The sequence below is a fragment of the Pongo pygmaeus genome, chromosome 7 (assembly GCF_028885625.2).
Source record: "Pongo pygmaeus isolate AG05252 chromosome 7, NHGRI_mPonPyg2-v2.0_pri, whole genome shotgun sequence".
NCBI lineage: Eukaryota > Metazoa > Chordata > Mammalia > Primates > Hominidae > Pongo > Pongo pygmaeus.
In genome coordinates, this window is record NC_072380.2 from 21,965,969 (window position 1) to 22,097,635 (window position 131,667).

The window sequence follows — 131,667 nt, forward strand, 5'->3', positions numbered from 1 at the left end:
TGGTGCACACCTGTAGTCCCAGCTACTTGGGAGGCTGAGGCAGGAGAATCTCTTGAACCTGAGAGATGAAGGTTGCAGTGAGCCGAGATTGCACCACTGCACTCCAGCCTGGGCAACAGAGCAAGTCTCCGTGCTCAAAAAAAAAAAAAAAAAAAAGAAAAGAAAAGATAAAAAGAAAGGAAATTCTGGGCTGTGTGCTGTGGCTCACATCTCCCAGCACTTTGGGAGGCCAAGGCTGGAGGACTGCTTGAGCCCAGGAGTTCAAGACCAGATTGGACAATGCAGTGAGACCCCATCTCTAACAAGTTTTTTTTTTTTAATTAGCCTGGCATGCACCTGTAAGTCCCAGCTACTCAGGAGGCTGGGGTGGGAGGATGGCTGGAGCCCAGAAGGTCGAGATTGCAGTGAGCTATGATTGCACCACTGCACTCCAGCCTGAGTGACAGAGTGAGACCCTGTCTCTAAAAATAAAATTTTCAAAAAAGGAAATCCTGACATATGCCATGACATTGATGAACCTTGAAGACATTATGCCAAGTCAAATAAGCCAGATGCAAAAGGACAAATACTGTATGATTCCACTTACATGAGGTCCCTACAGAAGTCAATTCACAGAGACAAACAGTAGAATGATGATTACCAGCAGCTGGAGGGAAGGAAATGGGAGTTGTTGCTTAATGGGTACCGAGATTCAGTTTGATATGATGGAAAGGGTAATGGAGATGGATGGTGGTGACTGCTGCGCATTATGAATGTATTTAATACCACCGGACTGAACACTTGAAAATGGTCAGGATGGGCTGGGTGCAGTGGCTCATGCCTATAATCCCAGCACTTTGGGAGGCTGAGGCAGGTAAATCACTTGCGGTCAGGAATTCAAGGCCAGCCTGGCCAACATGGTGAAACCCTGTCTCTACTAAAAATACAAAAATTAGCTGGGCATGGTGGCACGTGCCTGTAGTCCCAGCTACTCGGGACACTGAGGGAGGAGAATTGCTTGAACCCAGAAGGCGGAGGTTGCAGTGAGCCGAGATTGTGCCACTGCACTCCAGCCTGGGTGACTGAGAGAGACTTAGTCTCAAAAAAAAAAAAAAAAAAAAAAAGTCAGGATGATACATTTTATGTTGTGTGTATTTTATTACAATAAAATAATGGAAAAAAATAAGTCGGATTCCTGGCTTCTCTACTCAAACTCCTGCCTAGGCATTTAATATGGAATAAATCATTCTTACCCAGGTGGGACTGCCAGGCCCTCCTGTCTCTCCCTTCCTTTCCTGCCTCTTTCCTCTCGTCCACTCTGCCCCAGCCCCACCAGCCTCCTCCCCTGTTGCAAGGGAAGCTTGAGGTGCTCCTGCCTGTCCACTCACCTCTCAGTCTGCAGGGAATGTTCTCTCTCCCCTTAGCCTGGTTTATTTTTGTTCTTATCACTCTCACCACCTGGCATATCATCTGCCTCCCCTCCCCCGACCCTGGCACAGCTCTAGGAGAACAGGGACTTCTGCTGCTTCTGTTCATGAACATGCTCAACAAGGGCCTGCCCGTCCCTCTGACATGGTCCTCCTGGAGCCGCAGCTGCCCCTCTGTCTCAGGAGTACAGAATTTCCTCCTCCTCCCCAGTCCCCACACCTGGCCCACCCTTTCCCTTTGTTCTTCTGCCCCGTGCTGCCAGTGATGAGCCCGTGAGACCAGACACTCAAGAGAGCAGACAACCAGGGACACCGGAGTCTTTGTCTCCAAAAGGATCTCAGTAAATGTTGGCTGCTTGTAAAGAATCTCTGCAGTGTTGATTTTGTGGTCAGTGAGGGACTGTTTGCTCCTCCTCAAGTGCACCCACCCCCACTTCAGGGCACCTACTGGCCCCAGAACCAAGTTACCAAAGGCCGATTTAGGCCCGAAGGATGCTACTTGCCTCTGAGAGGTGAGGGGAGCTCACAGCTTCCTCGTAACCCCGTAATGCAGTATTTCTCCAAGGAGTCAGGTCTCACTGGTGGCCCTTGGACAGGCATTCAGTGGCATTGTCCACACCATGAAAAAGTTCTCCCTTTTCAATGCTTTTTCAAACACCCTGTCGTGGGTTGAATTGGGTCCCCCGCAAAAAGAGAGGTTGAAGTCCTAACCCCTAGAACTCAAAATATGACCTTATTTGGAAATATTATGGGATTGTTGCAGATGTCATTAGTTAAGATGAAGTCAGACTGGAATAGGTGGACCCCTAAGCTAATAGGCCCATTGTCCTTATAATGAGAGGAGAGCCCTGTGAAGACAAAAGCACTCAAGGAGAGCTCGTGACCAGGAAGGCAGAGATTCCAGCTACGGGGCTGCGAGCCAAGGAACACACAGAATTGTCAACCAAACACCAGAAGCTGTGACAGCCAAGGAGGGATTCTCTCCTACGGTTCTCAAAAAGTGATGGCCTGCTGACACTTGGATTTTAGGCTTCTAGTGTCTAGAACTGTGAGACAACAAACATTTGTAGTTTCAAGCCACCCAGTCCGTAGCAAACCTGGGAAGCCAATAGAGACCCTAATGACCTCAGGGAGGAAGTCTCACTTGGGGGCTGGCGGGTTTTTCATGCCTTTCTGATGCTTGCTAATTTTCCTTTTTGCAAAGAGAAAACAGTCCACAGGCTAAGAGCTTTCAGCAAGAGAGGCACTAAAATAAATTTTAATAACCTTGTTTGGATTCCATTATATGTATTTGTATGATTACCATCGATTTCTAACAAGTGATAACAGGCTTTCCTTGCACAACAGTAAAACAAAATTTCCTTTTCAAAGAAATAAACCAAGTTTAAAAATGAGTTAATTTAATGAAAAAATATTATGTCACATTAATAGAACTGGCGAGAAAATATGGCAAAAATAGTGAATGTGGGGAAGGTAACTAAAGTTTCTTATATGCCATCTTAAAGAAAGCCAAGACCAGATAGCCACTGCGTCTCCTCCTTTCATGTCCCAGATCATAAATGCAAAAGATTAAAATGAAAATGACAACATATACAATGATTAGAAAAAGTACGAAGTGGACAAAATTATTTGCACATTGGTCTTACCTTTTTCCTATCTTCTCCCCTTCTCATTTGCCTTCCCTCACCTAGAGGCCCAGGACCTGCATCCAGCCAGGCTTCTTCCTGTCTCCAAAGAAAACCGATATGGCCGGGCACTGTGGCTCACACCTGTAATCTCAGTGCTTTAGGAGGCCAAGGCTGGAGGATCACTTTAGCCCAGGAGTTCAAGACCAGCCTGGGAAGCACAAGGAGACCTCTCTCTACCAAAAATTTTAAAATTAGCCAGACACGGTGGCACATACGTGTAAGTCCCAGCTGTTCAGGAAATTGAGGTAGGAGGAGGATTGTGGAGCCAGGGAGTTCCGAGGCTGCAATAAGCCATGATTGCACCACTACACTCCAGCCTGGACAACAGAGTGAAATGAAAGAAAGAGAGAGAGAAAGAGAAAGAAGGAGAGAGAGAAAGAGAAAGTAGGAGAGAAAGAAAGAAGGAAGGAAAGAAAGAAAGAAAAAGAAAGAGAAAGAAAGAAAGAAAAAAAGAAAGAAAGAAAGAAGGAAAGAAAGAAAGAAGGGAAGGAAGGAAGGAGAAAGAAAGAAAGAAAGAAAGAAAGAAAGAAAGAAAGAAAGAAAGAAAGAAAGAAAGAAAGAAAGAAAGGGAAAAAAAGAAAGAGAGAGAAAGAAAGAAAGAATGAAACAAAGAAGAAAGAGAGAGAGAAAGAGAGAGGGATGGAGGGAGGGAAGGAAGGAAGGAAGGAGAGAGAAAGGGAGAAAGAGAGAGAGAGGAAAAGAAAAGGAAAGCAAATCTGATAAACTAGCCTCCACTGAGCTTGGAGTTAGAGAACTCAGTGACAGCCCCATCATTGTCACTAACATGATGAGTGACTTTGGGCAAATCCCTTAGTCTCTCTAGACTTCAGTTTCCTCTCTACAAGAGAAGATAAGACAACAGGGTCTCTTTTTGCTCAGAATTCTAGGCTTCTGGGATGTTAGCAATTTAATGTGTTCCCCTTTTAGGGACTCACATGACAATTTAAAAAAGACTTTAGTAAAAAGATGAATAAATTCAGAGGAATGAGCCCCCAAAAGTGAAATTCCAGGTTTAGTGGCATGTGGGGGAGAGAGATTTTTTAAGGTGGTGGGGTGAGGCAGTTGTAAAATCACACAGTCAGCAACCGGTAACTGCTGCCTCTGCATGAGGCTGGCTTCACCTCCAGATGGTAGGCCTACCGCTGTCTCAGACCCCCTCAGGCCCCATGAGGCCTGCCCTGACCCTCTGGGTGGCTTTCCATTCCATCAGGAATCAGGAAATCAGATCTCCCATAGGAATAAATACTGCATTTTTTAATTTTTGAAAAGCAAAATATAGGTATTTATTTACATTCATGTCCGTGTACACACACACACACACACACACACAAACACAGTTGGCGACAGGAAAGGGCCAAGAAGAAAAATCAGCTTTGACAACCTAATAAATGTCAATTTCTGAAGGGGGCTGAGTTAGAAGATGAATCCTCAGAACTTTAATTGGAGACATGATGCTCTCACTTTGCCAGCACCCCCGCCTCTCCCGATCCCTCCGCAGATAGCAAAGCCCTTGCCTTGCTCTAATTGACAAGAGGCCTCTGTCTGCTAGGATTTGCCTCTGGGATGTCAAGAGGCCCAGGGAGGGGATGAAGGTGGTGCTCTAACGCCCTTCAGAGAGAAGAGGTGAAGCAGCAGGATTTGTGTCCCAAAGGCAGACAGCCCAATGGGCTGAGCAGTCACAGACGTGCCCTACACTGTGCCTGCCCTACGTAAGACCCTGCAGAGACAAAGGGGTCCCTCCTGACTAGTGATGCTTGCTTTCCACCTAACAGCAAGTCAGGAGGTTCCCTTCGGATCCCCGGTGGTACCCTAATCCAGGCACGATGGGAGAAAGGGAAAGCACGTGGGGCAGTGGTGTTGTGTGGTGGTTCAGGGGATCGCTCCCCAGCCTGGCTGCCTAGAGTCACCACCAACTGCTTATCTTTGGGTCAAGTGTTTGACTCTTCTGTGCCTCAGTTTTATCATCTGTGAAATGGAGATCATCACAGCACCTCCTGAATGCATTGTGAGAGGATCAGACGGGTTAATCAGGGTGGAGCAGCCACACGCACTCATGCCCAACAGGAGATTTAATGGTAACAGCCCTTCAGCTCAGCACAGCTGCCAGAGCTGTGGAGCCAGCACTCCTGGGCAAACTGTGGAGTCTCAGCACCTTCACCCAAACAAGCTGCATGTCATGCGTGAGACAGTTCAGCTGTGACAGACAGCCATCACAGTGATCGAGCTGGGCAGGAGAAGCAGTCAAGGCCACCAACACCTGGCCCGCCACTGCATTCTGAACATCACTTTCTGGTAAAACACTGAGGACCACTTTTCCTTTGAGACCCCCACTCTAACTTCTGCCCCTCCAGAACCCGCAAGCATTCTCCTTTTGGCCTCCTACAGACTGTAATCTTAGCCATACAATTTAGCTCATTTTTATATTAGTAATAGTTCAAATAACTAGCATCTGCACAGTGCTTTGCAGTTTACAAAAGAATGTTTAGTTTACATTTTTGAATTGTTAATACACTGACATGGCTCAAAATTTAGAATCTGTATTAAAAGGCAAACAGTGAAGAGTCTCCCTGTTACTCTCATCTCCTACCCTTCCCGACCCCAGCCTCGGCACCCACAGGTAACCACTGTTTTTACTTCCTCAGAGATCATTCTAGAGTTTCATTCTGTATGCATGAGTAAATATTTCTATTTTCCCTCTTTTTATTTTATTTTTTTGGAGATGGAATCCCACTGCATTGCCCAGGCTGGTCTCCAATTTCTGGGCTTAAACGATCTTCCCTCCTCAGCCTCCCAAAGTGCTGGGATTACAGGTGTGAGCCACTGCACCCAGCCTCTCTGCTTTTTAAACACAAAATGTAGCATGCTATCTATACACACTGTTCTGTGCCTTGCTTTTCTTCATTTGATGGTATGTCTTATACACAAGTTCAAAGCTTTCTGTCTCCTTCCTTTTTTATAGCTGCATAATACTCCATCGTGTGGGAAAACAAAATATCTTAAAGAGACCCCTCTTACCGAGCATTTACATTCTTTTCAATATTTTCCCATCACAAACATTCTGTAACAAGTAGCCATAAACAAATCATTTGCACTTATGCAAATGTATTTATAGGACAATTTCCCAGAAATGGATTGCTAGGTCAGGAGATATGTGAATTTAAACCGTGGATAGATATTGCCAAACTGCCCTCCCTAGAGGTTATACACATTTATCTTCCCACAAGAGATAGGAGACTATCTAGTTCCTTACAACTCCACTATAACTGTGTTACCAACTTCCTGGACTGTCTCCAATCTGATAGGTGAAAAAGTTGTTTATTGGTGTAATTTTAATTTACATTTCTCTTATTTTGAATGAGGTTCAGCGTGCTTATATACATTTAAGAGCTATTTGTATTTCCTTACCCTAAATGTACTTTGCTAGCCATTGATCTCCTTTATCTTCGCAGTCCCCCGGTGAGAAATGTGAGGTAAGTATTAATAATATCTGTATTTTTAAATAATAGAGCTGAGACTCGAAGCATTTAAGATACTGGCTCAAAGCCTAGGCTGGTATGGCAGGGTCAAAATACCATCTTGCATTTTTTTCTGATTGTTTTATGTTTGGGATATTCCCAATTGAGTGGTGCATTTCTTATCTGCCTTCAAATCATCCCCATGAACCTAGAACGGCGCTAAGATGTAGAAGAAGAGTGAGCCAGGGGACCATGGGTCCTGAGCCCTGGTTTCTTGCCGTGGCTCTGTGAGTTACTGGCTGTGTGCCTCTGGTCAAGTCCCTTGACTCTTGGGCGGACTTTCCATATCTGTAAAGCCCAAGATTTGAACTAAATCACCAAAGTCCCTTCCAGGAAATGATTATAGTGGGAAGCACTCCATGAATCTTTTATGATTATTTCTTTTTGAGCAGAGGAAATAAAACCGTTTTCAGACCTCCCAAGATGAGAATGTTCAAATCATACCCGTTTATGTGAACACAGTCTAATCAGAGGAGGTGAGTGAGGCAGCAGGGGAAGGGATTAGGGGGTCTTCAGGCAGTATTGCAAAGTGGGGAGGCTGCCACAGTGGTATGCTGGAGTCTGCCTGTACTGAGAGCCGAATGCAAGATCTTTTAGGAGTTTTGTAAGCCAACTGACATCCCATTGATAGCTTGAAACAGGCCATGGTGGGAATATTTACACCATGGAAATCAGTAAATGCTACATGTGATAGCATCCCCATCTCCCACACCCACAGCCAGTTGTTCACCAGTATTGAGCTGCCACCACATCGCTGCCTGAGGATCTACAAAAAGTCATAAGTGGCCAGGCTCAGTGGCTCACTCTTGTAATCCCAGCACTTCGGGAGGCCGAGGCGGGAGGATCACCTGAGGTCGGGAGTTCAAGACCAGCCTGATTAACGTGGAGAAACCCCATCTCTACTAAAAATACAAAATTAGCCGGGTGTGGTGGTGCATGCCTGTAATTCCAGCTACTTGGGAGGCTGAGACAGGAGAATTGCTTGAACCCGAGAGGCAGAGGTTGCAGTGAGCCGAGATCGCGCCATTGCACTCCAGGCTGGGCAACAAGAGCAAAATTCCATCTCAAAAAAAAAAAAAAAGTCTTAAGCAACAGGAGCACTGGAGAATTGACAGGACCGTCGGGGAGCATGAAGGGTTCTGGGAATGAGAAGAGCTCACACAGGCCAGAACCCTGCTCATACAGAGGCCACTGGGCCACACCCTGCCTTAGCCAGGAAATCAGTTGACCCCAGCAGTCCACATCACCTCCAAGGCTAAGAGCACTGACCCCGGAGCAAACTGCGGGGTTTCCAAATCCCTGCTGCCCACATACAAGCTCTGTGACCTTCAATAAGTTGCTGAAGTGCCATGTCTCAGGCTCTCCATCTGGAAAATGGGGACGTAATAGCCATTATCCCTACCTCAAGGGGTTTTTGTGAAAATTAACAAGTTAACACATAGGATGCATTTAGAACAGTAAATGTCTGGCATGATCAAATGCTCAGTAAGCGATTGTTATTGTTATTCTTTTACTAGAACCACAGGGTAAGACTGGACTGAGAGTCCTGGGGGCCAGGTTTCTGGTCCTCCCTCTGTAGCTGTGGGATCTGGAAAAATTCTCTTTCCTGCTCTAGGCCTGTTTTGCTATCAGTAAAGAAAGGGATTGGGGCAGATCATCACCGGGATCTTTCCAGCCCTTCCCTTCCCTTGTCTAGCGCTCCAGTCCCTTGACCCTGTGGGTTCTCATGAGGGATACTCCTTTGTCGCCACCCCTGGGAAGCCTTCCTGGGTGCCCTGGCAGAGTCAGGCCTCCTTCCTCTGGGCCCCCACATCCCAGCACTGTGTCTGTGAGCCCCTCAGCACCTAACATACCACACCTTGAATACCTGCCCACCTCCCCACTGGATTCCTCGAGGCAGGGATAAGCCTTTATTTTCTTCTCTATCCCCTTCCCTGGAGAAGACCCTTGCCCTTTCCCAAAGAAAACCCTCAGTAGTGGAATCAGGAAGGGAAAGAGGCCAGGCACCTTCTGAAACACACCCTTACCCACCTAGCCTGTACCCTTCCCACTCTAAATGCCCTCTGCAACCCCCACAACACCATCCCAAGCCTCGACTTTCTGCTACAGAGTGACCCAAGCCCCACCACAAGGCTGTGTTGCTCCGCTCCCTTTCCATCTTGATGTGAAATGAAAGAGCAATTGCCCAGAATAGGGCTGAGTAATAAGCCACGCATGGGAGCCAGCACCATATTCCCCTATAATCTGGGCTAGTTCAGAGCTTGCCAGCTCCACTCACTCCCTCCTTCTGCCAGCCCAGGGAACATCTCCAGCTGGTGATCTGCCAAGGGGCTGGCTCCCCACAGCCCGCTCCACTGGGCTCTGAGAGTTCTCTGGCTGTTGGGGCGTTGGGTGGAGGAAGGGGATAGGCAAACTCAGAGGGCAGGCCCCAGGGCACTTGCAGCCTCTGAGGGCCAGCAAGGACTCCCTTCGGTTTTGTGTCCTGGACACCTTGCCTACTGCACCCCAGTCCTGGCGCTTGCAGAGAAAAAAAGGCTTGCCCTCCCCTGGTAGCCAAGCCCACAACCGGAAGGTCTGCTCCCTCCCCCAGCCATAACCCTATCCCTATCCCTCCCCGCTGCTGTATTTTTCTCCATAGCATTTACTGCCATCTGACATATCACAAATTTTATTTGTTTTTTGTTTAGTGCCCTCCTCTCAAAAGAAGGTAAATTCCACAAGGGCAAAGGTTTTTGTTCTTTTTTTCACTCCCTATCCCCAGGACCAAGAACACCGTTTAGTGTTTCATTAGTGCTTGATCAATATCAGTTGAATGAATGAAAAACTACATCTGTTGCCCTCAACCCAAAGACACACACACACGCACACACACACATACACACGCACACACATTGATTCTTCTCTCCAGATCAAATTTCTGGCTGTCACCTATTTTCTGCTCAAACAATAAAAATTGAGTTGTTGGCTGATAATGAACTTAAGGCATGACCACTTTATAGAGGTATTTGCATTTTACAAGGGAAGCTTTTGGAAATGGTAAAATCTTTCACGAGCCAACAGAGTAAAGCTATAATGGGTGAATTATATGGGGAGGCATTTGAGGAACCCTCTGCCACCCTGCTCAGAGTGCCTCAAAGCAGATTAGCACATAGGAGCCAGGCCCCTACATCACACAGCCACCAGCCACAACCCTTAGCCCAGTTCAGCTCTCCCTGATTCCTGGGGAAGACGTATCAGCTGTCCTGACCACTGAAATCTCCATCACGCTTCCTTCCCTTCCCTAGCCTAGCCCCTCCACATAAGGACTTATTTTATCTTTGTCCCAAAAGCCAAGTGGAGCTGCTGGGCCTGGACTTGGAGCTCTGGGAAGCATGGCTTTCTAGAGCAGGGGTTCCCAACTAGTGCCAGAGTGGCCCAGCCCTCAGCTGCCAGAGGCCTCCTGGCATTTCATGGAGGCGTTACTAGGCCTAGAATCTCAGGTGCCTGCCTGGAAGAGCCAGCATACTGACACTCTGGGCATCAGACCCCATAGCAAAGGATGGAATGATTAAGGATGAAGCAGGGGACTCTACAGAGTGAAGGCCGTCAAGGGTTGATCGATGAAGTCATCCTTACCAAGCATCTAGTTCATGCAAATCATGTGGTTGGGCCCCAGGCAAAGGAACATCCCATGGTGCAGGTCACCGTCTCCTACCCACATAGCCCTCATCAGCTCTGGTCTGGCTAGGATGTAGGCTGCTTTGAGGGAGCCAATCAAGAGGCTAGCCTGGGGGACCTCTGAAAGCGAGGGTGCTGAACCCATGGGCCTAGTAACGCCTCCATGAAATGCCAGGAGGCCTCTGGGAGCTGAGGACTGGGCCACCCCTGGCACCAGTTGGGAACTCCTGCTCTAGAAAGCCATGCTTCCCAGAGCTCCAAGTTCAGACCCAGCAGCTCCACTTGGCTTTTCAGACAAAGATAAAATAAGTCCTTATGTGGAGGGGCTAGGCTGGGGAAGGGGAGCGTGATGGAGATTTCAGTGGTCAGATTACCTCTCTACTTAGGGAGGTCCCATGTGCAAAGTGGTGGTGGGGCTTTTCCACGGGGGGACCCCAGCCTGCTCAGCCAATCCTGTCCCCGCTTGAGGAGCAGGAGGAAGGGGTTCTCTGAATGGGAAGCAGGGGAGAGAACATCCTTTTTTTTTTTTTTTTTTGAGATGCAGTCTCACTCTGTCACCCAGGCTAGAGTGCAGTGGCATGATCTCAGCTCACTGCAACCTCCACCTCCAGGGTTCAAGCAATTCTCCTGCCTCAGCCTCCAGAGTAAGTGAGACTACAGGCGAGCGCCACCACACCCAGCTGATTTTTTGTATGTTTAGTAGAGACAGGGTTTCACCATGTTAGCCAGGATGGTCTCGATCTCCTGACCTTGTGATCCGCCTGTCTCAATCTCCCAAAGTGCTGAGATTACAGGCGTCAGCCACCGCGCCCGGCCTTTTTTTTGTTTTGTAGACAGTCTTGCTGTCACCCAGGCTGGAGTGTAGTGGCACAATCTCGGCTCACTGCAACCTCCGCCTCCCAGGTTCAAGTGATTCTCATTCCTCAGCCTCCTAAGTAGCTGGATTACAGACACACACCACCACGCCCGGCTAATTTTTTGTATTTTTAGTAGAGACAGGGTTTCACCATGTTGGCCAGGCTGGTCTCGAACTCCTGGCCTCAAGTGATCCACCCATCTAGGCCTCCCAAAGTGCTGGGATTACAGGTGTGAGCCACCGTGCCCAGCCACAGGAGAGAGGACAATCTGAACAGATGCTGCTCCTGGGTCCGGACCTCCCGGAGCTGATGCTCCTGGACCTCCCTCTGAGCCTCATCTCCCGGGGGCAGAAGGAAACCCTGAAGGCCAAAGCCAGTAGAGACCTCAGGGTGCCCATGGACACCAGCAATGACAAGCCAGGGGACATTCAGATGTGACTGCATCCAGACATTGCAATGGGAGTACACTCTCCCAATCCCATCTGCTCAGTGTTGCTGGGGCACACCCTCAACTGCCAGCACATCCACTCCGATCACACAACCTCTCCCAGGGTCTTAGACAGAGCCTTGCCTGGGGTAGAGTCGGCAAGGAGGGTTTCTGGGCTGCCCTAGAGTCAGGGTGAGACTCCAGCTGGAACTACTTTCTTCTGTTGGGGGCAGGGCAGCACATAACAGGCTCCAGCGAGCCCCTGTGCTCCCTGCCCGGCCCCTAAGTGCAGCCTCTCCATCCAGATGGTCTCCATTGATCTGCTGGAGATTTTGCCGACTGGTCAGTTCTTCATCCCATTCTTCTTCCGGCTCCAATCCCCTCCTCCTCGTACCATCCATCATCTGTCCACCTGCCTGAATCACATCAGGGGCTGGCAGGGGCAGCCTCTTAAAGGACCCAGGGCCCAACCCTCAGGTGTCATATCAGCTGCCCACAGGTACCAAAGCTTCCCTCTGCCTTGGGACCTTTGCGCTTGGTTTTGGCTGTTTGTGCAGCTTCTGGCAAGCCCTAGAGGGAGCTGGCTGAGCTCACAGCACATGGATCTAAGCATCTCTAGACCTGGTTCCCTCAGTGGGCCTATCCTCTTTGTGTCCTATCCTCATTGCTCTCATTCTGATGCCTCATGGAAACTCCGATGACCCCTGAGACATGAGCTGAGGAAAATGTAGACATTTGCTTGCCATGCATGACTCTGAAGGATGATCAAGACTTACGATTCAATAGAGGTACACGACTTCCACTCCCATCCCAGGATCTTATTTTAAGCCATGTGACAATCCCATAAGGTCTACCCCATGTTTCTAAACCTATGTGACAGATGAGAGACCCCAGCTCAGAGCAGTGAGGTGACTTGCCTAACGTAGCACAGCTGACAGGGAAGAGTCCCTGGAGTTAGTTCTCTTGCCACTGTCCCTTGGAAATCTTCATGTCACAAAGGAAGGAATCTCCCCTAGGGACCATAACAAGCAGCATGGCCAGCAGGCAGCCTGGCATGCTGGGAAGGGCTTGGCCAAGTCCCAGCTCAGCCACTTAGGAGCCCCGGCAGCCTGGAGCCAGTCATCCAGTTTCTGCGAGCTCAGTTCCCTCATCTGCAGAACACAAAGAACATCCATGCCTTTCCGGAAAGGAACAAAGGAAAACATGGAATGTTCTGGATCCTAAGAAGTCCTGTGCCCCAGGAGGGGTCAAGACGACTGCACCCCCAGGAGGTCTCCATGCCCAGTATTTGGGACAATGTGACATGCTGTAACAAAGCAGTCTCTGTGGCTAACTGTGGTTTCCATAAACAGAAGCTGCTTTCTCACTTCCTCCTGTAAGGGAGACCTCTGTGTCCATGACTCCCTTTGTAAAAGGAACAAAGAGAGGACGGGCGCGGTGGTTCACGCCTGTAATCCAGCACTTTGGGAGGCCGAGGTGGGTGGATCACTTGAGGTCAGCAGTTTGAGACCAGCCTGGCCAATGTGGTGAAACCCGTCTCTACTAAAAATACAAAAATTATCTGGGCATGGTGGCACACACCTGTAATCAAAGGTACTCGGGAGGCTGAGGCAGAAGAATCACTTAAACCCAGGAGGCAGAGGTTGCAGTAAGCCAAGATCGTGCCACTGCACTCCAGTCTGGGCGACAGAGCAAGACTCCATCTCAAAAAAAAAAAAAAAAAGTAACAAAGAGGACCAGGCCAAATGGCTGAGAGGAGAGACAAGGAAGAAAGCTACATGAAGTGGGCAGGGCTCAGGTCAGGGATGATTCACGCTTGGAGATAGATGTTTCTGGTAGCTGAAGGAGGTGAGCCCAGCTGGGACCCAGCCCAGGTGAGACACAGCCAAGTGAGAAAAGGAGGGAGAAGAAGCAGCTGAACTGGGAGATGGCTCTAAGACCAGCTTCCCAGGAAGAGTGAAGCTGTATTTTATAGCCACTTGCAGGCGCCTGCTAATGAAGGAACCTAGTCCATGAAAAGTGCCTCCCAGGTATTTGTGGCTGTCCCCAGGGGCTGGCTCTGTGTCTTCTGGCACTGGTGCCATCTCCACTGAGACCACTGCTTCTATACTTCACTGGGTGTTCACTGGGTGCCACCAACTCCCAAACTCCTGAGGCTGACAGTGCTTGGCACCCTGTAGCAAAGTGATGAAATTGTCCCATTCCCTGCTCTGTTTCAACCTCAACTAGATGAATGCCCAAATGTGCAGTGCATGCCCAAAGGCCTTAAGAACTCTAAGTGAAAGAGGCGTGTTGAGAGATAAGTCCTAGAGATGGATGCCCAGAGGTGACTCCACTGTGGTCTAATGGTGCCACCTGGACTCGTGCAGTGCACAGCCTGTGCAGCTGTCCATGGTGTCCCGGTAGACACCATACCATCCTCAAAGCACCTCATCTACCTCACAGCTTGCTCTTTTGCCTTGGTCAAGTTTCTCATGCTTGCCGAAGCCCTCATTATAAATGCTGTCTCCTAAATTTGCTCATTGCTCAAGCTGCATAAGCTTGCACAGAGAACCTGCAGTGCTATCTCCTTGCTTTAGGGTAACTTCTGTCCCAGGGAGCTCCACTGCCCCTCATGCTACTGGACCCACCCTACCATTGCTCTGGACATAGCTGAATCCCAGAAGAGAGCCCCACAAGGTTTCAGTTAAGACTTTGAACCTATATTTTCCTCATTCCCTCTCAGCAAAGTCATTCCTGCTGACTTGCTATCCTGACAATTTCCCCCAAACAAAAGACTATATAGCATTAATGGGAATTTTGAAGGTCTCCTGATCCAGACCTATCATTCTGCAGATCGGAGAATAAGGCCCAGAGAGGGAAGAGACTTGCTGGACGGCCCATGGCCAGTTAGTGGCAGACCTGGGATTAGAGCTCCTAATTTAGTTCCCTGTCTAGTATCCATTGTCACGGACCTACAGAGGTTATGGGTTGATGAACAAGACACAATGTCCAAGCACAGTGCCCTCTGCCCTACTGCTGGCCTCACCTGCCTTCCCCATCAAAGAAGTCAAAGACCAGCCTGGCCAACATGGTGAAACCCCATCTCTACTAAAAATACAAAAATTAGCCAGGCATTGTGGCAGGCACCTGTAATCCCAGCTACTTGGGAGGCTGAGGCAGGAGAATCTGGGATTGAACCAGGGAGGTGGAGGTTGCAGTGAGGTGAGTGAGATCACACCACTGCACTCCAGCCTTGGGTGACAGAGCGAGACTCCATCTAAAAAAAAAAAAAAAAGTCAAAGGTGAATTTCTTTTTTTTCGTTTTAGGAGGCAGCTCTATTTTGTCTGCTGGGGAACAGGGCCCTGTGCTGGGCCAGCCAAGCCAGAAGTCAAGACCAAGAGAACAAAGATTGGCTGTCTGGAGGGTCTGATAATAACTGAAGATCCGAATGCACTGCAGAGAGCTGGCCCAGTCTCTACTGTAGGTTCAGGCTGGGTTTGCCGGATGTGACTGGTCAATTCGGCCCAAGTGGCCCTGAGGGCCCCAGACCCTGAATGTCTGGCTCTGGGCATCAGTCCTTACTCCCCGCAAGGCTCATCTCCAGCCTGCCAGGCCTGCCCACGAAAGCCTACTGAGTGCTCTGTGTCTAGTCCACCCTGGCTGGCCATGCTTCTGTGAGTCCTCAACCCCTCCTCCATCCTCACCTCCTACCCCAGAGCTAGCCAAGTTCCCATTCTCTTTCAGCCAACAGTCTTTGAGAAAACCAAATTTTTTCTCATTGCTTCTCAGCCATAATCCCTAGGTTCAGACAAACCAATTTTTTTTTTTTTTTGAGATGGAGTTTTGCTCTTGTCACCCAGGCTGAAGTGCAATGGCGGGATCTCGGCTCACTGCAACCTCCACCCCCCAGGCTCAAGCGATTCTCCAGCCTCAGCCTCCAGAGTAGCTGGTATCACAGGCATGTGCGACCACGCCCAGCTAATTTGTATTTTTAGTAGAGATGGGGTTTCACCATCTTGGCCAGGCTGGTCTTGAACTCTCTGACCTCAGGTGATCTGGCCACCTTGGCCTCCGAAAGTGCTGGGATTACAGGCATGAGCCATCACACCCAGCCAGACAAATCAATCTTGCAGGCAGCTTGGCAGGGTTGGAATCTGGCTTCGGTAACTACTCTAGCAACCTCTTGAGGCTTCTCCTTGCCCGGTGACCCAGCAGGATCATCTTGTCCCAGCTGCCCTCCATCGAGCCATTTCTACACGACCCTTCATCACCATGGAACCTCTGGTTCCTTTCCTAGACCCCGTCTCTGGTTGTTGTTTCGTGTGTCCACTCCTTCCCCTTCAACCAGACCCATCCCAGTTCACTTCTTCATCCCATCAGCCCTGAGCCTGTATGGCCTTGTGCATACTCATGGGCCAAATGGTTCTTATTTGTAGGTGGAAGCAGGAATTGGAGCCCAGAGTTGGCCGCTGCACCTTACTCTGAAGTTGCCTGCTGGGGAAAGCTACCCCTCAGGGATCAAGGTCAATGGTAACATAGGGGGAGTAGTCATCAGAGGAGGATGGAAAGAGAATAAGTCCGCAGAGCTTTCCTTCCACCATGGGCAAGGTAACCAGCAGGAAAAGAGCAGCTCAGCCTCAGCTGCCTGTAATTAACTCACTCCCCAATGAATTTGCTCAGAGCCATGCAGTGATGACCTTAGGGAGGGGAAGAAACCCTTGCTCAGTGATAGTAGCCCTTGCAGGAAGGTAGAACAGGGAATCAGAAATCTCCTTCCCTTTTGCTCTCCCTCATTCGCATAAAAGATCAAAAACTATCTCCCATTGGCTGGGCATGGTGGCTCACACCTGTAATCCCAGCACTTTGGGAGGCCGAGGCTGGTGGATCACCTGAGGTCAGGGGTTCAAGACCAGCCTAGTCAACATAGCAAAACCCCGTCTCTACTAAAAACACAAAAATCAGCTGGGTGTGGTGGTGCATGGCTGTAATCCCAGCTACCTGGGGGTGCTAAGGCAGCAGAATTGCTTGAACCCGGAGGCGGAGATTGCAGTGAGCCAAGATTGTACCACCTCATTCCATTCTGGGCAACAGAGTGAGACTGCCTCAAAAAAAAAAAAAAAAAAAAAAAATCTCCCTGTTGATGCAAGAAGCCTTGACTTTGGTGATTGAGTCCTTTCCCTGAAGCACAACATAAAAAAATTCTCATAAAACGTAAAACACCTGAGAGGGATTTAAAAATTAACTTGGCCCCAGTTTCCATAAGTATGAAAATAAGGCCTCAGGCTGAAGTGCTATTAGGACCTTTCTGGATCAGACATCATGCTCCTTGAAATCTCCATGATGAGAAGTTTCTCAGCCCCTGGGGCTTCCAGAAGGCCCCAGCCAGTGCAGGACGGGGGCCGAGGTGAGGACACAGGAACAGGGAGAGAGGTGGGAAAAGTGTCCATGCCCTTTCTGTGCCTCCATCTGCAAGCCTGGCTGTCAGGTTCTGAGAGTGCATCAGAGATGCAGCACCAGGCAGCCCCCAACTGCAGGTCCTGCTCAAGACCATTCTCACCCTCTGGGGGCCCTGGAGACCTCATTCACTCCAGTGATGCTTCACCCCACGGCATCTGCATTTTAAAAGAAGCCTGCTAGGACAGGGAAGGCGCTCTACCCAAAATGTAAATGGTGGGATTCTTGGCATCTGTAGGGGGTGTATTTATGGAGAGAGAGTCCTCCAGAGCACCACAGCTCATTACACACTGGAGATCACCTGTGTTCCTCAAAGGCAAAGTGGGCTTCGTTTATTTTTCCAATCAAGAAACAGTTATTTGTACCTACCTCGCGCCAGGCATTGTGTTAAGTGTCAGGGATACAACAATGGACTGGGTAAAGTATGAACCCTGCTCTTTGAACATCTGCAGCCTAGCAGGAGAGATGGCAAACTCCTTCTGAATGTTCTCTTGGCTCCTTTCTGCCCACCTCCTCCCCAGCTTCCTCCTCTCAGAGCGGTTACTGTTCCCAGAGCTCCTCTGGCTGGCTGCAGGGCAGCGGCCCCAGGGGTCTGTATTGATCACATCAGTTGGTGAGCCCTGCCAAATGAACCAGGTGCTTCTGCCCAGCAAGGAACCTGCCTCTGCACCCCGATGAGCCACCTGCTGCGCCGTGCGTGGATGTGGCAGCTCAGATGAAAGGAGGAAAGCCCCCGCTGTGGCTGCCTGTTCTCCAGCCTTGCCTGAAGCCAAAGGTCTTCTAGTCTAGTCTTCCCTTCCCGGCTCCCCCATTCCTGGGCATAATAGGCCACTCGAGCATTGCTCTGCCCTGTTGTGCAAATTCGCCCCCGCTAAAGCCCCCCTGTCCAGCAGCTGAAAGGCCATTCATGCTGCTCTCTTCACCTCTCCTGAAATACTCTTCCGCTTTTGTGCTTTCCTATCAAAAGCCTAGCTCCTTCCCAACCAAGTCCTTCCACCCGCAAAGCCTCAGTTCACCCTCCGAAGACAGGGAGGTCTCTGCTCCTCTACGCCTCCACTGCCTTGTTGGTAAGACAGGGATGTCTTGCCTTGCCCACCTGGCAGAGCTGTTGAAGGTGAAATGAGATCGTGGATAATCCCGGAGCTCTGTGTGTGGCAGGCACTCTTCTCCGAGCTGGGCATTTATTTACTCAATTTCATCCTCACCACACGCCTCCGAGACACATATTATCATCATCTCCATTTTTCACATGTGGAAGCAGATGCAGCTGCCCAGAGACACAGCTAGCAAGTTGCAGAAGCAGAATTTGGGCCCAGATAGTCAGGCTATGGTCTGTGTGCTTAACAGTTCACACTCAACTGCCCCCAAAGCAGTTTGGAAACAGAAAGTGCTGTATAAACTCAAGGACATTCTTATCATCCTAAATGCTGGCGCCCCCTCTGGCACACCTCTCACTCTACCCCACCCACCCCTCCCCAGTCAAACACCTGGACACACAAGGCCAACCCTGCCCTGGATGCAGGTCCCCAAATTACTTAGTGGAGCACTGAGACCCCATCTCCCTCACAAGTCTGTCAGAACCCAGTGCTCCCCAGTCTGTTTCCCTACTCCGCCCCCGACCAGCCATCTCTGGCCCAGGGATCCAGGAGCTAGAGTCAAGAAGAGGATTCTGACCAGGTATGGTGCCTCACGCCTGTAATCCCAGCATTTTGGGAGGCTGAAGCTGGTGAATGGCTTGAGCTCAGGAGTTTGAGACCAGCCTGGGCAACACAGAAAAACCCCATCTCTACAAAAAAAATACAAAAAATTAGCTGGGTGTGGCGCATAGCTGAGTATGGTTGGCAGGTCTGTCCTGTAGCCCCAACTACTTGGGAAGCTGAGGTAGGAGGATCACCTGAGCCCAGGAGGTCAAGGTTGCAGTGAGCCGAGATCACGCCACTGCACTCCAGCATGGGTGACATAGCGAGACCCTGTCTCAAAAAAATAAAAAGCAGGCCGGGCACGATGGCTCACACCTGTAATCCCAGCACTTTGGAAGGCCAAGGTGGGTGGATCACCTGAGGTCAGGAGTTCAAGACCAGCCTGACCAATATGGTGAAACCCCATCTCTACCAAAAATACAAAATTAGCCGAGCACGGTGGTGCATGCCCGTAATCCCAGCTACTCGGGAGGCTGAGGCAGGAGAATCACTTGAACCCAGGAGGCGGAGGTTGCAGTGAGCCAAAATCATGCAACTGCACTCCAGCCTGGCCATCAAGAGCAAAACTCCATCAAAAAAAAAAAAAGGCACAGGGTTCCAGAGGTTGCAGGGAGGCAAGGAGGAGAGAAGCAGGCCTGGCCAGAGCCTGGAGATTGATGGGTTCTGCTCCATGCTGGCAGGCATTGGATCCGCCCGGGAGCTGAATATGGGAGCAGGGCAATGATGAACAGCCTCCTGCCATGGGGAAGCCAGCTTGAGGCCTAATCAGATTAGATACCCCCTCCCAGCTTCTCTGGCTCCTCTCCCTCCTCCTCACAGCTCACCGACCTCCCGCACTTACTTCCCAGCCCTGTCCTGCCTGAGGTCTCCAGCCACCCCAGTTAGTTTTATAAATGGCCCTTGCAGGCTGTGGGCACCTTGGCTAATTGAGTCAGCACCCATGAGGCAGGAGGCAGGAGGCTGGTTAGCATCACGGCTGAAAGGCAGTGACAGCAACAACTTTAGTGGAGTCGTCAGGGAGGAGCCTGTGGGAGCAGAGAGAGCCAAGGAGCTGGCCCTTTGCAGATTCTGAAGCTCCAGAGGGAGAACTCATGAGGTGGGGAGTGGGGGGCGGCCTGGCCACCCCCACTGTCACAGGCTTACACCATGGACCACAGGCCAACACACACACACACACACACACACACACACCACTTCTATGCTTTGGAAAAAGAAAATCCAAGGGGAGGCAAGAGAAGCAGAGAAGAAAAGGAACGGGAAAAATGATGTTGCGTGCTACATGCACACATCTCTATGCTAGATGCCAGTCATGCAGCCATCTTTACCTGCCTCGATGTCACCTCTGCATAATAACTAGCAATGAAACCAGTTTATAAGAATCCTGGTCACAGCAAACCTCATGGTGTCAACAGCTGTCTGACTTCAGACCTTGGAGCCTTCAAGAGGCCTTTCTGGGTGGATCAATCACTTGCTGTGACATTGCCCTGTCCCCTTTGAGGGCAGCTGTTTCCTTACATATGAATTTGCCCCTGGGCATCCTGGTGGCATAGAAATCCTCCAAGGAGGCCCGGCGCGGTGGCTCACATCTGTAATCCCAGCACTTTGGGAGGCCGAGGCAAGTGGATCACCTGAAGTCAGGAGTTCCAGCCCAGCCCGGCCAACATGGTAAAACCCCGTCTCTACTAAAAATACAAAAAATTAGCCAGGTGTGGTGGCGGGTGCCTGTAATCCCAGCTATCCGGGAGGCAGAGGCAGGAGAATTGCTTGAACCCGGGATGTGGAGGTTGCAGTGAGCCGAGATCTTGCTGTTGCACTCCAGCTCGGGCTACAAGAGCGAAACTCCATCTTAAAAAAAAAAAGAAAGAAAGAAAGAAAGAAAGAAAGAAAAAGGAAGGAAGGAAGGAAGGAAGGAAGGAAGGAAGGAAGGAAGGAAGGAGGGAAGGAGGGAGGGAGGGAGGGAGGGAGGGAGGGAGGGAGGGAGGGAGGGAGGGAGGGAGGGAAGGAAGGAAGGAAGGGAAAGAAAAGAACCCTCCAAGGAGGCCCTCACCGCCGTGTGTCTGTTTGAGGAGGGTGATCCCTCAAGCAAGCTCCTTCATTCCTGTGTTCAGTGAACATCTGCCTGTCCACTCCACACTGTAGGCCCCTTGAAGGTGGGATGGGTCTGTGCTGCTCCCCAGCTCCTAGGCGGGGCTGGTCCATGACAGATGCTCCATGGCATTTGCTTTTTTGTTGTTTTTGTTTTTGAGATAGGGTCTCACTCTGTCCCCCAGGCTGCTGTGCAGTGGCTCAATCACAGCTCACTAGAGCCTCAACCTCCTGGGCTCAAGCAATCCTCCCACCTCAGCCTCCCGAGTAGCTGGGGCTACAAACAAGCACCACCATACTCAGCTAAGTTTTAATTTTTCTGTAGAGATAGAGTATCCCTATGTTGTCCAGACTGGTCTCAAACTCCTGGGCTCAAGCAATCCTCCCACCTCGACCTCCCGAAGTGCTGAAATTACAGGTGTGAGCCACCGTGCCTGGCCCATGGCATTTGCTGAATGAAGGAAGGTACACATTGCAGATGACCATGGTACAGCAGAGGCTGGCTGTAGGGGCACTGACACCATTCTCTGGAGGGTGGCGCACCCCTTGGATCAAATCTTCTGAGAGCGACCCTGATGGCATGATCAGCATTTTCTCGACAACTGTCTTAAGGACTTTCATTACCCCTCCCAACTTCCCCAAAAGCTACTTCCCCTGTCCCTCCAGCCCTCACCCCACCTTTCCCAAGGGCCCCAATCAACCACTTCCCCTTGCATGGCACAGAGAGCATTAGAATGGAAGAACCCGAGTCCCTAGATCTGGAAAGTGATGAGACGGGACGAAAGGGCAATGTCCAGCTTAGGACCCCAAACTTCTTGAAGGCAGGGTCCACACATCTGGGAGTGGGATTCTGAGGCTCTGAAGGGACAAGCTCTGACATGCAGATTCCTCAAATTATCCCCAAGCCTTTCGGGTAGTAAATGCCTTCCTTCAGGGCCAAGCCCCCTAGCCTGGTGGTGGCAAAGCCCCCAGTGGCCTTTTCCACAGGCTAACACCGCCCCCTGCTGGGCTAAGCCAGGACAGCCACTTCAAATGCCACCTTAGGAAATCGGAAACGTGGCTACCTTGCCAAAGAGAAGCCCCAACTCCCACTGCTGGCCTGAAGAGGGGGAAGAGTAAAATCCTTGGAAGTGGGGCCTTCCAGCCTTTAGTGATCCTGAGGCTGGAAAGGGAGGGTGCCAGGGGGCACCTTCCACACAGACAGGGAGGCCCCTCACTGGCTCTCTCCAGGCAGCTGATCCATTGCTCAAGTCCCTTCAACAAGGGAAAAGGCCACAGTGAGAGGAGAAACAGAGGTCACAGCACACCTGGGAGGCCAATGTCCGTGTATATGTCTATGTCCCTCTCCCTCCTAAGCGCTAGCTCTTCCATCCAGCTTCAGGACTCATCCTGTCGGATCAACACTGGCCATCTCCATCTCAATGCATCGGAAACTAAGTTCATCTTGTTCGCAAATCCTGAGTCTCAGGCCAGGCACGGTGGCTCATCCCTGTAATCCCAGCACTTTGGGAGGCGAGGTGGGCAGACCACTTGAGGTCAGGAGTTTGAGACCAGCCTGGCCAACATGGTGAAATCCCGTCTCTACTAAAAAAAAATACAAAAATTAGCCTGGCGTGATGGCTCACACCTGTAATCCCAGCATTTTGGGAGGCTGAGGTGGGCAGATTACCTGAGGTCAGGAGTTTGAGACCAGCCTGGCCAACATGGTGGAACCCCATCTCTACTAAAAATGCAAAAAATTAGCCGGGTGTGGTGGTGCACACCTGCAGTCCCAGCTACTCGGGAGGCTGAGGTGGGAGAATCGCTGAACCCGGGAGGGTGAGATTTCAGTGAGCCGAGATCACACCACTATGGTCCAGCGTAGGTGACAGGGTGAGATTCTATCTCAGGAGGAAAAAAATAAAAAAAAAAAAAACCCAAGTCTCTCTAGAAACCCTCTTTCTCTGTGTTCCACATCCACTATGAGTCCAAGATCAACAGGTGCTAGCTCTATACCATCTTTTGAATCCAGTCCTTTCTGAATTTCTCCCTTTCCCACTTTTCTTGAGCCAGGGTCTTGCTCTGTTGCAGAAGCTAAATGATTCTCCAGCCTCAGCCTCCCAAGTAGCTGGGACTACAAGTGTGCACCACCAAACCTGGCTAAGTTTGTTTGTTGGTTTGTTTGTTTTTACAGAGATGGAGTCTCATCACTATGTTGCCCAGGTGGGTTTCAAATTCCTGGGCTCAAGTGATCCTCCCACTTTGGCCTCCCAAGTCGCTGGGATCACAGGTGTGAGCCACGGTGCCCAGATAAATAATTTCCCCTTTTATTTTCTTTTTTCTTTTCTTTTTTTTTTTTTTTTTTTTTTTTGAGACAGAGTCCTGCTCGGTCACCCAGGCTAGAGTGCAGTGGCGCAATCTCAGCTCACTGCAAGCAATTCTCCTGCCTCAGCCTCCCAAGTAGCTGGGATTACATGTGCCCGCCACCATGCCCAGCTAATTTTTGTATTTTTAGTAGAGAAGGGGTTTCACCATCTTGGCCAGGCTGGTCTTGAACTCCTGACCTCGTGATCCACCCTCCTCGGCCTCCCAAAGTGCTAGGATTGCAGGTGTAAGCCACCGTGCCTGGCAGAATTTCCCCTTTTCAATTCAGCCCCAACCTACCCCCTCCCACCCCAAGTCCATCTTCCACAGGGCTATCGGGTTATTGCCCTAAAGCTCAGCTTTTATGGGACTCCCTCTTCAAAAGCCTTTAGTCGTTCCACCTTTCCCTCTAATTAGGTACAAATTCCCCTTAATACAGTCAGAATCTGCCTTTCCAACTAGACTGTGTCACCTTCCCTGCACTCTGAGCGTAGAACTCCGTCCTGAAAGCAACACATCCATACCTCCCCGTGGTTTCACCTACACTCCCATTCCTATCCAAGATGCTCCTTCACACCCCCTTTATCTCCATGGAACTCCTTCCCACCCGTAAATGCCCACCTTAATTGGTACCTTCGATATGAAGCCTTTCTTGTGCTCCCAACAAATAGTTACCTCTCTGGCACTCATGGCCCTGTCTGGTCCCTTGTGGCACTCACACCTGCTCTGTGACAGACACCTGTGCCTTGTCTCATCTCATCCCTTCTGGGCAGTGTGTCTCTCACAGGCCAGGCAGTCTACAGCCTCCCACAAACAGTGCCCACGCTGTCAGCAGACTGGGTTGATAGCTGAAGTCCAGGGACACACCCTGCCGGGAAAGCAGGTTTTGATAAGAGGAGCAAGCACAAGGACACAGGCTGACCTGTGGGGAAATGGTGTGTGGGGGCCTAGGAACCCAGAGCCAGTGGGAATCACAGAGCTGGATGGCTCCTCCCTGCCCACATGGGGCAACCCCCTAATTTTACGAAGATCTACACAAATCTCAGGGAAGGGAAAGAGCCCAGGACCACACAGCTGGTGACTCCCACTCCTGGTGCATAAGAGGCTCCATCAATCCAATTATTTCCTTCCTTGCGGTTTGGCTCTCCCCCCGCTCCCCCGTGCTTCCCCCACCATTTTTCTGACATTGACCTTATCCCAGCAAAAGGGAGACATGCTTGAACACTATTCCCAGGGAGCCCTGACTTCTACAGGCCTCTGTGAGCAGATGCTTGGGGCCCAGCCTAGGCCCCAGGGGGATCTTGCAGCTGGGAGAGAATGTGATCAAGGTTGGTCACTTGGAGCCTTCACTCCCACAGCATTCATGCCACACAAAAACGTTCCAAAAATGCTTTAATGCCACCAAGAAATCTGAAAGGTGCAGGAAGCTGCCGCCATCCACCTGGGTGCCTGGGCCCGGGCTGTCCCTGAAGTGGCCATCAGCAGGCAGGATGCTTGCATGGCCAAGCAGCCCAAGCAACTGCTGACATCTTTTTGTCCTCTGCCCTAAATGCCCCAAGTTCCCCCTCAGCTGCGGAAAGAAAGAGGAGGAAGTGGAAAAAGTGTAGGAGGAGGGTGGTTCTCTCCAGGGCACCCTTCCTGCTTTGGGATGGTGACTCACCCAGCAGGCCCTGGGAGAGGCAATTTATCAGCCCCAACGAAGGCAGGCCAGGCCTCAGGCTCCAGAAGGGGCAGAGGAGGTTGTTCTGATGCAGTGGCCAGGAGGAGTCACCAGCAGAAGCCAGGGGGCGGTGGACCATCCCTCTGCTGCCTCTGTCACTTCGGGCCTTTCTTAAGTACAACATTGTCATACTCGGTTCCTGGTTGCCAGCCAGAGGCAGAGAAATCCTGCCCAGCTGGGTGGACATGCTGGAGGCCACCAGGGTCCCTGTCAGCTGTTGCCTGCCTCCTCCATGCCTCACCCCGGAGCTCCTGCGGGCTGTCATAGAGGGACAGGGCAGCCACTCCCTCGGGCTCATCGTATATGTGGTCAGGTCGAGGGAGCAGGGTCTCCTCAATGCTGTCGTACAGAGGGTCGGCCAGGAGCTGAGGAGGGACTGCCAAGATGCCCCTGAAGTTCTTCCCCAAGGAACGGGCCACCGCATCGAAGGGCACGGCATACTCCCCCTCCGGGCCCCGAGGCCGTGGAACAGGCACCGGTGTGGTGGGTGAAGGAGGCGGCAGTGAGTCATGGGGCCGGGAGTAGGGGCTCTCAGGCCGGGGCAGCGAGGTGGGGATTGTGGCTGGCTGGGGTTGGGGTGTAGGGGGTGCAGCATTCTTCTGGGCAGAGATGGCCTCTTCCAGGGCCAAGAAGATCTCATTGCCTTGCCGGGTTTCAAACTCAAAGTTGCCCTCTCCAGAGACGCAGCGACGGCCTGCCTCAAAGGAAAAGGTTACCTGGACCAGGGAGAAAGAAGGTTATTGGCCAGGCCACAGGGCAGGAATGCTTTTCTTTCTTTTTTTTTTTGTTTTGTTTTGTTTTGTTTGAGACAGAGTCTCACTGTGTCTGCAGGCTGGAGTGCAGTGGCACGATCTCAGCTCGCTGCAACCTCCACCTCCCAGGTTCAAGCGATTCTCTTGCCTCAGCCTCCCGAGTAGCTGGGACTATAGGCGCATGCCACCACGCCCAGCTAATTTTTGTACTTTTTGTAGAGACAGGGTTTCCCCATGTTGGCCAGGATGGTCTCGATCTCTTGACCTCACGATCCACCTGCCTCGGCCTCCCAAAGTGCTGGGATTACAGGCGTGAGCCACTGCGCTCGGCTAGGGATGCTTTCTTAAACCCCGTCCCTAACCCAAGCCCTGGGACCTCCAGCTTCCCTTCATGGGAACTGCTGAAGCCTCCTCTGCCCTCGGTGCTTTCCCCTACAGGAAGAGACTTGGCTGTCTCCTCTCCCCTCTCCAGGCCCTTCCTGCTCACTGCCGCCCTTTCAAGGATGGAGCTAGGCACTAGTTCAGATGCTGTTCACCCCTCCACGGTCTCTCCACCTCGTCTCGTTCTCCTTCCTTCTACTCCACTTCTGCCATCTTATCACTCTCCTCTTCTTTGCTTCACTCCATCTCCAACTCCTGGTCTCTCCCATCCCCTCGCTGCTTCTCTTCCGCTGGCCTTTATCTGTGCCTTTGCTTCCTCGCACCTCCTCCTCCTGCCATCCTCTCCACCTTGGATGGCCTCCTCTGCCTCTCCCGGATCACCCCTCTTTGTTCATAGCTTATCCTTTCTCTCAACCTGCCCTGATGCAGCTTCCCACTCACCTTGTCCCGCCCAAAGCGCCGCAGAAACCTGTAGGGCCAGTCGTACAGCTGGGTCCCTGGCTCGGGCCCACCCCACAGCTCCAGGGCACTCTCCCCAGCCCGGAGGGTATAGGACCCCCGCAGGTGGCACCTCTCGCTGGCTTCTGTAGGTCTCATGGTCACAGCAAATTCCTTGTGGGGGCCAACTGGTGAGAAGAAGAGAGAGAAGGCGACGGCAGTTAATGGGAAACAGCTGGCCTGCCTCACCACTGCCCAATTCTAAATGAGTGTACCAGAAGTTTTCTAGAAAGAGTATTATCCACACACTCATGGCCCCCTGCCTGGGTCTTGGAGGCTGAGCTGCTCTGTGCCAGGTCATACTCCCCAAAAGGCCAGGTACCTCCACCCCCTACCCTAGTAAGCATCACGCCCCTACCCACATCCACCCCAACCTCGTGCCCACATCCTTCCTGCCCCTGTCGCCAGAGCCACAATCTTGTCTTCCCCACCCCATCTCTCACCCCAAACCAGCCACCACCCCAGTCCCTACGATCACAGCTGCAGGTGAAGCCTTGGCCCTGCCCTCCCACTGTCGGGGCCCTGGGGGTGGAGCTTAGATGGAAGGCAGATGAAAGCTTCTCCTCCCTCCACCACCTCCTCAAAAGCAGCACTCTGGGCCAGGCGTGGTGGCTCATGCCTGTAATCCCAACACTTTGGGAGGCTGAGGCAGGTGGATCACCTGGTGTCAGCAGTTTGACACCAGCCTGGCCAACATGGTGAAACCCCGTCTCTACTAAAAATAAAAAAAATTAGCCAGGCGTGGTGGCAGACGCCTGTAATCCCAGCTGCTCAGGAGGCTGAGGCAGGAGAATCACTTGAACCCGGGAAACGGAGGTTGCAGTGAGCCGAGATTGTGCCACTGCACTCCAGCCTGGGCGACAAGAGCAAAACTCCGTCTCAAAAATAGAAAAAAGCAGCACCCTCACCTGAGCCCCCAGCCTTCCCCCTCTCCCACCAGCAGGCCCTAGGTAAGATGAGGTAAACCTAGGGAGAGACTCAAGTCAGGGCAGGCTCCCCTACGTTGGGCTGCACCCGGAAGCGAGAGGGAGAGGCTGATAAGGGGGCTGGCCCAGGCTGGGGATAACCACAAGGCAGGAAGACTCGGGGCCAGCAGCTAGCCAGCCCACACCTCCTCTCCACCTCACCCTGGGGAGAGCCCCCAGGGGAGAGCAGGGCAGCCCCCGCCCCCTCACCTGTGACTGCGCTGCTGTACAATTCATTTTCCTCCATGCAGGGCCGGCTCTGCTTTCCCTCTGGCCCCGAGAGCTCCTTCCTCTGCCCCTAGGGAGAAGGCGCCACGTCTCATCACCTTCCCCGATCCCCAGGCCACCCTCTGGCCCAGGCCTTCTTTCAGGCCACCTCAACCTGCTGGCTCTGTCTGCACACTGGGTTCGGGTTCCCCCACATCGAGGAAGCACCCCATCACCCTGACCTTGACATCTGTAACACTTGCCCACAGGAAGCATCTAACACCCTCGGCCTGCACGCCCCCTTGCCCTTTCCGCACCCCGGGCGACTCACGGGGAAGGCCAGGAGGCAGATGGCCTGCACCCAGTCGCCGCGCTCCGCTGCAGGGGCCGCCAGCAGGTACAGGCGCTCCTTGGTCTCCAGGAAGAAGGCACTGGTGTCCCGGGGGCTGCTGGCCTCTCCGCCGGCCTCGGCCACCCGCAGGCAGTCACTGAGGCGGATGACCTTCCGGGCAGCCTCACACCGACGAGGCTTCTCCGGGCCCTCCTGCAGCTCCAGCCGGGCCAAGGCGCAGTCCGACCCTCCATACAGTGAGGCGCCGAAGCGGCGCCATTTCTGTGCCAGAGGCGTGGGAGGCGGGCGGGAGGGAGCCACCCAGAGACGGGGAGATCATGAGCCAAGGGGAGAAGAGGAACCGTGGGAGGGGGACTGGGGCAGCCACTTGGAGATGGGGAGAGAGAGGTGAAAAACACAGGAGACCCAGGGAGGCAGAGAAGAGGACGGTGACTGCAGGAATTAGAAAATCGGAGATCAGCCGCCAGCCCCGAGAAAGAGGCCCACGAGCAAGAGCAGAGAGTGCCCAGGCAGAAAGCAACGCCGGGATGAGCCCAAAGCAGGCTGCAAGAAGGCCAAACAGGCCCACCGCAGCGGACTCCAGTCTGAGGAGGAAAGCGGGGCAGTGGCCGAGGCCCAGAGGAGGGAGTGAGGAAGGCGGCGTGTGACCCGGGCTGGAGACCTCATTCTCCTTCTGTGCGAAATCCTGAAGGAGAACTTCTCTCCACCCTCCTGAACCTTGCTGCCTCACTGCTTGATAGGTTGGACCATGAGAGAGAGACAGGTGTGTCCCCCAGTGTTGGTTGGGGGACGAGGACTTCCTGGTTCAAGGAAGCCAGGGCAGGGGAAAGAGATGGACAGCCGGCTGGGGTCCAGTCCCCCAGAGGCCCCAGCCCAAGCTGAACACCAGCCACATGCACCCCACTGGGGTGGGGAAGGAACCTCTACTGTCATCCTAAACTGTCCCTCCAGCTGCCCCTTACATTCCCTTCCAAGGTGTCCGGTGAAAAGAAGTCAACACAGAGCAAGAGAGCAAAAGAGGCAAGAGATTAAGGCAGCACATCCCCCTACCCCCACCCAGGGCGAAAAGAAGTCAACACAGAGCAAGAGAGCAAAAGAGGCAAGAGATTAAGGCAGCACATCCCCCTACCCCCACCCAGGGCAAACAGCCCTCAGTAAGGAGCACAGTTTGGGACCTGGTTGGGGCCTGGTTCAGGAGACAGCGTCGGGTAGGAAAAGAGCCCTCCCAAAGTTGAGCTCTGGGTCTAACTTGGTGGGTGCACAGTCACACCTACAAGAGTTTTGAATATGAAACTCCCGCTCCACCCCATGAATTCTAGCAGCCTCCCAGGCCCCCAGCCCAACCCCCGCCCAGCCTCACTCCTACCTTTCCAAACGTCTGCTGCTGCTGAAGATACAAGAAGCCTTGTTTCACTGCCCCGTCTCCCATCCTCTGACCATCTCGGAGCCCCAGGCTTCAGCTCTCTCCTTCACTCCTGCCCTTGCCTCTCTCTTCTCAGCCGTGTGTTTCCCTTCTCTGAAGTTCATTTCCTCTCTGCCTAGGGTTTTCTACACTATTCTAGTCTGCTCGATGACGACAGGCTGATAGGCCCTGCGGTTTCTTCTGAGTGTGTGTTCTTTTTTTTTTCTGAGTGAGTTTTATACTCCAGCTTCCTGCATTTCCAGTGAGTTAGAGACAATTTCCAAAAAGCTAAATGCCAGCTCTTCAGTGAGCAACGATTCAGGTACAGAAGTTGGCACAGGGAGGCGCCAGCAAAGAGTGGCTGGCCCACTGGAACAGACAGCCAGAAAGCAAACTAGACAGTGAAATCAGTAGTGAAGGGCCCCCCCACCCCCCAAGCTGTACGCAAGTTGGAAGGGACAAACCACTAAGTTACAAATAAGGAAACAGGCTTGGAAAGTCTGAGGGATTTATTCAAGGCCACCAAACCAGAACCCAGGCCTCTCAACTCTTAAAAGCTGAACGACACACACGACATTGCACAGAGAGACACATAAGACAGCTCATGTGGGACTAACCAGATACCAGTTTCACATACACACACACACACACACACACACACACACAGAGGAGAGAGGCAACCGTTTAACTACATGCGAGCACTCCCTGTCTGCCAACAACACACACTCACACCAACCCTGTAAAGATTCTAGAAAGATGATCATCCCCTCTGGAGAAGGTACTGACTCCCCAAGTACATCTCAACTGTTGGATTTTTGCCTTCTTGCAAGCATTCCTGAGCGTTAGAAAGATGCTTAGGTTTCATCTGCAAATTATCTTAAGTTTCAATAGCAATCACTTTCATATACATTTTGAAAATGCTTCATAGTTACCCAAAGTGCTTCGTAGCTCGCAAAGCTTCTAGGCACACACTTTCATCAGCCACCCTATCCTTTGACAAAGGAGAGCAGGTGTGAACACACTTATTTGCAACTTGCCTGCGGTCACAGAGGTAGTTGGGGGCGGAGGAAGAAGTAGAGACCAGGGCTCCTAATCTTTAATTCAACATTTTGCAGGGCCCCTAAATGGAATCCAGATCCATGCAAAAAGATCCATTGCTGTGGGGAAATCCAAGCTGCTCAGAGAAGTTTAACTTAAAGCCAGATGGTTTAGAGAAGCAATCTGTATGGAGGCACGGTGCAGAAGGGCTGGAAAAAACTAAGACTCAGACCAACACTCTTGGGGTTAATCCCATAACAGGTGCTTATATAAACAGGCCCATTTCCTCTACAACAGGGGTTCAGTTACCCTGGCAAGGAGCGAGCAGCACCGTGCATAGCTCAGGCCTTCTGCTGTACATGCCATGGACTGGACCAAATCAGCTTGAAAAAAATGAATGTCATGAGCTCTATTGAGGACAGGGATGAGTCACTTCAAACTCACTGCCCTCAGCCGTGATGCCTGGGTTTGAAGAGGTTGATCCAAAGCTCAAGGGAGAACCAAGCATACTGTTTTGGGAAAAGCACACCTTGGGAAGTGGTTAGGGGTATGGAAATGGGATGTGACCTAATCTTCCTCTTTAGTCCCTAAGGAGAGTCACCTCTGCCTGGGAGCTGCATGGTCTTTGGCACAGGGAGTGAGAAGAGGAGGGCTTTATGGCCATCTTGGGGGCTGCCAGAGCAGTGCCTTCCAAACTGTAACATGTAGATCTTGTTCAAAGTAGATTACAATAAAGTAGGTCTGGAATGAGCCCTGAGATGCTGCCAGTGGTGAGTGGGCCAAACCACACTGAGTAGCAAGGTGACAGAGGATGCCCCCTGCTACCCTGATCGCCTTCCCTGAAGGCAAAATGGACACATTCCACTCAGAACCACAGGGGGGCACCCGAGTTTACCAGATTACTTGAAAGTTGTTTAAACCCGGAGGCCTGAACCCCAGGCAATCCAGACACTCCCTTGTCATCCCTCGCTTCTGGAAGCTGGAGGAGTTCTACGGTAGCCGTTGTCTGCAGAAGATAGGGCGGCAGAGTATATACCAAGAGCAACACCCTTGCAGTCCTTCTAGGCCCCTTCAACTGTCTAGCAGGATTTGTGGCGACCCTGATGTAGAAGCACTAACCCCAGTACCTTCTGCCTAGCCATGGGGAAACCCTGTAAACAGGAGCCCAGAGACATTGCTCCAAGACACAGCAGAAGCGCACAGAATAAGAGGCCCTTAGGGTCCGCAGGCACAAACGATGTGTAGAAAAAGCATTGTAAAGGAGTTGAGGGTGCCTCTTGGCTTCTCTTTGTTTTTATGGGAAAGGAAGAGGCACTCCAAACCCCACCTGTGGCTCATTCTAAGCCATTGGGATCCTGTCCTTTACAATGGTTTCTCTCAGCAGGAGTCAGGAACCACAGCTCCAAGAACTTTTCGTTACTATTCTGGCTGCAGTGATTAGCAACCCAATCCTAACATAAGAGGGCTGGGACCTTGTCTTTGGGGCAACATAGGAAGGAGCAGAGGACACTGTGTCTGACTCCTCAGGCAGGCTTGGGGATTAGGTAACCCTCAAATGATGTGCAGGTAGGGAAGCTAGCTATGGGTAGCTCTGGGCACACAACAGGTAAGTACGTATAGGATGGGCAGAGAACTGACGTGGGCCTGAGATGGGTGAAGGACTGAGCGAAAGAATTAGTGAGCGTGTATTCTGAAGGATCCCATCCCTGCCCCTTCCACCCCCAGTGGTCCCTGACCGTGGGGTGTGGGAGGGGGACAATGCCAGTCTCTTGAGCTTCATTTGTAGCCCCCACCCTTTCTCCATTAAGTCTATCACTTTTCTCAGTACTAAGGAAAGCGAGAACCAAGTTCTAGAAACCTACTGAGAGGAAGGGCCTATAACATAACATAACATAACATAACATAACATGTTACCTAACAGTGACATAATATTTAGAATGCTTTATGTCTTCATATGAAACCCACATGCACCCTAGAATGAGACATAAAGAAGTTAATACATTCAACAGTTTTTTAAATTTATTTTTATTTATTTTTTGAGATGGAGTCTTACTCTGTCGTCCAGGCAGGAGTGCAGTGGCACAATCTCGGCTCACTGCAACCTCCACCTCCTGGGTTCCAGCCATTTTCCTGCCTCAGCCTCCTGAGTAGCTGGGATTACAGGCGCACACCACCATGCCTGGCTAATTTTTTTTATTTTTAGTAGAGACGGGGTTTCACCATGTTGGCCAGGCTGTTCTCGAACTCCTGACCTCAAGTGATCCAACCCTCAGCCTCCCAAAGTGCTGGGATTAAAGGCGTGAGCCACCATGCCCGGCGTCAACAATTATTTATTGAGCATCTACTCTGTGCAGAGGTACTAGGGATACAACATAGACAGAATCCTTGTTTATACTATGTCTGCTTCTAGTTGGAGGGACTGATAATGAAAGAGTAATAATACGTAGTTTTGGACAGTGATCAATGCTGTGATAGTGATAGGCACAGAGGACAACTTTCAAGAGGGTGGTGAGAAAAGCCTCTCTGAGGAGGTGACAAGTGAGCTGAAAAGTCCATGAGGAGAGTGAGCCAGCCATTTCAAGATCTGAAGGGAAACCAATCCAGGCAGAAGTTACTGCAAGTGCAAAGGCCCTGAGGCAGGAGAACCTGGCTTTGCAGAACTGCAAGGCCAGAATGACCACAGAGCACTGAGCCAGAGGGGGCATGGTAGAGTGAGGTCAGCTCATACGACCTCTTGAGCCACAGCAAAGATTCGAATTCTAAATGCAACAGGAGGCCACTTAAGGATTTTAAGTAGGAGTGTAAATTATCTGAATTACGATTTTAAAGGAATGTTCTGGCCAGGCGCAGTGGCTCACACCTGTAATCCCAGCACTTTGGGAGGCAGAGGCGAGCGGATAACCTGAGGTCAGCAGTTCCAGACCAACATGGTGAAACCCTGTCTCTACTAAAAATACAAAAATTAGCCAGGTATGGTGGTGGGCGCATGTAATCTCAGCTACTTGGGAGGCTGAGGCAGGAGAATCGCTTGAACCAGGGAGGCGGAGGTTGCAGTGAGCAGACATGGCGCCATTGCACTCCAGCCCGGGCGACAGAGCAAGACTCTGTCTCAAAAAATAACAAATAAATAAAATAATGTTCTGCAGCCAGCTATATGGAAAATGGGTTATCAAGGGGCAAGACAGGAAGCAGGGAAACTAATTAGGAATCTATTACCAGAGCACAGGAGAAATGTAATGGTGGCTTGGACCAAGGTGTTAATAGTGGAGATGGATGGAGAAGTGGTCATATTGGGTATATATTAGATATAGATGCAACAGGACTTGCAGGTGACTTGCATGTTGGGGACTGATAAGACTTGAAGAATCAACTCCTGAGTGTTTATTAGGAGCAACTGGATGAATGGTGGTACCATTTGCTGAGAAAGGGAAGACACAGGGAGAAACACGGGGAGGTTGGCGTGTGGGGGTGGGGGATGGGAGGGTGGACAAAAATTTGGGCCTGGCCCACTATGAAACTGTTACCTCTGTTCAGTCCGGTAGGGAATCCAAAGAATTTCCATTGCAATTGTGACTCTGAGAATATTTCATTGCCCGATGCCAGGTTCAGAAAGCCACTGAACCCCACCACCCTGCCTCTTTATACTCTCGGAGCTAATGATTGGACGCTGGGAGGTTTTGGGGAAAAACAAAAACCCAACATCTCAAAAGGTCTATGCTTGCTAGAAGTTAACAGTCAAAAGCTCTGCCACTTAAATCTTCTGCCTCTTAAATCTTCTCTGAGTCAGCCTAATTGGCAGGGCCTAATTTGCATACAGAACCCTAGCTGCAAGGAAGTTTGGGTGATGTAGTTTCCAGGTGCCCTACCTCTGCAAACCAGGAAGACCCACTAGGAGGACAGAAGTCGAAATGAATGCTGAGCACCGGTCCACTACATCCACCAAGGGTGTGTAATTCACTACCACCATCATTTGCATATGATGGTAGCCCCCTGTAAATACAAACTTCAAACAATCAATGCTCTCAGAATCCAGCTATGATCTAATCTGGGGGCCTTAAAAGGAAGCCACAGTGGAATCCAATGGAAAACAGTAACCGGCATTATCTAACAGATAATTCCTAGTGAGGAAGACTGGAATTGGCCTCAGCATGCAGGGGCTGACCTTATCTGACCCAGAGAGATGGCTTTCCCACTCATACCTCCACAAGACCGAGCCTAGGGGTCGTAACCACCAGCCCCGCTGCCTCTTCCAGCATCTGACTCTCTCGGGAGGCAGTCTAGAGTATTGGCAACGATGACAATGTCTTTGGGAAGCCAGAACTGTGCTTCGTATGTTTTGATCATCACCACCATTCGGTGGTTATTTCCATGACTGTTTATCAAGGACGAAAGGACAGAAATGAAAAACACGAGATCAACCACCGGGGTTGCTGGTGAAATCCAGACCAGAGAGCGATGGCCCTGGTCCAGAAAGGTAGACAGACACAAGCACAGAATCGGCCCCCGTTGAGAAGAGGGCATTGGAAAGTAAGGAATCTCGCAGGCAGCCTAGGTGGGGTGTGGGGGTCACCGCAGCTGCAAGGTGGGGTGGGGGTGGGAGACGTCCAGGGGCGAGTCAAGGGGGAAGACGGTTGCGAAGAGAGGAAGCCACTGGGTGGAGGGGTCCCGGGGCGGCGACAGACCTCGGCCCCCATCCAGGAGCCCTCACCACGCAGACAAGCAGAAGGCAGCGCCAACTGCCACTCCAGCGCCCGCCCGCCGGAGCGAACGCGGCCCCTTTAAAAACCATGTAAACAAAGCTTTGTTCCCCCAGCCGCCCCTCCTTCGCGCTCCCCCGGCCCGCTCCTTCCTCCCACCCGGCGTCTCCGGGCCGCTGACGTTGCCCGCGCCTTTACGCCGTCCCAGCCGTGCTGCGCATTCTCCAACCACGGCCCGGGCCGCCGGGGCCTGCGCAGTTGAGCGGCGCTACGCCACGAGCGTAGCGCGACGAGCCCCCAGCGCGCAGGCGCAGCGGCGACGGCGTCGGCGGCGGCGGCGGCAGCGGCCCCGGCCGAGGTGCGCGCTGGGGGGGAGGGGGGGCCGGAGAGGAGCATGAATGGAGCAAAATGGCGGATCATGTGCAGGTGAGAGGAGCCGCGGGGGGGAGGGGGCGACCACGGAGAGCGGCGAGTGGAGTGGGGGGCGCACACGGCCCACAGGGCGCCAGCCGGCTCGAGACTCACCAGGCCCGCGCCGCCGCCACTCGGGGCTCTGGAGCCGCCGCCCGTCCCGGAGCCCCGGGGCCTTTCCCGCCTCCCGGGCCGGGGGCCTCCTCCGTCCCCTCCCACCCGGTCCCACGCCTCGCGCGCGGTGCTGCAGGGGCAGGAACGGGCGTCCCGGCGCGCGCAGCCCACAACGCTCGTCAATCACTGTCTTCGTGCCCGGGGGAGGCCTCCGTCAAGTCCTCGGGCCCCCCCGCCCGCCCCACGGTGAAGCGAAGGGGACCCCCTTGCTGACTTTACTGAGGGGGACGCCCCCATGACGCCCGCCATCCCTCAGCAGATAACAAAAAGGAAACCTCGCGCTGATAAACCTCGCTCTTCGGAGTCTTTCCCGCCGCCTTCCTCTCACGCCCCGGAATACGAGAGACCCCCCAGCAACCCCGGCCTCCTTCCCCCTCCCACGGATGCGCCCTTCACTCCGACACTCCAAATCGCACAGCCCGGAGGGCCGAGCTCCCTGGTTCTCCAAAATGGGTGCTCAGGCCTCGGCCCGCCTCCCCTCGCGTCCACCTAGCCACAGTGAAGGAGTTGAGCGCCCACACCTCCTATGAAACACGGGGTGGAGGGGGGTGTGTCTGAAATGAGAGATGCAGGGTTGGGTGCAGACGTTGCTCGGGAGGGTCTTGATCCGGCTCAAGAGCTGCCCCGAGCGTGCTGTGGGGCCAGGCCACTCTCCTCAAAGACAGGCACAGGCCCTAGAAAGGGACAGCCCATACCAAACCCAGTAGCAGCTGGAGGACTGCAGGGTTTAATTTCTTGCAAACTAGATAAAGTTTTTCCTGTGTGTGCCTGAGATCTGATATTTTTATGACAGTTATTGATGCACATCCATTGTGGGGAAGCTTCCAATTTTCTAGGTAACCAACTGCACAGGTTTTGCGTTGTGGGAAGGAAAGATTAGAGGGCAAGAAGTGTCGCCTTTATACTCTGTGGCATCATTCCTCAAGTAAAAAGAATGATCTCATTCTTAATACGTCTACAAGAATCTGGAGTGGTGTGACTTCTGCCCCTTTCTTTGGAGAGAAGGGACTAAATAAAAGAGTTAATTTTCGGGCCAGAGATCAGTAAAGTAGATCTTCGGAGTGTGCGGGACAAGTTGTCAGGACAGAATTATAGCAAGAAACGTAATCACAGATGGAAAACCACGGGATTTGTGTTTCAAAGCCAGTACCTTGGCTTAATTCAGAAGTGGCAGTAAAAGTTGATCAAGGAGATGATAATAATGATAATACCAATAATGTAGCACCTTGAGTTTTATAGCAGTCATTTCTAAGAAGCGTAAAAGATTTTATGTGATTTTTAAAAATTTTTGCATCTTACAAGACTCAGTAGGCAGGAATTACTTCTGTCATTTAAAGGAACAAAAACCAAAGCACAAGAATGATAATGAGATTTGGTTAAGGTAAGTCTAAGTGTCCCAAAGTCTTTGGAGTTTGGGTCCAGTGCGCTTCTTTACTGGGGGGTGGGGGGATTTCTATGAGCATTCTAGAACAGGCTTTGAATAGATAGCCTTTATGAACCATGCTTCGGAATGCAGAGGGAGTCGGTACTTTTATGAATATACATCGTGCTATTTGCTGTTTCCCGTAAAGAAATATCTCTTAACGTGATCTCCCACATTTTCGAAGCAAAAGGTTGTCATTCCTGTGAAAGTCAGGATGCATCAAAGCAATCTTCACAGCATTTGTCGCTCCAAGGAAGGTCTGTCTTATTTTTAGTAAGATGTTGTTCTCCCACTCACCACTCAAAAATCTACGGAAGTAAGAATTTATTAACTTTTCAAAACAAAGGGGAGCATGTTGGTCAGTGTTTTATTGGTACCCTTTATTTACTTTTAAGAGCTGCAATCTGTTGGTCTAAATTAGTGCTTCGTGGTCTTCATATCAACGGGGTAAGTTTGTGAGTGAATGTTTTTCCCTTTAGAGAGAATGGGACATACTGCTTTTCTTTGTTAGACCACTAAGTGTTAATAGTATTGGGCACTCACAGATGTTAAGGTGGTACTTTATTGTGTCAGAAAACCTTCCTATGAAAAAGATACACCCTTCCCTAGGTAGAGTGAGTAAATAAAGGATTCATTAAAGACCAGTCGGCAATGCATTGAGGGGAGGGTGGCGGGGATATTTTTCGTATAACACAAATCAAACGTGAAGTTTATAAAGGTGTCTGTTACAGATTCATGACTGATTATTGGAGAGTTGCATTTGTAGAACTAAATAGTCGAGTCATTATGTTATCTAGTGCTTTTCTGAACCACCAGGGTGAGCAGTTTTTTCATAATTGAGGCTGAGTGTCATGATTCTCGGGTTCTCTCAGGCTGATGTCTTGGATATCTCTCTTCTAAGGATATGTGTTTTATGGAAGATATTAAGTGGTATAAAACTTTAGTAATGGGAAAATTATAATATTTGGATTGCCCTTTAGCTCTGTTGATGTTGCAGGCAAGTGTCTGTAGAAGAGTGCCCTTAAGCAGCTCCTCGATGTGGTGGGTTTCTTACTCTTGGTCTTAGATAACCTTATCTAACTTTCACCCTGAAGACAGGGTGGTTACAAAGCTTTGCGTGGGAGAAAAAAATCAAACTTACCTGTGTTTTGTGTTTAATTATGTTTAGTTGCTCTTCCTTCCATGTTTTTTTTTTAACATATCTAAAGCTGGCAAGTTATTGCAAAGAGATGAAGACAACGCTCAGTGAACAGTGGTGATGAAAAAGATTAAGAAGGATCAGATGTTAGTTTTAATAGTGCTAGCTGGTGTTCAGGAGCTTGAGAGGAAAAGGAAGGAAAGAATATGATTTATGTATAGAATATGCTATTTAATATGAATTATATTAACTTTACTATAAATAATGGAAATGAAGACTGATTGCAGGATTTTGTTGGAATTACTATGTTGTTGTGCTGGGTCTTATTATTTACTGGGCTCTGCGTTATGACTTTTCTAGGAGAATGTACTATTTGCAAAGTAGTCATGGTTTGTTTTAAATTCCAGGCACAGTAATTAAATATTGACTACCAGTGTAACTCTAGGGAGTTGTGAAGAATCATTACAACTTGTCAGGTTAAGTTTTAGCAGGGTGCAAAAATTCGGTCTGATTATAGCAAAAGTGATGGTTGTTTTTTCAGCTTTTAACAATACGCAAGGAAATGATGAGTGCTGTGGGTAGTCCATTTTGAAAAGGGAGTTCCATACAACTTTTGAGAATTTTAAATGGAAAAAACATAACTTTTCTAACTTTTTTCCAGTTTGACTAATACCAGAATGCTTAGTGTGTGCAAGGCCCTTTCTGTGCTGGGCACTGCAGAGGATTCAGAATGAGAAAGACACTGGAGCCAGACTGCTGAAGTGTCCAATTCTGATGCTCTTTTGGCAGGCTTCAGGAGCACACACATAGATACAAGAAAGAATACATTGATTTCAAAACATGCTACATCTGTGTTGGATGATAAGCAATAACTATATCCCATCACCCACTCCCACCCTGATTATACCTCTTTCGTGGATTTATACAAATAATATGTGTGTATTTTATTTCATTATTTTACTCCTATTCAACACCACACTGGAAATGTCTGTATTTAAAACATATATATATATTTACTTGATTACTCTGACTTTGGTATATTTCCTGAGAAGCCTTGAGAAAAATTAAGGGATGTATATATACCTGTGGGATCATTCAAACAACACAGAAAAAACAAAATACAGTACAGTGATGGAAGAATCTCTAATTTAGATGAAGGTATAGAAAGAAGTATCAGGAAGATCTCTGTTCTATATCTTACAGAGAAATTAGCTTCCATTTGACCCAGAAATTGATGTTCATAACCACCAGCGTATTTTCTTTTTTCTTGGTTGGGTTTTGAAAGCAATATTGTACCACAGCCTTTCGAGGTGGGAAAGTTGCCAGTTTAAACCAGTAAGCTAATGTATCTCTGTAGGTACAACTACTGAGGCTACTTTGCCCACTTCAATATGTGCAAGGAAGATCGTGTTTTGAAACTGCATCTTTTTTTTTAAACACCTAACATTATCTCACGTTTTCTCAGGATTAGGAATCTGGGAGTGGCTTAACTAGATGGTTTTGGTTCAGGGTCTCATTTGCAGTCAACTCTGTCAGCTGGGGCTCCGGGCTGCAGTCAGTCTCAGGGCTTGACTTGAGGATAGAGAATTTTCTTTAGCTTTACGCACAGTGGGCCTGGTCAGGCCTCAGTTCCTCACTGGCTGTTGTCTGGAGGCTGTAGTTCTTTACCAATGGGCCTCTCCTAGTGCATCATTTTTAAGGACTTCATTAAATTCTGTAATGATATATGCTGTGTATAAGTGACCTATCTTTGTTATTTTTTTCAAAAACTGTTTATTGAAATATATACCTGCAGACAGGTACAGAAATCATATGTGTTCAGCTTGATGAATTTTCACAAAGTGAATACTCCTTCCTAACCAGCACCCAAATCAAGTCAGTATTATCGGTGCCCCAGAAGTCCCCTGACACCGTCTCAACAGCTACCCATAGCCCCCGTCCCCACCCTACCCCACTAACTACTATCCTGTCATTTTATTTTTAAATCTGCTTTTAGAACTCAAGCTGAGTAACTTGAGAGTTTTAGCTTCAAAGCCAGGGGGAGAAGCAGTACAGAGCAGTGATTATACAGCTTTGGGGGGATTTATTTCAGAATGTGGTGGAAGCTATGTTACTGCTGTCTGGTGGGGGTGGGGAGAGTGTGCCTACACAAAATTTTACCTACAATTTTAGGCCATTCATGAACCTTGTTAACTAGAGTTTAAAGATAGGTTTCGTTTTAGATGAAAATGCTCACAACATTTTATTAAGAAACTGATTTACAAGTATTTCTCTTTTGACTTATTTGAAAAGCAAGTTCAGGACCACGATAAATGTTCCTGGAGAGTTACATGCAAGTTGAATTTTTAAATATTGAAATAAATTCTTGAGGATGATTAATGGTGACCATTTAAGCATCTACTAATATCCCGTTTTTGTTACTGTGCAGACACATAGAAGGAAATACAAGATGGGATATTCTACTTTCAGGGCCTTACATTGAATTGAGCATCACAACAAGCCTGGTCATTGAGTTGTGAATTTGTAGTGAGACTGGTTTTGTCGACATGTCCCTGAATGGGGGGCAGTCACTACCCCGTTATCTTTTCCCCCATTCCAATACATCTCCGGAATATATTCATTCCTAACATTTATAGTGACTCATTACTAGGAAATTCTCAATGGAATGGGATTGGTACCCAGGAGGCATATCAAAATCTTGGGGAGGGAGACAGTTGTAAAAACCTAGATCCTAAGTTTTTCTGATATTTGCTTCAATGGCTGTTCACCCCTTCGCACATGTGTGCATGCACACAAGGACACACACACACCTACTGCCATAAAATTGGAAGAATGTATTTAAGAGAAGGCAGAATTGGAAACTTCATGCTAGCATTAATTGATATCATTTAATGCGCACCGCAGCAATGTAACATCGGTATAGAGATAATAGTAATAGAATTTTCCTTGCAATAAGCTGATTAAAAGACCAGGTATCCCTGGAAGACTGGAGAACTCGCTGTTGGAAGATTTAGATGATGTTTGTGGTGGTGGTTATTGTAAGACTTACTGGAGTGTGACTTGGTTGGTCACAGGGAAAGGGGGATACCAGTATTAACTGAGTGTCTGTTATATGCCAGGCACCATGCTAAGCCTTTTATAGTGTTATGCCATTTAATTGGGAAACTGGTTTGGTCTCTGAGCCTGGATTAAGTGATCTGTGAAGTCCCTTGTACTTCAAGCATTCTGGATGGGATTTCCACTTGTCATCCTTATATTCTCTCCCCAATATACCACTGTGTTCTCAATTCGTATGTACATGTTTGTAAAATTCCTTAAAATATTTATGCTCAAACTAACATTTCCATTTTATCTATCTTAAATATATCTTCCTCTTCTTTACGCCTAATTTCTTAAACTCCCAGAGTTTTTTTCTGTAAGATCTAGTCGTCTCTAGCACTTCTCACAAATTGAGCTCTCTTATGCCCCAAACAGTAACGAAAGAGGTCTCTTAGTTGGACAATAAGCAGTGAAAGATATTTCTTATGGGACAAGAAATTAACATTGTTAGTCAAATGTTGATGCTGGTAGGCAGAGAAATGATTCTCACTTAAAAGCCCCTGGGTTTTAAACCTCTCTTAGAAAAACATTAGTTAGATGAAAAAAAAAATCAAAATATTTTCCTCTGGAAAACAAGGTTCCTCTGAAAACAAGCAGATTATTAAAATATCCCTTGTACTACTTCAGGAAATTGTAATCTTATAGCTGTGGTGGCCTTTTAGCTTTTAAATATATGAACTTGTGTTGGACACATGCTGATCTCATTGGTACTTTGCATGATAAGAAATTATGATATTTACAGTGTGCAGTCTCAGAAAGAATTGAGAGTTTTGCTAGATATTTGCCCTAAAGTTTGAGTCAATTTATGGTTTAAAGGGGTGCATTTAAGGCTAGAAAAGGGAAATGAGGGGTTTTCTTAGGATTTTTTCCAATTCTATTTAAAATTGTTTGCAAAGTTTTGAAAGCATATGTCATGAGTTTGGCAAAAATTATTTCAAAGCTTGTTTTTTTTTAACCTCATTCACCTCCACTAACTCCTGAACTTTGGTGCTTTATTTCTGTCTTCCAAAAAGACGTTGTCTAAAATTAGTCATGAAATTTAACTTAACTGTAAGAACTTGTAACATAAAGTTTGCTCGGAAAAAGATCTGGGAAACTCGATGTATATTTCATATATCAATACATCTGTTGATGTATTGATAAAATCTATACATCTCAGTTGAAAAAAAATCTAAATTTTGCCCAATATATAGCCACAAATTATTTAGAATATAATGTTTGTGTTAGTAGGTGATATTTTTATCTTCAGCTTGTCATTGACCCATCTAAGGATCCCTGCGAGGTCTTGTCAAAAACTAGCCTGGGGCATACCCAAGAATTTTAAAGATTAAATAAAACTTACTGGAAATTGTGACCTTGTTTTCCTTAGTCTTAATATTTTGAACTGAAAATGTTCCAGAACTGAGCAACTTTCTTCAGGCCTTCATAAAACCAAATTAAATTGTTTTTAGGTGAATTGAACCTGAGCAACAGGGAGTATTTAAGGACAAGCCAGGCAGGGGCACACATGCTTGTAGTCGCAGCTACTGGGGAGGCTAAGCTGGGAGGATCACTTGGGTACAGGAGTTCAAGTCCAGCCTGGGTAACATAGCAAGACCCCAAGTCTTTAAAAAAATTAATTAATTAAATTAAATTCGAATAAAATAAGGACATTATCCCACAGGTGTTACAAATGAAAATTTGTTGTAATGTAAAGGATTATTTACTAGTTCTTGGAATTCTACAGTTAGCCACACTCCATACAGGGAGAGCAGAATGTTGTAAGCAAGAAGTTTTAATTTCACAGAATTCCTAAAACTTGTCCATTCAGAGCTGTTTGGTTTAGGTTACTGTTAATGTACCCTAGAGGTTCCCAGAGGCACATTTCCTGTTAACATTGATAGCATTGATAGGGTGAGACTTAAAAACCAACTTTTTTTTTTTTTTTTTTTTTTAAAGATGGAGTTTTGCTCTTGTTGCCTAGGCTGGAGTGCAGTGGCGCAATCTCGGCTCACCACAACCTCTGCCTCCCGGGTTCAAGCAATTCTCCTGCCTCAGCCTCCCAAGTAGCTGGGATTACAGGCATGTACCACCACGCCCAGCTAATTTTGTATTTTTAGTAGAGACGGGGTTTCTCCATGTTGGTCCGACTGGTCTTGAGCTCCCGACCTCAGGTGATCCTCCTGTTTCGGCCTCCCAAAGTGCTGGGATTACAGGCGTGAGCCACCGCGCCTGGCTGACCCAACTTCTTATCTATTCCTCCCATACCCGTCCCCTCAAATGTAAACAGCACTCACGAAAGTGGATATTTGGTTCATAGAGATTACTGTTGTGTAAATCTGTTGCCAGTGGAATAAAATCTTTCCATTTTACTAAAATTTTATGCGTACAGTAAACTGCATCCATTTAAAATGTACAAATTGACAGATACATACACCTGTGACTCCGGGATCAAAATATGGAACATTTCCTCTTTGCAGTCTGTCCCTCCCTCAGCTCTCAGACCCACACAACCCTGTTCTGCTTTCTGTCACTATAAATTAGTTTGCATTTTCTGGAATTTTATATAATGGACTTACTGTATACTCTTGTTTTCTGAGTTCTTTCACTCAGCACAGTGACTGTGAGATTCATTCTCATTGTTGCATAATAGGAGTGCTTGGTTACTTTTCATTGTTGCCAAGTATTCCATTGTATGAATATATCACATTGGATGTATCCATTCACTCTTTGGGAGACATTCAGGTTGTTCCCAGTTTTTAGTCATTGTGAATAAAGACGCTGTGAATATTCATATACCAGTCTCTGTATGGATGTACATTTTTATTTCTCTTGAGTACCTGGGAGTAAGATGGCTGAGTCTTATTGTTTATGTTTACATTTTTAAAGAAAATTTTCCAAAATGACTGTACCTCGAGTTATTTCATAACTTCACCAACGTTTAGTATTGTCATTCTTTTGCCATTCTAGTAGGATCTTGTGTTTTTAGTTTGTACTTCTTTGATGACTAACATGTTGAGCATCTCTTCACGTGCTTACTGACATTTGTATATCTCAGGCTTGCAAACCAGGCTGGTGTTTTGGCCTGACAGCCTGTTTTTGTATGGCCTGCACCCTGAGAATAGCTTTTACATTTTAAATGGTTGAAAACATCTAAAAGAATAATACTCCATGTTGCATGATAATTATATGAAATTCTGATTTCACTGTTCATAAATAAGTTTTATTGGAACATGCATTCATCTATGTATCCTCTATGGCTATTTTTGTACCACAGTGGCAGAGTTGAATAGTCTTGACAGACATTTTGGCCTAAAATATTTACTTTCTGGCCCTTTAGAGAAAACATTTGCAGACTCCTGGTAGATCTTCTTTGGTGATGTGTCCCTTCAAATCTATTGCCTGACTTTTGGGTGGAGGAGGTACCAGCCCAGTATGTTTCTAACCCAAGCCCAGTTTGACAGGAACTGCATCAAGTTCTTCAGTTGTACCAACCACATTTTAAGTGCTCAGTAGCCACATGAGGCTAATGGCTACCATATTGCATAGTGCAGATATAAAATATTTCCACCATCATGGAAATTTCTATCCAACAGTGCTACTCTAGAATAAACTTGCCGCTGAACCAAAGGGATTAGAAGCAAAGTGGAACATAGGTTATAGGATTGCTTTCCTGGATGTCAATAAAAATAAGCTAGATCCTCGTCCTCTCAGATGTGTGTGAATGCAAATGGATATATTTTGTTATCCATGTATGTCTTGTTGTCTTGGCCAAGTGATGAGAGGAAGCAGTTAACTCATAAAAGAAATTCAGAATTTTACTGATAGGAAATAGTGTTTTAAGGGGAAAAAAACAAGTGTTAATTTGTTATCTCCCAAAGCATTTTGCAAAGAACAAACCTTCTAAAATTCCCATATAGTTGTAACTGTTTAACAGATGAGATGGAGAATATGAAGGGAGATAGTAAACCATGAAATCACTTTTTCCTGGTGCTAAGTCCTGATACACTAGCAATCCTAGTTATCTTCATTTTCTAATTTTAAAATATTATTTACCATAAAGTTTTTCATAATAGCATGAGCTTTGAAAATAATTCAGAAATATTCTAAGTTGAAATGGCTAAGATAGCCTATTTTAAGATTGAATTTAAAGGGTTTTTTTTTTCCCCCACTGTAAACTGTTTTGTGTGACTGCACTAAGGGGCAGGCATAACTGACTCTAAAGAGTGAAGTGGAAGTCAGTAAATCTATGATTACATAGTTATTCTCTTTGGCAAAAATATTATGTAATTATGAATTATTTTGTTCTTAACATAGAGATGTTTGTAAGTTTTTGGTGATTCATCACTCATGTCAATATCTCCCTAATCCATCCTAGAGATAAATGTTTTGCTGAAGTAGGAATCTAAATGCACCAGCTAACACTGAGAAAGTGGAGGAAATGTGTAATGAGTGGATGTTTTAGAGGCACCCAGAAGGATATGTTTTAAAACAACTTCCGCCATTTCTGGTTTCAAACATGGTTTTTGTCACATTCACTAATTGACCAGATGTATTTTATGTGCACCCTAAATGTTCACCTATTTAACAGAATAGTATTGTTTAGAATAGTATTATCCTTCTGGTTATTTGGTGAGATACACACATCAGTAAACATTCCCTCATTTGGCTGGTGGTGTTTGATCACGTACTGTGTGCCAGATTGTTAGGCAGTGGGAATATAAATGTGAATAAAATACAGTGTCCTTGCTCAAGGACCTGAATAGCTAGAAATGTATGCCAATAAGGGTTATAGAGTGAGATCAGTGATAGGACACGTCTATGCATAGAACATAAGACGTAAGGGTCAGTCCTCCCTTGGAGATCCAGGAAAGCCTTCTTAAAATGGTAAATAATTAAGCCAGATCTGAAAAGGCCTGGTGTCCTCCAGATTGATAAGAGCACACCAAGCAGAGTACCATAGATAAAGCTATATATATATGTTCACTTAACATTCCAGGAAAGCAAATATGGCTTCTGTGGAGGAAATCAATGTAATGGTAGGAAGAGACCAGAACATGAAGTGCCTGTTGTAGCATAATAATTGTACCATAGGTGTGTAGTTGAAGGTTTTAAAGTAGAGTGACTGAATAATTACTGCAACAATGGTATAGGAAGTTGTTTATCTGTTATCAAGTTGAATTAGAATTCACATTTTTTTCATAGTGAAATTCTATTTCAATAGCCTTTAGATGTTGTAAATATCTCAGATGTCAGCTACTTTGTTGCCCAAGCTGGAGTGCAGTGTTGCGATCTCCGATCTCAGCTCACTACAACCTCTGCCTTCTGGGTTCAAGCAATTCTCCCACCTCAGCCTCCCAAATAAGGCTGGGACTACAGGCATGCACCACCATGCCCAGCTAATTGTTGTATTTTTTGGTAGAGACAGGGTTTCATCATGTTGGCCAGGCTGATCTTGAACTCCTGACTTCAAGTGATCTGCCCACCTCTGCTTCCCAAAGTGCTGGGATTACAGCCATGAGCCACTGTGCCCACCCCATGCCTATCTTATTTCTCTCTCTCTCTCTCTCTCTTTTTTTTTTTAGACAGAGTCTCGCTCTGTTGACCAGGCTGGAGTGCAATGGCGCAATCTTGGCTCACTGCAACCTCCGCCTCCCAGGTTCAAGTGATTCTTCTGCCTCAGCCTCAAGTAGCTGGGACTACACACACCTGCCACCACGCCCAGTTAATTTTTGTATTCTTAGTAGAGGTGGGGTGTCACCATGTTAGTCAGGCTGGTCTCGAACTCTTGACCTCGGCCTCCCGAATTGCTGGGATTATAGGCGTGAGCCACCGAACCTGGCCCATGCCTACCTTATTTCTTATTAACTTATAGCAACCACAAGACTTGAGTGAAACACTGATATTTTATTCTATTTTGTTTGCTGGAACAGCCTCAGATTCTGTTACCACTGACAAGAGTAAAATGTTTTTTACAACCAGCAATGAAATAGGCATGCATTTAATTTATTGGCATGCATTTAATGCAAGAAAGAAGAGGTCGTAGTCTCAGGAGTTTGAATAAATCATGAATTGTTGACTACTCTGGCCGCCAATACCCCTTAAAGGTTTCTATCATTTCTACCTTATCTACTCTTGGTCTGTTTTGTCTCTCCATCCCATGTTTTAACTGTTAGAAAACCAGATTCATTCCCTTTATCCTCTATCAACTGTTGTTTCAAGGGTATCTAGAAAAGGCTTCTTTTTAAAAATCTTCTATTCTGCTAGAAGATTATTTTATTTATTTATTTTGAGACGAAGTCTTGCTGTTGTTGCCCAGGTTGGAGTGCAGTGGTACGATCTTGGCTCATTGCAACCTCCGCCTCCCGGGTTCAAGCGATTTTTCTGCCTCAGCCTCCTGAGTAGTTGAGATTACAAGCACCCACCACCACGCCCAGCTAATTCTTGTATTTTTAGTAGAGACAGAGTTTCACCATGTTGGCCAGGCTGGTCTAGAACTCCTGACCTCAGGTGATCCACACGCCTCCCAAAGTGCTGAGATTGCAGGAGTGAGCCACCATGCCTGGCCAGAAGCTTCTTTTAAATATGCTGTTTGCCTGGTCTTCCTTATTTGCTGACTTGATTAATAAAAAGCATTTTCTATAGATCATACAGCAGTGTAAACTTGAAAAGCAAATTGATATTTTACAAAACTGTTAAGGGAAAAATGATTTAGAATTCCAGAGAATGAAAAAATTAGCAATGTGTGGGGGCATGTATGTCAAAACTTCTTAAACATTTACTTAATATTTTTTACTTTTTTTTGGTCAGAGGGTAAATATGAAACCCTGAATTCTTTGCTTCTGTGAATCAAAGTAAAGGGTTCCAGGATTAAGTATTGTGATTGCTTTTATCTTTCTTGCCTTTAATGTTCTGTTTCGAGTTTCTTATGCTTCTTTCTTGCCGAATCTTCTAAAGGAGCACACGTGGTGTTTTGGGTTTTCTCACGGGGAAAGAGATAAGGAGGGCCGAAAAGCTTTCTTTTGAATTTTTATGCCAGTTAAAACTCTCTGTCTTCTTCCTTTATGCCTTTATTTCTTATCTCTTCTTTTATTATTTCTAACGTTTAAATGTTTATATAACAATTGGACCACAGGTCAGTAGGCCAGAGGGGATGCTAAATGTTGATATAGTCTAGCGGCTAGTCATAAACTGTAGGCTATTCATTGTTTATACCTGTGATATAGAGGTGTATACATGAATAAATAACATACAGAATGGGAGCATTCAAGGAAAGTTGGCTGTAATGTATATTTAATATTCACATTGACCTCTGTTTAATATTTAATATTCACATTGACCTCTGTTAGAGAATCAAAGGTGTGTTTCTACAGGCAAGGAAATATTCATTGGCATGTGGTATACGGTAGTATTTTACTGCCAGGATTATAGGCATATATCACATTCTAAGGTTTTAGAACGTGATGGAAATTTCCTTCTCCTTTTGCTGGATTTTTTTTTTTTTTTTTTTTTTTTTTTTTTTGAGATGGAGTCTTGCTGTGTCGCCCAGGCTGGAGTACAGTGGCGCGATCTCAGCTCACTGCAACCTCCTCCACCTGGGTTCAAGCGATTCTCCTGTCTCAGCCTCCCGAGTAGCTGGGACTACAGGCATGTGCCACCACACCCGGCTAATTTTTTCTCTTTTTAGTAGAGACGGGGTTTCACCATGTTAGCCAGGATGGTCTTAATCTCCTGACCTCGTGATCTGCCCACCTCGGCCTCCCAAAGTGCTGGGATTACAGGCGTGAGCCACTGCACCCGGCCCCTCCTTTTACTGGATTTTACAGTGTTATCGTTACTGTTATTTAATAGATAATATAATACAGTTTGAAAATTTCTATAATTTTAGGCCTCAAGGCTATATATATCATTAGTTTCCTGAGTACATGTACAAGTCTGTTTAGCATTGAAATATTATCCTGACTCTTGTTTTTAAACAGAGACAGCGTGATTCTATTAACACTGTAACCTTTTTTATATTATATTTTATTTATATGGTGAGTCTATTAAGAAAGCATTGTTAAACCAGTTAACATTTCTCTATCAGGTCTACCCCTTTTGTTTGCCCATAGCTGAATATTTGTAATGTTTCATTTGTGAATGCAGAAATTTTACTGTGTGTCCATGGTATTCAGAATAATAACTGTTATCAGGTAAATGAAGTGATACTAGAATCACACTGTTTTTAAGCTAGAAAAAAATCTTAGAGTGTGATTATGCGGTAAAAAGAATTTATAAGCCCTTTTTTTAGAGGGTAGCTAACTGTATATTGTTTGTTAGAGATAATGTATGAATTTTAACTTTTCCAGCCATTAAAATCTTAATTTTGTTATGTTGTTAGCATAATGAAAGAAAATGTACAAGTAAACATGCTTAAGGTTTAAACGAGAAAATGTTTTTTTCAGTTGTATATTGTTCCTGGGCAAATACTGTGCTACATACTAGAGATAAAGCAGAGAACAAAATAGGCATGTCCTTGCTTTCATACTTCTTATAGATACTCAGTAAATTATACCAATAAATATATATTTATAAATTGCAATGAGTGCTGTGAAGAAAAGTGTTATAATGAAATATTTTGGCCGGGTGCGGTGGCTCATGCCTGTAATCCCAGTACTTTGGGCGCGGTGGCTCATGCCTGTAATCCCAGCACTTTGGGAGGCCGAGGTGGGTGGATCACTTGAGGTCGGGAGTTTGAGACTAGCCTGACCAACATGGAGAAACCCTGTCTCTACTAAAAATACAAAATTAGCCGGGCGTGGTGGCGCATGCCTGTAATCCCAGCTACTTGGGAGGCTGAGGCAGGAGAATCACTTGAACCTAGGAGGTGGAGGTTACGGTGAGCCGAGATTGCACCACTGCACTCCAGCCTGGGCAACAAGAGCGAAACTCCGTCTCAAAAAAAAAAAGAAATATTTTAAGATAGAGAACTGATATTTTTATTTTGGGATGACAGTATTCACTGAAAGAAGGGGACAGTGTACCAGACAAAAAGAAATGACATGTTGAAAGTTCCTGAGGTGAGAAAGACGTGGATGAACTGTAAGGAGACATCCTGACTGAAGCTTGGGGAGCTAAGGCGGCAATGGGGCTCAAGAGATTAGCAAGAACTAGAATATGATGGATTGCTATGCAGGCATTCAAGCCAGATTTCCAGAGATTTGGGTGATTTATTAAAATGCTAATTCCATAAATTAGGAAAAAGCAAGAAGTGAAGCCTTGTGTAAACATCTTGACTATGATTTTCAGTTGCAGGGACTCACGCAAGGTGGATTGTAATAGCAAAAAAGTGAAAGTACACCACAAAGCAGGTTGTGACATCTGGTGATTAATGAAGAAAAAACTTCATGTTCTCACTTGGGCTGTTTGTTGGAGTTAGGTCATGAGAAATGATAAACTAAAGTAAGGACATTTGCATTGTATGTAGGCATTACCAAGACCAAAAACCACACTTCCCATTTGCATCAGGACAGTCACAAAGGAGCTTTCATGCTTACTGCTCTGGGTTTTAGTTCTATTAGGTTTGGGCCCTAATTGATTTTGCCTACTCTGTGGTTAGTACAGCCAGGCATCTAAAAGGACTTTTGTATTTAAATAGCAGCTGTAGATGTTTGTGGCAAGAAGTTTCGATGCTAACTAGTTTGCCATATTGTTGGAACCAAAAGTCTCAACCTAGTTTACACAGAGTTTTCAAATGCATTATTTCTTTTTATTTTTATATCAAGGTGCAGGCTTCTTTCAGGTGAACAAACTAATTGTAAATTAAAGTAATTTGGACATTTTGCCTAAAGTCCTACAAATAGTGAGAGTCAGGATTAAAACTCTAGTTTTAAGCTTCATGTTCAGGTATCTTTCCAGTATTCCCTCCTTTCCATTAAATACAGATAGTCTTAACTCATATATTTGGTGTGTGCATTAGTTTTCACTGACTAGCTTGATCTTTTGCTTCTTTCTCATAGATAGGACTTTAAGAGGAATTTGTTTTATTAGACCAAATTTGGAGGGAGCATTGGATTTTGAAGCAAGATCTAAATTTTAATCCATTTAGTAGTGGTGTAGTAGTGTAGTAGAAGGTTAAATAACCTTCAGAGCTTTAGTTTTCTTATATATAAAATGGTGTTGGGCTTCCTACTAATTAAATCCATGGCCCTTCTCATGCGCATGCAGAGTCCGCATGAGGGGTGGTACGGGGCAAGATATCTCTCTCTCTCTCTCTGTCTCTGTCTCTGTCTCTTGTCTGCAAATCCCACAGACTCAGTTAGCTTTCCTCATTTTTTGGTAGTTGCCACTATTCTGTCCCTTGGGGTTTTCTTTTCTCAAAACCTTTTTGTGGAGTATTTCTCTCCAAAACAACCTCGTAGAACCCTTTTTTGCCCCAATTGCTACAGGAAAGATCGACTGGGCATAAAATAACAACAGTATTTATTGAGCTCTTACCGCCTATCAGACAATTTGCTAAGTGTAAATTCCTTTAGTTTCCAGTCTTTCAATGTCTGCTAACCCTACCTCTGCTAAAATTGCCTGGGACCACTCTTGAACCTACTGAATCAGGGTTTCATTGTGGCATGTTAATTTTTTTTAAGATCAGTACCCTCAAGTCATTCCGATTAGCAGCCATTTGTGGATCACTGATAATGATTCCTTCTACTATGGCCTCTGTCTCTGTGTCCAGAAGATGCAGTCAATCAACAGAACAATTTTTCCCTTTTATTTCATAGATGTAATTTGAATCTCATAGTCTGCAGTCTTGCTCAGTATCCAGGTCACTAGATTTCTGCCCTGTAAAGAATGTTTGATGCTTGTTTTCACCAATGTTACTATATGTATTAAATGATACATATTCTAAAGATAGTCTCAAAAGATTAATCTCCCAATTTTGATGACTCTTCAAATTTTGTGAAGCCACAAAAGCAGAATTTCCTAAGTATTGTTTTGGCTCGTTGGTCTATCACCTGTTGCCCACAACAAGGATTATTTGATCTTAAAAGTTGGAAACTACGTATTGTATCTTTCTCTTAGACATTTTTGGTGTATATTAGCATACCGAAGACTCTTAGGAGTTCTTCTGTTTAAAAATGATTTTACTTTGGTTAACTGGGCAGTTCCCAAACTGGAATTTTTTAATCATGTAATCCTATTAGTGGCCAGTGTGAAACACTCACTGCTCTATAGGTAGAATTTTCTGGAGGTTTTTCTCTTCTTTTTTCATTTGAAAAAGAGGAATAATATTTACTTCATATAGGGTGGTTTTGTGGGTGAAATGAGAGTTGAGGGGGAAGCATTGTTGAGTGGTTAACTAGGCGACGCACTACTGACCTAAGTGCCTTGCTGTTACATACTGGCCTTAGCAAGATAAAAAACTCACTCTGCCATCAACCTTTAGATCACTCTTAACAGACTCAGACTTTGACTAATCTGTTAGTTCCAAAATTATACCTTATTTTTAATGCATAGCACAATAAGAGGTTAAAAGTTTCAAAACTGCCTATCTTGTGGAATTTTTGGCATGGCTAGAAAGTGTTTAGATTAACGTGTAATTTATATAATCAATGGTAGATTATAAATGACCACCATAGAGCATACACAAATTCGTATTAGTCGAATAAATGAATCAGTCTTATTTGGATGTGTTAAATGTATTTCCAAAACACACTTGAGTTCGGTCATTAAACTCTTTGCTTTTTAAAACATCTTGATCTGTTACATTTCAGGCTGAAGCACTTTTAATGTCTTACGGTAATAGTTACCAAGAAGATTAAACCTCTTAGTACGCATATAATAGGAAGGACTTTTAATTGATGTTTTGCTGGCACGCTCCACAGGAGCTGAGTTTAGTGTATTTTTCCAACTGTGCTTGTCTAGTTTCCTAGGATTCTGAAGTAGCTCATGGCTGTTTCCCTCTGTTCCCATCACTGCTCCTGTCACTGCAGTGTCCCCATCTACAACAGCTGCCATTTGTCAGCACAGGGAGGTATTTCTTTTTGAAGTCAGTTCATTAATTATTAAAAGGTTCACTGAAATCATCAGAAGTTATTTATTGGTAACCCTGTTTAATTGTAGAGGATCAAGCAGAAATTAAAGTACCCTGGACCAACAAGGAAATCAGTACCCGATTCTTGGTATCTTTGTTCCTCTTTTATAAAAGGAATATATATTTGTTAAGCAGATATTATGTTCAAATTGATCATCAGTTTTTGCAAGTAGAAATGTTACGTGAGTAAATGAGAATCTTCAAAGGTTTTGGAGTAATTTATAAAGTAGATACAAATTTTGCATTAAACTCCCACTTTCATTAAACTTTTATTACTAAAGCTTCAGAGAAATAAGATATAGATAATATTTATGAGCCTTTCATATCAGTTTTTTTTCAAACTTTCTTCATATATAACCCCCTTTTAAATGGCTGTTGGTGTCTCACAAGCCCTCTGGGATTGATTTAAATTATTTTGGTTTTAATGTAACAGATACTGACAAATGTAAAAATAGATGTAAATTCCTCAGGGTTGTCTTCTTGTGCAACTATAAAGAGATTTACAGATTTAAAACAAACCACAGAACCAGTTACATTCAAATTAGCAACATATATTTAATATGTTAGATGATGCTGTCTGTAATACTGACTGGTATACCATACTTTTCTTTTATGTTTTTGTTAACATTTACATAACATAAAACTTAAAATTTGAAAGTTATAGAATTCATTGGCTTCCAGTACATTAACAATATTGTACAACCATTAGCACTATCTGTGTAATTCACAACATTTTCATCACCCCAAAAAGAAACCCTATACCCATTAAGCAGTCACTATAAGTTCTTTTTTAGTTCATTATATCAGGACTGCTGGTATGCCATGTGATGACTCAATTTTCTCACCATTTTTCTGCATTCAAGGCACTGAGAAACTTATTGATAATGTGATTTGGCTTTCACTGGTAGGATGCGTCATTTACATATTAGGTTCACCTCTGCTCCTTTTTATTTGGTCCTCAACGATTAAATTATAACTACTTGACACTAGTAGTCCCCTAAACAGGAATGTGAAAACCAAACATGATGCAGTACTAGATATGAAGGTGATCAGCCAGATGATTCCGAATACCCTTATATTAACTTTTTAACAGTCATAAGAATGAAAATACATCATTAAAAAAAAAAAAATCTCATAGAGAACTCATGGAGCACTGAGACTATCTCAAGATCCCAGATTGAGAAACGTTATATATGATTCTTGAGTTTTTATGCGTGCTGTTTAATGAGAATGAGGAGCCTGGGCATTTTAAATCTCTTATTATACTTTTAAATGTTTAGAATAATTGCCTTTCTGTCTGAAAATTATCTTTTTGGAGAAGTCTTATTCATATCTCATTTGGTAACAACAAGATTTTATTTACGTAATTTTTTTTCACTGGGAACATGAAAAATACTCGCCTTTGGAAATTTCAAGTTGATAATAAAATGAAATAATTTAGTTTTTAGCTCTTCTATTCTTATTTTGTTCTTTACATATTCTTTCTATCTTAAAAATAGATAGGTGTATGCTTTGCCTATGGAATATACCCATTGTTTTCAAGCAATAATTTGGTTTTGGATTTTTTTTTCTTTTTCTTTTTTTTGAGACGGAGTTTTGATCTTCTTGCTCAAGCTGAAGTGCAGTGGCGCGATCTTAGCTCACTACAAGTTCCTTCTCCTGGGTTCAAGCGATTCTGCTGCCTCAGCCTCCCGAGTAGCCGGATTACAGGCATGTGCCACCATGCCCAGCTAATTTTGTATTTTTAGTAGAGACAGAAGTTTCTCCATGTTGGTCAAGTTGGTCTCAAACTCCCAACCTCAGGTGATCGTCTGCCTCAGCCTCCCAAAGTGCTGGGATTACAGGTGTGAGCCACCGCCCCCGGTCTGTTTTGGATTTTTAAAGTTGCTTTAGGGCAGTTACTTCCAACAACCAAGTAATGACTTTTTTATGCCATAGTTAATTGAGTCAGATTCTTGTAGAATACTTGTAATATGAGCTGTCTCTAGATTTTTATGGATAAATTTTTAAACATATCAGGAAAACAGTATCTCCAAAATGGACAACTCTTTTTTTATACTACCTAAAAAGATTAGAGTATAAGTGACAGAGCGGCAAGAAATGAGACTGAAGAGACCAAATCATAATGTGCTTTCTGAGCGAAGCTAATGAGATTTAGTTTTATTCTGAAAACCAAGGAGAATTCATTGAAGAATATTTTCAAATGCAATTACCAAACATTTACTAGTCTTTTAAATTTTATTTATTTTCTTTGCATATGTGTTAAGAACATTATATTTTGTAATCTCCCTGAATTCTGTCATGTTTTTAAGAACTAATGAGTTATTAGCCTTTTCAGAACTGAAATAACTTTGCTGATGGAAATGTACCCTTTCAAATGTGAAGTTGATCTTCACACTCCTAAATCTAAATAGCTAAATCTAGTCCTTAGTAGCCAGAATGTGCTGTTTGAAAATTTGGCAGAGAGATTGATTAGATACGTTTGAATCCGTGAGTTCTTAATGATATTTTAAAAGTAATAGTAAAAATAACACCACCTTCAGAGGATAGTAGAATACCAATACCAATTCATTATCTTGAAAATTGATATAGGAAAAGAATCAAATATTTACCCTGCCCATTTCTTTGTGAGCTAAACCAGTAGATAACTAAATAGTAGATGAGTAATAAAATGTTAAGTGTATTCTGACTAATAACTGAAAAAGAAATGATAGAATTAAGAACTATTATAGTCCCCACTGACTGGAGAGATGTGGGTAGTATGGGTAGTAAGCAACAGTGGCTCCCGGGATTACAAGAAGATACATAGTTAGGCTTTTTTTTTTTTTTTTTTTGAGCCGGAGTCTCACTGTGTCGCCCGGGCTGGAGTGCGGTGGCATGATCTCGGCTTACTGCAACCTCCATCTCCTGTGTTCAAGCAATTATCCTGTCTTAGCCTCCCAAGTAGCTGGAATTACAGGCGCATGCCACCACACCCGCCTAATTTTTGTATTTTTAGTAGAGACGGGGTTTCTCCATGTTGGCCAGGATGGTCTCGAACTCCTGACCTCAGGTGATCCACCTGCCTTGGCCTCCCAAAGTGCTGGGACTACAGGCATGAGCCACCGTGCCTGGCCAGTGGTCAGGCATTTTCATCGTCTTGTATAGTCTTGCCAAAAACACTTCCTGTATGTAATCTTGCCATAGGCAGGGTAGAACCTCAGTCTGATCCAATCTCTGGATCCATCTGTTAGTTTTCAGGAAATACCCCAAACAGAGGTACATGCTGAATTATACCAAGCATATGTAATCAGCACAACCTAAACCTAGGGAACTCTAGGTCAAACAGCCTGAGTTCTTCAATAGGTAAATTACAGTCATGCCTTGGTGTCTGTGGGGGATTGGTTCCAGACCTCCCCCATATATCTAAATCTTAGGATACTCAAGTCCCTGATAGAAAATGGATTAGTATTTGCATATAACGAGCATATCCTCCTATATGCTTCCCCCCCCCCCCCCCCCCCCCCCCCCGAGATGAGGTCTTGCTCTGTCTTGCAGGCTGGAGTGCAGTGGCACAATCATGGCTCACTGCTGCCTTGACCACGCCACAACCCGGCTCCCTGGACTCAAGCAATCCTCCTACCTCGGTCTCCCTAGAAGGTGAAACTACAGGCAGGTGCCACCTGACTGGTTAAGAAAATTTTTTTTTTTTAGAGATGGGGTCTGGCCCTGTTGCCCGGGCTGGTCTCAAACTCCTGGGGTCAAGCAAACCTCTCGCCTTGGCCTTCCAAAGTGCTGGGATTACAGGCAGGAGCCACTGCACTCAGACTCATATACTTTAAATCATCTCTAGATTACTTGTACTAGCTAATACAATGTAAATGCTATATAAATAGTTGTTATACTGTATTGTTTGGGGAATAATGACAAGAAAAACAGTCTATACATGTTCAGTACAGACAGACAAAATTTTGTTTTCCAAATATTTTCAATCCATGGTTGGTTGGGTCCATGAGTACAGAACCCACAGATACAGAAGGCCAACTATATAAGGAAATGAAAGGGATGCTGGAGAAACCTATGGATTAAAAGAGACCTAAAAGGTTTGTTTGTTTGTTTTTCACAGACTCTATCTTCTAGGCTTAAGCGATCCTCCCGCCTCAGCCTTCCAGGTACTAGCTGGGACTACTGGCGTGTGCCACCACTAGTGAATTTTTTAAATTTTCGTTGTTGTTGAGTTGGGGTCTCAGGATGTTGCCTAGGCTGCGAATTTTTTTTTCTGATGGACAAAATAAATAAACTGTGATGTCTGAAGAAGCACACATAGATGCTAAAACCATAAAAAGAAAATGGCAAGGAAGTGATTCCTATAAAAGTCGGTAATGGTTACTTAACATCAGGGAGGGGAGGGTGTTATGTATGTCCGTATAATAATTCCATTGGTCATACATTGCAATATTGGAGAAGATACACAGGTAGCAAATAGTATTCTTAAGTATTTCTTGGTAAATAAGATAAATTAGATCTTTTGTAAGTTCTACTGTGTGTAAAGTGGTGCAGGACTCTCTAGGGGGAAGCTTTTCATCATTTGTAGCAGCAGTTCTCAGATTTTTTGGTCTTAGGGTCTTTTTACACTCTTTAATATTTTCAAGGACCTCAAAGAGCTTTTATTTGGCTTACAGCTAAAATATTTGCTGTAGAAATTAAAACAATTTTTAGAATATGTGATTCATTTAAAATAACCATCTTAAAACCATTTTTGACATTATTGTGAAAAGCTTTTTCAAGCCAAAGCACAAAATTTTAGTAAGGAAGCATTGTTTTATAATTTTTTGTAAATTTCTTTAATATGTGTCTTTAATTAGAGTACAGCTGGATTCTCATAGTTACTTCTGCATTCAGACTATTTATGATACATTGTTTTGGTTGAAGTGTATGATAAAAATCCAGCCTAACATAGATAACATAGTTTGAAAGGGGAGGAGTATTTCAATAGCCTTTTAGATAGTTGTGGATATTCTTCAATACTTCTTCAACAAGTGGTAGTTTTGTAAAGGTTAATTGCAGTGTGGAATCTGAAACCATATCTGAACTTTCCTTACTCTTACATGAAAACCCCTTGGTATGCAGCAGTATTTATTTATGATTTCCATATTGTCACATGGAATAGTACAAAGATGGGTCCTCAAGTTGAGATTTAGTAAAAATAATAATTTTTTTGCTTCTTTATGAAGGGCAGTCTTACTTTAAACTAGCTGGGTTTTTGTTTTGTTTTGTTTTAAATGAGTGTGTGGCAGTGAAGAATATAATGGCTCCCAGTGCACTTTGATGCTACTGCCTTAGTTTGTGCCAAAGTACTAGCTGTTTTATCCACCATTGCCTTTGTACCTTTGGTGCACAGTTTGTGCAAATGTCAGTACAGCAAAATGTATAAATAATATCTTGGTATTGCTATGAAAATAACTTAGCTCTTACAGACTTCCTAAGTTTCAGTAACCCCCAGGAGCCCATGGACCACATTTTGGGAACCTATGAACTAGAGAACTTCATATATTCTCACTAGCTGTTATATCCAGCACTCTCGGGTTAATTTTTTAGAAGGACGAAAATAACTTCTTGGATTTTTAAGGAATTGGCACACAATATGGCTTTCCCTGGCTTGTCAAGAATTAAGAACTTGATATTTTATGGCAGTTCCTTTTGAGTGTCATGAATTAAATAAAATATTTGGGACTGTAATGTTAGGATGCTATGGTGATTGACAGCATGTTTTAAAATATTCTAATTCACATCATCTCAGAAATGTATAGCCCCTTTTATTCTTTGGATTACTATAACTGAACACATTTTTCTCACAAGTGTTTCTTGCCATTATTTATTTGAAGAAATTTAGATTTAAGGATATAAAACCAGATTTTGATAGTATTAAAGCGTGAGTCATTTTGTTAAACGCATAAAACATTCCTTATTTCCTTCCCTTCAGAGTAAATACAGAATCCTATTTCTTCCCTCCCATTTTCCCACTAGTGAGGGTAGGGCTAAGATGAGAATACTTGTTTTCTCACCCAAATATCTCACACATTTGAAAGACATCCTACTATTAAAAAGCATTTATTTATTGACTGCTTGCTGTGTGTTCAACATTGTGGAATATCATGGGAAGATAAGTTATAATCTTATTAAACAAAGAGAAAAAGGCAGCATATGGTTAAAGTATTTAAAAAGTATATTGCTGAATTCAAAGTTGTGCCAGAGAGAGTAGTATAATCTGAATATTCAGAAAAGCTTCATGAAGGATTTAAGACAAGCTAATAATGTTTGTAGAAAATGGAAATGTTATAGAGGAAAATGTATCTGGAGTTCAACAGAGCATTTGATAAAATCTCTCTGAATACCCTCATAGACATTAGGTAATTGACTAAAATGTAAAATTTAATATAGTCTCAAATATTCGTTGAATCATTGAGTAACTAGTTGAATGGCCATACCCAAGAGTGGTAATCAGTGAATCACTGACAGCTAGGAACAAGGTTTAGGGCCCAGGACTCTGACCATGAGCTTTTCCTGTATCAGTAGCTTAGGTAAGGACATTCATTCAGTATGCATTTATTGAATACCTCCTGTGAGTTATATATTCCACATGCCATCAAAAATAAAAAATAAGGGCCGAACGCGGTGGCCCTGTAAACCCAGCACTTTGGGAGGCCTAGGCGGGCGGATCACCTGAGGTCAGGAGTTCAAGACCAGCCTGGCCAACATGGTGAAACCCCATGTCTACTAAAAGTACAAAATTAGCCGGGCGTGGTGGTGCCCATCTGTAATCCCGGCTACTCGGGTGCCTGAGACTGGAGAATCTCTTGAACCCAGGAGGTGGAGGCTGCAGTGAGCCGAGATCACACCACTGTACTCCAGCCTGGGCGACAGAGTGAGACGCCATCTCAGAAATAATAATAAAATTTAAAAATAAGGAATATTCTTTCCTTTAATCTCAAAGGAATTATCCTTTAATCTGTAATCGCAAAGGAAACTCATACAAAAAACTGCTGGAATAGAAGTCTAACATGCTGGTCATAGACAGAGGGGGTAGATTATTTGATAAGAGCTAGAAAGATGTCTAAATTATACTGGAACAGTTCTCCAAATCTGACAAGATAAAATTTTATACAGACAAATGCAAGATCCTGCAGGTAGGTATGGAAAAACTACATAGGTATAAAACGGGAAAGATATAGTTTAACAACATGTTTGAGAAAAAATAGGTCTTGTGAAATTTTTAGCATGTGGCGTGGTACGTTATCTGAAAATCCTCCTACTGTACAACACCCCAAAATGCTTAGTAAATAAAATATTGAGATAAATCCTTTTAAATACATAGTCGGCCTTACTCAAAGTAAGGAAAATCCCTTGGGAGCAAAAATGAGTAAGATTTCCATTTCCTATTGTATGGCAAACCAATTATTCTAAAGTGCCTTATCACTGTAATATAAGTAGATCCTCTTTAAATTTGAATAAGCCTCCTTTTTTAATGCATTGACAAGCTTGCAAGAAATAAGGGAAATCTCAATACCCTCACTCCCATTAATTAACTTAAATGAACCTATTCAAACTGGAGTGTTGGGAGTAGTGAAGTCAAAATCGCCGTAGGGTGAGATGCCAACATGAAACCCTTATGCCCGATGCCAGATGAGGAAGCCAAAGCTGAGACTTCAGGATCCTGGAAAGCACCTTGGAGTTGTTAGCTCCCCATAGCCACTAGCAGAAACAGGAAAATGGAGGTACTCGGGATTTCCATAGATTTATGTCAACATATTATGAACTTATAAACAAAAACTACCACACACACATGCATCTGCATGGAAAAAGCCACCATAGAAGAGATTCAGCACAAACTGTAAGTAGCAGGTTTAGGTTACCCCATCCTCCCACGCTCACACTTCGGATACTGACTTCAGATACTGGAAAATCATCAGATACAGAATTATAAAATAAGTTAATGCTTAACAAAATAATATTTAAAAGGAAAAATAACCAAAAAGTGACCGTCAAAAACAACAAGGCATACTTGAAAAAGAATCAAATATAAGTTTAAAATATAACAGTTGAAATTTAAAACTCAGTGAATAGATTAGCATATTAGATAGTGTAGAAGAGAACTAGAAGATCTGAAGATACTGTTCAGATTACAGCATGGGGCGACAAAGGACATGAAAAGTACAAGTGGTTAAGAGACATGGAGGGTAAGATACCATGAAATAACTAGAAAGAGACTAGAGGAGAGGCTTTTCTAGAACTGAAAAAAAGAAAAACATGAATCTAAGTTAAAGAAGTTCCACTATACAAAACAGGATTTTTTTTTTTTTTTTTTTTTTGAGACGGAGTCTTGCCCTGTTATCCAGGCTGAAGTTGCAATGATGTAATCTCGGCTCACTGCAGCCTCTGCCTCCTGGGTTCAAGCGATTCTAAAACAGGATAAATTTTAAAACTCATACCTACACACTTTATAGTAAAGCCACAAATAATAAAGACAAAACATCTTATCAGAGAGAAAACATCACCTGCAGAGAACAGACTGGCGGATAAAGACATCTCAACAGCAACCTGGAAGCCAAAAGAGAAAAGTGAATGTCAGCCTAGCATTGTGTGCCCAACAAAATTATCTTTCAAGAATGAGGGCACTAAAAGTCATTTTTAGATAAACACAAACTGAGTTTACCACCAGCACATCTTTATTACTTAAGGAACTTCCATAAGGGATATACTTAAAGAAGGAAAATGCCATAGAAGTGTTTGGTTGTGAAAGAAGCAAAGGTGACCAAAGAAATTGGTAAGCATAGGTAAATCTAAACATTGTATGACATAATAGTATTATCTAATTTTTAGGGCCATGGAGACAAAGCCAAAATAAGGGACAGTAACAGCGTAACACAGGATACAACTGATTGGAGTTTATCTTCTAAGGTCACTGTTAAGAGGGGAGGGATAAGATACACTGCCTAATTTTGGACTTCTTTTTAGAATATGTGATAACTAGTACTGGGGAGAAAAATGGAATTCAAAAACAAGCAAAAACATTTTTAAAAAAGAAAAATAGACCAAATACAACACAAAGGAAGAAGGGACAGAGGGATCTGAGGTGTATTAGTAATCACAAATATTAAGTAACCTCAAAATGAAAAGCCAGTTTGCGTGAATTGAAAATAATACCGTAGAGGAAATTAAACCTTACTAATACTATCACCACTACCCCTGCAACATAGACACACATCATGCACAATATTTAAGAGGTTTTTAGATCTTGGGTGAACGCGAAAGAAACAGAGCTCTTAGAAGATAATATAAAAGAAGATGTTTATGACTTTAGGATAGGAAAAGATTTCTCCAACAGGGCAAGCAAAGCACTAATCATAAAGGAAAATAATGATAAACTAGGCTGTGTTAAAATTAAGAACATGTATTCATCAAAAGATGAGCATATGAGGGAAAAAGCAATCTACAAAGTGGGAGGAAAGATTTATAACACATTCTGACAGAGGCCTTTACAGATTACAAGTCACTAAATAACAAAAGATTGAGCTTCTCAAGTTGTATGTGCTTTGTGAAATAGCTTCAGAATATATACAGTAAAAACTGATAGAACTATAGGATAAAACTACAAAAAATAAAAAATAAAAAGACATAGCATGTCTGAAAGCCCAGAGGAAGAAGGAGCACGGTGGATTTGAAAACCAGAGAGACCAGAGGATTCTCATTGAAGAGTAATGAGAGAGTAAGTTTAGAACAGATTAATTCAAAGTCAGATTACTTACCAAATTTGTAATAGCTCTTACTCTCATATATTGACCTAAAAGTGAAACCCAACCCTTTAATTAGACGCAGAGCGCAGATTTCAAAGTGCAATCATGCACTGAATAGTGACATTTTGGTCAACGATGGATCACATATATGACAGTGGTCACGTAAGATTATAATGTAACTGAAAAATTCCTGTTGCCTAGTGACATAGCCATCATAGCACAACATATTACTTTAAACATACCTGCTTAGGTGTTTAGATACACAAAGACCATTGTGTTACAGTTGCCTAAGGTATTCAGTACAGTAACACGTGGTACAGGTTTGTAGCCTAGGAGCAGTAGGCTATACCATATAGCTTAGGTGTATTGCAGGTATGCCATCTAGATTTGTATAAGTACACTCTGATGTTCACACAACAATGAAATTGCCTAAGGCTATGTTTCTCAGAATGTAACCCCCTTGCGTATGCAAGGCATGACTATACTTTAAAGGAGTTTTTAAATGTTTTTATATATTAGATTGACTCACATAAAATTGTCATTTTTACAGGTCAAAAATATTTGGATATTTGGCCTTTTCATGTGGTTCAACCTAATATGAGGAATTGAGCTTTTCTAGTTTTGTTTTTTTATTCATCCTTCTCCAGAAAAATAAGTATTGAGAGGCCAGAATTCAACATCCTATCAAAAGCATCTATGCCAGAATCTTCCTGAATTCATTTAACATTTTACACACCAGAAGGCATCACACATTTTAGGAATGACACATTCTCAGACTAGATAGATGTGGGATTATTTCAAAGAAACCATTTGGTTCCTCCAAGGATCCTTTAAAAAGTCACCCTAAAGAGCATAGCTACTGAATGTATAGACTCATCCATAGTTACTTGAGTCATTACCAGGAAATATGCCCCTCAGTCTGTGGGCTTCTGGCAGCAATCGCAAGTTACGGGCCCTAAGATGAGAACAGATGAAAGTTTCCACAAGTCAACTTGGTTTTCTAAAGGTTTGCTAATCTCTCTGTTCAAATGGTAACCCTACTTCTAGTTTCTGTTTTACTGTTGAATCACATTTTTCAGAAAAATCTCATGAACTGACACATTAGTTCCAGAAATTAACATTATACATAAAATTGTTTATTCTCACCCTGTGAAGTTTAATTTCTGCATTTATAATTAAGTGACTTTACTTCCTAGGGTAGCACAAGTCATGGGGATTCCATTATTGCTCTGTCAGCCATCAAAATACTGCCCCAGACATCCTTAGCCCATTGCCTGCCTAGAGGCAGTTGCCCATATAGCTGCCCTTGTCTGAAGCCTACATACTGATAGCATGGCACTGATAATTCTTGGATTCTTACTATGTGTGATACTTCTCCCATTATTGCCACTCAGATGGAAATTCTTTTTATGCATTAATTGTGTCAGAGTAGTTACAGAAAGGGTTAACATTTAAGAATTCAGTTAAAAGCAATGTGGTGGGAGAAGAAATTTTAGAAGAGCAATATGATGAACACTGTGGGAGTGTTACCTATAGTGTTAAAGGCCACGTGGTTCATGACTTTCTTTCCCCCATATAACAACAAAGGCATGGCAGCCACTGCCCTCTGCCAGGAGTCAGGTGAAGGTCAGTCATGCCCAGGCTGTTTGTTGTTGTTATTGTTGTTGTTTGTTTTTGAGATGGAGTCTCTTTCTGTTGCCTAGGCTGGAGTGCAGTAGAACGATCTCGGCTCACTGTATCCTACACCTTCCGGGTTCAAGCGATTCTCCTGCCTCAGCCTCCCGAGTAGCTGGAATTACAGGGGCACGCCACCCAGCTAATTTTTGTATTTTTAGTAGAGACAGGGTTTCACCATGTTGGCCAGACTGGTCTTGAACTCCTGACCTCAGGTGATCTGCCTGCCTTGGTCTCCCAAAGTGCTGGGATTACAGGTGTGAGCCACCGTACTCGGCCCTAGGCTGTGTTTTTAAAAAGCACTTGGCCTTGGTGTCTTCAGTCTCTTGCTCTCAGGTATTGTTCAGTTCTGAACTTGACTGAACACTGTTGGTCATTTTTGTTAGAGATTTGCAGGTAAACATTTAACGTATTGCAGTTTGGGAAATCTTTTACGTTTCTGAAGAGAATGTGGGTAGTTGTAAGGACTTTGCTTTAAACCTAATCACCAAAGCAGGAACAGAAATTTAAGTTCCAAAATAAATTTTTAAGGTCATTTTTAATCTCACTTGTTTCATAGACGTTCAAGGACATTTTCAAAGAAACACTTACCTGAAGGTTTAATTAGCTTTAGTGCCATTCATTGATGGAATATTTCATATTCCTAAACTATAGGAGCTAATTTTTGTTCTTCTGAAGAGAACAAAAGTGAGAATTATTCTCTCCATCAAATGAGTAAGATTTGTTGGTGAGGTTATGTTGACATGTTTAGGTTGCATCATGTCTGTTTTGGGGAACATTAGCGGTGTTTTCACTTAAGCTGCTAGATTGTCAGATTAGTTTCAAGTTGTCTTTATTAGTCTACAAATAATATTATATGGACTTTCCTTAGATGAATTCAAATTGATGTATCTTGCAACAGATGATTGTCAATTTAACTTTAAAAGAGTTCTGTGAATTAAAAACATATAGTATATACATATATATTCATATTTGTTTTTCAGAAGCCTTTCCTTGAATTAATTTGTGTAAAATTTATATTTGCCTTTTACTTAGAAAATGAGAATACCAATGGGATTTTTATATTCTACCATAAATTTATATAGAAAATGAGGTATATATAAAGTACCTAGAGCCTGGCGTATAATCCCAGGACTTTGGGAGGCTGAGGAGGGCAGATCACTCTAGGCCAGGAGTTTGAGACCAGCCTGGCCAACATAACAAAACCTCGACTCTACAAAAAATGCAAAAAAAAAAAAAAAAATCGGTTGGGCGCAGTAGTGCATGCCTGTAATCGCAACTACCCAAGAGGCGGAGGCTGGGGTGAGCCAAGGTCACACCGCTGTACTCCAGCCTGGGCGACAGAGCGAGTAAATTAAATAAATTAATTAATTAAGGAAGTACCTAGCACAGGGATCAGCATATAGTTGGTACTCAGCAAACTGACAGTTTTTCCTTTTTGAGGACTTGGTGGACATTATCCAGAGAGAATCCTTGTTAGGTGACATAGGTAGATAATGCTCACCTCTTTGGTTAAGTACGTCTTTTTTTTTTTACCTATGAGGCCTACCTTAATTACCCTTTTGAATACTGCAACCTACACTTCTATTATATACCCTCATATACTCTTAATCATCCTTACTCTTCTTTGTTTTTTTCATAGTATTTATCATCTGCTAACATACCCTATAATTTATTATAATATGTTTAATCAACCATTTAGAATTGTGCTTGGCACAAAGGTACTCAGATATTTGTTGTTGTATGGATCCTGTTTCCCATGTAATGGAATAGAAACATTCAAGAATTAGGGGACTTCAGAGTCACATAAATAGTCTAGGGCAGAGCTGCACACAAAACCACCAGTTAAAGCCCTTTTCTGATTTGCATGTTCAGTAGCCTGCTTTTCTGCCCATTTTGTTTGAATATTAATGCAGCTTGTCAGCATCTGGTCACACTTAGAAGAACCAATAGCCATGTAGGTGTGTCGTCAACTGTTTCGTTATTGTCTCCCAACTATTGCTAAGGTTTTTCAGAACCTCATGGTCTCAACCCAGTATTTTGGAAAATTCTTTCTGAAGAGTATGTATGGTACTGGAATTTACATTAAAGTCTTATATTAATTGTGAGTCTTACGGCTGTTGATCCTGATGCTATCTCTACAGTGTGAATCCCTAGAAGTGATGAAGAGACACAGCAGTTAATCAAGATAGGAGGGATTGGTGATAACCAGCCCATTCTCAGCAATTTCAGTAAAAATCCAGTAAAAATTCAGTAAAAATCCCCACATTGTGGAAAAATGTCTCCTTGGCGTTAATGACCTGTTCAGCAGGTGTTACTTCTCTCCTTTCCTAGGATGGCCTGCTTTCTTCCTTTGTGAAACTTTGGCTCAAAAAACATGCCACTTTAGGATGTGAGGGATGGTAAAATACCTATAGTCATTTCCTGCAACAAGCTAGTAAATGAAAACTATTAGGAATATTAAAAAATAAATGTATTGCTATGCTGCACACTGACTTTTTTGTTACACAGTTTGCTAGGTGGATATGTAATCTGCTACAATTTACTATCAACCCTGTTCTTCAGGTGAATGAGTATTGTTTTTTTTTTTTAATGGAAGCAAATGCTTGATTGAGCTGCAGGAACTTATAGAGAAAATGTTTTCAACTGTTGAAGTATGTCAGAATTGTATTCAGAATTTTGAAAAGAGGGTAGAACACCAGAGAAGCTATATAAAATAGAAGACTCATACAGCAAACTAAAGTATACTTTGCTGACTTACCTGTAGAGGCAATAATTTAGAAAAGTAACAGTAGGTTATTTAATATGAGCATTACTTTGAAATGACTTTATAAATTTAATCGAAGGACTTTTTATATAGATCCTCTAGCAGAAAAATATTTTATACCAGATAGGTACAGTATGGATTCTAGTTTAGAATGGCAGAGAGCCACACTTGGTTACATTGGCTTCGACAATGAATGTCGGTGTTATAACCCTGTGTTTTCAGCTAGAGAATTGTAACCATTCTGTTGTCCTGTCAGGTGGTAGTGAGTGGGAGTTGGGCATGAAAGCTAAGATATAAAATGTCATGTTTTAGTATGAAATATTGGTTAGTAAACTAGCCAGTATTAAGATAAAACTCCGGAAGGAAGAATAGGACTTCTTAAACTGGCAAATTAGATGTTTTTACTAGACTTTCTTTTTTAGAGCAGTTTTAGGTTTATAGAAAAACCGAGCAGAAAGTACAGAGTTCTCACATACCCTGTTATCCGCCCCTCCCCCTCTCTCCCCACCCCTGCCCCCGCCCATTAACATCTTGCATTGGTATGGTATATTAACAATTGATGAGCCAATATTGATACATTATTAACAACTAAAGGTCACTCTTAGTGTTGTGCTCTGTGGGTTTTGACAATTTACAATGACGTGTATCTACAATTACAGTATCATAAAGAACAGTTTCACTGCCTTAGACATCCCCTGTGCTCTGCCTGTTCATCCTTCCCTCCCTGCCTCTGTCACCATCATTTCTCCCTGCTACAAACTCCTGGCAACCACTGCTCTTTCTGCTGTCTCTATTGTTTTGCCTTTTCCAGAATGTTATATAGTAGTTGGAATCATCCAATAATGTAGCCTTTCAGATTGGCATCTTAAACAGCAATATGCATTTAAGTTCCTCTCTGTCTTTTTGTAGCCAAGTTTTGGTAATTATGAATAAAACTGCTATAAACATTTGTGTACAGGTTTTGTGTAGACATAAGTTTTCAAGTCATTTGGGTAAATACCAAGGAGCGCAATTGCTGGATCATATGGTAAGAGTATGTTTAGTTTTGTGAGAAACTGCCAACTGTCTTGTAAAGTGGCTGTACCATTTTGCATTCTCACCAACAGTTCCTGTTGTTCCACATCTTTGCCAGCATCTGGTGTTATAAATGTTTTGGGTTTTAGCCATTCTAATAGGTGTGTAGTAGTATCTCACTGTTGCTTTAATTTGCAGTTTGTTGATGATACATGATGTTAACCATCTTTTCATATGCTTATTTGCCATCTGTATATCTTTGGTGAGGTGTCTGGTCAGATCTTTTGACTGTTTTTTAATTGGGTTGTTTTCTTATTGTTGAGTTTTAAGAGTTCTTTGTATATTTTGGATATCAGTCCTGTATCAGATTTTTGCAAAGGTTTTCTCCCATTTGGTAACTAGTCTTTTCATTTTCTTAAGCAAATTAGATTCTGTTTGTAAGTGCATTTTCTGTCCTGGAAATTTTAAGAACTACTAACATATAGAAAGAAGAGGGGGACTGGGGAAGATATTCTCTGGGCTAGTTTATGTATTTGGCTAGCCTAATAATAAACCTAAGTACAATTGCTTGAATCTGAAATCCTTTTTATCTAGTCATTGTAAAACATAATGGTGGAGCTTAGTGATAGGTGGCCTCAGAGAATTGGTGATTGTGTGTTTTTGATCACTTCCTTTGCTCTACTATATATAATGCAGTGTTTAAATGGAGGTTTTAATAGGATTCTGTACAAAATACACCCAATAATCCGGTTTGAATGTTGTATCAAATTGATACTAAAAACATAAAATAATAAATGTGGGCTGCATGCAGTGGCTTACATCTGTAATCCCAGCACTTTGGGAGGCCAAGACAGGCGGATCACGAGGTCAGGAGTTCGTGACCAGCCTGACCAACATGATGAAACCCCATCTCTACTAAAAATACAAAAATTAGCCAGGCACAAACCTGTAATCCCAGCTACTCGGGAGGCTAAGGCAGGAGAATCGCTTGAACCCAGGAGGTGGAGGTTGCAGTGAGCTGAGATCTTGCCACTGCACTCCAGCCTGGGCAACAGAGTGAGACTCCATCTCAAAAAAAATAAATAAATAAATGAAATAAATAAATAATAAATGTGCACCAGCCCAACAGTGTCCCTCTGCAGTATAGCTTACATGAGAACTCAAAAACAAATAGCTCTTGGAAACCAGAACTTAATGAAGTGAGTTTATACAACTCTTTCTCATATTTTGACTGCTTTAATATCTAGCCAGTAGGTTATCACTTTCTGAACTTTAGAAGTGAGTTGTTTGACCTTGTTTGCTATATGGTAAACATCACTATTTGTAAGGAAAAAATTGACAAGGCATTAAGTTGATCACATCAATTTAAGTTATTTGAGATGTTGGTTAACATTCTTAGGAGTACTGAGCTATTACAGGATTGTTCTTCCAGTATAGACCTGCTTATAAAAATGCAGTTTTTAGGGAAATGGTAATATAGCAGAAAAGTTTATTTACATACATGGTTGTTTCACACTGCAAATTTGGGTTCTCAAATAGCTGAGTATTGGCATCCTTTCTTCAAGTAATCTACCTGGCCTGTATAATCTTTTATACTCAGCCATTTTCATAGTGGAGTACGTTGTTTTGGTCTTTTAATATTGTCCATGCAGAATCAAGTTCCATAAAAGGAATTAAACAACCTTCTTTTTTGTGAAGAAGGAGTGTGGGTGGCAAAAGCCAGGTATATGGGGGTTTTTTTCAGAACTCAAACTGTCTTTTGTCTTTGGAACATTAGTTAAAAATGATGGTGCACCTTTGTAGAAAAACTTTCCAAATTTAAAGTACAGTGTTTACTTTGTCAACTGAGGGCTTTTCTGTACACTAAACTTCAACATGGATTAAGGTGAAATCTTAAATGAGAATTCTCATCCAGGTATTCTGTCCTCAGGTTAAAGTAGGCAGTGGTGGCGGGGATCTTGGTGATGATTCTGTGAACATGACTTGTCCCTGAAGCCACATTGCTTGAATAAGGCCTGGATGCTCTTAATGGCCAACTCACAGTTGTTGTCCTGGGCCCTTTGCCGTCCTTCCAGGGGTTTCCTTGATATCCCTCTTCTCTGTTGGGTTTCATAGGATCAGCATGGCCATATAACTCATGGCCTGTATTCCGTGCTTACCTTTTTTTTTTTTTTTTTTTTTTTGAGATGGAGTCTCGCTCTGTCTCCAGGCTGGAGGGCAGTGGCATAATCTCGGCTCACTGCAACCTCCGCTTCCTGGGTTTATGTGATTCTCCTGCCTCAGCCTCCCAAGTAGCTGGGACTACAGGTGCCCACCACCATGCCTGGCTAATTTTTGTATTTTTAGTAGAGATGGGATTTCACCGTGTTGGCCAGGATGGTCTTGATCTCTTGACCTTGTGATCCACCTGCCTCAGCCTCCCAAAGTGCTGGGATTACAGGCAGGAGCCACCGCGCCCAGCCCCCGTGCTTACCTTTTTATGGAATTACACTTTACTTTGGTGTGAAGTATATTCCGTAGTAGCTCTTCAAAAAGGGGAGCATGGAGGATAGATTTTTGTGGCGTTACACCCCCAAAGATAACTTTGTTCTACTCACACATGATTCCTTCCTTGGCTGAGTATAGCCTTCTATGCTGGAGCTCTTTATCTAGAGGATTTTGCAGGAATTGTTCTGTTGGCTTCTTGTTTCCAGTGTTCCTTTTGTGGTGTCCAGAGCCATCTGATTCCTGATCCTGTTTTGTTTTCTGTGTTTCTCTCTCTGTGAAAAGCAGCGTATAGAATCTTCTCTTTGTCATCAGGTTTCTGATGTTTCCCAGTGGTATGCCTCGGGTGTGGGTTGACTTTCATGTATTATGCTGGCATTAGGTGGACACTCCATTCTGGCAACTGATGTTTTTCAGTTCTAGGAAGTTATCTCAAATTATTTTGTTGATAACTTCCTTTCCTTCACCATTCTCTGTTCTCTCTTTCTGTAACTCCTGTTAATTGGATGTTAGGCCTATGGAACTGGGTCTCTGATTTTTTTAAACTTTGCTCTTTCCATCTTGGTCCTTTTGCTCTGTTGTCTGTGAGATTTTATTTTCCCACCTTTCAATAGAATATTTTTGTCTCTGTCATCATATGTTTATTTTCTAACATCTCTTTTTATGTTCTTTGAATGTCTTTTTTTTTTTTTTCTTTTTGCGCATCCTGTTATTCCACACTTGCAATATTGGGCTTAATTGTATGTTTTCATCTTTTGTTTTTTGGTCAAGTTTCCTTCTCCCTATATAGTTTTTACTTGTTCCAGATTGCTTTTTGCATGCTTGTCTAGCTGTCTATCTTCCATGTTAAAGGCTTTCTTCAGATTTCTGATAATACTTGATTATTTGCTCATGATCAAGATTAAGATAATACAGAGTTGACTGGAACCTCTGAAAGCGTGGTGGGGCTTGTCTGCTGAGGCCTCATGGGAGAGTAATCGGGTGTGCCATTTGTGGAGTAACCTGCATATTAGTGTATCTGCAACTTTTTGCTTTGTAGCTAATGAGATTCTCGGGAAAATCTTCCAAACTCCTGCCTAAAGAGTTTGTCTGCACACTGAAATTTCTCGGTGGAACCTAGTGAGGGAAGACTCAGCGGCACTCCCACTTCGTTGACCTATTTGTTACAGGGTGCCCATAGCTTCAGATGTGCTTTTGACTGGCTTGGTGTCTCCCAGTCCAAAGAGAGGGACAGTTACTGAGAGGCATACAGTGAGGAGGACTATCTGGGGATCTTAACTTCTCAAAGATACTTTCACCCTGTTTTTCCTTCTTTGGGCCACCCCACTTCACCTTAACATCTGAGCATGTAGCGTAAATGAAGTTTGTTCAGCTTTTCTCACTGCTGGCTAGGGATTTGGCTTTCTTAGTTCATTTAAGTAAGTTACCATTGATTTTTCTGTATCCCAAAATTATGTTGCTATTGTCCCCTTTCCTGTCTTTCCTATCTATCCTTGTGTGGGATCGTGAGGGTTTAGGGGTTTTGTTTTGTTTTGTTTTGAATACCTTTAGTGTTGTGTTAGTTGGGTGTGGGGAGGGAACAAAATTAGATATGTGATCAATCTGCCATTTTAATACGAAGTTCCTTTGGAAGCTTTAAGAGTTAGACTTACCCAATGTTAAGACGTTCTTATGAAGCTCCTACTGTGTGCCATACACTCTTGTACTTTGCATTTCCATCCCAGTCCATGCACTGTGCTCACTGGGATTATAGGCATGCACAACCATGCCTGGCCTTGCTTTGCCTTCTTGTTTCAGCTTTCACACTGTAAACAACTGTAAGGTCCTTTCCGGGTTTTTTTTTTCCCACTGCCATGTTTCTTGCAGTTTTGTGCTTTTTGTTGGTAATTCCACTGCTTAAAATGGCCCACAGAGTGCTGAAGAGCTGTCTATGTGTAGTTCCTAAGTGCAAGAATTATGAAAAGTCATAATTCATGCATAATTAATACAAATGGCGATTTAAGCAAACGTTTGAGACAGTTGTACAGACAATATGGAAATTACATAGGATAAGAAATACTTCTATTTGAACAAATACCTTTAAAAAGTGGCAATAAATATAATTATGTTTCTATGGAGAAGTATGTACTGAATCCCACCCAGTGGTGCCAGAAATAAAACTGATCCTCATTATTCCTTGTTGTCATGTTCTATAAAATCACCGAGAACACTGAATTAGCAAATACTGACCCATTGCTCCTAGGGGAAGTATAGGGTTAGATTCAGGCCAGCTGCTAGTCACCACATTTGCATCAAACAAACAATATGTAACCATGTTTTATTTGTGTTTTTGTTTAAAGATACTTTAACCCATATTGTTGATTTATTAACATTAAACTAATGGCCAAAAGCACAGTAACTCATGACTGAATGAAATTTATCTAACACACACAATTTCACCATAAGTTACATCACAGCCGTCTTGCCCTTAGGAACTCGACATAGCACTTCAGCACTCTGTGGGCCATTTTAAGCAGTGAAATTACCAACAAAAAGCACAAAACTGCAAGAAACATGGCAGTGGAAAAAAAAAAAAAAAAAAACCCGTAAAGGACCTTACAGTTGTTTACAGTGTGAAAGCTGAAACAAGAAGGCAAAGCAAGGCCAGGCATGGTTGTGCATGCCTATAATCCCAGTGCTTTGGGAGGCTAAGGCGGGTGGATCACCTGAGGTCAGGAGTTGGAGACCAGCCTGGCCAACATGGGGAAAACCCCATCTCTACTAAAAATACAAAAACCAGCCAAACATGGTGGCGCACACCTGTAATCCCAGCTACTTGGGAGATACTGAGGCAGCAGAATCACTTGAACTCGGGAGGTAGAGGTTGCAGTGAGCCGAGTTCGCGCCACTACACTCCAGCCTGGGTGACAGAGCAAGACTCTGTCTCCAAAAAAAAAAGAAAGGAGGCAAAGCATGGCAGGGTTCAGCCTCAGCTGGGAATGTGTAAGTCAGGTAACTCAAATTGTTGACCACTCTGTCCATGTGCATGAATGACTGCAGAAGCACCCTGAGCGAATATGGATTTGATGATTACAAATACATTTTAGTGAGTAGGTGAATTCACAAAATAGAATCTGCGAATAACGAGGATCAATTATATATTTGATCCCTGATGCCCCTGGCCCTACAGGGGAAAGGGCATTTATAATCCCCTTAGAAGAAACAGTGCAGATTTTGTGTGCATTTATGCAAGAAATAAAAAAGCTGCTATTCTCCAGAGTTTTTGGTAGCCAGTATAATCAATAATAGCCAGTAATAATTAGCAGTGTACACACATTACTTCATTGACTTTTACAACCTTGTAAAGTAGGTGTTATTTCTATGTAAAAGAAAGGGAAAATGTTTGAATGATATGAGTAACTTAAATCATGCTCCTACAGTAGACGGAGGAGTAGGGATTTGTCTGCCACCTAAAATCTTACCCATTACTCTGTATTGAATCAACTCCAAAAGAAACCTTGTTCCTGCTGCTAGGTCACTGAAGTTGTTTGTGGGTAAAGATCCTACGCTACAATCACAAGGATGTGAGTGTTACCAATTTATTTTTTTTAAATATCATTCTCACTTAAAAAAATATGTACTAATCATCGTTTTCATGATCATTTTAACTTCAATATTTGTTTACTTGGAATTCTCATTCACTAATATAATTAAAATATGAAGGATAGTATATTGCAGTCAAAGAATTTTAGAACTGGAAGCGTCTTTTAAAAATCACGTAACAAAATGCATTTACTTTACCTATGAGAAACTGAAGTTCCTGGAAGTTAACTCACCCACAGTCATACGTTAAGACCAGTATTTAATGATCCAGCATCAACCGAACTCTTCTCTGCCTAAGTTTTACATAGTTCCTTGTGTTTTAACCAAATTTGGTGAAGCAGTAGTACCCAAAGTTAAGCCCAAATCTGTTGTACTATCATGCATGCTACTTTTTAAGTTTGACGTCCAGGAATGAACCACTGATAGGAGACAAAATTGCAGGAGAGCAAGGGGAGAAAACAGCTGTCTACAGAGGAGCCACGGGGAACTGGAGAGCACTCCCTCTGTGACCCTTTGCAGACCCAGTGCTTTCAGAGCTTCTCATTTTTCATAGGAAGCTGGAAAACCAGATAGTGTGAAATGTTGCCAACTGTGTCACTTTAAAACCACAGTGCAAGACAAAAACCAAAAATAACTGTGGGCCCGTTTCAGGGCGCCAGATTGAAACCTCTCTTTTAGAGGATTCACCTTGCCCTGCAGCTTTCCTTCCTCTGCACCATTAGTGACTATGAGAAGGAATCCAAGCCAGTTTCTGGTGACAACTTAAGTGAATGCTTTTGGGTTAAACTTATAAGTCAATAAACCATTAAGTGACTAGGTACATTCTGGCTATTTACTTCATGAAATAATTTGTTTACATGTGTTTTGGCCACATATTACCCACAACACAAAGATCATCTGTGTTTATTACAAGTTAGAATTGATTAGTATTTTGAAGTAAATGTAGAATTTTGCAGTCTCATATGGTAGTGGACTTAACATCCTTATCTCATGCACGCCAGGCTCTGGCATAGCATTATCACTTGCTGAAAATAAGTATTTTATCTTGTTTTACCATAGTAGACATACACAGCATCTGCAACCAAAAGTGTTACTCACTCTCTTAGTCTTACCTTAGTTCTTCCTGAGAAACTAATGGGAGTCATGGTTATAAAAGCATTTAGTGTTGTAAAACTAAAGCATTCTGAATCTAAAGTGCAGCTGTAGGTTGTTGATGAAAACTTCTTTTCCATTAGTATTAAAAAGTAATCGATGACAATAAGTAACTAGAGAATTTGGGCAGAACTATGGCATTCATACATACATACAGAAAAATACATGAATTATAAATATATAAATAATTAAAATATGCAAATTAGAAATACACAAACTCAGTGAATTTTCACAAACTGCACTTGCCTGGGTAACCAGCACACAAATTAAGAAATGAAACATCCATACTGCTATTGATGGGCATTTGGCTTTCTATTTGGGAACTGTTATATTTAGTGCTGCCGTGAGTGAGCTTAGTACTGAGTGAGCTTAGTACGCATCTCCATTGGGTGTATATCTAGGAGTGGAATAGCTGGGTCACAGGGTGTTTTTTTGGTTTTTGTTTGTTTGTTTTGTTTTGTTTTTTGAGACAGGGTCTCACTCTGTCACCCAGGCTGGAGTACAGTGGCATGATCACAGCTCACTGTAGTCTTGACCTTCCAGACTTGGACAGTCCTCCTGCCTCAGCCTCTTGCATACTTGGGATGACAAGGGCACACTACCATGCCCAGCTAATTTTTTTGTTATTATTATTTGTAGATGCGGAGTCTCCCTATATTGCTCAGGCTGGTCCTGAACTCCTGGGATTATAGGTGTGAGCCACTGTGCACAGCCTCCATATGTGTACCTTTATACTCCCAGTTTTCCAATGTATTTGAATCAATTCAGAATAAACTAGCAATATACGGGTTCTAGTTGTTCCACATGCTAACTAACACTTGATCTTAGCTTTTGCATTTTAGTCGTTTTTTTCATTTTGTTTTGTTTTTCTGAGACAGTCTCACTGTCGCCCAGGCTGGAGTGCAGTGGCAGGATCAGTGGCAGGATCTTGGCTCACTGCAACCTCCACCTCTTGGGTTCAAGCGATTCTCCTGCCTTAGCCTCCCAAGTAGCTGGGACTACAGGCACACACCACCACATTCAACTAAGTTTTGTACTTTTAGTAGAGACGGGGTTTCATCACGTCGGCCATGCTGGTCTCAAACTGCAGATGTCATGTGATCTGCCCGCCTCAGCCTCCCAAAGTGCTGGGATTACAGGCATGAGCCACCATGCCGTGCCTCATTTTAGTCATTCTAATGGCTATCTCATCGTGATTTGAATTTACATTCCCTGATGATTATTGAGGTTGCACGCCTTTTCATTTGTTTATTGGCTGCTTGGCTTATTCTCTTGTAAAGTACGTAAACAAGTATTTGGCACTGACTTGGTAAACTTTTTCCTTAAAGTGAGTTTAAAAAGTAAATAGTGTGCATTTATAAACATTCAAAGAGCAAGCGAGTTTGCCCTGTGAACTCTATTGTAGTAAGTAACTTTTGAGAAGTCTACTGATACATCTATAAACCAAGATGACTTTGGCCACCACAGTTGCCTTTCATATAAATTTATAAACAAGAAGAAACGTTGAATGTTCTTTTCAGGCCACTAAAGCTACCAGCACTGGTAAGAAAAAAGAAAATAAAATTAGTAATAAATGCAAATGTAGTTTGTTTGGTTTTTTTTTTAGCCTTGGGAATAGTTTTTTGTCTGTTTGGTTTTGTGAATTGTTCTATGAATTCTGATTGGTAACAGAATCAGCTGTTAACTAGTAGAATGTTACTAATGTGAAGAATTAATTTAGGAAAAGAATGTAGCTTAAATTGCCCTTTTAAAAAATGCTTATCTTTACAGTTGTTAGGATTTTTTTCTGCTTACAGAGGAATATGTGGTTGTGGTCAAAATTTCCAAGGTTACAGAAATTGAAAGTCTCTCATATTCTCACCTCCCAGAGACAATGAAGTTTGGTTTGTATTCATCTAGGTTTTCTTCTATAAATTTACTAACATGCATCGTGAATGATGATATACTCAACATGCTGTTTTGCCGTTTACCTTCTCACCTAACAATAATTGTTGTTACTGAATTTTTAAAGTTTCTTTTATTATCTGTGATAATTGGATACTCAATTATTGACTATAAGAATGCCTTATTAAATAGATTAAAATGTAATTTATATGTCAATTAACCTTCTCGGTACTTAAAATGGTTCATTTTCTGGCAAGGTTCAATATTAATATTTTAATTTACTCAACACAGTGTTTCCCAGTACACAGAAAAATTGCAGCTAAGGGGGATATAAATTAAAAGGGTTTGTGAAAAGGGTGAAAGTGGCTTGGGTTTTCGGCAATTCTTTATATATATGTGGCATTTGAATTATGATAATTCAGCTACAAAATTGGTGAATCTACTCTAAGTTTTCTAGAACTTCTCTGTGTTGTGCCTATATTTTGTAACATGATGGCAGCTTCTGCTCATCTCAGATGGCTGGGCGGCAGTCAGGTTAAGAATGTGCTCTTCAGAACAACTGTGGATCTGACTGGTCACCCAAAGATTATGCTTATGTCTAGTTCAGTACTCAGTATTATTGGGAGTGTCATTGACTCCTTCCTAAAAGCAAGAATCCTGGTCTCTGATTGGAACTCTCCATGTGGATTTTTTTAAGCAGTGAGGCTAATTTAAAAGTATAGACCGGGCACGGTGGCTCACGCCTGTAATCCCAGCACTTTGGGAGGCCAAGCCAGGCAGATCATGAGGTCAGGAGTTCAAGACCAGCCTGGCCAATATGGTGAAACCCCATCTCTACTAAAAATATAAAAAATTAGCCGGGCGTGGTGACACGCGCCTGTAGTCCCAGCTACTCGGGAGGCTGAGGCAGGAGAATCGCTTGAACACGGGAGGCGGAGGTTACAGTGAGCCGAGATCACACCACTGCACTCCAGCCTGGGCGACAGAGTGAGACTCCGTCTCAAAAAAAAAAAAAGTATAACCATTGGGCTATTTAAAGAGCAATACTATATACAAATAAAGTAAAATCTGAGGTATTCTGCTTTGTGGAGTAATATAACATCTAATGTACAAACAAAATCTTTATTTTCCCCTAATCTAGAGGCACCTCGTCAGACAAATTATTATATTCTAAGGTCTGTAATCTCAACAAATCTCGCCTTATGTTGAAATAAGAATAACTTAGCTGCATATCCTCTATCCAAGTTGAATAGACTAAAATACTGGTGTTGCTAGATATTAAAGAAGATGCGTTCTTTTAATACCGTCATCGTAATTATTCTTGGTAAAATCGGTCTGGTTCTAGGTTTGGGAATTAATCCTCTTGAGTTTCTTATACTAAAAAGCAGTATTTTGCTAGCTGAAGATCACCTTTCAGTTTTATAAAGCATTTCACCAAATGTGCTTTTCTATTCCAGCGAGACAAGCGGAAGTTTCTCCACGGATTATAGGCAGTTTTTCAGGAACAGAAAATAGACATTCTTCTCTGGAGGATTTTCTCTGACCAAAGTGGCATCAAAGAATAGATATCCTTAATAAGAACTGGCGAATAGGAAAACATTGGACATAGATGTTATCATGCCAAAGAGAGTGCTGTGGTGTGTAGTCGGCCACCCTTAGTGTGAAGTACTAGTTGTTATAGCTAATCAAATAATTGTAGGGTAAATTATTTTATGCTAGGCCAAAAAAAAGATGATTCAAAAGAACCTAACCATTAGATTTGTTTTGGAAACACTGGTAACTAAAAAAGCATAAACGTTAATATCTCATTCCTCTCTCCTTCATCGGTAGTGTGGGCAACCCAAAGAAAATGACCCTGTTTTTCAGATGTTTCCACTAATTGTTTGGGAAAACAAAATTGTTTCCCATTTGTTCTTCTGGGAACAAAAAAAAATGGAGCTGTCGTTCTTCAAACTGTGTAAATGGTCAAATTGTGTTTTTGTTTTTTAAACAGTTTTGTTTCCTGAGCTGAGAACTCATTACCAGACTTACCCTGCAGTATGTTTTGTCTGCTAAATTAAAGCAAATCAAAACAAAACAACAACAAAAAGCCCACCATAACCTGCATGTAGGTTTTTAGCAGTAAGGAACTACCTGTGACAGATGCTTAGCCATTGTCATGTGAACAACTTTGTTGTAATAAACATAAACAAGAGTTGCAGTGGGGGAACCACAGGAACTGATTGATCAGACTTTAAGGAGAGCCATTATACCATAAGCATCAGGACTGTTTAAGGAGTGTCTGTTCAGGATGTTGGAAAGCTCAAAAGTGTGTGATGACTGTGGAGGTTCTGAGGCTGCTGCTACTCCCCAGTACCTGATGCCAGGTTTTATAGCAGCTTACATTTTAGTTACAGTGTCTTTCTCTTGATGTCTTTCTTGTTACCTGTTTTCCTAAATAATTTTTTTCTTTTTTTTTTAAGGGAATCATTTTATAGGGCGGGGGGGGAATAGATTTCAATGTTGAAACAAAACCTTGTGAAGGAGATTTAATGCCTTGTTTAGGAATGTGAGTGGTTATAATTAAACTGATTCAATTCTCAATAAGGTTTTGAGCAGTACTGGCAAGCATAGAAGTGGCTTTTGCATGTATTTTATGGAATGTATGTAATTAGCCTTATTTTCTACTTGTGTTCATAAGCCATGTGAATAAACTCAGGTACTACTTGTAGAACTTTACTGCTTGAGATCTGACTTTGCAATTGCGATTTTCTCTGTGCTTTTGAATGGAAGAAGATATTAATTGGGACCCCTGGAAGTCAGAAACAAGTTAAACATAAGCCTAATCAAAGTACCAAGATGTTTTGAAAGATAGTTTGTTTCGTTTTAAGGGCAAGGTTGTTGTTTTGTTCTTTTGGGGGCTGTCTGGAGTAAGACTGATGATCTTAGGGCGTCAGTATTCATTGTTCTTGTTTCCTTTCAGTTAGTGTTGGAAATTTATTAATCAGGTTGAGTAAAATATGAATCCTGCCCCAAGGGCTTTGCTACTTAGTGGAAAAGCTGTGATTTATAAAGACACAGTGTAATAAAATAAATTGATAATGAAAAGCCTTGGGCAGACTGGCTGTGTAATATATTTTAGGCAATTTACACAGGTTGGTTTAATTATTATTATTTTTGTTCTTGTCAGAATTGTCCTTTCTAATAGTAGGATCTCTCCAACTATCCTTGCTGCTGGTGAAAATAGGCTCCAATTTTTTCTTAAAGTCCAAACCATTCCTTTAAAGGCTAACAGATGTTTACTCTCCACTTCAGTCAGTGAAAGGTGATATTTAAGTATAGTCTTAACTAGTTACTTTCCTCTTTGCCTTTAAACACCACATTAAGTGCAAGTATATATGCATCCCTATGGGTTTTTGACCAAAGCACACACCCATACCCCTTCCTGCCTCCCTGGAACTGGTTCAAGATTTGTAGAGAAGAGTTTGCTTGTGGGTGTTTCCCTTGTCTTATATCTGAGTGAGCATATGCTAGGGTTGAATTTATTTTGACGCTTTCATTTTAAATTTGGAACCGAAGTAAGAGTTTAAAGTGCAACAGAAGAGAGTCTGCTGAACTTTAGACATGAGGGATCCAGGGAGGAAGGTGCGTAAATACATCCTGAAGCTTTCTCTAGAGGTTTTCTCATACAGGTGACCATCTTTACGCATATACATTATTGTAAGCTAATAACTACTACTCAAAGGAATATTTAAAGCTATATGAAAATGTATGTGGTACTTATATCATGTTTATGTGCTTAATTTCAGTAGCCGTGCCTCTAGTATTTCACACTTTTTACATTAATAGCAGAATAAGTAAGTTCTGAATTTTTATTTCAAAGCCTTTTAGGAAAGCCTGGGAGGCTGGGTATTTGCAAGGGGAAAAATGTATCATGTATGATCTTCAAGGGAATGATGAAAAAGTATATAGGTATTTTAAGCATCTTATCATTTTGTCTTCTATAGCATCAAATAAAGAGACCTATAAATGGTTATTAGGTGAATGTTACCCAGGTTCTCCTCATTTCAGAAGCAATTCTTTCTTTACTGATTATTATTTATCTTTGTTTATTAATTTTAAGCACAGTTGCTTACATTTGTAGTAGGCTGAACTGATTTCTTTCCTGACTGATCTTTTCCAGAGCCTGGCCCAACTAGAGAATCTGTGCAAACAGCTGTATGAAACCACAGACACAACCACTCGACTCCAGGCAGAGAAAGCCTTGGTTGAATTTACCAACAGCCCCGATTGCCTGAGCAAGTGCCAGCTACTCCTCGAAAGAGGAAGTGTGCGTAAGATCTGAAAATCCTAAAGGATAACAGGCGCTTAGGAAACTTTATTCTGGTTCTCTGTGTAGGAATGGCTTGGGATGGCTTCTGTTCCCTGATTTTTCTTGGTGTCCCTGACTTATTTTCACTTTTAAGAAGTACCATACCTACCAGGTTGGCAAAACGGCCATACAGTCTCATCAAGAAAATCTCTTTGAACATGCATTTCTGTTCTGTAATTTTTCATCCTAAATTTCCAGAACTTGTTTTCTGCTTTTACATTTAAGTGCCACATCCTATCCTTTCCAGAATAAGATAGGACTGTAGATAAATGACCTTTTTGTTTATTTATTTTTGAGACGGAGTTTCGCTCTTGTTGCCCAGGCTGGAGTGCAATGGCGCGGTCTTGGCTCACTGCAACCTCCACCTCCCAGGTTCAAGTGATTCTCCTGCCTCAGCCTCCCGAGTAGCTGGGATCACAGGCATGCACCACCAAGCCTGGCTAATTTTGTATTTTTTTTTAGTAGAGACGGGGTTTCTCTGTGTTGGTCAGGCTGGTCTCGATCTCCTGACCTCAGGTGATCCACCCGCCTCGGCCTCCCAAAGTGATGGGATTACAGACGTGAGCTACCACACCCGGCCAATAAATGACCTTTTTAATCCAAAGTCCTAGTACAAGATCCTCAGTCTTCTCTGTGTTTTGTGTCCTCTCTGCCACAGCTGCTGTTTATTGCCTTACAAATCCAGGAACAGTGACCTTGACAATGAAATTACAGGAGATTGTAGGATTTTAAATGGAATTAGAACCTCCTCCAGCTTAAAAATGGCATTGCAGTGATCAAAATAATGTTCCTGAGATATAATTTGATAAAATCACTATCTTTGGCAAGATGGAAGTCTTGAGAAGGGTGGGATCCCCCCAGGGTCCCATGAAAGGGCATCATGAGAGGCAGATACCAGCTAGACTTCAGCAGCAAGCACTGGCCTTCTTTTGATAAAGTGGCAACGTAAAGTGCAGTCCTCATATTTTTCCTAATCCTCAAACAGCTTCCCAGTCGTGCTTACCTATATTACGCTCTTTCACAGATGAAAGAGAAGACACCAAGAAAAGGCACATATATTAGCCATTATTCTTGTGTGTGTGGAAAAAGGTGAAAATAGAAATGATAATGCCATGTGGTATTCTGAACAACAGTAATCCCTAAAGAATTGGTTAATCAAAATTTGCTTTCCAAAAAGTATCCTTAAGACTGGAATGAAATGTGAAAAAATGAAAGTTAATTGGTTGAGAGGATAGAATTCTAGTTGACTTTATTTTTGACTTTTTATTAGTATTATAATATTGTTTATACAATAAATAGAACAAATTATAATTGGTTGAAATTATCCCTTAGTAGCTGAGGGATATAACTTTTTCCCCAAATATCTGAATGATACAAAGTCATGGTCAGAGACTGTGTGGTGGTCTGTTCTGTTTTACGCACATAGTGTTTTATATATTTCTCTTAAATCACTTGGTGTTTGGATTGAGGCACTTGTATTTGTCCTGTGGGAGATGCCCAGCTAGCTCTGCCAGCTAACTGCTGCTGGAGCGACAGTAATCTTAAATTTTTATACCTGGTGGTATTATGTAATATTAACATAAGTGGATAGTCTGAGGGACTACCATCTTAAGGACTTTCTGTGTCATAGAAAATTGTCCTTGACCCTTGATTAAAATACTTTAATGCTTCTGAGCCTGTTCCTGTTTTATGGCGTTGTATATAATACAGCCACATGGAGGAATTCTTCCATGGCTCCTTCTTAGGCGTTTTGATCAAGTGGAATGCTTTGAGTCTCCATAAGGTTAGAACTTGTTAAACCCACATTTGAGAATGTGATAAAGCTATTCCATTGCTTAAGGCATAATTTTTCTTTCTCACAAATAACCTTAAGTTTACTTTTAAACTATCATATACATTCCCCAGCACAATAGCTGATTGATAGCTGCGCTGATGGAAAGATACAATTTGGAGATTAACTATACAGCATAGTGTGGTGGTTTCCTCTAATACTTCTTTTCTTTTTTCCCCAATATCATGCCATAGAAATATTTTGAGGTGAAACTGTTTGAAATATCATTATAACGGATACTGAGGGGAGATTTCTTGGTTTAAATGAGGGGAGAGATTTTTTCTAATCTCTATTTTTCTGAAAAGATGCCCTCTAGTGTCTGTCCCTCAGAGTGAAGCAGATATCTGTATTAGATTCAGCTTGATCAGACTGTTCACTTTATCTTCCCCGTTGTTCATTGTTGAAGTCAGCTAAATAAACTTACGCCATGTGGTTCATTTTTCCTCAGAGCAGTAGACCCTCTAAAATCCAGAGGATCAAATCTGCCAAAACTGATTGCCTTTTCTTGAATCTGAGCAGAGATCTCCAAGTTAAAAACCTTGTGGCTGGCTTACTCAATACAATTTTAAGTCCTTTTTCCCTCTCTTTTCACAGTCCTCTTACTCCCAGTTACTGGCAGCTACATGCCTTACCAAGCTTGTATCACGCACAAACAACCCCCTACCATTGGAACAGCGAATAGATATTCGTAAGTGGAGAATTTTCTTTCTGTCTTGAAGAAAATAGTTTGTTTAGTGATGTGCTAGTAATAGTCAAATGTATGTGTTTGTTCAGTGATATGCTGAGATTGCTAACCATACAAAATGTCTAGAATCCAGTTTGTTTCCAGAATTTGGGGCTTATGAAAGTGAAGGGCCCGACGCAATTACTTCTGGATAAAGCCTAAGTCCTCCCTTTTGTTATCGGGAGATTTCTTTCATTCATCTTTTCTTTACTGCCACTAATAACTAAGAAAAACATTGTTAATGATTTTGAATTCTGTGTAGACCACGTTCTTTAGCTACCTAGGGATAGAGTCAAAGCGGCTATACTGCAAATTCTTCATGTGACAAAATAAAATTCTGAATTAGAACACCTACTAATCTTAAATTTGAAGTCCCATTTGGAACAGTAGCATAAATAATTAAGACAGTTTGGGTTAAATAGTCTAAATTTATAATTTCTTGGCCATTTAGCATGTCTAAAGATATACACCCTTCTCTGGCAGAGCTTTCTATTATGTGGATTGGTTTTGTTTGTTGTTTTTTTTTAATAGGGAACTATGTGCTCAACTACCTTGCCACTCGGCCGAAGTTGGCTACTTTCGTGACACAAGCACTTATTCAGTTATATGCCAGAATCACAAAACTGGGCTGGTTTGACTGTCAGAAGGATGACTATGTCTTCAGAAATGCAATCACAGACGTCACAAGGTTTTTACAGGTACGGTGTATATATTTGATGTAATGGGAATGGGAGAACCAGCATATACATATATATAAACACACACACACACTCTTAGACGCTTATCTACTTTTTAAACATGACACAAAATAGAATTATTTGGTGTATTCTCTTCTGCATGTTTTTTACCCTTAATATGTCTTGGTAGTGTTTGCATGTTGGCAAAAACAAACCATGTCTCAGTCTTTCAAATTCCTACATATGGTCCCAAGCAAAAATATGATTAATTAATTAGTTAATATTTTATAGATGGGCATTTCTTTCGAGTGTTAAATTAATACTTCAGTGAATAGCCCAGTACATATATTTTGAATAAGTGTGTTTGTAGGGTCAATGCATAGCCTTGGAAAGATATTTCCAAGTTATCCTCAAAAAAGTTATACAGCATGCACTTCATAATGATGTTTTGGTCAATAGTAGACCACATATACAACAGTGGTCCCGTAAAATTATAATGGAGCTGGAAAAAAAATGGAGCCTAGTGATGTCGAACTGTCTTAATGTCGTAGCACAATTTATTTTTTAAGTAAATTTAGTGTAGCCTAAGTGTACATATTTGTAAAGTCTGTAGTGGTGTACAGCAGTGTCCTCGGCCTTCACATCCACTCACCACTCACTCACTGACTCACCCAGAACAACTTTCAATCCTGTAAGCTCCATTCATGGTAAGCGCCCTATACAGGTGTAGCTTTTTTAAAAAAAAAACTTTTATGCTGAATTTTTACTTTATCTTTGCTATGTTTAGATACACAAACACTTACCATTGTTATAGTTGCCCACAGTATAGTCACGTGGTGTACAAGTTTGTGCCTAGGAACAATAGCCTGTACCATACAGCCTAGGTGTGTAGTAGACTGTACCATCTAGGTTTATGTAAGTACACTCTATGATGTTAGTACAACAGTGAAATCCTCTAATAACACATTTCGTAGAACGTGTCGCCATCATTAAGTGACTCATGACTGTATCTACTTCCACAAACAGTTGATAAGAGGACCTGCTTACCTCAGCCCTGGAAGCTAAACTTTTAATTTTTCCAATTTAATAGGTTAAAAAAATTGGTATCTTATTGTTTGGGTTATGAGTGAGACTGGATAAATTTTGATATGTTTATTTATTGCTTATATTTGTTTTTCTGTGAACTTCTATTTATATCTTAACCACATTTCCTCAGATTCTTTACCTTTTACTTATTGTTTTATGCAGTCTCTTTGTAAAATGTGTTGCTTACTTGTCATTTACTTTAGTCATGTGTTTTGCAATTTACCTTTTTAAAATGTATATGCTATAATGCTTATGGGAATTTTTTTAATGTAAAAGTTTTAAATTTTGATGAAGTCAGATTTGACAGTCTTCTTTTGTGGTGACAGTTAGGTTTTATGTCCAGCAAAACAACAGTTTTAAACTATGATTCCTTGCTGCCTTGTCTAGGCAGTTTTACTAATGACACAGGAACCCATCATTCAAAAGTATGAGTGCATTCCAAATGCCAAAAGCGAGCACACATGACAACTCTTTCTACCTTATGCTTTTTTTAACCAGGATAGTGTTGAATACTGCATCATTGGTGTCACAATTTTATCTCAGCTAACCAATGAAATTAATCAAGTAAGTGCTACAGCCTTCCTCATTGAAGTAAGTGCCATATTTTTTCTTAGTATTGGTGTTTTCTGCTATGTGTGGGATGATCTTTTTTGGCAGTTGTGTGCTTTTGCGGTAAGTGATTAATGCCCTTTTGAAACAAAATAGTTCCATTGGGTTTTCCTCTGTAATTGCAACTCACCTCACTTTTTGTCCTGTTCCCTTTCTGTCTCCAGGTTGTTTTCCCCTTTTCCATCTTAGCTTTTTTTTTTTTATTATTGGTACTAATTATCATTTTAGAGATAAAAGCGATCCCAGCACTTTGGGAGGCCGAGGCAGGCGGATCACCTGAGGTCAGGAGATCAAGACCAGCCTGGCTAACATGTTGAAACCCCGTTTCTACTAAAAATACAAAAAATTAGCCGGGCGTGGTGGCATGTGCCTGTAGTCCCAGCTACAGGCAGGAGACAGGCAGGAGAATCGCTTGAACCCGGGAGGTGGAGGTTGCAGCGAGCCAAGATCGCACTATTGCACTCCAGCTTGGGCAACAAGAGCGAAACTCCATCTCAAAAAAAAAAAAAAAAAGCAAAATACTACTGCCTTGCCCATGGAAGAGAATGACTTCAAAAAAGAGACCGTAAAGGTCGACCTTTTGTGTGCCCCTTCTGCTCCTATATACTTTAAATTTTTTAAATGGTCATTGATGCCACAGAATACTACAGAGGAAACACCAGTGGCTTTCTTTTGCCCTGGCTATATTTTAGTCATTTACTTTTTTATCCAGCTAAAAATTTGTGATTATAGAACAGGCTCGTATCAATATTAGTTATAACATCTCACCCTTAAGTTGGAAGCATATTAATGATATCAGCATTACTGTTGCTATTGCTCATAATTCTGCAGACATTTTTATTAACCCTGAGAAATCTTAACTGTGAGTTGGTCCTATTTCAAATGTATTAGCTTAGAGCCTGTGAAAATTGGGAGTCCATGTTGTGTTCTCTTGCCACATGAAGTCCCCGTTGTGATCAGTAATTACCAAAATAATAACAGCTTACACTTTTGAATGATTACTGTTACCACCATTCTAAGCACTTTATAGTAACTAATTTTATTCTCCGAACAGTCATATGAGGTAGGTACTGTGTTTATCCCATTTTCTGGATCAGGAAACTGAGGCACATAAAGATGAAATCATTTACCTAAGGTTTCACAAGCAACAGATGTGATTCAAACCCAAATAGTCTTATTCTAGGGCCTGTGTTCTTAACAACTAATGTACTATTTAACCACTCTTATCTTTGCAGCAGAAGAGCAGATGCATTAACTAAGGATAGAGATTGTGGACTTAATGTTTTCCCCTTTGAAGCTTGGCCCCACAGAGTACATAAATTTTGATATATGTATAATAAAAAGCTTCAAGATTTTACTTTTCTAAGAAAATGATGAAATTTTATGTAGCATTTAGTGTGTAATCATTCTCTGTGTTATGATCGGTATAACAGATTATATGATACATAATCTAGCAAGACCTTTATTATCTAAGACACATGATAACACAATGACAGAAGAAAGAATTGGAGAATATTTTGAGCCTCTAAATAATTTGAATTTTCCATTGTTTTGTGATTGTCAGATTCAAAAAAGAAAGTATATTTCTGTCACTATTCTTACTTAGAACCTAGAAATAAAATTAAGAAGACTTGATTGTCAGTAATCTTGCTGCCTTACACTTTAATGTGGCAAAAACAAAATGAGTCTCCTCTTGGATGAATTGATCAGTAAACAAAAGAGATTTAAGCTTTCAGTACATGGTTAGACTGAAAATACTCCTGACAACTTTGAAGTTATTTTATTCCACATATTGAGTACCTAGTATGTGTTAGGACTGGGAGCATACTAAAGAAGTAAAAGGTTTAGTTCTTAGCCACAAAAACGTAATTTAGCTGAAAAGACAAGAACAGGGAAAGTCAGAGACCAATACAACTCCTTAAATTAAGTTTTCACTTCTGGGGTATAGACAATATGTTGAAATAGGTTAGAAAAGGAGGTGAATATTTTGGGCTGTTGTCATTTGGAAATTCTGCAGTAACTTTAGCGTTGAGGTTTTTTTTTTCGTTTTTGTGTTTGTTTTGAGTTTTGCTTACCAAAATCAAAGTCTTGTTACTCTGTCTGTGGGTGTTTAAGAGACAGGATCTCACTCTGCTGCCCAGGCTGGAGTGTAGTGCAGCCATGAATGCCTGGGCTCCAGGCCCTCCTGAGTAGCTGGGACTTACAGGCATGCCCCACCACACCGATTTTTTTTTTTTTTTTTTTTTAAGTTTTTAGAGGTGGTGGGGGGTCTCACTGTGTCTGCTTCTGGGCTCAAATGATCCTCCTGCCTCAACCTCCCAAAGTTCTAGAATTACAGAGGTGAGTCACCACGCCTGGCACATTAAGCCATAGTACAACATGAAAGTAATTATCAGTAACGTCTGCCAACAATTTAAGTTTTACCTCCCTGAATACAGAGGAAAAAAAGAATTTGCAGCAGAGATTATCCATCCTTTTGTTTTCCCTCTGTAAGCTAGAGAGAAAGGATACCCTGGCTATTAGCAGTTTACTATCCTCCATCCTTTCACTAGATAGGGTTTCACGATAATTTAAATGTTAAAAATGTTTTTATGTTTATGTTGCTCTTACTGGAAATCCTTCTAGCTTATAGGAAGTCTACATGAAAAATTCTTTTTTTGCAATTAATTCTTTGCATTGGTTTCTTCTTTTTCTGCACAGGCAGACACCACCCATCCTTTAACCAAGCACAGAAAAATAGCCTCTTCTTTTCGCGATTCATCATTATTTGATATCTTCACACTTTCCTGCAATTTACTAAAACAGGTGAGCATGTAGTTTGGGTCATATTTCCCAGTTACTTTTAAAAGAATGATAATGGATGGGAACTTGCTAAATGTCAGCTTTTAACTGATCCCATGAGAGTTTATGCATCTCTTTAATCATCATCTCTTATATAAGATTCATAGAGGCATTGAAGGAACTGGTCAGAATGACCACTGAGGTTGGAGAAATGATTGTCACTTCCCTGTTTCAGATCAGTTCCCCTAGGTAAAGAGCAGTAAGTGAGCACTTACCCCATACTCCTATCTTAAAGGGATCTAGTTTACCTAACTCAGAGTTTGAAGTTCTGTTGTTGTTTTTATAACGACATAAAATCTTTCTATATGGTGTGAAAGCATGTTAGTTTTATGGTGTTTGGATTCTTAGTGCTCTGAAAATAGGTTCAGACTACATTGTTAGCATACAGAAACCAGGCTGGTTCCCCTGTCCCCCGCTAAGTTAAAAGCAGCACATAAACAAGCAACATCTGTAAGGAAAAGTAGGTTTTGAATTTTTAACATCCATTTAGATTTAATAACCTGGAGGAGTAGACAGTATCACATAAGGAAATTACCTGTGTTAAAATTGAAAGTTGGTGTTTTCAGTTCATTTATTGATAGAGCTGAACTAGGAAAGAAGTGTTAAGCTGGGAGTTCCATACAGTTGTAACACAGCTCGGATACTTTGTCCCTATAGAAAGCTACATAGGGTTAGCTTCTGGCTTTTTGTTCATTTTTGTGGTTTTGTTCTTATTTTCCAACATTTCCCAATTTTAGTTTTGGAAGCCAGTTTGTATTCTTTCTGTTATTCCAGTTAATGATATTCATCTTTTTCCTCAATTACTTAGTTTTACCTTAGAATTCCCAAATAATCCTCAGGTTAAGCAAAGCTGCCTAGCAAAAGCTGTTGCACCCCCTGGAGGGGAAAAGCTTTTGAGAAAACTAAGGATTGAATCCTCCTTACTGATACCATCAGGAACAAATAATTAGCCAGCCAGTCACGGAGGCTCAGCTGGTATATCCTTGGAATGGGACAGGCACAGTAGCTATGGCCAGTACTCACCTGTAGTCTGCAGTTACATTGCAATGAGTAAATAAAATTCAGTGATGATTTTTAATTCTGGTTTGAGAGATTTTTGGTGATGGTGGTTTTAAAAACAAGGAAAGAAAGTAGGGCAGGGTGTTAAGCATCCTCAGAGCTCCCTCCAGAGTTTAATCCCAGCCCTGTCTAGAAATAACTAGGATCTCACATGCCAGTAAAATGACCACAGGAGCCATATTGCTTCAGAATTCTTTGTGACCATTATGTCTACATTGTGTGAGGAGTATAGTAAGTGTTAAAACAGGGCTTTCTTTAAATACCAACTTCATGTTTTTATAGTAAATATGTTTTAATAGTGTATAAGGAGCTAGGTATTTTCATAGTAACAGGTGATAGAAGTACCACATCTTTGGAGAGAAGGGGACATTTTACTGTGCTAACATATAGCCCTCCTTTTCTGACTTAACAGCTTTGTCGAGTCTGGGAGCAAGCTGGGAAGAGAGGAGTGATTTTGGGGACTCATTATGTGGTAATTTTTACAGGCTTCAGGAAAGAATCTAAACTTGAATGATGAAAGTCAGCATGGCTTGCTCATGCAACTGCTCAAGCTCACCCATAACTGCCTCAACTTTGACTTCATTGGCACTTCCACTGATGAGTCCTCAGATGACCTGTGTACAGTGCAGATTCCCACCAGCTGGAGATCAGGTAACAGAACTTCCTCCACCTCAAAGGCTGTTACTCCCCTACAGAGTGTCTGTAGAATGATCTAAAGAACTCCTGGCAACTCCTGTGTATTCTGAGGGAGAATTGAGAAAAAATTCTAACGTCTTTTTTTGTTTGTTTGTTTTTTAAAGACAGGGTCTCACTCTGTCACCCAGGCTGGAGTGCAGTGGCACGATCACAGCTCACTGCAGCCTCAACCTCCTGGACTCAAGCAGTCTTCCCATCTCAGCCTCCCAAGTATCTGGAACTACAGGCACATGCCACCACACCCGGCTAATTTTGTTTGTTTATGTTTTGTAGAAGTGGGGTCTCACAATGTTGCCCAAGCTAGTCTTGAACTTCTGGGTTCAAGTGATTCTCCTACCTTGGCCTCCCAGAGTGCTGGGACTACAGGTGTGAGCCACTGTGCCCAGCCAGTAACATCTATTTTATAATGTTGGGGAGGTTGTTGGAGTAATCTTATAGATCCCCCAGTGTCAATGAACTTTTAAAATTGCTGATTAATAATAGATACGTATTTCACCTTCTTGCATTAATTGCCTAGAGACTTCTGTAATCTATTTAGGGTAATAACTATCTTTAAAAACAAAATCAAACACAACAACTTGTTCTTATGTTTGTCTTTGTGTTCCAGAAGGATAAAAGTTTTAAATTCTTTTTATGGACAGAGGTGTTCAGATTAAGTTCTCAGAGAATTGAAAGAAGAAATCTGTTTCTTAGAGAAGCTAAAATAGTACTTTCAAAAAAAGAAAAGACGCCGGGCGTGGTGGCTCACGCCTGTAATCCCAGCACTTTGGGAGGCGGAGGCAGGCGGATCACTATGTCAGGAGTTCAAGACCAGCCTGGCCAACATGGTAAAACCCCGTCTCTACTAAAAGTACAAAAATTAGCTGGGCATGGTGGCACGTGCCTGTAATCCCAGCTACTCGGGAGGCTGAGGCAGGAGAATCCTTTGAACCGGGACCTGGGAGGCAAAGGTTGCAGTGAGCCGAGATCGCACCATTGCACTCCAGCCTGGGCTACAGAGGGAGACTCCGTCTCAAAAAAAAGAAAAGAAAAAGGGAAACCAAAAAACCCCTATATGCTTATCACTTCCAAAGGAAATAAATACTCTGTAAGATAAGTAGGCAGAAGGATGTGCTCCCTGATGTATAGTGCTGGAAGTATGCCAGCGGCAATGTTCATACTTAATAAAGTGATGTCTTTTGTCTTTTTCTTCCCCAGCCTTCTTAGATTCTTCAACCCTGCAGCTGTTTTTTGACCTGTATCATTCCATCCCTCCTTCATTTTCACCTCTGGTGAGTCAGGACTACCGTTTCTTAAAGCAAACCTATTCCTAGAAGATAGCAATGGTGAATGAACCTTATATTCATTTTTTTTTTATAAAATTATACAAGTAAAGCATAGAAATACTAGGCTAGTTATCTAGTCTTTTGAGATTAAGCTTGTAGCCTAAAGGTTCCAGCCATAAAGTCTTAATTATTTTTAAATTATTCTTGTCTAAAGGCCAATTCCTGCAGATAGTCAAGCTCTTTTGGGTCTCATCGTGTATCTGACTTTATGCTGTTCCTCAAACGGCCACAGGCTAGCACCTGGGGATTCACCTAATACTGTCTAGTTGAACTATTAAGATTGTCCTGACTCAGAAAATTCCTTAGGTGTACATCAGATTGTCATAAATGGAAACTGTGATGGGAAGGCTAATTTGCATACTTACCCTGAATAACATTTGAAAGCTATTGGGAATGGTGTATTTCTCCTTTAAAGCCATAATTAACCTAAAACCTCAAAATTCATTCAGGTTCTAAAATACTATTGGTCTGGTATTTCAGATTGTTGGTGTAAATTACTGGTTGGTGTTATACACAAAATATATAAAGAAAACACAGTGAAGTAATGAGTAGTGTGCATAGTGTTTGTTCAGTAGAGGACTTTTCTGGTCATTGTAGCACTTCTCCAAATTAATGTAGACCTTTGTGTTCGCTGAAACATGATTTCAGTGTTGTCAGGTGTATCGTTAAGGTTACTGCAAGAAAAGGTAGCACAGTCAAGAGGGATGATTAAGAAAGTACTACTTGCAAAGGTGTGGGTAAAATTAAGGGACACCAACATGGGGTGGTGGTGCATGCCCCTGGGGCTGGCAGTAGTGGGGAGCCTCAAAGGGCAAGTGAAGGAAACCTGGAGAGAGTTGAAGCTGTGGCTTAGAGGAGGGCTGGACAACAAGAACTACGGCCATCACTAGAGAACCTCTGCCACCGCACAGCCAGCTGGATGGTCGGAAGAGGGGTACCCTGTTCCCCTCTGCCCTCTAATCTCCTGCTGGTACTTTCCATTGGTTGAAGCCAACTAGAAGCCAGAGGGCAAGGGAGCTTGGCTGCTGTCCTCAACAGAGGTCAGCCTCCTAGGGAATAGGGCAGGGTGGAAAAGGGTCAAAAGCAGATCTAGAGGGGCAAACAGAGAATATAAATATCTAACACAGCGGGAACAGGGGGAAATGTCTTCAGGGATAAAGCTGGGTTGTGTTTTTTTGTTTGTTTGTTTGAGGCAGAGTTTTGATCTTGTTGCCCATGCTAGAGTGGAATGGCACGATCCATGGGTTCAAGTGATTCTCCTGCCTCAGCCTCCTGAGTAGCTGGAATTACAGGCATGAGCCACCACGCCTGGCTAATTTTGTATTTTCAGTAGAGACAAGAGTTTCTCCATGTTGGTCAGACTGGTCTCAAACTCCCGACCTCAGGTGATCTGCCTGCTTCAGCCTCCCAAAGTGCTGGGATTACGGGCGTGAGCCACCACGCCTGACCAAAGCTGGCTTTTTTTAGGGCCCAGATATGATATGCTTATTTCTTTTTTTTTTTTGAGGCGGAGTCTCTCACTGTTGCCCAGGCTGGAGTGCAGTGGCGCAATCTCAGCTCACTGCAATCTCCACCTCCCAGCTTCAAGCGATTCTCCTCCCTCAGCCTCCCAAGTACCTGGGATTACAGGTGCCCGCCACCACGCCCAGCTAATTTTTTGTATTTTTGGTAGAGATGGGGTTTCACTATGTTTGCCAGGCTGGTCTCAAATTCTTGATCTCGTGATCTGCCCGCCTCAGCCTCCCAAAGTGCTGGGATTACAGGCGTGAGCCACCGCGCCCGGCCGATAACACTTATTTCTTTATAGCATGTAATGACATAAGCACATAATATCTACATGTCAAACTCAGATTAGCCAAGAAAACTAAATCTAAAACTTTAAAGTATAAATTGCTCGATATTTTTAAGGGTGAAATAATGTATCTCAGCAAGAACAAAGATGCCATTGGAGTGGTCAAAGGAATTTGTACCTAAGGGAATTTCCAAACTGAATTTAACAGGCTGCTATGGTTTGCTTGGATCTATGTTCTTTTCTTTTCTCTTTTTAAAATAATGTTGCTTCAGATATCCTAAAGAAGGATATTGTAGGAGGTGGAACGTTTCTGGTGAAAATAACTGTATAGTCTTTTTAATCGTTGTGTTTGGGTTCTGCCCTGCATTTAGGTATTATCCTGCTTGGTACAGATCGCTTCAGTCAGAAGATCCCTGTTTAACAATGCAGAGAGGGCCAAGTTTCTCTCTCATCTTGTTGATGGTGTTAAACGAATACTGGAAAACCCACAGGTAAGTTTATCTGAGAATTTACATATGTATAGGATTAGTGTATGCCCAGCTGGTTATGAGTCAGAAGGAAATCTATCCCGAGGCCCAGTAAACAATTCAGTCTGTTGTTCTTCAGGGAAGACTGATGTGAATCTCTATTTGTAGACCAATTCTGAGATTATTTGCCCAAAAGAGGAGCTTATATCCTCCAGCTTCAGAAATGTAGGAGTTACAGGAAAGAATCACTTTGCTATAAGGAAATAAGGAAGAAGCTAGTCATTTTTCCCCCAAGAAATTAAGAATCTAACATCGCCGGGCACAGTGGCTCATGCCTGTAATCCCAACACTTTGGGAGGCCAAGGTGGGCAGATCACTTGAGGTCAGGAGCTCAAGACCAGCCTGGCCAACATAGTAAAACCCTGTCTCTACTAAAACTACAAAAAAAATTAGCCGGCCATGGTGGCACATGCCTGTAATCCTAGCCACTCGGGAGGCTGAGGCAGGAGAATCGCTTGAACCCGGGAGGCAGAGATTGCAGTGAGCCGAGATCATGCCATTGCACTCCAGCTTGGGCGACAGAGTAAGACTCCGTCTCAAAAAAAAAAATCTAACATTTGCTTTTTGATTTTGTTTACCATTTCTAAAAAACGTTTATCGGTAACCTAAGTATATAGGGCTGCTTTTAGGTGGGAAGGAAGATAATTCTTTCAAACTTTAATTTCATAACTCGATTGCCCTTTTTGTCTTTTGAAGTCCCAGTGATTCGGTATTTTTTTTGAAAGTATCACTTCTTTACACTAGAAGAAAATTAAAAAGCAGTTTATTTTAAAATATACTCAGTTTTGTCTCTCTTTTTAAAATTCATTTATTCATTCAACAAATTATATTGAGTACCTGCTCTGTGCCAGGGATACACAGGTGAACAAAACAAAGTCTTAGCCCACATATGCTAACAGAAGAAGACATATCAGGAAACATACAATTAAATATACTGGTAGAATAGACTTTAAAATATCTGTAATATTTGCTATAACTATATCATATAAACACTAATATATGAATAAATTACAGTAAGTGATATAAATATATGAAACATTTGTATAACTTTGCTAACTATCGGTTAGTTGTGCTGAATGATCAGTTTGACAGATGTGGAAATGAAAATTGCATTAGATTTCCTTTGATTGGTAACAATAAGAAAACAAGACAGTCACGTCTTAGGTCGTGCCCACTTCTGCCGTAATGAGCTTTACAGCCTCAGTGTGATCCTCCTGGGCTTCTGTTTCAAACTCTGTCCATTGAGGCTAATAATGTCATCTCATATGATTATTATTGTGAACATATGAGATAATAAATGTGACTGTCCCTTTTCAAGGTGACTTTAAAAAATTGTTTCTGAACATGATGCAGACGTATCATTCTGAATCATGACCTGCAGCCCAGAAGTTAGAAAGTAGATTCTACCCCTTCCCCCCGTGCCATCTCAAGCATGCGTCATTCTTGAAGTATGTTAAGGCACATTTTACATTCTATTTTTCTCCTCTGCTGTTGCCAGAGTTTATCAGACCCAAACAATTACCATGAGTTTTGCAGACTACTGGCCCGATTGAAGAGTAACTATCAACTGGGAGAATTGGTAAAGGTGGAAAACTACCCTGAGGTCATCCGATTGATAGCCAACTTCACAGTGACCAGCCTACAGGTTTGTCTTTGATTACTTGTGTCTTCCTTCCTAAATACTGGAATCTCTTGCTTGTTGGTTTTAACCATATAAGAATATTTTTTTTTTCTTGGCAAAGGTAACCATAAGTACAGTATAGCCCTGCAGAGTAGTTACTGTTGTGGCCTGTGATTCACATTTACACAAGTGCAAGTAGTGTGGGGAGAGGAACGTGTGGGAATTACTAGGATAATATAATATTCAGATTCATCCCACAGAGAATTCCCTCATAGTCACCCCAAAAAAGCCAAGGTTGGAACAGGGAGCTAGACAGAAGAGTAAAAAGAGAGTTGATGCCCTCTCTTTCTTAGTCGTGTAATATAGAACAATGGGTCTCAAATTGTATGGCTTGTATCACAGTCATCTAGGGGACTGATGAAAAAATATAGATTCTTGAGTCTTATCCCCATAATTTCTGGTTCACTAGGTCCAGGGTAGAGCCTTGGTGTTTCTAACAAGTTCTTCAGGCGATTGTCATGCATACTAATGGTTGAGACCCACTTACATGTGGCTTTCCTTGTGGTAAGGCTTACACAGCCAGCATAGAGTAGCCCTTCTCATTAGATGCTTAATCTCGAAAATACTAATAAATACATTAAACTAGTTGCCATACACAGAACAAAGCCCACAAAAGTCTATCCTCTTTTTTTAAAAAAAAGAAAAAAGTCTTTATCTTCTGTGTCGATGGCATAGGACTAACATGTAGAGAAATGAAAAATATGCCTTCTGCTTTTCTACTTTTCTTTAGCACTGGGAATTTGCTCCAAATAGTGTGCACTATCTTCTGAGCCTGTGGCAGCGGCTGGCAGCCTCTGTGCCGTATGTCAAAGCCACAGAGCCCCACATGCTGGAAACTTACACTCCTGAGGTCACCAAAGCCTACATCACATCCCGGTTGGAATCTGTGCACATCATACTGAGGTAAGGAAACTTAGCCTCATTCATTCCCGCACCAGTGGCCTGTTGTCACACTTCCTAGAGATCAGACACCCCATTGGCAAAAAGGTACTCAAAGCATGTCTCATTGGAGCTACTACAGTTCATGGTTCTTCTTCCTTGTCAGCAGAGTAGCATGAGAGCATAAAGCCTGATAGAATAGTCTTGTCTCTTGAACATTTATATTCTATTCATATTCCCCCTTTTCACTGTCCATAGCAATATCTTTGAATACAGAGTATATCCATATAATGTTTGTCCTTGCCACTGTTTTTCTTTCAGTGTGAGAAACATTTATAAGATATAGATGATAAGAATTATGTGTAACTTATAGGTGCTTAATGTGAACTCCTAAAGAAATAAGTGGATAAAGATTACACAATCTAGTTATCAATTCTAATTCCAGAGCTAGAACACATAAGAATTCTAAGCCACTGATCACTGATTGCTTTACATTCCACATGGTTTCTGTCTACATTGACTTAACTGAACCAAAAACCCGTAGCTAAAGAAATGTCAAGCCCTTTCAAAAATTACCTATATTAAATGAAGTTATCCCTGTTTAGGTGGCTTTCTTGTTTTCACTGGCTGTTTGTCAAGAGAATTTACTTGGAGTCTAAGAGTCTGGGGCCTTTTTAAGTTGGATTCTTAATTTGCTTAGCCCCAAGTGCATTGAATAGTCATGAGTTATAGTCTTAACTGTTGATGACTTGAATCAGTTCAAAATCTGAGTATTCATGAAGTTCACCAGCAAGCCTTCTTCTGTCACCTCCATAGCTTCCACTCCTGAGGATTCAGCTGGCTTCAGTGAGGCATTGTTGGGGAGTGGTTACATGTTTGTAGGCTCTGGGGCCAGATAGCCAGTTAGTAGCTGTGTACTCTTGGGCAAGTTGCTCCATTTCTGTATTTGTAAAATTCAAATAATAATAGGCCTACCTCATAAGGTTCTTAGAAGGATTAAATTAATATGACCTGGCACAGTGTGTAGCACATGGTAAGCACACAGCTAGTTTTAGTGCTGCTGCTCCTGCTACTGCTGCTGCCATTATCATACTGCAGTGTAACAACAGAAGAGCTCCTCATTGGACAAGATGTTAAAAGCTAGGAGCTGGCAGATAAGGCAAGACCTAGTACAGGGCCACAATGCCTTGTCTGCAATTCCAAAGTCAAAGATGTGACAAAAGAAATTTCCTCATCAGTTTGGCATTAGAATTCACTTGTTACAAAACTGGACAGGAGTTGGTATGAGACCATTTATAGTTTTTTTTAAATCCTACTTAGTATGACCATTTATAATACTATAAGTTTTGCTACGGGAACATTGAGTTTGATGTGCCACAAAGCCCATCAAGGGTTTTACATGATATGGTAGAAGCATCATACTGCCTTCCTCCAGTTTGAACAGTTCTGAATTCCAAGACACATCTGGCCACAATGGCCTCCCACACAGGACTGTGTACTTATCCTACAGTTTACTATAGTCAGTTTACTATATACAGTTTACTGTATAGCGAAAGACTAAGAGTCAAGAGGTCAGAGAGGTGAGAAGGGCAGGACTTTGAGGTTTAAGGCAGAAAAACATTAAGAGTTGAGAATTCAGATTGTAAGATTTGACACCAACAAGCAGAATATACCTAAGGGAGACTAGGGCGAAGACATTGGCCTTCTGCCTCATTAAACATTCTTCCTTGGGAAAAAGTAATGTCGGGATGTAGACCTCTACAGTCAGAAATGGTGGCTAAGTGAAGAAGCCAGAGAGCCGCTATATTGGGCAAATCAGTAGTCATATTTTAAGAGAGCTGCCTTCCTTCTTCCCTTGGGAATAGAGATGGCCTGGAAGATCCCCTGGAGGATACGGGGCTGGTCCAGCAGCAGTTGGACCAGCTGTCCACCATTGGGCGTTGTGAGTATGAGAAGACGTGTGCACTCCTCGTGCAGTTGTTTGACCAGTCAGCCCAGTCGTACCAGGAGCTGCTACAGAGCGCCAGCGCAAGCCCAATGGACATTGCAGTGCAGGAGGGTGAGTGTGCAGCATGCTGGGAACTCTAGACCTGTGAGGAGATGTTGTCCAGTACCCCTTCACTCATTGCCACCTCTTTCCTACCTCCCCGCAAAAGGATTCTTTCATCCTCAGTTGTCTCCATATGCACAAGAATCTTTATGAGTGAATAAATCCCTCAAGGGACTAGGGAAGAAGAACTGAAATCACATCTGCAGAGGGATTTTGTTTTAAAAGATGAGGTCTCACTATGTTGCCCACGTGGGCCTTGTACTTCTTGGCTCAAATGATCCTCCTGCCTCAGCCTCCCGAAGTAGCTGGGACTACAGGCATCTGCCACCACACCTGGCTCTGACTACAGGCATCTGCCACCACACCTGGCTCCTGTCTACTTTTTAATGCCCCACAGCACAGCTGGGACCAGGCCGAGAGGTTTATGACTGCTAAATAAAGGCCCAGGGGAAACAGGGAGATAAGTACAGATAGTAACCTGGGCTTCCTCTTTTCACCGGGCCTGGATGGTGTTTGTAACATGGCACTGTGCCCAGCTTGGATGTTTTTAACTCTAAGGAAATAGTACACTAAAAATAATGGCCTTGTCTGATACAGGAATGTTGGTTACCTAACGAATTTCCCTCTTAGCATTGCCCTTACTAAAGCAGAGAAGTAGCCATTCTCTGTAAGAAAAGTAAGACTTCATGGCTTCACCACAGTGTTCTTAAGATTAAGGACGTTCAGAGTGGGGAATGTCTTCAAGAAACTATCACTGGAGGTGACACTGGGTCTGTTTCCTGCTGCAGGAAGGCTGACATGGCTGGTTTACATTATTGGAGCAGTGATCGGTGGCCGAGTTTCTTTTGCCAGCACTGATGAGCAAGACGCCATGGATGGTGAGCTTGTCTGTCGGTAAGTGCTCCCCAAAGATGCTCTCCACTCCGCCTCGCTGTCACTTCTCCACTCCCTGATAGGGTCCTCTCCACTTACAGAACATAATCTGAATATGCTAACTGCCCATGAGACACAGCTTTCAAGCCTTTTATAAGTGCCATGATAACTCTGCCTGTGATCTTTACTTTAAAATAAAAAACCAGCAATAATTCAGCAAGGAAATAATGGATACGGAATTAGGAAAACTAAAGCAGAGATTCTCTGTTAGGTCTTTTTAAGAACAGTATCTCAGAGTTAGTAAAATATGGACTGCTTTTGCCATCGCAAAATAAGTCTAAAAGGAAACTGCAGTTCTTTAAAGTTCACCAGAGATGGAATTACAGAGTTCCTACAGCCTTTCAAATCTCTTGGCCATACATTTCAAGTTATTTTGCATCTGTGCAATTCTCATTTTATCAAAACTTTTTTTTTTTTTTTTTTGGAGATGGGGTCATCCAGGCCAGAGTGCAGTGGCGCCATCTCAGCTCACTGCAACCTCTGCCTCCCTGTTCCAGGTTCTCCCAGGTTCAAGCGATTCTCCTGCCTCAGCCTCCCAAGTAGCTGATTACAGGCATGCGTCACCACATCTGGCTAATTTTTGTATTTTTAGTGAGATGGGGTTTCACTATGTTGGCCAGGCTGGTCTCGAACTCCTGACCTCAGGTGATCCACCTGCCTCGGCCTCCCAAAGTGCTGGGATTACAGGCATGAGCCACCGCGCCCCACCTTCAATGTATATATCTTCTGAAAATCCTCATTTGTCTCTTTCCACCCCCATTTTGTTTATCAGATGCCCATTTGCCCAGAGGTCCCTTAATCCTGACGAAAGTCTCTGTGGCATTTTCCCACTGGCATTTTTTGAAGAGTTGAGCAAAGCTTTAATAAGAATGAAATCTAATGCCTTTCTGATTCTGCAGCCGAGTTCAATACTGTGTGTGTCATAATATAAATTTAGTTCAAACAATGTCTTGCAGATTGGTTCTGAGCTTGAGTGTAGCAACACAATGATGGAGTCTCTTTCACTCATGGTGTGTCACAAATAGTTAACTATTCCCACACTCAAATGTCAAATGACTCACTTATGACATCTGTATTCGCATTCACTCACTTGCATTCCAGTATCCTTTCTTTTGGGGAGAAGGTACAGAGAAAAGAGATGAAGTCACAGGTAGTATTTCTGCTAGTAATCCCTGGAAGTGTTACCTATCTGTGAACATCATCCTTCATGTGTCTCCAAAAAGATGAAAAACTCCTGGTCTAGTCCTGTCTCCCTCATTTATATAGATGAATTTGGTTGCAGGAGGTTGCTGTACCCAAGTACAGGCATATACGACCATGTCAAGATAGCTTGGGTTGTCTAGAGTAACCAGGATGTCCTGCTGTTGAGAGAATCATTGCTCCTCTTCCTCCAGGGTGCTCCAGCTGATGAACCTAACAGATTCTCGTTTGGCCCAGGCGGGTAATGAGAAGCTAGAGTTGGCCATGCTGAGCTTTTTTGAACAGTTTCGTAAGATCTACATTGGGGACCAAGTGCAGAAATCCTCTAAGGTAACAGCCTCTCAATTGGCTCCCCTTAGTTCTCACTTCTCACTTGTGGGATTGCTGATGGAGGGAAACAGTTGCTGATAGTTCACATAACCTCCAGATTTCAGGTAATAGGACAGTCCAAATGTTTTCTCTTAGTCTTTAAATTCTGGGAGATTCATCAAAGAATTGGGCCCATTTCTTTAGTGCTCCATATGCTTAACAAATGGGCAGTCCAAACATCTGTTGCTCTCCCACAAATGGGCAATTCTTAGTCTCCAAGCATGAATTAATATTCAGAACAGCAGAAGATTTGGGCTGTCTTTTTGCAATTTCAGGATTGAAAGGGACCAGTAAGATTGCTCAGCATCTGTCCAGTAATACTTGGAAACTAGCTTATCCCTTCAGTAAAGTCCTCTCTGGGATTCTTGTCCATTTTCTTCCACATCTTACCCACGAGTGTGGACAAAAATAGTACCAGGATGTGATTGTTCTAATTCATGTGTCCTGGTTACTTTCTCTTCTTAACACCAGCTGTACCGCCGACTCTCAGAAGTTCTGGGCTTGAATGATGAGACCATGGTCCTAAGCGTCTTCATAGGAAAAATGTAAGTGTTTCAGCTTGCCACCAGCAAGAGTCCTTTGCAATCCTGTTGCAACTGTAAAATGTGATCTTGGCATTGTGCTGCCAGTGCCTGGTATTCCAGCATTGATCGTTTGCGTCAGAAAATTGTGCATTTGAGTGTGTGACAAGCTGTGCTTAGAGATATGGCCCGGCCCCAGAGCATTCCAGGCTTGTACAGGCAAGGATTTAATTTTGTTCTTGCAGAATCTCCTCTTTAGCCTCTGGAATCACAGGTGAAACTCTGTCATGACAGTCATTAGCAAAACAGACCTCCACCCCAGTAATTGTTGCTCAGCCCCTCACCCAGTTGCCGTGCTCCAGGGATGCCCAGCATAGGCATTCACTTTCTGTTGCTGATTTCCTCTAGAGTTATCCCCTCGAAGGGGAAAGCCCCACTTAAAAATGGGCTCATTCCTCCCAGGAAACATCACACCCTTTAAGAGTGTTGAGTCTCCAAAATCTAGTGCTGCTGTTTGAACTGTCTTCAGAGTTGGAGCTCCTAATTGGCCCTTTTTTATTTTTTTTTTTACGTTATACCCCTTTGGTTACATTTTTCCCTTTTTAGGAGCTCAATTTATCAAAGCACACACTAGGAGCCAAATATATTACCCAGGGCTGTGTGCAGAGTGACATTTTGCCTCCTACCAACTCTCCCAACCCTAAACACTCATATCCATGAGCTGGTTTAATAATTTAAGATGGAAAAAGCAAAGGGGGTCTAAAGGACTCTGCCAGCCAAGAATCCAGAAGCAAGGGCTACTAGAATTCTGCAGCTGACAGTGGATGGTGCAGGTGCAGAATTGCATACGTCTGCATGTTATCACTGCCGCAGAAATCTCTTACCCTTGCTGCAGAAATCAGCCCTGGAGTGCCCCAGAATTCCAAGGGCCTGGGTATGGGCCAGTGTAGCTTTGGAACCAAGTAGTGAAGATTATCTGAAGGATAATTTTTCTAGTCAACCAAATGTAAGTACAGAGATTTCCTACCCATCTTTTTTTGTGGTCGTGATGTCTGTGAATTGGTGGTGCAGATGTGTGGTGACTTTTGATGAATGACTTTCTTCTTCTCCCAGCCCTCAAGGAAACCAGCAAATCAAAAGGGTCTCCTGCTTTTTTTTTTCTTTTTGTCCTCCAGCATCACCAACTTGAAGTACTGGGGCCGTTGTGAACCAATCACCTCCAAGACACTACAGCTTCTCAATGACCTCTCCATTGGATATCCTTTTCTAAGCTAGCTTCTGTGCACAACACAAACTGGCATGCCACAGTCTTAGAATCATGGCCTCCTGCTCTTCCCACTTCAGTTTAGCTTTAGTGTGTACTCACATATCTTCCATTTTCCTAGGAGTCCAAAAAAGCGCCAATGCCCATGCAGAATATAGGAATAATTTCAGACCCCAAAAATGAGCTGACACCTGACCTGATAGTTTAGTACAGATTTATCCCTGTCTATTCCTAAGTTCCAGAAGTGCATAGTAGCCCCATCTCATAGGCACACACTCTGTGTGACCAAGGTTTTAGTATCCGTAGTAGAGACAAACTCCTTCTTAGGTTGTCCCATCAGCTGGTTGGTAGAAACATCCTGATTCCAAGCTTTGTGATTGAAGTGATGACTATGCTTCCTCTTGACTTGAACTAGGTCTGCTATAAAGTTTGAATTGCTCTAGGGCAGCTTTTCACAACCAGGGGTCCACAAGAAGGGTAAACCCTGTAAAATTATTGAAGTGACTTTCTTCTCGCTTTTCCAAATACGGTATATAACTAGTACCATTCTAAATAGGAGAGAAGTTCATTCATTATACACAATATATGCCTCTTAGGCAGGAGTTTAGGGCCTAATTCTCCCTTGGAACCCCCACTGAGAAAAGCCCTTTTAGGCTATTCATGATTATTTGGGGAAATTGCTAGGTTTATTCTATTTTCTTACAAATAGGAGTTTGGTATAGGTGTTTGCTTTTTTTTTTTTTTTGAGATGGAGTCTCGCTCTGTTGCCCAGGCTGGAGTGCAGTGGCGCGATCTCGGCTCACTGCAAGCTCCGCCTCCCAGGTTCACGCCATTCGCCTGCCTCAGCCTCCCAAGTAGCTGGTACTACAGGCGCCCGCCACCATGCCCGGCTAATTTTTTGTATTTTCAGTAGAGACGTGGTTTCACCGTGTTAGCCAGGATGGTCTCGATCTCCTGACCTCGTGATCTGCCCGCCTCCGCCTCCCAAAGTGCTGGGATTACAGGCATGAGCCACGGCACCCGGCCAGTATAGGTGTTTTCTTATCGATTAAATAGTGCTTAGAAGAGAACACATTTTTTCATATTTGGCAGTGGTATACTCAAGTGTTTTTTAGAAAATAAGATATTTGGGTGAACTGTCCTTTATTCTGGAAAGTTTCCATCTGCCTTAGAGTTTCAGTCTGCTTCACACTTTCCTTGACCTTCTTCGTTTGTCTTCACGTACAGTAGTGTAAGGAAGCTAGTGAAGCTTAGTGCGGTACAGTTCATGCTGAACAATCACACGGTGAGTGATTTTAGCTTTTTTTCCTGGCCCTCCTACCACCCACACATACACTTTCTCGACACATAAAGGAGATATGTAAATTGAGGTCCCGGGTATTGCTACAGCAAAGACTGTTGGCCTGATTCCCACGACACTGCCAGATTATACTTACTGTCATCAGAGTGGCTCTTTGAGATCCAGATGATCTGAGTTATGGTGAAGTCACCTACTGCTACTCATACTGCAGATAAATTAATAGTAGTGACAACAGTAGCCTGCCTTCAAAAAAAAAAAAAACCTTCAGATCCTCAAGGAATGACTCCATAACCATTGGCTTGAAAGGGCTCAGTAATTCTCTGATTACTGGCTTGCATTCTGCCTCTAACTCATGTTTTTACCTTTAACTTCTTTTCTTTTTTTCAATAGAGCGAGCACTTTTCATTTTTGGGTATTAACAATCAGTCCAACCTGACAGACATGCGGTGTCGGACTACCTTCTACACAGCACTTGGGCGTCTCCTCATGGTGGATTTAGGTACCGTAAGAAATCGTAGTGGCTCATGAAGTCATCTGGCACTATTCTAAATTTTTATTTGAGGACTGAAAACTAGATGTTGGGGAGGGCTTTTCTGTTTTTTCAACAGTAACAAAACTATCTGAAATAACAGCCTGATTTCACCAAGAACAGATCATGCTGTCGAGGTCCTTATAACTGGAAGAGAGTAACAGTCTGCTCCTGAAGTTGTCATTTGATATGCAGTGGCTTTAAAATTCTCTTCACATTCCTCGGGTGTTAAAATAAGGGAATTGAGATTCCTAAATGTATCTTTTTGGCCAGATAACTTCTCCACCCCACAATGAGGTGTAAACCCACTTGAAACAGTCAACACGACTTTTTATTATCCAGTTTTCTAGCACAGATGAGCCAGAACGGCTTAATCACTTTTGTAGCAGTAGTGGTGATATTAGCAGTTTCAGGTCAGTTAATAACTACAGCTCAGTGGTATTACTCTAATTTCGAGCTGTTTAAATTTAATCCTACTAAAATGACATAAAACCTTCTAGGTTTATGAAAGATGACTTTTTAAAAAATTAAGTGTGAATGAAACCTCCGTACCCATTAAAGTTTGAGTCTCATCTAGTTCTCACGCACCAGCTTCAGTCCTTTCTCCACTGACTTGCTAATTCTCAGCAAGGAAAAATAAATAAATAACATAGTACCTTACACACATATGAATCTCTTGATACTGTGGCTCAGCATCAACAAACCTAGCCTAGACTAGGTGATTTCTGTTGTCATCTTCTAGTTTAAAAATTCTGTTTCTATATATACATGTTACTCTTCAATTGCTACTAATACCTGTTGGGATAATAAAGGAACCCCCTTGAGTTCTCCTGGGTTTGCTCATCTTTCATCCCATCTTCCCATATGTGCACAGCTTTGAATTCGTGGTATTGGGGTTACACCCTGGGATGTTTCCTTTACAGGAGAGGATGAAGATCAGTATGAGCAGTTCATGCTGCCACTCACAGCAGCATTTGAGGCTGTGGCCCAGATGTTTAGCACCAATAGTTTCAACGAGCAGGAGGCAAAGGTGAGTGAGTCTTTCACCCAGTAATTAATCAGCTTCTGGTTTAGGGCAGTCTCTGATTGAAAATCTTGCTTGACCATAAACTATCCACTGCCTTAGCTTTTTTTAATATCTTGGACTTCTAGGGTTTTGGAATTGCAGAACCAGTATAGATTTGTAAACTTCTATTTTTATATTACAATGTATTTACTTAAGTAGTTCTTAGGATTTTTTTTTTTGTCTGAGTTTTCAAATACATTAGCATAAAGTTGTTTACGGTTTTCTTACTGCATTTTTAATCTCGGTTTTATCTTTAATTGCATCCATTTTCATTTTTAATACTGCTCATTAGTGACAAGTTAGATTTTCTTAAAATTGTGGTAAAAAACAGAAAGTTTGCCATCTTTAGCATTTTTACATGTACAGTTCAGTGATTTCAAGTATTTCTACATTGTTGTGAAATAGATCTTCAGAATCCATAATTTTAGTATGGAACATTTTCATTATTCAGTTTTTTGTGATTTCTAATTTCCATTGAGATTTCTTCTTTGACACTTGAGTCACTTAGAAAGGTTTAAGAATTTCCACATATATGGGTTTTTATTTTTGATTTTTTTTAGAGACAGAGTCTGACTCTCTTGCCCAGGCTGGAGTACAGTGGCATGATCCTAGCTCACTGCAAGCCTTGAACTCCTGGCTCAAGCAGTCCTCCTGCCCCAGCTTCTCACGTGGCTAGGATTATAGACACGAGACACGATGCCCAGTGAATTTCCACATATATGGAATTTTAAGTTCTTGTTTTCTAGCTCTTAGAATTGTCATTTCTTGATTGTTGCTTTCTTCGTCTTTTTACTTCATACATACTGTTCTCTTGACCTGTATAGATCTCTGTGTCAAAATCAGAAGACACCAGGATGTTACTATTGGTAGGACTTTTTACAGTATTCCTCCGGGCACCAAGGCTGAATGGTAGACCTACCAGATAGCCAGGGTATTGCCAGAAAAAATACCATTCTAAAGCTCTCCTTTTTCATCTTTAGCCTTTTCTTTTTCCATCTACAAATCAGCAGTGTAGACAGAAAGCAACACCACTTAATGCAACCCTCTCTCCCCTTTATACTTGTATTTTAGGGTCTGAGATTCAAAGCTTGGGTTATTGTGGAACATATTAGCAACTTTAGGCTAGAGTATCAACCAATATCAAGGATTTGGGGATATCAGTGAATATCAGCCCTTTTTCCCATTATATGGTATTAGTTTCATGTAAAGCAAGTAAAATTAACCAAAAGAACAACCTTGGTAATGGACTACAGCTGTCACCCACTTCTTTGTCACATCCCATGTAAAGTCTTTTAAGAGACTGACCAAGTCTTAGACTGGAAAACTGAGCTTGTGGTATCAGCTTAGGAGAGAACTGTTTGCTTACAAGCAGACTGTTAACAGAAGTGATGTCGTTTTTGCCAAATATGTCAAGATCCCCAAATATACAACCTTCTTGAGCACATTTTGTCGTCGTTGTTGTTGTTCTGTCTCCACGTTTGGAGACAAACTGCAAACTATGATTTTTATAGTAGTTTTGTTGCTGTTCATGTCCCAGGTAAAAGTTTTATTGAGAGAGTGAGTATTGGATTTGGAGTCTTGGTATTATGTATGAGTCCTGATCTGGACCCTCCTACTACCTAGCAACATGACTGGGGAAGTTTTTTGGCCTCTTTAAGCCTCAGTCTCTTTTTCTGCAAATGGAGAGTACTGATAAAACACAGTCTCATCTAGATGGCCCACCCAAAGAGAGAGGTGCTGTGTAGACTCCCCTTTGTCTTCCTCCTGGCAGGGCCTGCATCTGACTTCCTTTAGGGTATATATGGCTCTTCTACCTCTTCTTCTTTGGGACTTCTGTTTTTCTTTTTTGCTTTTTTCTGGCTTTTTGAGTTGGTTTCTTTGCCGTGTGTGTCTCTGTCTCTGTCTCTGTCTCTCTCTCTCCCTCTCCCTCCCTCCCCTGCTTTCCTCCCTGGGTGGACTCAAAGCTTTTTCACTTTTTACATGTGATGTATTACTTCAGTGTCTTACAACCTTATCAGCCTCTATTTTTGCTACGAAGCAGGAACGTATTTTCTTGGCAAAACAAACTTCCAAAGCTAATTTTCTTGGCATAACAAACTTCCAAAGCTAACAAACTTCAAACTTCCAAAACAAACTTCCACTGCTAGAATGAAAATATGCCATTCTAGCATAGAAGATATTGAATCCGAATATTTGAGAAGGAGTATATGTTGAACTGTGAGAGGAAGAATTTGATGATACATGTGTGGAATCCTCATCAGATTGTTAGTTTTGTCTTTTCTTCTATTTTAACATATTTTTGCCTTCTACTACAGCGAACTCTAGTTGGCCTAGTAAGAGACCTGAGAGGGATCGCTTTCGCTTTCAATGCCAAGACCAGCTTCATGATGCTCTTTGAATGGATGTATCCTAACTCAAACTAGGAGCACACTACAGCTTGCCTTAACTGGAGTGTGATTGGGTGATGGGGTCCAGAGACGGTGTTGGGGGAAGGGAGGGTAGTGAGGCAGAGAAGATGAAGAGTTACCCAGAAGGCCTGCATGTGTCCTGGAAGCCACCTTATGACAGACATAAGGTTGTCTGAGATTAGAACATGAATGAGGTAGTCTCCCAGTTTCTCTTTTGGATCTCAAATATAAATGCCTGTGGAATTATATACCACTGTGGAACTGTTGGTTTTGCTATATTTAGAGAGATGTTTCAGTCTGCTGAAAAAAATAAAAAGGCCGGGCGCGGTGGCTCACGCCTGTAATCCCAGCACTTAGGGAGGCCGAGGCGGGCGGATCACGAGGTCAAGAGATCGAGACCATCCTAGCTAACACGGTGAAACCCCGTTTCTACTAAAAAATACAAAAAATTAGCCGGGCGTGGTGGCGGGCGCTTGTAGTCCCAGATACTGGGGAGGCTAAGGCAGGAGAATGGCATGAACCCGGGAGGCGGAGCTTGCAGTGAGCCGAGATCGCGCCACTGCACTCCAGCCTGGGCGACAGAGCGAGACTCCGTCTCAAAAAATAAAAAAATAAAAATAAAAAACAGCTTTTACAAATTAGGAAGTCTAACTTTACTGACTTCATACCCTTGTGAAGATTATTTCAAATCCAGGTGCCTCTTTAATAGTTATGTAAAGGAAATGAGCTGATCACCTATAATACCATAGAAGTGATGAAAGGATAAATAACAATATGAAATACATCATGCTCTTCAGAAGAAAGGCACTATGTAAACTAAAATGTATTATTAGATGCCTTTTACAGGTTAAAGAACACAAAATCACTTTAGTATCTTCTGGTTAGAAAGACTCCAAGATTAGCAAGCAAGAGACAGGAACTTAACTGTAATTTGACAAGTTTGTGCTTGGCTAGTGCTGAAAAACTATTTTAAATTCTGTACCTTTCTGGAATCAGAAATCTTTCCTTAGCTTCTCATTTACAGATATCCATCCTATATGCCAATTCTCCAACGGGCAATTGAGCTCTGGTACCATGATCCAGCCTGTACCACACCTGTACTCAAGTTGATGGCTGAATTGGTTCATAATAGGTAAGCAGGAGGCAGAGCTTGCAAGGGCACATCTGCCCTGTTATCTGAGAGAATTTGCTGTATCTAGTGCTTTGGGCAGTTTGTGGGAAATAATAAGATTCACTGCTGCATTTTAAAATTCGAAAAGTTTTTGTGTTTTTGTTTGTGTGAAAGAATAGTATTCCTAACTACACAAAACCATAGTCAACTGCAGGAAATAAGTCACTTTTTTTTTGGTTTGTTTGTTTTGGTATTTTTTGAGGCGGTGTCTTGCTGTCTCCCAGGCTGGAGTGCAGTGGCGCAATCTCGGCTCACTGCAAGCTCCATCCCCCGCCGGGTTCACGCCATTCCCGTGCCTCAGCCTCCGGAGTAGCTGGGACTACAGGCGCCCACCACCACACCCGGCCAATTTTTTGTATTTTTAGTAGAGATGGGGTTTCACCATGTTAGCCAGGATGGTCTCGATCTCCTGACCTCGTGAACCGCCCGCCTTGGCCTCCCAAAGTTCTGGGATTACAGGCGTGAGCCACTGCGCCCATCCAATAGGTCACTTTTAAAAAGAGTCTCCAGTGGGGCATGGGGCTCATCCCTGTAATCCTAGCTTTTTGGGAGGCCGAGGTGGCAGATTGCTTGAATGCAGTAGTTCTAGATCAGCCTGGGCAACATGGTGAAACCCACCTCTACAAAAAATTAGGTGGGCATGGTGGCACACAACTGTAGTCCCAGCTACTCAGGAGGCTGAGGTAGGAAGGTCGCTTTAGCCTAGGAGGCAGAGGTTGCAATGAGCCAAGATTAGCCATTACACTCCAGCCTGGGTGACAGAGCAAGACCCTGTCTCAAAAAAGTAAAATAAAATAAAAAGAATCTCCAGATGTCTACTCTTAGGAGAAGTAAATTTGGCAACCAAGATTCTGATTTCCTGCCCACAGATATAAAAGTTAACATCTGGTAATGGTGCCTTGTCCATCACATTTCATGGTTAGAGACATTGAGAAGGATATGGTAGGTATTAGAATACCCTTTCTTAAGAAAGGTATTTATTAGAGAGGTTGTGGCAGGATCAATAAAAATTTACTTTTAAAAAGTGAGCAAGATTTTCAAAACAAATTAAGGATAGTGAAAAAGAAAAGTCTAGCACCTTAGCTTTCCTAGAATTTCAGGTATGGGCATTGGTCTCTCATTGCAGTCCTGAGAGAATTAGTAGGTTTTTTTTTTTCTTTATTTTTATTTTTATTTTATTTATTTAGTTATTTATGCTTGATACGGAGTTTCTCTCTTGTTGCCAGGCTGAAGTGCAGTGGCGCAATCTTGGCTCACTGCAACTTAATGCCTCCCGGGTTCAAGCGATTCTCTTGCCTCAGCCTCCCACATAGCTGGGATTACAGACATGCACCACCACGCCCGGCTAATTTTCTATTTTTAGTAGAGACGGGGTTTCTCCGTGTTGGTCAGGCTGATCTTGAACTCCCGACTTGAGGTGATCCGCCCAGTTCGGCCTCCCAGAGTGTTGGGATTACAGGCGTGAGCCACCGCGCCTAGCAGAATTAATGAGTTTTAAAACAACCTTATGGAGTGGGTAATACTTAAAGAGGCTATAACCTCCCAGGAGACTTATATTCAAGAGTTACTCATTTACAAAATAGATATTTGAGAGCACTTACTCTTTGCCAAACTTTCCTAGCCACTATGCCAGACAAAATCTCTACCCTCTTTGGTGTTACAAATGGTGGGGAAGACACACAATAAAAACAAGTATGGAAGATCTTTCCAGTGACTAAGTGCCATGAAACAAAATAAAACAAGGCAGTAAAATAGAGGGGAATTGAAGGACAGGAGGGTCAGGGAAGACCTCTGAGAGAAGGTAATGTTAACTAGGATCTAAATGACAAGAAAGATTCCGGTAGCCCTGCAAAGATAAGGAGTCTTCTAAACAGAAAACATCTGCACGAGTCCTGAGATAGGACAAGCTTGCTGGGACTTGTGGCAGGAGCCTGGTTGGTGGGGGGAGGCTGTGGGAGCAGGTCAGACCAGTGAGCAGAGCCAGATCATTTAGTGCCTTCGCACAGCAGTAGTGAGGAGTGGGCATTTATTCTCATTGCCATGGGAAGCCGCTAGAGTGTTTTCAGCAAGGGATTAAAATGATCTCATTTAAGTTTTTTAAAGGCTACCATGTGAAGAATGGGCCTAAAGGCAGGTAAGAGTAGAAGCAGAGAGAATGTAAGGGAAAGGTAGATTTGGGGTTTATTTTAGAGTTAGATGTTGATGGATTCAGTGTGGTGGGGGGAGGAAGGAGGAAGGACTTCTGGGCTTTTGAGGTCTTACCAACTTGAATCTAATAAAGCTCATCAAAATGTAGAGCAGACAAAAGAGTCAGGAACTTAAAACCAAGATGGTTACAAATGGCCTTCTCTGTCTGGCTTCTTTTGGACCATTCCAAGTCCCTATGCATCTTTTCTTCATATAAAATGGTAACAATGCTTTGGCCCCTCTCCCTCAGTTGCCACTGAAGCCATAAAGGTCCATGCTAACTAATGGCTGAAGGGCTCTGCATTAGTATCAAGAGGCGACGGGTAGAAAGTACACTTTAATCAAGGCCGGGCGCAGTGGCTCACGCCTGTAATCCCAGCACTTTGGGAGGCTGAGGCAGGCAGATCACGAGTTCAGGAGATCGAGACCATCCTGGCTAACATGGTGAAATCCCGTCTCTACTAAAAATACAAAAAATTAGCCGGGCGTGGTGGCAGGCGCCTGTAGTCCCAGCTACTTGGGAGGCTGAAGCAGGAGAATGGTGTGAACCTGAGAGGCGGAGGTTGCAGTGAGCCGAGATCGCGCCACTGCACTCTAGCCTGGGCGACAGAGGAAGACTTCATCTCCAAAAAAAAAAGAAAGTATACTTTAATCAAATACAGTTGAGAATTTTCAAATAGTAATTTTATCTACTGCTGCTTTTTTTTTCTTATAAATGTTTTTAATTTGAGCAGCAGAATCTGAATCTAGCATGTTGATCTTCAAGATAGAAGCTACTTCGTGGTTAAATATCTATAACTTGGTTATTCACATATTAGGATAGGCAATTGCTTATCTTAATGTAAATGCAGGATCACCCAAGGTACTCAGATGAGAGCCTCAAGTACCCCAGTCTTCCAAGAAAACACCTCTGACTTTTTCTCCTCCTGTGCTCTCTGCTCAGATCCCAGCGACTCCAGTTTGATGTCTCTTCCCCCAATGGCATCCTACTCTTCCGAGAAACCAGCAAGATGATAACAATGTATGGTAAGTGCTTCAGATAATCATGCCTCTAGAAGTTAATTCCAGCTCAGTCACCACACTGTAAGCAGCATGTGGGTCTCCGGCCAGCCCTGGCAGGAGCCAGGACAGCATTCCTATTGTATGCTAATACATGTGCATTAGAGTGCCACCTGTCACCAGGGGCCTGCTGGAATTTGTATGCCTTTGGAGTAGGAAGGCTGATCTAAACGAGTGCTTCTAATGTGGTTGAATAAACATATATGACATGTCTACTCAGGCAATCGCATCCTGACACTAGGAGAGGTCCCAAAGGATCAGGTCTATGCTCTGAAGCTCAAGGGCATCTCCATCTGCTTCTCCATGCTGAAGGCTGCTCTCAGTGGGAGTTATGTCAATTTCGGAGTCTTTCGTCTCTATGGAGACGATGCCCTGGACAATGCTCTGCAGACCTTCATCAAGCTGCTCCTCTCTATTCCCCACAGTGATCTCTTGGTAAGCCTTACACTGCATTGCCACAATCTTGTTCCTCATCACATTCAGCCTTTTTAACCTGAGACCCTGATTGAACACTGTTCTTGAGAAACTATGTAAGCTAGCTCCTTTTGCTATAACTAAGTCTTCTGTTTTCCCAACTAAAAGGAGCTAAGCTATTTAAGATTGTCACCCTGCATGCTGGAGTGCATAGTGCCTAAGCTGATTTTCTTCCTCCTCCTCTCCCACAGGATTACCCCAAGCTCAGCCAGTCTTATTATTCACTACTGGAAGTCCTGACCCAGGACCATATGAACTTTATTGCAAGCCTGGAACCTCACGTCATCATGTATATTCTCTCTTCCATTTCTGAAGGACTTACTGCACTTGGTAAGCACCTGAGGTGGGTGGGTGAGTTGGTGGGTTTGTTTTTTACCACTTAACTAAACAGAAAGAGAGAATCTTGCCCCAGTGTCCAAAAAGATCACCACTGCCTTGGGGGTTTGGCCATAACAATAGAGTATATAATGCACAGCACATGCTCATCCAGCAGACACTCACTGATTCCTCTCCTAAGTACAAGGCCCTGTAGAAGCACTGAGGAGACGGTAATTAACAGCATATAGTCCCTGTCCTTAAGGGGCTTATCTGGTGGGTAGAACAGGCACATGAACAAACAACTGCCTGTTTACCATACTTACCACTTAAACATTACAGTAGGGGTGAGTACAAAGTGCTACACAAGCCCTCAAGAATACCTAGAGTCTTGGTTGTGAGGAGGTCAGGATCAAGGAAGACTGGCTGGAAGACTTGGCATCAAAGCATAAACCTAAAAGCTGGACAGATGTTACCCTGGTTAGCCAGGGAGGGTTCCTAGCAGCAGAGACAGCAAGCACTTGCACCTGTAGGCAAGAAAGAACCAGGAAATCCAGATGGCTGGCACACTAGTCCAGAGGAGTTAGGAATGAAATGAAGCTTTAGAGATAAGCAGGAGCAAATCTGGAGATCATGAAGGGGGCACGCCTGTAAGCCGTATTAGGCTGTTTGAATTCTGTCCTGAGGGCCGTGGAAGCTGGGGAAAGGTTTCATGCAGCTAGCTCCATAAGTTTTTTCATCCTAGTCCATATGGTTCCTGTCAACCATTTTGTTTCTAGGCTACCTTCCAACAATTTTTTTTTTTTTTGAGACAGAGTGGCTCTGTCGCCCAGGCTGGAGTGCAGTGGTGTGATCTCGGCTCACTGCAACCTCTGCCTCCCGGGTTCATACCATTCTTCTGCCTCAGCCTCCCAAGTAGCTGGGAGTATAGGCGCCCGCCACCATGCCTGGCTAATTTTTTTGTATTTTTAGTAGAGACGGGGTTTCACTGTGTTAGCCAGGATGGTCTCGATCTCTTGACCTCGTGATCCGCCTGCCTTGGCCTCCCAAAGTACTGGGATTACAGGCATGAGCTACCGTGCCTGGCCCAACAATTTTAGTAGGTATATGTGTTCAGAGAATAAAACACATTTTTATATTAGGCTGAGCAAAACATAAGTAGGAAGATTAAGTCACCTGCCAAATAGTGATGATATATTGCAAATACACATAGACTGACTTTTGGATTGTCAACTGTGGTGAATTATCCATGCCTCTGTGCCACTTTGATACACATTTACTTCTGCTGTCATTCTATCAGGGTGCATAGCCATATCTAGTACAGTCCAATCAAGGTATCAGCCCTTGCTTTGGAAGACTTTTTTATGTCTCATTGAAAATACAGGGACCTGGCCGGGCGCAGTGGCTCACGCCTGTAATCGCAGCACTTTGGGAGGCTGAGGCGGGCAGATCACAAGGTCAGGAGTTTGAGACCAGGCTGGCCAATATGGCAAAACCCTGTCTCTATACAAAAATTAGCTCGGCGTGGTGGTGCGTACCTGTAGTCCCAGCTACTCTGGAAGCTTAGGCAGAAGAATTACTTGAACCCTTGAACCCGGGAAGTAGAGGCGGTGGTGAGCCAAGATCGTGCCACTTCTGCACTCCAGCCTGGGCGGCAGAACGAGACTCCGTCTCAAAAAAAAAAAAAAAAAAGAAAGTAAAGGGACCTTTGCATAAACTGTCAGTCCCGTAGGAATCAGAGACTTGTTTACTCTTTTAAGGGTTCAGCCCCTTAGTGCTTTGGCCTTACCTCATCAGAGTTCTGTCCACAGGTTGTGCTGTACTGTTCCCTTTGTAAAGACGCATAGATGAGTCTGCAGCTCCCCCGAGAGATGCTTTGGAGATAAACAGATAATACAGCACACCCTGTTCTAACAAACCATAAACATTCAGAGGCTACATCATTCTGGGTTTAATTACATCCCACTGGTAACTCAGAGTGTAGGCTCATACCCCAGGCTTCTTGGATTCTAATCACAGCTCCTGCAATTACTAGCAGTTGATCCTTAGGCCAGTACATAACCTCTCCTAATTCTGGTTTCCTCATGTGTAAAACAGAAAACCTACTTCCTGAGTTCTTGAGAGGATTAATCAGAGATAACACCTATAAAGTACTTAGAACAATATCTGGCACAAAAGCAGCACTTGCTGAATCAAACTATTTGTTATTTTGTGTGAAGCAGAAGACGTACGTACGTCCACAACACATTGAGCCAATAATTTCAATATTCTTTATTACCACATACTCACTTTCAAACTTAGAAATTGAGCCCTACTGTACAATGAGGGTAAGAGGTTAACAGGAGTCATCTTGAGCAACCGCCTTGGCTGAATTGGCCACAGTACCATAATGGATCTCACCCAAAGATAGTCCATATTTGTCCAGGCCACCATCAGCAGCTCTGTCCTACCCTTACCTTTCTTTCTTGCAGACACCATGGTATGCACAGGCTGCTGCTCCTGCCTGGACCACATTGTGACATACCTCTTCAAGCAGCTGTCACGCAGCACCAAGAAGAGGACCACACCCCTGAACCAGGAGAGCGACCGCTTTCTGCACATCATGCAGCAGCATCCAGAGATGATCCAGCAGGTAAGAAAGTGGAGGCTTAGGAGACAGTGATGGGGTGTCCGACAGAGGAAGGACCTCTGCAAGACAGGGGAGCCCACACACGATTAACATAACATCTCATCAGGTTCCTGCTGCTGAGATGAAGTCCGTGTCTTAAAGTTGCAGTGGATTTTGAGTTTGCCAAGTAATCACTGGATGTAGAAAAAACTCAGGTTCTGGATTATTCTTCTGAGTGTCACAGTGACCCCTATGCCCTGGACCTGTCTCATGATCACTATCCTCTTTATGTGAAAATTACTTTGCTCACCCACTGCTGTAAATAGAGCAGGAGTTAGCAGCATCTGGCGTTCTAAAGGCTTGTGTTCCTGTTTACAAAACAGGAAGAAGAATGCAAGACAGAAGGAAATAACTGGCCACAGAGAGATCAAACCATATGCTTGCCCTTATTTTATTTGTATGTGCCTTGAAGTAACTTACAGAAATACACGCTAGATGAAAATAGATAAGGAAATGGGATCAGTAATTATTGAGATTTTAGCCAGTCTTACCTTTGTCCACACCGTTCTCTAAAGAAGCAGTGAAATAATTCAGGACTCCATTACATTCACAAGATGTCATAAAGCTGTCAACTCCGAGTACCTGGAAGGGATCATGCGAGGTGGTTTTGCTTACTGTAATTTTGTTTACGTGACCCCATCCCATTCCCCACAACCAGGGTGACCTGGAAGGATCCATTTGTAAGTGAAGTTCAAACCAGTTTTAAGAACGAGAAAGGAAATGAGTATCTTAGAAGAAAAGGTGACCTTGAAATAGAAGACTCAGATGAAGCTTCACAAACTATTTGTCTGATTTACCCTATACAGAAAAGGCCTTCAGCCTAATGTACTCCTGTATTTGGAATCTGTCGTTTTATCTTGGGTAGCAGTACATTAGGTCACTGCCTGAAATTCTCCATTTTCAGATGCTGTCCACGGTGCTGAACATCATCATCTTTGAAGACTGTAGGAACCAGTGGTCTATGTCCCGACCACTACTTGGCTTGATATTGCTTAATGAAAAGGTGAGAGAGCCAGCTCCCTGGTGCCAACCCAGAAGCAGTGGCAACCACGCACTTGCTATCACCAAGCACTGGGAGAAATGTGTATAGAAACACCCCACGGTGGTGAAACAGGGAAAATGGGTCATTTACTGAGCATGTCCCATTTGTGCTTTCAGTATCACATACTCATTTAACTGTTAGAAGTCAGCACGTGTGGTAGCTCACAGACACAGGATAAAGGAGTGTTTCCCTTAGGCAGTAAGAGAAACCTTTCAAGGAAATAATGTACCTGGGTATCAGAGGACCTAAGTTCTAGTTCTAGCTCTGCTATAAACAAGTCTTGAGATTCCGGTAAAAGAAAGGTCTGGATCAGATGACCCTTTTAAAGTGCTTTACAATTTAAAAATTCTTGATAGTAGGATGAAGCCATATTATCCCACAAGTGCTTGCCTGAATTTCTTAAGTGTCCAATTTTAGTAGACATTCCATTCCTCCTTAGAGAAGAACATTCTTCAACCCTGCAGATGACGGAGGGCTAATCTGCCTTCCCCTGCTTCTCTAACCTTCTATTCCACTCCTTGCCCCACAGTATTTTTCTGACCTAAGGAACAGTATCGTGAACAGCCAGCCACCAGAGAAGCAGCAGGCCATGCACCTGTGTTTTGAGAACCTGATGGAAGGCATCGAGCGAAATCTTCTTACGAAAAACAGAGACAGGTGAGTATAGAGCGTCCTGCCTAGAAATCTCAGACAATTGCTATTTTTCAAATCAACGAAACAGGCAGTTCCTTTAAAGTCTTTGACATCTGTGTTTGGAGGCCATCTAAAGCAGTGCAATCCAATAGAAAAGTGAGCCATGTTAAACAGGCAAAATTCATTTTAATAATATATTTTATTTAACCCATTGTATCTAAAATATTCTGTGTATCAATATTTTAAAATTGTGGGTTTTCACATTCTTTTTGTACTACATTTCCAAAATCCTGTGTACTTTACATTTAACAGCATATCTCAGTTCATATGTTTTCATCAGAAATACTTGATCTGTATTTAGATTTCATAAATTTACAGTTGACAAAGTAGATTCCTGTAATACCCAGATTGTTTCAAACACACCTAGGGACCTTCCAGTAACTGCATTGAGTATCTGGGCTTTGCAATTAACTTTTAAATTTTATTTAATTTTAATTAATTTAAAACAAGGCATTTTAATTTATAATTCAGATGCAGTTGGGGAGCTGAATGTTAAATTGTATTTAATTTGGATTCATGTTCTCAGTCACACTGGCCATAATTCAGGGGCTCGGTAGCCATATGTGGTTAGCAGCCGCCCTATTGGACAGCATAGCATTTCACCACCTGGTCTTGCTGCATTAAGAAATGAGATGGCTTCATTGGCTTACTGCCCTCACGTGTGAGGGCAACTTCCTGCCTCTGTCAGTGAGATTTCTTTTGTGCTGCCATGAGCCCAAGGTAGCCCTCAGGGCCCCAGATTTGACCAGATCTCTAAGCCAGCTTTCTCTTAGAGTCTTAAGACTGAAATTAACTGATCTTTGAAACAGAACCCATCAGTTCATACATTCTACTTCCCATGCTTTAAAAAAAAAAAATGTTAGGCAAATACCTTTCCCCCCGACTCTCCTCCCCCAACCCACATGCATCCTCTCTGCAGGTTCACCCAGAACCTGTCAGCATTCCGTCGAGAAGTCAACGACTCGATGAAGAATTCCACTTATGGCGTGAATAGCAATGACATGATGAGCTGACACCTCCTTGGACTCTACCTGTACAGAGCAGCGTCCCTTTGGTTTGGCCCAGAGGGGCGAACAATTGCAAGGGAGAGGGCCTGGCTGATCCTGGCTCTTTTCTCCAGGGGTGTGGGGAAAATGGCAAAGGTCAACTAGCTACTTCCCCAGGGAATAGGGGTGTGAGTGCACTCACTAGGGGGCAGGGCGCTGCTGGTTCCTGGGGGACTGGGTGGGAAGGGTGGTGGGAGGAGATAAGAGATACAAACTGAGACTCCAGCCTCTCCTCCTGGGGCCACCCAAGTGGGGAGAACCCCTAGTGTCCTGCCACAACCTGCCTTGTATAAACATGTACATTTTTTCATAACATTTTGAACAAGGTTTATATTGACTCAAGTTTAAAAACAAAAAGTGTGACTGAAAAATTTTTACAGAGTCTAGTGCACCAATGCTGATGTGAGGGGTTGTGTATGCGAGTGAAGAAAATGTGTATTCTGGTGGCCTGAAGCTTTACTGGACAAGGATGTGTGAGAGTGCAGAGATATATTTAGTGACACAGTAGAGAGGCAAAAAAAAAAAAAAAAAAGCTAAAATTCCAAATGTATATTTTTTCGTATTGCCCTGTCCTCACCCAGAAATGATCAATTCCTGTTACTGTATTAACCCTTGTTATTAGGAACTCTAAGCCATGCCAGAACACCATCCCTCCCCTTGGACCATATAGATTCTGCCCTGGGTCCCTAGCCCCTTACAGTGATAAATAACTCCAGCTAAAAGTGTTTGGTGTTCTTATCTCCATCCTCTTTCCTACTTTGCTTACCCTCATCCTCAGACAGATGCCTCTTGCTTTTAAAAGTTGGATTTAACGACATGTTGTAGGGTTCTTGGTCTCTGTGAAGGGAGAGACCAGAGAGAAGGAAGTGAGCCCACTGCTCTCCTGGGGAGCAATGTGGGTGAGTCCACCAGAGGCCCTGCTGTGTGTGGCCAATAAATTTTAGTCTTCCCCAGCCCTCGAGGCAGTGTGTGTGGATGTATGCGTGTGGATATTTATATATGTACCCTGCACTCATGAATGTATGAACTGGAGGAAGTTACTACAGTGGAAGGGTTCTTAATAACAAGGTCTACCTAGCATGAAGTATTTAACATTCTCCCACCCCTTAAAAAATATACATTTTTATAAAATGAAAACCATAATAAATGTTTTGAATATTAAAAAAATAATAACCTACAGAGGAAAATTAATGGAGAAAGCTATTTGCCTTGTACTTTTTCCACAATTGTTGCTGCTAGTTGTACACATCTCTAGTTCAGCTCTTGCCCACGGGACACTCATCAATTAGGTTTTATTTTTATTTCTCTCCTCTACCCCCAGAAACAAGCCTGTTAATTTTTTTTCCTTCTCCTCTGGCGACTGTGTGATGAATCCTTTCTTGCGTGATCAGGTTGCGGATAGACTTGTAAGGGTGTTTGCTGCATACAGTGTAAGCATTGTGACCGCCAATAAAACTTCAATGGTTTCTACTGACCTGGCTTCAGCAATCATGTCCAGTGTGCGTCCAAGGACATGTCTCACTCAAAACACGTGAAGATGTGTGAAACATTCTTTAAAAGCCCGTGAATGACAGGGGCCCCTCCACCTGATCAAATTGACTTGTTTCTCATTGCACAGAGTCTGACTCAGTTTCTTTCAAAAGTATAATGTGATTGATATATCTCTGTCAACAAAACCAGTCACATGCTGTTGTCCACAGCTATAAAGCAGAAGCCATTCTACCTCTCTGTTAGCTTTCAGATAATAACGTGGCTACTAGCAGACAAGTAGCAACTGAAGCAAGCCCAGCGTGTTGATGTTCTGACATCAGCTTCTCTGATGTGGGCTGGGTTTCATTCATTAGACTATGACAAGTTCAGGGGCAAATGTTATCCCCCTGGAATACGCTGCAGACCTCACAGGCCACATTTATCAAACGAGGAACACTTGTTAACAGAGACTACTTCTAAGGCCTGTACTATGTATTCAGAGTACCTGAGTATGAGGAAATTTGATTGCCAGAAACACAGAAAAGTATTAAGATATAGACAGGTACGTGTACCTTAATGCAGATTTCCATCCCATGACTCTCGGGTGCCAGGGTGCCATTCTTGTCTACATTATGTAGATATACCACTACCTTTGCAGTTTCAGCCTTCTGGGAACTGCTATAGCTGCCTCAGTCCTAAGTTATTTCAAAGGCAAAAAAAATTCTGATGGCTACAAGGCAAATGGAGTTGATTAATCTTAGCTAAATTCCATCTCTAAGCCTAACAAATATTAAATGGTGAGTTTTCATTAATATGCATATACTTCTGACACATGCCCCAGGGACCTGGAATTCTGATTCTATAGTTAGGTGACACAAAAATAACTTTCTCATGGATACTTGAAGAGGACTCCCCTTTCCCCCAACTGTTTCGAGATGCTGATTAATCAGCAAAACCCCAGACCTCTCCCCTCCCTGGGCAAGAAACTCAACCAAAGATGGTGGTCTCCTCAGTACAGCCCTGAGTGTAGTCCATTCACAAGGAGCCATGATTAAAATCTTCCACAGCTTCACCAGACTTTTTAAACAGTGAAGCTGTTCCCTCCTTTGCTGACAATTCAAAGAGGGGGCACCAAATCACCTTTTGGTCAAAAATGGTCAGTTAGCAATTTCATATGATTCAACCTAGTAAATGTAATAGTTGGTTATCTTTAGATTTTGGTTTCCCCAGAAATCATGAGATTTTATTCAGTCAAAACAAAAGTATATTTGGGAATTTCTAGGCTTATTCCCCAGGCACTGTGTTCATCAAGTCAAGTGTCTTTAGATAGTGTTTCCTGACACAAACTGTGCTTTACGTTGAAAACTTTCTTTACTACAGATTATTAAATTGTGTCTGTATGTGTTTTGTTGGCTCAGCCCAAATAAGGGTTATCTATTCCCACTAATGTGTAAATCAGACAAAGGAAGAAGGGATTTGGCCCAAGATTGCAATTTTAAGTTTTTAAATTTTAAGAAGTAATGACTTTGGGCAGAAGTGTCCATTTTCTAATGACAAGTGACAACATAAGAAATAAGTTTTTCATTCTCTAAAACATTGGCTTTATTAAGGGACTTTTTCCCCTCCCCCTAACTCCCCACTGGAAAAAATGTTTTAGTACCTTTTGAAATTTCAACTAAGTACATCAACAGACCACTTCCCCAAATATCCATGCTTGTGGGGTAACATGAATTAAATCTAGAAAGCCAGAAAAACTCCTATATCATATTTGCCACCAGCCAACCCTGTCCAGGCCAACCCTAGCCCAAGATTTTTGGCTAGACCTACAAGCCTAAATTGACGTATAATGCTGCCAAAACTCTCAAATGCCAAAGGAAAGATAGTTATAGGGACCCTGTAAAAGCCACAAGTTTGTTGATTAGGCCTTGAAAAATGTAAGTGATTATAACTACTTAAAAGTCCTGGTGGTTCTTTAAATATTTTTTAAGTATTTGAAAGGATGAAAATGTGTTCATCAGCCATAATTAGATACCAGGTCATGTGTAAAAAGATTCGTGCCTCTGTAGCTTGTCCTCTGGGTCCATTACATTTATCTTGGGTGTCTTCACCCTGAACTCACTGGTCGGCTGCCACTTCGGTGCTTTTCAGGAAGAGCAGATAAACTAAAGGAATCAGCTGCCAGACAATGGGACGTGAGACTGTCAAGGTAGAGGATGAAATCAAGTTTGGAAAATCATTCCCCTTCCTCAGAAAAGCCTTCTGGTTCTCAGGACAGCCTGACTGCTACCCTTTGTCATCTGTTCATCAAATACTTATTCAGCATCTATTATGGGCCAGGTATCTTTCTGATGGTCAGGAATGGAAAAGGAAACTCAAAAGCAGAAAAAGTCACTTGCAAGGCAAATTTGTCTCCATTCTTCTGTTTTATGATCACTCAGTAATGCAAACTGACTCTAAAACATAGTAAACAGTACTTACAAAAGCACCATGCACAATTATTTTAATTCTACTTGATAGCCATGAAGACAACTCAGCGCACTTAAGCATACGGCAGCACCCATATGGCCTAAAAGTATGGCAAGTGGGGAATCTCCTTACCCTTGCTGTTGAATCACAAAGCAAGTCAGAGCCTCTGGATTCAAGTTCTGGAATACAGACTCACAGGATACAAACTAACTAATGGACAGTGGATCAAGACTTATGTAAAGCTCAGAAGGGCCAATAAAGAATCTAACAGTTACTCCCTACAGCTAGTGAAAGGGTGGGAGAATGTAAGAGCCGTGGTCTCAGTCAGAAAACCCAAACCTCTCCCCAGCTGACTATACTGTGTAATGAAGGTAAAGCATCCTCTGAAGGCCAAATTAATTCAACTGGAAAATGGTTGAGAGTGCCAACTAAGATGATGGAAACAAAACGACTTTTAAGTTTAGAAGAATGCAAGCCATTATTTCATTAGGAAACTAGGTATCTATCCTTTAACACTTTGCAGTCCAGGGCATGTGTCACAAGTTAAAAACTTCATCAGCCAAGCTACAAATGCTGCACCAGAATTCATACATTCAACTATGTGGATGCAACCGCCATCTCTGCCTCCACATCCTACCCCCGGCCTTTGCTGGTCTGCAGAACCCTCTCTTCTCAGTCTAAATTTACATGCCCTTTGCTCGCCTACGCTTTTCTAGACCCCAAATCGGACCTAATCCTTCTCAAGTCTCCCCTTACTGTGCCCGTTCCTAAGAGCCTTAGGGCCCACCTACTCTTCTGTTTGGAGTGTTCCTAACCCCAACCCCTGCCTGTCCCAGTAGCCAAAGTGTGCTTCTTACGCGCTGGGCCCAGACCATGGTGTCATGACCAGTGACAAGGATGTGCAGTTTCTGGGGAGTGTACGGTAAGGGGAGCGGTGGAATTAATTTGGGTGAAGCCCCTGCAGAGAGACGCCAGACTGTCTGGTTTATGCGGGTTAACCCTCACATCGCTGCAATAGCTCACTACGACAATGAAAAGAGCAAAAGCTATTGACACCATCCCGCTTGCACCCTGCGAAAGAAAGGGAGAGTTCGCATCCCACCCGGCCTGACCTCCCCGACCAGCGCCGCAGCCCCGGAAGTAATTTCGCGAGTTTCTTCCGCCGGGAGATGGCGCCTGCGCACTCAGGTGTCCTCGCCCTCTGTTCCGGCTCTCCCCCAGCTTTCGCCGCCGCGCGCAGGCGCAGTCCATACTTGGTCCTGGCCGGGGGTTCTAGTGTTGCCGCTGGAAGAAGCGAGGTCTTAATTGCTTTGCGGGAGCGTTCCCGGCTAAGTCCAGAGCTGGGTTCCTGCGGCCCTTGGGCCCCCACGGCGCCGTGTGCCTGGCAGAGGTTCGAGTTCACACGCACCGTCACACGCACCGTGGCTCGCAGCAGGCAGCCGCAGTGCTAATCAGCGGTGCTGTTCCCGGGCTGGGTGCCGCTGCTAAGGACAAGGCCCCTGCTCCGAAGAACGCGGTGGCGCGGGGATACCCTGAAAGGGACGGCCATGGCGCACACAGGATCCCCTAGGGTTCGTGGGAGGGCATGCAGGCGCAGCCCCCGCAGGGCTTGGCCCGCCGGAGAAGGAAGGGGAGAGCACTCGAGTCTGCACAAATGGTGTGGCCGGAGGGAAGGTGCAGCCTTGTGTGTGTCTGGATGAGGGCTGGGCATAGGAGCTTGGTATTGGATCCTGAAAGCCCTGCGTTTCCAAAGGCCACTGGACAAAGCAGCCTGGTGACCAGTCTTTGTTTAGCCCACCAGCTAGTGGGGAATACGGACTTGGACCAAGACAAAGACTGCGGGGAGAGTTGGGCGATGTTAGGAGAGGAGGGCTTTGTGATCCGTTGCATTTGGAGTAAAGAGGATTCTGGTATGATTCCCAGGTTCCAGGATAGAGCGCCAACTGAGTAAGGAAGAGGGAGTGTGGAGCACTTTGGGGATGAGGGTGCAGGAGAGAAGGCGCGGCACTGGGTGAGCCTGAATGGGACTCCAACCAAAGAGAATTCCCTGCTCTTGCAGGCAGAGCGCTGGGGAGATTGCTACAGAAGAAAATGCCAGTCCCACAAAAGTTCAGAAAATAGTAGAAAGTGGGCCAGGAATGGTAGCTTATGCCTGTAATCCCAGCACTTTGGGAGGCCGAGGCAGGAGGATCTCTGGAGCCCAGGAGTTCAAGACCAGACTGGGCAACATGGAGAGACCCCGTCTCGATTTTTCAAAAATAAAAATAGTGGTAGAGGGAACACTTCCCAGCTCACTTTGAAATAAGCAGTTTCCAAACACCAAAACCACAGACATTAAAGAGAAAAACAAAACCTTTTTAGACCACTATCCTTCATGAACATAGATGCAAAACTCCTTAACAAAATAGGAACAAGTCAAATCCAAAAGTACATTAAAAAAAAGTGGCTGGGCACGGTGGCTCACACCTGTAACCCCAGCACTTTGGGAGGCTTAGGGGGAAGGATGACTTGAGTTCAGGAGATGGAGACCAGCCTAGACAACATAGTAAGACCCCATCCCTACAAAAAATGAACAAGACTCATGAGCATGTTGGCACTTGCCTGTGGTCCAGCTACTCTGGAGGCTGAGGTGGGAGGGTCACTTAAGCCCAGGAGGCCAAGGCTGCAGTGAGCTATGATCCCAACACTGCACTCCAGCCTGGGTGGCAGAGCAAGACCCTATCTCAAAACCAAAAAACACTGGGGGGAAGGGGAGGCATATAAAATGACCAATGGGATTGATCCTAGGAATGCAAGGTTGGTTTGACTTTTTTCTAATAAATGTAATTAACCACATAAAGGATAAGTAATGGATCATCTCAATAGATAAAGATGTGACAAAACTTAATATCCATCCATGATTAGAAAAGAAAAACTCAGCAAACTAGGAATAGAAAGAAAACAAGCCAATAAAAGACATCTATGAAAAAACAACCATTAACAACATACTTAAAGGTGAAAGACTGATTCCTCTAAGATCATGAATAAGGCAAGTTTGCCTATTCTCACCACTTCTATTCCGCATTGTGCCAGAGGTTCTGACCAGAGCAAAAAGGCACAAAAAAGAAATGAAAGGCACACAGATGAGAGAGGAAAAAGTAAAACTGTCTTTATTCACAGGTGTCATGATTTCAGGTGTAAAAAAGCTATTGTAAACAAGGGAATTTAGCAAAATCACAGAAGGTCAACATATAAACAATTTTACTTCTTTATACCAACAATAAACAATTACAAGGTGAAATTTTAAAATATGTACCTGAATCTTAGATGAGAATATTTTTTTTAAAAAATTAATTAGCAAAATATATACCATTTGCTGTGGCATCCAAAAACATGAAATACATAAGAATAAATTTAACAAGATATGTGCCATATCTGTACACTAAAATCTATAAACCATTGCTGAGGAAAATTAAAGATTTTAATTGGTGTAACATGTTTGTGGATTGGATGAATACAGTTTGTGATGTCAAGTCCCAATGAAAATCCCAAGAGGTTTTTTTGTAGCAACAAGTTGAATCTTACATTTATATGAAAATGCAAAGAATCTGGAATAACCAAAACATATTTGAAATAGAAGAAGAATCCTAACTCATGCTACCTAATTTCAAGGTTTACTATAAAGATATACTAATGAAGACAGTGTGGCATTGACACTAGGATAGGACAGACATACAGATCAGTGAAGCAGAATAAAGTCCAAAAACAGAACAACATATGAGCTTGATTTTCAACAAAGATCCCAAAGTAATTCAGTAGGAAAAGATTATCTCTTCCAAAAATAGTACTGGAGGAACTGGATATGCAGTTGAGGGGAAAAATAAACGCTGATCCTTATCTAACACCATACACAAAAGTTAACTTAAAATGTATGATAGATGTAAAAGGTAAAATATTTCTAGAAGAGAACTTAAAACAAAAACAACTTTCGTTACTTTGAGTTAAGCCAAGACACCAAAAGCATGAGCCATAAAAGAAAAAAAAGAACTTCAAAGTTCAAATTTTCTGCACTTCAAAACACAATATTTTTAAAATGAAACAGCAAGCCACAGATCGGAGTGAAAAAAATACTTGAACATATATATTTGACACAAAACAGGTATCTAGTAAATATAAAAAAAAGAAGGGCCAGGTGCAGTGGCTCACACCTGTAATCCTAGCACTCTGGGAGGCCAAGGTAGGAGGATCCCTTGAGCCCAGGAGCTCAAGATCAGCCTGAGCAATATAGTGAGACCTCATTTCTACAACAACAATAAAAAATTTAATTAGCCAAGCATGGTAGTGCATTCCTGTAATTCCAGCTACCTTGGGAGGCTGAAGTGGGAGGATCACTTGAGCCAGGGAGACAGAGCCTGCAGTGAGCCATGATGTTACCACAGCACTGCAGCCTGGGCAACAGAGCAAGGCCTTGTCTAAAAAAAATAAAAGAAGAAAAAAGAAACACACACACACACACACAAAACTCACTAAGAATAACCCAACTTTAAAATGGACAAAATAGTTGAATGTGCATTTTGTAAAATAAGATTTACAAATGACCAGTAATCACCTTGAAAAGAAGCTCAAGATCACTTGTCATCAAGAAAATGCAAATAAAAACCACAATGAAATGCCACTATACGTCCACTAGAATGGCTAGAATTAAGAACACTGAATGCCAAGTGTAGGCAAAGATGTAGAATAATTAGAATTCTTATACATTGACTGGGTGCTCACGCCTGTAATCCCAGCACTTTGGGAAGCCGAGGTGGGTGGATCACAAGGTCAAGAGATCGAGACCATCCTGGCCAACATGGTGAAACCCTGTCTCTACTAAAAATACAAAAATTAGGTCGGGCACAGTGGCTTACACATGTAATCCCGACACTTTGGGAGGCTGAGGTGGGTGCATCACAAGGTCAGGAGTTCAAGACCAGCCTGGACAAGATGGTGAAAGCTGGTCTGTACTAAAAATGCAAAAATTAGCTGGGCATGGTGGTGGGTGCCTGTAATCCCAGCTACTCAGGAGGCTGAGGCAGAAAATTGCTTGAACTCGGGAGGCGGAAGTTGCAGTGAGGTAAGATTGCGCCACTGCATTCCAGCCTGGGTGACAGAGTGAGACTCTGTCTTGAAAAAAAAAAAAAAGTACAAAAATTAGCTGGGCGTGGTGGCACACACCTGTAGTCCCAGCTACTCGGGAGGTTGAGGCAGGAGAATTGCAAGAATTCTTATACATTATATGTAGAAATGTAAACTGGTACAGCATAGCCAGACATAGTAGCACATGCCTGTAGTCGCAGCTACACGGGAGGCTGAGGTGAGAGGATCACCTGAGCCCAGGGAGGTCAAGGCTACAGTGAACCATGATCATGCCACTGCACTCCAGCCTGGGCAACAGAGTGAGAACCTGTCTCAAATATAAAAATAATAAATAAAAGGGTACAGCATGTCAAAGTAGTTTTGCAGTTTCATATAAAGCTTAACATATGCTTACCATATATCCAGCAATTCCATTCCTAGATGTTTACCCAAGAAAAGTTAAAACATATATCCAAAGGCTGGCTCTCAAATATTCATAGCCGTTTTATTCACAATTGTTAAAAACTGGAAAGTTCCCAAATGTTCACCAACAGGTCTATCTGACAGGGACTTACTGCAAGGAATTGGCTCATGTGATTATGAGCACCAACCAGGAGAGTCTGAAATCTGTAGGGCAGGCCATCAGGAAGAGCAGCTTGGAAGGGGGAGAGGAGCAAGGAGCTGAAGCTGCAGTCCCCAGGCAAGACTTCAGGAAAACCTCGCTTCTGTTCCTGAGTTCTTTCAACTGATTGGGTGAGGTATACTCACATCATCAAGGGTAATTCCCTTAACTCAAAGTCAATGAATTGTAGATGTTAATCACATCTACAGATTACCTTGATAGCAACACATAGATTAATATTTGCTTGAATAACTGGGTCAATAGCCTAGTCATGTTGACACATAACACTAACGGGCAGATGACTGGATAGACCAATTGTGGGATACTCCTCAACCAAAACCAGAAACAAACTACTGATACAAGCACCAGTATAAATAAATAAATCTCAAACACATTTTGCTTAGCAAAAAAAGGCCGACAAAAAGACCCTGTAGGATTCTACTTATATGAAGTTCTAGAACAGGCAATACTAATCTGTAATGTCAGAAAGCAGATTAGCATTTGCCTAATGCCAGTTAGGCATAGCAGGGGATGGGGCGGGGGGCACTGACTGCAAAGGGAAACAAGGAAAGTAGGAAGGGACAATGGAAATTATATCTTGACTGGGGTGATGCTACATGGGTGTATACATTTGTCACAACTCATCAAACTATATAGTTAAAATCAGTGCAGTTTTTTGGGTTTTTTTAGACAGAGTCTCACTCTGTTGCTGGAGTGCAGTGGTGTGACCACAGCTCATTGCAGCCTCAAACTCCCAAGCTCAAGTGCTCCTCCCACCTCAGCTCCCAAGTAGCTAGGACTACAGGAGCATGTCATACCACCTGGCTAATCTTTTTTTCCTAATTTTTTTTTTTTTTAAACGTGGTCTCACTCTATCGCCCAGGCTGGTATTGAACTCCTGACCTCAAGCCATCGTCCTGTCTTGGCCTCCCACGTTACTGGGAATACAGGCGTGTGCCATTTTGCCCGTTCAAGTGCAGTTTTTTGTATATAAATTATTTTTCAATAAAGTTAATTTAAAAAGAAAAAGCTAATTCCTGCACAGCAGAAGCCCAGCTCATGCCAAAGAGATAGATCCAGTTCCTCTGGCACCATTTTAGAAAAGAAGACCCAGGCTGGCGCGGTGGCCCATGTCTGCAGTCCCAGCACTTTGGGAGGCCGAGGCAGGCAGATTGCTTGAGGCCAAGAATTTCAGACCAGCCTGGCCAACATGGCTCTACTAAAAATATAAAAACTTAGCTGGGTGTGGTGTTGCATGCCTGTAATCCCAGCTACTCAGGAGGCTGAGGCATGAGAATCACTTGAACCTGGAAGGCAAAAGTTGCAGTGAGCCAAGATCACACCACAGCACTCCAGCCTTGAGGACAGAGTGAGACTCCATTAAAAAAAAAAAAAAAAAAAAAAGGAAAGAAGGGAGGGAGGGAGGAGAAAGAAAAAGAAAGAAAGATGGACGAGACCTAGACATTTTTCCAAAAAGACAAACAGCCAACAGGTGTATGAGAGGATACTTCAACATCACTAACCATCAGAGAAATGCAAATCAAATCACAGTGGATATCATCTGCCACCTGTTAGGACAGCTATTATTTAAAAAAAAAAAAATGGGCCTGACACAGTGGCTCACACCTTTAATCCCAGCACTTTGGGAGGCCAAGGTGGGTGGATCACGAGGTCAGCAGATCGAGACCATCCTGGCTAACACGGTGAAACCCCGTCTCTACCAAAAAATACAAAAAAAAGTAGTCAGGCATGGTGGCGGGTGCCTGTAGTCCCACCTACTTGGGAGGCTAAGGCAGGAGAATGGTGTGAACCCAGGAGGTGGAGGTTGCAGTGGGCTGAGATCATACCACTGCACTCCAGCCTGGGCGACAGTGCAAGACTCCGTCTA

The 131,667-nt window shown here is 43.2% G+C and overlaps 2 protein-coding genes across 4 annotated transcripts; one reads left to right on the plus strand and one right to left on the minus strand.

Moving 5' to 3' along the window:
• Positions 1 to 24,490: 24,490 nt before the first annotated feature.
• DOK2 (docking protein 2) lies at positions 24,491 to 29,734 on the minus strand. Of its 3 annotated transcripts, XM_054499531.2 has the most exons (5): positions 29,357 to 29,733; positions 27,970 to 28,251; positions 27,642 to 27,729; positions 26,410 to 26,594; positions 24,491 to 25,551 (listed from the first exon to the last, which is right to left on the minus strand). In XM_054499531.2, the coding sequence occupies exons 1-5, from the start codon at positions 29,417 to 29,419 to the stop codon at positions 24,931 to 24,933; spliced, it is 1,239 nt and encodes a 412-aa protein (XP_054355506.2). In that variant the 5' UTR covers positions 29,420 to 29,733; the 3' UTR covers positions 24,491 to 24,930. The 3 variants fall into 3 exon arrangements, with proteins under 3 accessions (XP_054355506.2, XP_054355507.2, XP_054355508.2); XM_054499532.2 differs by lacking the exon at positions 27,970 to 28,251 and having other exon boundaries at positions 29,357 to 29,734; XM_054499533.2 differs by lacking the exons at positions 27,642 to 27,729; positions 27,970 to 28,251.
• A 5,666-nt stretch (positions 29,735 to 35,400) lies between these two features.
• XPO7 (exportin 7) lies at positions 35,401 to 121,598 on the plus strand. Its single transcript, XM_054498063.2, has 28 exons — positions 35,401 to 35,553; positions 81,914 to 82,060; positions 84,528 to 84,621; positions 85,189 to 85,355; positions 86,919 to 86,984; positions 89,730 to 89,834; positions 91,415 to 91,580; positions 92,823 to 92,896; positions 95,114 to 95,233; positions 96,768 to 96,914; positions 97,681 to 97,853; positions 99,695 to 99,888; positions 100,668 to 100,773; positions 102,207 to 102,342; positions 102,853 to 102,926; positions 104,078 to 104,158; positions 105,388 to 105,451; positions 105,857 to 105,965; positions 106,919 to 107,025; positions 109,377 to 109,465; positions 110,494 to 110,601; positions 113,771 to 113,853; positions 114,107 to 114,321; positions 114,552 to 114,690; positions 117,147 to 117,307; positions 118,248 to 118,346; positions 118,915 to 119,042; positions 119,998 to 121,598. The coding sequence occupies exons 1-28, from the start codon at positions 35,536 to 35,538 to the stop codon at positions 120,089 to 120,091; spliced, it is 3,264 nt and encodes a 1,087-aa protein (XP_054354038.1). The 5' UTR covers positions 35,401 to 35,535; the 3' UTR covers positions 120,092 to 121,598.
• The last annotated feature ends 10,069 nt before the right edge of the window (positions 121,599 to 131,667 follow it).

Excerpts from the sequence above, each read along its gene's own strand:
- XPO7 (XM_054498063.2), top strand. Across the intron at positions 89,835-91,414 it reads CCTGCAATTTACTAAAACAG|GCTTCAGGAAAGAATCTAAA; the intron begins GTGAGCATGTAG and ends TAATTTTTACAG. Across the intron at positions 119,043-119,997 it reads CTTACGAAAAACAGAGACAG|GTTCACCCAGAACCTGTCAG; the intron begins GTGAGTATAGAG and ends TCCTCTCTGCAG.
- DOK2 (XM_054499531.2), bottom strand. The coding sequence starts at position 29,419 with ATGGGAGACGGGGCAGTGAAACAAGGCTTCTTGTATCTTCAGCAGCAG. Across the intron at positions 28,252-29,356 it reads AGCAGCAGACGTTTGGAAAG|AAATGGCGCCGCTTCGGCGC; the intron begins GTAGGAGTGAGG and ends CCTCTGGCACAG. Across the intron at positions 27,730-27,969 it reads TCTGCCTCCTGGCCTTCCCC|GGGCAGAGGAAGGAGCTCTC; the intron begins GTGAGTCGCCCG and ends CCTTCTCCCTAG.